General features: G+C 48.1%; 4 protein-coding genes across 7 annotated transcripts; 2 read left to right on the top strand and 2 right to left on the bottom strand.

Moving 5' to 3' along the window:
- The first annotated feature begins 25,567 nt into the window (after nucleotides 1-25,567).
- On the top strand, nucleotides 25,568-35,154 carry LOC144174740 (protein pinocchio-like). 3 transcript variants are annotated; one of them, XM_077703579.1, is made up of 4 exons: nucleotides 25,568-25,828; nucleotides 31,003-31,189; nucleotides 32,015-32,144; nucleotides 32,728-35,154. In XM_077703579.1, exons 1-4 carry the CDS (start codon nucleotides 25,756-25,758, stop codon nucleotides 32,815-32,817), a joined length of 480 nt encoding a protein of 159 aa, XP_077559705.1. In that variant the 5' UTR covers nucleotides 25,568-25,755; the 3' UTR covers nucleotides 32,818-35,154. The 3 variants fall into 3 exon arrangements, with proteins under 3 accessions (XP_077559705.1, XP_077559703.1, XP_077559706.1); XM_077703577.1 differs by having other exon boundaries at nucleotides 25,568-25,834; XM_077703580.1 differs by lacking the exon at nucleotides 25,568-25,828 and adding an exon at nucleotides 27,397-27,851.
- Nucleotides 35,056-91,533, bottom strand: LOC144174738 (testis-expressed protein 10 homolog). The gene is made up of 16 exons (XM_077703575.1): nucleotides 91,193-91,533; nucleotides 84,375-84,554; nucleotides 82,569-82,832; nucleotides 76,258-76,633; nucleotides 74,612-74,709; nucleotides 70,349-70,486; nucleotides 69,112-69,304; nucleotides 65,177-65,309; nucleotides 60,123-60,286; nucleotides 56,880-57,045; nucleotides 54,542-54,612; nucleotides 53,836-53,987; nucleotides 52,333-52,413; nucleotides 49,580-49,853; nucleotides 48,539-48,657; nucleotides 35,056-35,313 (listed from the first exon to the last, which is right to left on the bottom strand). Exons 1-16 carry the CDS (start codon nucleotides 91,376-91,378, stop codon nucleotides 35,185-35,187), a joined length of 2,724 nt encoding a protein of 907 aa, XP_077559701.1. The 5' UTR covers nucleotides 91,379-91,533; the 3' UTR covers nucleotides 35,056-35,184.
- A 151-nt stretch (nucleotides 91,534-91,684) lies between these two features.
- LOC144174739 (serine/arginine-rich splicing factor 5-like) lies at nucleotides 91,685-93,605 on the top strand. The gene has a single exon (XM_077703576.1). It carries the CDS (start codon nucleotides 92,124-92,126, stop codon nucleotides 93,078-93,080), a length of 957 nt encoding a protein of 318 aa, XP_077559702.1. The 5' UTR covers nucleotides 91,685-92,123; the 3' UTR covers nucleotides 93,081-93,605.
- Nucleotides 93,606-101,233: 7,628 nt separating this feature from the next.
- On the bottom strand, nucleotides 101,234-143,049 carry LOC144174736 (uncharacterized). Of its 2 annotated transcripts, none has more exons than XM_077703573.1 (12): nucleotides 142,945-143,049; nucleotides 141,759-141,835; nucleotides 135,715-136,002; nucleotides 135,025-135,296; nucleotides 132,744-133,059; nucleotides 130,680-130,876; nucleotides 129,654-129,866; nucleotides 120,995-121,230; nucleotides 119,917-120,027; nucleotides 109,028-113,798; nucleotides 105,738-105,866; nucleotides 101,234-101,889 (listed from the first exon to the last, which is right to left on the bottom strand). In XM_077703573.1, exons 3-12 carry the CDS (start codon nucleotides 135,938-135,940, stop codon nucleotides 101,764-101,766), a joined length of 6,597 nt encoding a protein of 2,198 aa, XP_077559699.1. In that variant the 5' UTR covers nucleotides 135,941-136,002; nucleotides 141,759-141,835; nucleotides 142,945-143,049; the 3' UTR covers nucleotides 101,234-101,763. The 2 variants fall into 2 exon arrangements, with proteins under 2 accessions (XP_077559699.1, XP_077559700.1); XM_077703574.1 differs by having other exon boundaries at nucleotides 141,790-141,835.
- Between the last annotated feature and the right edge of the window lie 451 nt (nucleotides 143,050-143,500).

Here is a 143,500-nt window from a genome sequence, read left to right as displayed (position 1 = left end):
GAACGTGCTCGGGCCGATGACATACCGCATTGACCAGCGAGGTGTCGACGACCGCCAAACACTACATAACCATCACCCGGTGATTACACCGAACCTGCTCTGCCATCCTCCCCGGGTTAGTAGTGTGTGTGTGTATGTGTGTGTATGGAAGGGGAGGGACGTTGTCCTACACAGCTTCCCGCCACGCCTTTCCTAAAAGCGGCGTACCTATGACGCACTTGCAAGGGGTTCGCTGAACCTCCGGCGTTCCCCGTACTGGAGAGGTGTGCCCGCAGGTTTATTGTGCCGCTGAAGGGTACGCTCCGAGCGCGGCCCTCGTGATCCAGTGTGCGCGTAAGAGGAGGAACGCTTGAAAAGAAGTGATAACTACAGGGTGACTGAAAATCATAGGGAAGCTGCCTCGGAATGCGCATTAAGCGCTAAAGGACGTGGAGATGCTTCGTGAGAACAGTCATGAGAACTGCGTAGAGAGCTCTTTATGAACGCGCACACGCGCGAAGTTCAGAGACTTACTATTAATGCTCCTTTGGATGTTTAGAGCATCACTCATTAAGGAGACAAAATTTTTCCCGACGGCTGTATCTTATAGTTTTAATCTACTTAGGCGGAAACAAAAATTTTCCTGACGGACGGATCTTGTAGTTTTAATCTACTTGGGATTACGAAGCCTCTTCTATCATTAATTAACGATACGCACTTGCTAAGTTTCCAGGTCATAGAGTAGAGCGCTTGCCAAATATAAAAATAAAAACACTTTATTTTTTTTTTAAATTGAAGTTCAAAGGTTCATCGCTGTAATCGCCGACGGGTATTTTGTCTCCGTCTCGGTCCAACTTTTGGTTCTACTATGTTACGAACGTCCCCTTGTCCCTGCTTGCCTTTTATCACGAAATGCGATTATTGATCCTCTGGAGCAAGTAATCTGTCCATATGCATCTTTTAAGTGGTAGGTGATGGAGAGACTGACCCGCTCCTCCCTCCTGAATAAGTGGTAGAAAAGACTGGCGATTCCGCAACAAGTCTACCGCTGTATGAAATTGGTACCTTGTTGCCGTTCATTCGTTGCGTGACTTTTTACGTCGGAGGACACTTTCTGCTTTGTTTTGTTTGTTTGTTTGTTTGTTTGTTTGTTTGTTTGTTTGTTTGTTTGTTTGTTTGTTTGTTTGTTTGTTTGTTTGTTTGTTTGTTTGTTTGTTTGTTTGTTTGTTTGTTTGTTTGTTTTAAGATGGTCGCTTTTTGGATCATTGATGTTGTCGTTCATTACTTTCAAGGCCTCTTCGAGAGCACCTGCCCTTAGTAAGCGGTATTTGACCCAAGCACTGCCAGCAAGTGGTTATGCGCGTTCTTTAGCGAAAACGTATAGGCGGGTGTGTCCAGTTAAGCGTCTTAGCTGCTTAGATGAAATACAGTCAAAACTTCATCCAACGAAAGCCGATTTAACGAATTTCCGATCGAACGAACCAATTCGAATTTCCCCGCAGGTGCATATATACGGCTCAATGCTTTTATAAACTCGAGCTAACGACATATGTTCAGCGCCATTCCCCATTTAACGAAGCATTTCAAGAAACAGACAGATTTAAAATAGCAGAAATTTGGAATGTGTTTCAGCAGTACGCCACAAAGTTTATTGCTCCAAGTCAGGAAAAAAAAAAAACGAGGCATCTAGTTTCGTTTTTACTGAGCCCTCTAACCTTTCTAACCTTTCCCACGCATATTTCTTGAAATAAAGTTTTCCACACTACTACTATTCGCGGTTTCTCCCGGCGCCTGCGCGTTCGCTGAGATCGTTGTTCTGGGATCTCACGAAGGAACCGAGGACACGTTGACCGCGCGCGCTTGCGTGCTAGTAAGTCTGTCTTCCCAATGCTAACGAAGCGCACGCAGGCGAAAACCACAGACTTTGTTTATGCCAGGAAATAAATTAATTTCCCCAGAATTCCGAGCGTTTTATTATTATTTTCATTGTGGTCTTAGAGCGCATTGCTAAATTATTGGCATGCGAGCTTCGCAGCCGCCGCAATTACGATGTCATGGTAGTTGCTGAAATGTGCCTCCCTATAGACATCGAATTTATGGAATCGACTACTTGCAAAATGCCAGTCCCGATTTTACAAAGTTCTCGATTTAACGAAATAATTCGCGGTTCCCGGTGACTTCGTCAAATCGGGTTTTAACTGTAGACCAACTCAATGTTAAATCACCGCCGAGAAGTATCGGCCGTGAACAGGCGCTGAGCAGGGAAGAGTCAAGGGTTCTGTCTTAGACGAATGGGCCAGTGGCATGTACAGAGTAAGGGCGGGTTCAGACTGCTGCCGCAACTGTCGTAATAAATTTAAAGAATGACGACATTTCACGTCTCAGCCAATCGAATAGCGTGAAACGCAGTTTTTTACGTCCATATATCACGATATGGCTTTTGCGTCGGTAGTCTGAACATAGCCTAACAGAGGTATTGGCTGGCAAGTAGAATCCAATCCCTGTAGCTCACACAAGTTTATGTATGTTATGTGCTCGGTGCGGTGGCGCTGTGGCTAAGTCGTCGTACTGCAGAGCCAAAGGACGCAGGTTCAATCCCGGCAGCGGTGGCGCCGCTTTTCAGATGGATACGAAAAACGAAAACGCCCGTGTGTCGAGATTTGAGTGCACGTTAAAGACCCCCAGGTGTTCCAAATTAAACCGGAGCCGTCCACTACGGCGCGCCTCACAGCACATGGGTAGCGTGGGCACATTATAGACCCCATAATTTTGAAAATGTGCGTAATATATGCTGTACACCTCAGGGATGAGTGGACGGCACGGAAAAAAAAGGAAAACCCTTCCCCTAAAGTGGTGGATCACATCTATCCTCCCCGAAAAGAATTCTTAACGACGTGCCAGCGGGCTTTATAAGCGAACACTCGAGGCGACCTAACCGCAACTCGCCAAATCGACCATTATGAGACACGTCGGTGATGTTCAATACAGTGGTCATTTGCGGCATCATTTCCTTTTTGACGACCACCGCGCACCTCCGTGGTCAGTTCCCTGCAGGCGGTAACCGACCGCGGCACCGTTTGCTTCTATTACAGGAAGGCATCGTTCGGCGCGGCCTTGGCCCAGCGCCCTGGCCCTAGATGTCACGCGACACGTCACACCAGACGAGGCATGACCGCGCGATCTCCAAAGTGATCTGCAGTCGCGTAAGGTACTGGTCACGCGGCACGGTCGTGGCGCCATCGACCGACGCACGACAGTCGACAAATCAATGGCGCCGGCCAGCCGATCGCCGACAGTGCTATGGTGGCTAACAGTGCGTCGACTCGGGACAGCGCGCAAATCGGCGTCGCGCGCCGTTGACACAGAGACGAACGTTTCGAGAGTACGCTCAACCTACGCGCTGCCCGGAGAGGTCGAGAGTACCTAATTTAGAAACCACGGGGAAGTATTTATAGCTCGGCGAACGAGCCCGGCGTGTATGGGCCACGTACGCGCGCATCTATATATATGTCCGGCCCGGCGCGCCGGACAACGGAGCGCTGCGACTCCACACGTTGTTGCGGAGGCGGAAAGGCCACTGAACGTGTTTCGGCACTCGCACGCAGCCGAACACAGTAAACGAGAGAGAAAGCCTTTTAAAAAGTCCTGACTTCTTTTCCTTCTCATCCTCCTTCCTTTAGGGGGCGAAGCCCCTTAGGGGCTGGGGCTGTTGGCGTCTCCTGTCGTCGTCGTCGTAATCGTCGTTTGTCTCATGTAGACACCGGGAAACTCGTTTGCGCCTCGCGCTAGAACATAACGCCTACTAAAAAAACAGCGGGACACTGGTTTACGCCTCGCGCTAGAGAGCTTCGTGCTTCAAGACTTTTACAGCCAAGCTGTATACCTCTACCCCCCAATGGATGGTTTCATCTCCGTTGGAAAAAACGCCAAGCCGCCAACGATACACTTATACACTGCACGCTTCGCCACTCACCAGGTTTTACATTAGTGGAGATGGCCCGGGATTTTTTTTTATTTCTTTAGTGAAAGCGAGAGTGCGGCGATACCCTGCGTGCAGAAAGGCGACTCATCACAATGTTCCTTCGTGCGTCCGTGGCAATGTGATTGCAGGCAGTTCACCTTCTCCTGCTACTCACAAATCCCCCAACAGCCCCCCACACCCAGCAATGCGGAGGACAAGGGCGAGACTCTACGGTTCTCCTTTCTGCCAGCCTTTCTCAGGGACATATATTTCGGAAAAGCTAATCAGTGAAGGTCGTAGCGGATTGCTTCTTTTTAGGCGCTCTGCTCTACAATGGAACCTTGCATCGATTGACATCTTCTGCGCCACGGACTGCAGTCAGCGCCATTTCGGCGGCGCGCTACCGCAATAGCGCCTGAAAGAGTGCCACATTTATCATCGAATGGCGAATGTTTATGGCCTCCTCGCGCTATCGCGCTATATGGTGAAATGCAGCGAGAGTTGACTGCGTACTATCGCTGCACAAGTACCTCATTCCATGAAGTATGACTCCGGGAATGTCCGCCACCCTCACTTTGGGACTCCTATTTATGCAACACAGGCGACCGTGAACATGTGCGCCGAAAGAGGGCTCTCCTTGCTGTGGCGCGGCCCACGCTTTGAGAGTATTTTTCCGAGTGAGCGCGGTTCCCTGTCTTCACTCTCAGAAATGTCTGCAGGTCTGCTTTGCCACAATGTCCAATAATGACCAATCGCGGTGACAGCAGGGACAAATCTGGCAAATAAAGAGGCCCGGCGCGTGATCTGACTCCGAAATGGTATGTGCGCAGCGACATCGGGCAATGCATACCGTCATGCTTGCATTGCGCGATGTCAGAGCGCAGACCACATTTCCCGAGTCAGACATCGTCACTTAACTATTTCAGTGCTTTGGTCGCAGTGGTTGGCTTTTTCTGTGCATTGTGTGGACGCACACTCGCGGACATTTTCTTAACTTGTAGCATAAATCATCATCATCATCGACAACAACAGCCTGCTTATGTCCGCTGCAGGACGAATTAAGGCATTTCCCATTGACCTCCAACCGCTCGTGTCTGCGCTGCTCGAGTCCATTTTTTAGTGTACGAGATTTCGGCGCACGTTAAAGATCCTCAGGTGATCAAAATTAATCCGGAGCACTCCACTAGGGTGCGCCTCATCGCCTGCGTTGCGTCGGCGCGCCAAACCCTACAATCAAATCAACCGAGTCCATTGTTTACCTCCAAATTTTATTATTTCGTAGGAGTGACGAAATGAACGGTGCGGCATGCCCCGATTCGTATACTGCACTGAGCGGCGATATGAAGACATCAGCTTATTACTCAAACGACCATCGCTTGCTCGCTTGCTACGAGGAGATTGCTTAGGTTTTTTGCATGAGACACAACAATGGCTCCCGGGGGAAGGCATCTAGGAAATACCATTTCTTCGTGGACACTCCTAGCACGCATTGTGCTTAGTAGCGCAAAATACGCCTCAGCGATTGCACGTAAGGTATCACACAACTTGAAGGATGTCGGAAAGCGGATTTGTGTTGAAGATGTTTTTTCTGCCCCTGAGAAAGTGATAAGCACCTGCGGAAAAGTAAATCCGGGTACCCAAGGAAGGCCAACATCTGTCACAAAGCGCCGCAAGGGTGTCGCTTCCTGCTGTGAAGGAGTGGCCCACACTCCACACCCTCATCATGCGGGAAAAGATACGTCGGGCGGACTGGCCGAAGAGCGCATGATTACAGTGTGTCAAAAACAGTTAGCGGGCGCTGAGGCGTGTACATTGCCGAGACCGCGAGCGCTCGGCAAGTTTTGATCAGAGCTGCGGGTTGCCTGCAGGAATGGCAACCAAAACTTGCACGTGAAATCGCTGAGGCGTCCAGGATTGCGCGACTGGGTGAAATGTGCGTCAGCATGCCGCCCGTTTCATTGTCCACAAAGGAACTGGATTCCATCAATGCGCGGTTAGAAAGGGGCAAACAGATGCACGCGTGAAGTTGCAATGTTTTGTGTTATCACGGGTTTCATGTTTCTAGTTTTTGTTGAATTGTTTCTTTTGTAGCTAAAGCTACAATGGCCGTAATCTCGCCGTTTCGCTGTGACCGGTGGCCGCACCTCGGTTCCCTAGCTGGCAACGGTTCCTAGGGAACCTGCGGCGGCCAGGGAACCTATATAGTGATTCCATAGCCGCCGCAGCTGGCAGCGCCACTCGCCGCGCAAAAAAAAAAAATTAATAAAAACGAAACGCAAGAAGTAAAATAGAATAATAAAAACTGAAAAGTAAAAAATAAAAATACAAAAATTAAAATTAAAATGAATAAAAAATAAAAAAAACGCAAAAACAAAAAAACGCTCGGTGGGTTTCGTCGTCGGGCTTCGCCGTCGGAACGAAAGCAAGAGGAAGCAGCGAGTCAAGGAGACGGAGGAAGAACGAGCCGTACGCCTCGAGAAGCGTCGCAACCGTACGGAGAACCCAGCTAAACAATAACAATAACCGTACCTCTCGCTACGCACACACAGGCAAGACTGAGTTAAGCCACAGCCAAATTTCTTTTTTCGCTTTTTTTCACCTCTCTCTAGTTGCTTGATAAAGATGGTATTTATAGCGCGCGTGAAACAATAAACTTTCAGTTGTGAGTCAGTGGCGTGTTTGTGTCCTCCTTCCTCCTGTGTATTCGTCCGATTGCGCTGTTGTCCGGACACGGCATACCAACTCGTCCAGGCTTCCGCCTCTGCAAGCTTTGTTTCTATGGGCTTCGCCTTTCCCTCTTTAGGGCGAGATCAACGCTCGCTGAGTGCCGAAGACCTCCGTACTACAGCAAAGTAAATTTGGCCCATTTGTTTAAATGTGGACAACTTGCTCGCATTGACTAGGTGGGAGTCACTGGGTACATTGTCGTGCACGCCCGGATCGGCTCAGTTATACCACTGGCTGCACCTAACTGAACTAAGGAACAAAAAGAGCGCTTATATACTGAAAATTTAGGAAGCAAGGAAGGAATTTCACGTCGCATGAATTTCAAAATTCCATTCTCGTAGCAGCGCTGTAGTGTTGTGTGGCCACTTCCGGTGCAGACCGTAAAAATTTCGCACCGGCCGGGATTTCGTTTCATAATTTGTGTCGTATATATATATATATATATATATATATATATATATATATATATATATATATATATATATATATATATATATATATATATATATATATATATATATATATATATATATATATATATATATATATATATATATATATATATATATATATATATATATATATATATATATATAGGTGGGGGCCGCGAGCCACGACAATCGAGAGCGCAGAACTTAACATTACCGTAGTATGTGATGTAAAAGTGAACCAACGTCCTGAACCGAAAGAAACGGTGAAAAGATTTATTTCGCTTTCGTTTGACTTTTTGCCGTCATGTGCTCACAGCTCATCTGGTATGAGTAACGCTCACATGATCTTATTTGCAGAGTGTACAGAAATGTACCTCGGAATTTTTAATCATTTTTTCTACGCTCCAGTCCGGTACGGCTCATTTTTTTGTCAACATTGCCAAAGCGAACTATAACAAGGTGACATAGTTGACTCATGGTTCAACGCGAGCTATATTTCGCAGTAGCATTGTTCATGCTCGATGTGGCCATGTCGACTCTGTCCACTCAGCATCAGTTGCACGCACAGCATGAACTGAACTTTCATCCAATCGGCACAAGAGAGAAAACATATTTATTTGCTCTTCGATAAAGGTTTCGGTATTTCTGGGGTGCAGCTCCTGCTACCAGTCGTCCCCAAGCACAGGCTCAATGTGCTGAAGAGGCAAATGGTCACCGACCACGGAATGCCTTGAAAAGTTTGGCGAAAAGAACTTCCACCTGTCTGCAACCAATGACAGACACGGAAAATCGATAACACACAAACCAGGAAAAGAAGACACCACTGCGGACTTTGTTATATGGTGTTTCGTTGTCGCTAGCAGAGACAGTAAAAACCATTGTGCCTTATCAGGGCACGGAGGTCAAGCGCCTATTTCACTTTCGTTGCTGCTCAGAACTCTATTTCCTTCTATTCGGAGAAACATGTTTCGAGCGATATGCTAGCGGTTCATTCCGGAACATGCCATGAACAAGCACAAATATAGTCAAGAACACCTTCTAGATGAAGCGAAAGCCTCTGCACACACTTTTTTTTTTCATCCCACTCAGCTGGACGGTGGGATTTTCGCTGATTTTATCCGCTCTCCCACCATTCCTGCTTTCAGACATAACCTGGATGTTGCTCTTCAGAGAATTTACAGCAGTGTGTACGCCCTCTGACACAACTGACTCGAGTCAGTTGTGTCAGAGGTGGAGTCAGTTGATGTCGAGTCAGTTGGGTCAGTTCGAGTCGAGTCGAGTCGACTCTGACACTACTGACTCCAGGTCCCCCCGACAGTTCTCGACTTCGGGACCTCTTTTGTTTCTGTACTCGCTTATGTTATCCAAAAAAATTAAATAAACTTGAACTTGAACTTGCCCGAGCTACTCAATAAGCTCGACCACCTCTATACGCTTCATCTCGTTTCTTTACCTATACCGGTGCTTCATTTAAAGCCTGGTGCACTGTTAGTCTCCAGTTATCGACTTATTCTTTGGAATCTTTTAACAAGAACAAAATAACCGGAAAATAAATTTGCTTTCGATGGCCTTTGTGTTTTATCTCAATTTCCGGCAACAGCTGACTGACTTAAAAAAAGAAGGGGGAGAAGAGAAAAACGCCAATGACGAAAATGACACCAGTGCGCAAAGTAAACGACGTTGAGGACGTTCGTGTCACGGAAGATGTTCATGCACAGTCTCGTTAAGCGCAAATATATATAGCTTAGGCGGAACTGCAGCCTCATCGGAAGACCATGGCCTAATTTCTCAGCAAACAAAACTGTCACGAAACAAAGGTTTCTAATGCTTGCGGTCACTTCCTCTTCGTTTTCCGAGAGTACACCGTAGCCTAATGACACCAACTATCAAGGTCGACAAATGTGCCGTGGTGCATTACAGTATTCCTGCTACGTTAAAACTGATGCCAGTAGCGTCACTGAATTTTTTTTCGGAGGTCGGGATCGATCAGGTTGTAGGCGGAGGACTAATGTTTCCGAGCGTCATTACGGAACCAGGAGCCCTGTCATAGTAACAACGAGACCCTCAATGTATCCCTACATTGTAACCAAGCAACATCACCAGGCCAGAAACATCGCAGAAGTGAAACCTGCACAAAATAATGACAGAGTCCTTCAGCGTTGAAGGGCAGCGGTAATGGTACCCGGTTTTAACCATTTGTGACGGTGGTCAGGGCCCTCTATCGTCGATCGAACACTTAGGCCAATACGCGTTGTTGATGGTTTTTTATGTTCACAAAGGGCGGATGTGGGCCACTTTATGAGGTTTGGACCTCAACCTAACCATGTGACCTCAACCTCACCATGTGACATGAGGTTGAGGTTAAATCAAAGCTCTGAAAATTCTGATTTTAGTCGTAAGTTCTGAGGTTTAACCCCAGCCGACGAATGTGAGGTTAAGATTACAGCGCCGGCTAAAGTGAGGCTCAAGACAAGCGCGTTTTGTCTTCGGCGTAGACGCCATACTCTTGCGTTTTTGGAAGGTGGTTGGAAAGCAAAGCTTTAAACGACCCCAACAACAATTGCCCATACGACGTCACTTGAATTCACACACGCAGCTCGAGAAAGAGTGAATCGAGAGATTCTGCCAGCAGTTTGAATTCGCGGAAGCGGTGTACCACGGCCGCGGCCGCGCTGGAGCGGTGGACGCCGCCGCCGTAGCCCGGCTGTGCGTCGGCAGAAAGAAAACGGAGAGGAGCGTCTTTCGAGGGTGAGACAGCGGAACTTAGCCATCCTGATGTGCTAGCTCGGGGCTACATCACCGCGTGACACAAGCGTAGACACCGACACAATTCGGCATGTGACCTCAGTGATTTCCATTTATACCGATTTAAACTAGTAAGATTAGTAATTTAGAGAATTGCGAGAAAGCTGAGGGAACTCTTATATAGTCGCTATTCATCAGGACCAGTTGCTCCTCCCGCTTTTAGTAATACCTCTTAAAACACAACCGAATTGGTATTCATCAGTTTAGAAAACTAAGTCCCATTCGTGGCAAGCAGTGCGCAAGAGGTAGCGCTTCTCTAGCGGCCAGATGTCTGTAAGTGGTCTCTACATGTTGTTTTCCCGCCCTGTAAACCAATCCTTAACGTATCTTTGCCGTACGACCACTTAATTCCGTCGCGTCCGGGTTAACCAGAAGATGCTGTCGAACAAGTAAATCAAGCCGTGCGAACAAAGCGAGCAATGGACGCGAAACTGCGCCAGAACAGACCCAAAACAACCGTCGCTAAAGCAGACGACAAAGCCGTACCGCCGACGCGCCCGCCGTCGAGCAGGCACCTCCGCGCGGGAAACACTGGGTAAATTCGCCGCGCCGTGAGAAAGCGCGTTCATCGCTACTGCTTCATCTGGTTTCCTGAAATCTAGCTGAGTTGTTGATGACTGCGTTAAAATTGGCATTAGTGTTGTAGATGCAGTCTTTTGATTGAACCGCACTAGTTTTTTTTTTGTCTTCATGGTCATTTAAGGAATACGTTGTTTTCATGTACTATTGAAAAAATAATCCCGGTCAATCTCCACAAACGTGAAACCTGGGGAGGGGCGAAGCATGCAGTGTTTAAGTGTATTCTTGGCGCCTTGGCGTTTTTGCCGACGTAGATGACGCCGTTGGGGGCTAGAGGTATACAGCCTCGCTGTAAAAGTCTCGTGTCTTAGAAGCACGAAGAGTTCTAGCGCGAGGCGTTGGAAAACTGGTGCCCCGGTGTTTTAGTACCATGACTACACGAGACGACGACGACAGGAGACACAGATAGCACGAGCCCCTGAGGGGCTTCGCCCCTAAAATTGAAGAGCCATCCTCTCCTTCAAAGCGGATGGCTAAAGGAGCTATATTTACGAAACTCCATTCAGTGGCTATACACTATGTAAAAATTAACAGCGTTAAACAGCGCGCAATAGTCTTCGCCACTAACCCCCCATCCCGAGTAGGTTGGTTGCAAACCCTTGAAAGCCTTGAAAGTTATTCCGCATGGCAATGACGGGCGTCGCGATCAGGTGAGGGGCCGGCCTGTTCGTTTTATGCCCTCCTCCTCTATTTCTTTTACTTGCTACACCAATTGCTGCGTTGACAGCCGGTTGCACCCACGTGGTCAGCGGCTGCTTGTGTACGTGTTCGCGGCGTGGTTTTGAAGCATTCCTGTTTCAGATGTTCACGTGGTCTTCTCTCGGTGTGCCAATGGGTATGCACCCCTTTTACCTTGAGCAGCTTTTTTTTTTTTTTTTTTTAATTCGAAAGTTTGCCCTGCGGCATAATATATGTAGGCGCTTACAGAAACACGAACAAGTTAGTTTCGTGTATATAGTTCAGGAGTTGTCGGTGACACGGTCCATGCACCCAGCGTTGCAGGAGCTGGTGAGCGAATCTGTCGCGTTCACTGTCTTGTTGGCTTGTGTCTTTTTGTTGTTTTCTTGCTCTCCGGGGTACGTGAGCGGCTGTGTCGCGTTCATTCCCTTCGCTTCCGCCTCCTTTCTGCACACGGAGGCCCCTAAAAACGACAAAAGTTTAACAGCTAGATGTAAAAAAGCTGCTTGTTGACCGCCACGAGCGAAAGCGTGTCTCGGTGCTCTCATGCAGCTTGACTCTGAGTGAGCCGGAGCCCCAAATTGTGGACTATTTCGTATAATCCGAGGGCAGCTCCACGAACGCAAAATGTGCACTGTACTCGCTCCGTCCGTGCTCGCAAGCGCGCCCGGAGCAGAAAGTGCACAAGGAACGATAGGGCACCGCAAGAGAGAAGGGCGAATGGAATAGTGCACTGCGGAGGGAAGGTGCAGCAAAACGTATCGTATCGTGGAGCGGTAGGGGACAGCCGGCGCTCTGCCGTGTACACCTTCTTTCGCCCTCGCGTTTTCCGATGCCAAAGCCCTGACAAGGGATGACAAGGCCATGGATGCTTCCAAAGCGACGGCCGCCGCGTCTGGGGCTTCTCTCGCCGCGTCGGGCGTGGCCCTGGGCCGAGCGCGAGTTACTGCCGCCGTCCAAAGAGCCGGCGGCATGCCGCAAGTTTCCGCTGCCGCGTGGCGCCGACCGCGGCGATTTCTATTTCGGTTGTGGCTGCTGCCGCGCCTGCTCGATCTGCTCTCGAATTGCCGCCGCTGCACATCCAAGGACGCGCGGCAGACGCCCAGCGGACAAGGTCGCCTCCGCCGGCTGCTGCCGCACTCCTCGACAGCCACGGTCACCCGCGTCCTGTCCCGCATGTACTACTATATCTTCCTCGCAACCTCCTTCGCAAGGGCCTCCAGCTGTACTGTGATTTCTCTGTTTGTGCGAGCGCTGCTTCGGCTATGAGTGCGGCGAACGGAGGTCTGCGCGGTTGTTACGAAACAGTTTACATCACTGCAGCAGCAACAAACGCCCACGCAATTTCAACGCAGCGTTCTTTCTCGAACGTTTATCGGCCGCCGCTAATAATTGCGCGTTGCGCGGTGGAGAACGGTCGTTATCCGCCGAGTAATTTATCCGCGGCACGCCAAGTGGTGTGGAATGCGCCGTGCATTCCAAAGTAATTTCGGCAAGTCACGCAAAATGAGCAAACCTGAAAGTGGAAGGTGAAGTAGGAGCTCGAAAACAGACGTAAATTACGCGGGGAATGTACAGCATTCGCGATTATAACACGCCAATAACCATGGAGGCTGTACTCCTGGTGCAAGAGGTAAAGAAGAAAAAAAAAAGCGCAGGGTTAAATAATATCCCACGGCGGTTTAGAGTAATCCGAAGCCATCCGCTACCGCGCGCACCATAGCGTGAGTGTAGCTTAGGCGCGCAAAGTCATAATTGGATTTCTTTTTATTTCTTTTTCAGCAACGTCGTTTAGGTATGAAAGGAGGGCGTCAGGTTTAAAGAGAAATGGTTTTGTATTGAACCAATGATTAGATAACTTAAAAGCTTAACATCGGGATTAGGGCAGTAGACAATAATCCAATTAAGCTCTCGAGGGTGCAACAAGCGGAATCGATTTTCCCAGAATCAACTCTTGCTAAAAACCGCAAAAAATTACTTAACGAGCATTCAAATAAATTTTGCGTGATCGTAGTAAGCGTACGCAGAGTTCAATATTTGTATGCTCTAATTAACAGATAAATTATTCATCATGCATTCATCACTGTGTGTTGTTTTTTTTTTTTTCGTTGAGAAGTTTGAATTAAAAGAAAAGCGACTAGTCACGAACGAACTTTCCCACACGCACCCCAAACCTTCTTTTTTTTTCCATTCGGTGGGCTTCACCATTAATATGCACTACCAAATCGCCAAACACTCACCCAGTATTAATCTGAATTCAAGTTCGCTTCGCTTCTGCAACACTTTCAAATTAACCAACCAGTACACAAGTATTTGTGCAGCAGGGCTCTGCTTATTTCCTCTTTTTCAAGCCAATAAATAAACGTGAAACTCGGCACTCTGCGAAAAATTCCCCTGGTAATGCCCTGTTCTCCCACCCTACACACAGCGGAACTGTTCCTGCTTGAGCTTGGTCCAGTGGCGTTAGCAAAAAAAAAATAAAACTGCACCGCATGTAAAAGGGTGCACCACCACTGATCGGGTACTACTGTAACAGTGAAGCCGGCTTTCGCGCATGCTCAAGTGTGGGCACAAGGGGCATATGCGCATGCGCACCCCTTATTATATCGTTTTAAATGCGACAGTCTATCTTGGGCTACTAAAACGCAACAAAAAATGGCGCAGCTCGCGCTAATGGTGCAAGGCTGGAGAAACAGCCGAGCTGGGGTCGACCTAGCTTCTTTCCTGCCTGAGATCCTCCGTCAGTGTGGAGGGCCGACCGGAACGTCCTTGTAAAATCCGGCTCAACTTGGCCTCACCCCTCAACAGTTGGTATAGCCTAGCAAGAACATCGCACCACTTGTGCAAGCTGCGCCAATTATTTTTTCTTCCGCTTAACATTGTGGAAGGTTTCTGGTTGCTTGCCCATAAATTCGGTAAGTAAGCGCAACCGCCAGTAAAACCTGTTACATAGCTTGCCTCCCCATCAGCAAGGCATACATGAATCAGTAAGGCATACATTCAGTACTTTTGAGTCTACCCGATGAAAACGGCTATCTTTCTTTCTTCCTTTTTCACAAGCACACAAGACGTCGTTCAGCGAGGCGCGAGACAGATTGGGTCAAAGATTTAGATTATCAGAGAAAGAGACCGCCGTGCGAAAGGCTCCACTGATTGGGCAATAGAATGAGGTTGTCGAGGCCGGTTCCTTACAGTAATGAGAAGCGGAGTTCTCTCGAGAGCTTCTCCACATCGGTACGCAAAAAAAAAAAAAAAAGGAGAAGAAAAATAAACGCTCAGGATTTAAGAAACTACCATTTACCATACACACTTTCGCTTTTTCTTTCCTTCCCTTCGAACAAAAGAAAACAAAAACAATTACACAGACAGATGTTCGCGCTTCTTCAATTTCGCGCTACTCGACCTCAGGTAGACGCTGATCGTCGAACTATCGCTCGCCCTGGCGAACCTGACCGCCTCCAAGGTCACCACCACCGTCACGGGGAAATTTCCGCTTTCATCAATCAACCCGAATGTGGAGAAACCTTGCACACAAAGGTATACATATCGGGGCGTCATCGTAAAACAAGCGATCGCATATCTCGTATGCTATCGAACCGAGCGTAAATGTGCCAGCGCTAATTTTAGCCAAGCAACCGCGCACCGCGGGGTTTTTATCCCGCCGATGAGAGAGAACGTCTGTACCGTGTACTTGTCTGCCCCAGTGCGAGCCAAGATCGTTTGCGGCACTCGAATACAGAGCCCGCCCAAATAGGAGAGGAGAAAAGGAGACCGCCCGAGTCATTACGGCATTAAGAACACGGCGCTTTCTTTTCGGAAAAATATATATGCCACGAAGAACTCATTTTGTTGGCTACATTCTCAGGGACAGTGATCCGCTACCGTGCTATGATCCGCTACCGGTCTCGTTCTCCGAGTTATATTTATACGAGGTATATTTTATCATGCTCGAAGGTTCCTTTCACGTTGGCTGGCGCCTGAATGGCCCGTTTACAAACAGGATACTGTAACTGCGTTTATATATTCGGTTTTGCGCACGCATCGTTGTGTACTAAAAATGATTGTAATTAAATATATAAAATTACACTCCGGTGACATAGCTGAGGACACAAGTTAAGCTGCGGTACCAGGTTGGTCATCGGGTAAATTTAAGCTACTTTTTAGACGCTCTCAAACGTTCGTGTCATCACAAAAAATCCATATCTATAGAGATAGATCTTTGTGATGAGTTACTCCTATTAGTGAGTCAGTTACTTTTGTAAGAGTAACAAACTCATTGACTGACGATGCGCGCGCGCACACGCACGTACGCACACACACATGCACACGCACACATACACGCACACACATACACACACACGCGCGCGCGCGCGCATTTTTGCTATTTTGTAAAGTCAGATACCAGCGACAGCTATCAGTTACTTCCTACTACTACTACTTACTAAGCTACGAAGCCTTTGCTACCGTCGTCACGACGGTAGCAAAGGCAAGTTATTTATTATTTAATTTACAGACGAAGCCAATACATGTAACTCGTGTAGTCACGGTCAGCGAATTCCATCGCTCAACTCGGGTTTAAATTTTGCATTCGCAAATACCGTGAAGAACCAGCGCGTAGCCAGGAATTTTTTTCGGAGGGGGGTGGGGCGCGGTCGACCAAAAGATGGGACGGGGAAATATGTCGGCAAAGCTTCTTGCGCGTTGTTTTTCAAACGAAGCGTGAAATAACTGACTTTAACATGCGATTTGTCTATGCTGAATGTTAAGAGTAAAGTGCACCTTAAGGAGCTTAGATGATGATGATGATGATGATAATTATGATGACCTAAATTCCCGTTCGCCAGTCGATGGGTAGGCCACGGGTGATTCGTTCGTCCGTAGAGCAGGCGGTTATGCGGGCACGCGCTCGTGATCGTGATCATGAGTGTGCTCGTGAGTGGCGCACGGTCCCCGAAATTCATCAGGCGGAAGTGGAGGCCAACACTGGGTGTTTACTATCAAAATTCACGTGTTTTAGATTTTCTTTTAGGAAAAAGACTAATAAGTTTTCTTATAAGCAATGAAGTACAGTCGAGCACGGTTTGAAGGTTAACGCCAGCATAGAGCGGCCATGCGTGCCACCATCCTACGGTTTCGTTTCGGAACCATGAAAATCAAGATTTCGCACTCTTCTCTCCCTTGTTGGCTGTTCCATGCTAACAATGGCCCGCACGACTGACTAGCTTTACATTCGTTGTTATCAAGCACAGGCTCGGTTGCCTAATTATCTACGCCGACGATAACGAAACTGGCATGGAATATTTGCTAAAGCTGGTGTTCTCTCTGATTCATTTGAAAGAGTAGCTTTCCCGCGATAACCTTCGAATCGCAGTGGACTGTACGTGCAGAACATTCATGTATTATGGCGGTGAAGCTAGCAAACGTGCGTCTTCGTCCTTAAGTAATCGCCTTTTTGTTATTTTTTGTGCTAGTAATGTGAATAGTAAACCTACGCTTGGCGCAACACCTTATTTCACTGCTGCTGAATGTTGAGCTGGTTGCCCGTTTCTTAAATTTCATTCCAGTTCTATCCGTTAAATCGAACAGACATGGCTTCAGTAAAATTCCAGTTAAGCAAATACAGAATGCTAATTCTAAAAGAGGGCGGTCAAGGAAACAATGGAATAGTGCAAAAAAGACAAAGCTCCCAAATAAAGAGAATCGTATAGTTTTTTTGATGTGGAGGAAATATAAGATGGGCAGAGCAATGCTTTTCATACAGCAGAAATTATGGAACTGCAATAGTCAATGAAATGCGATGTCGGTAGAGAAATAAACATATCAAGGATTGATAGTTGACTGAACAAAATACAGTGACATGCTCTGTCATATGATTATACTTTGTACCAGTGCAAAGACAAGGAATGATACGCTAAATTTCAGACCCCATGTATGCTGTTCGGCCATTTCCCGGCCGTGCTGTCCCGCCAGTGGGACTACCTCGATCGGCTCGCGGCAGGTTCCCGGCGCTGCTCGGTGTATCTGGCGCGAAATGCAGCCGGGCTGTATATGTTGACATGTACAGCATCTGGAGCGGGCACAGGGATCAGACGTTGACGTAGCCCTTGTTTTCAGCTTTATATGAGCGATAATGTCCTTAAAACTGCAGGCTCCGCGCCTGCAGGCGGCTTCAGGCGGTTCTGCAGGCTACTTAAACCGCACCCCAGCCTGGCACGAAACAATTCCCGTGCCCCCCCCCCCCGGCTACACCCCTGTGAAGAGCTGACGAGAGTGACTGTGAAGAGCTGACTGTGAAGAGCTGACTGTGAAGAGCTGACGGCCGTCGACGAGAGTAAGGCGTACGGGTTGGTCTTTCGTCTCAAACACTGCAAAGGGCTGACTGCCACCAAATTTCCGTATACCTCGATCGAGTTATCGGTCTTCCATATATACCTCTAAACCCGCCACAGCGTTACCCTGGTGGTCCACTGGTTGGCACCCCCCTGCATTACATGTACAGCCCAATTTTGATTGATTGCTGGGTTTAACGCGCCGCAGCTGCACCTGGGCTACGAAGCGCGTCGTAGTGGAGGGCTTCGGTTTGATTGTGACCACCTGGGGATCTTTAACATGCGCCGAAACATCGACACACGGCCGTTTTCGCTTTTCGCCTCCATCCGAAAAGCAGCCACCGCGGTGGGGTCGAACCCGCGTCCTTTGGAAACCCCCTAGTCAAAGACGATCCAAAGACGATCCCCCTAGATGAGACGATCCATCAATCATGGATCTTCTCATGTGTTCTGCCTCCACGTTGTTAGGTGGCGCCAGAACAGATGAGACGATCCATGGTTGACGGTGACGTGATCTATTTAGAAGAGGTGCGATGTTTTTATGTATGTACACTGCAACCATGACCGAGCCCGCACAGGCTGCAGGCCAGTGGAACCATATATTTCCAGGACTCCAGTGGCGAGAGCCCCTGCCCTAACTTGGATCTTTCCAGCAGTTCTCTCTGACTGGAGAGGTCCGAGCTGGACACTGCCGCTTCCCAGGACTCTATAGCGATGTTTTGTAGTTATTCTGTTGCCTTATAGTCGGACAGTTCCATGCAGCGTGGAAAAGGTCCGCCTTCTGATGGCATTTAGGGCATTCTTCGTTGCACTTATCTGGAAACGTAATCATAGGTCCCGCCAAAGGCACGGGCCAGCCACTTCGTCGTTCTCCTCGTCGTCTGGAATCAATCAATCAATCAATCAATCAATCAATCAATCAATCAATCAATCAATCAATCAATCAATCAATCAATCAATCAATCAATCAATCGATCGATCGATCGATCGATCGATCAATCACGCTTTCAGTTACATTTTCGGAAAGCATTGGCGCGCAATTAGTGAAGTCAATAACTTACGACGGTGAGCACCCGAGCTTTCTGCAAGCGGTATACCCGGCAGAAAGCAGCTGAAGGGCCTTCATTAGAACAGGGAAAAGGAACAATATGAAATGCAGTAAGCCAGCCGCCTGAGCTTCCAATTTCCCGTTCTCTACGCGCGCTGGAGGAGTAGGAGCAGGAGGATGAGTAACACTTTATTTAAAACGTTGCTATCGGTAAAGCGCCCGTGAAAGGAACTTACTACGAGTAGTTAGCTGAGCGACCGCCCGTCCGCATCGAGCCGCGGTTGATAATCCGTAAAGTGTGCGTCTCTCTGCCCTTACGTTTGAGCCAGGGAGACGACTGCCGACACGGCTGCCGTGAAGAGTGTTTATTTCACGCGGGGTTCGCGCCGCGCGAGAGAAGATATGAGATGGCTGTCGTCGCCACGCGAGGTGAAATGAAGACGGTTTCCTGACGGCGCCAGCCGACAGCCCGGCACGCCGCACTCGATATTCGAAACTGCGCTCGTTGCTTCAAAAGCGGTCTCGTTGGCAGCCGGCTGGGTCTGGGAATCCGGAGTAGGCGAGCTCGATCACCCCCGCCTGCCGAGCATTTAAAAGCGTTTCTCATTCCGTCGGTGAAAAATCATAACCGTCGAATCCTCGTCCAGAAAAACGAGCTGTAGTCCGCCATAGCTCGGAGACGTAAAAGCTACCGTTGTCAGCGTTCACGCTCTAGACCACACGGGGCATTCTTTCCTTCACGAAAAAAATGAAACGGAAGCGGGTGAGAGAAATATGCCAGCTTTGTTTGGTTATTTCTCAGCAAATAACGCATCGTTGCTCGTCGAACAAAAACCGAGAGAACTAGGAAACGTGTGACTTTTCAGTTAAAAGAAAATTTCATACAACCTTTAGTGTCCCTTTGAAACAATAACCGCGCATACTTGCTGCTGCCGACGTAAAAGGAAGCCAGCATCTGCCGAAATTTGTCAACAATTGTTTCCTCGGCCCTTTAGAGAACGAGATACTGCAGCAAGTGTCAAATGCTGCACCATCTGTGTGCGCCACTTCAAAGTATAGCTTTTTTTACTTGTAAGGGTCTCTCCCCTCTCACTTGCAACCACTGCCTCACTCACTAATCACTTATTAACTCAACTCTCTGGTTCACACGCGCACTCACTCTGTCCCACTCACGCACACACACTCCCCGGCTCACGCTCACACTTCATCCAACTGACTCCCGCTCTGGCTAGCTCTCTCTCTCTCTCTCCGCCTCACTCACCCATGAGCGCTCTTCTTTCTACCTGGCCCGATCATATTGTAGGGCAACGGAGGGTGTCCGATGGCCGGGCCGGGCCGAGAAGCGTCTGCCGCGGCGGCGGGACACGCGCGCACGCAAGTAGGTCAGGGCGCCGCGCGCGAAACTCGGACAGCGCCTTTAAGTAGGGCACCAAGGTGGTACGCCTCGAAAACTTAACTCCTTTTCCTTCCTTCTCCAAAAACGACGAAGCGGCAGTGAGAATACGTCGGAAATCCGGTTACTCGCGCAGCCGTTGCCACCTTCCGTGTGGGGCGTGTTTATCAAGGGCGGCTTCCGCGTGGCGTCGTCTTCGGCGGCGTCGGACCCACACGCGCATCTGACTCGGCCGAGCGGAGTCACAAGAGCGGCAGGAAAAGGTCCCGGTCGGTTACGCACGGTTGGTTACGCACTGTATACACATGCACCGTGTTTGCAGAACGCGCTGTTTACACGACAACGCACCCGTCTTCCGCTGTGCGTGTGTAGCAGACGAGCGAGACGCGTCTAGGGAGCGCAGTACTCGTTCCCGTCCGCGCGGGTCGTTCATTCATTCCTTCCTAAGCCGTTCGACTCTTCTCGTTCCCGTCAACTAGAATTCATACACACACGCTAGGTCGTGAAGCTCGAAACACTCTTTAATTGGCACGCTCCTCAAATAATTTGCTCAGCAATAGCGAGGGAGATGAGCATCGTAATACACCGTAGAAGCCTGAAGAGTTCATTGCGTGGCTTACACATATCGGCACCAGAGTGATGCAAGACCATGAAGGAAGAAACTACGAGGGGTTGTCCCGTGACAAAAGTGAAGGCAATGTTACACGTAGAACAGGCAAAAAAAAAAGAGCTATCTCCACTAACGTGAAACCTGGGGAGGGACGAATCACGCAGGGTATAAGTGTATTCAAAGGTCGTAAGTTTCTCTCTTGTTCCACAGCGCACGCTGACTGGGCGCCGGAGAAGCTCCGGTGGGAGGAGCAATCGCGCGCTTGCTGAGGCGGTGACGCCCTGTCTCGCGTTAAACCGAATTTAAGCCATTAAATGGGAGACAGACTGGCCGTTAGTTGGTGCCACACGCCGCAGCATGCTAAGAAGTATGCTTTACAGGAGAAAACCTGACATTTGAAACCAATTTAGAGACTGAATTTAATTTAACAAATTTCTGTTATTAATGCAATTAAATTATTATTTTTGTATTTTAACGAAGCGTTCTAAGGCGTTGTAAAAAGATTGTACCGATGTGTTCTTTTAGTACGCATTTTTGCCCACGGAGATAAAACGCTCTGGCGCGAGGCATTGGAAAACGAGTGTCCCGGTGTTTCAGCACCATGACTTGATGAAACGACGACGACATCAGGAGACGCCGACAGCCCGAGCCCTTAAGAGGCTTCGCCACTATAAGGTCGGTCCCCCTAGAGCGTGACAATCTTTTTGATCTGGCCAACGATCGGATCAATTTCGTCTGCTCTCGATCAGCACGGACTCGACTGCGGCGTAGTGTCGGACGTTTACTTAACAATAATTAGCGGGCGGTCGCGCCATGAAATGTTGCATGCCAAGGTTAAGAAGGCGGAGCGGGCTTATTTTGGCCTTGTCGTTTCACAGGTGAGCGGAGTGTTGTAGCTAGGCATGAACACCGCTACCGTCGCGCGCAGTTCCGATTCCTCAGGATGAATGCTGCCCCCACCTGTCCCTCCTTTTCGCCCCGTACATTGTCCGGGAAACCCGCGCAGAGTTTTCAAGAAAAAAAAAAAAAAAAAAAGACTCCTACCGGGAACTGTCGATTAAGTGCCTATGCCGCGGTGCAATACATCGAGCCCCTTGAAAGTCGGCCTCACCATTACACACGCACGTCGATTGCCGGGAAGAAATACTCTCACGTGCCATATCAGCAGTATGATATGAAAGCTCTATTAAATACCTCCATCTTTCCTTAAAAATCCCCATTATAAATACCCCATTTTATTAAGTACTCCTACAAAGCGCAATATACCGAACAGCTTTAAAGTCGGCTTTACTAGTCAGTGCAAATGATTTGCTGGGAAAATATTGTTTCAGGGGCAGCTTGAGAGGCCTTGTAAGAAAACGAGCTCGCCAGCGTCTGTTATTATCAGCCTTTCTGTAGGCGGCGGAAGTGCGATACACCACGGCCGAAAGAAACGAAGCATCGGTGTTAGCTCCCACCAGAAACCTCAACTCATTGATGCTAGCAATCGTTGCTCAGTGTGACAAGCTTGTTGTGTCGACCGAACAATGGAATAGGGCCTGTTAGTAACACAATGACACGAGCGAGCGGGATTGAGCGAGTTGGAAATTTTAATGAAACTTCAATGTAATCCCCATCATGACGAGTTGGTGGCAATAAAAAACGCTGAAGCGCGCAACCACACAAACACTAACAGACGCACCAATGCACGCACAACACACACAGAGACGCACGAAAGTATGCAAGTACGCTCAGCGTTCACAGAATTTGGTTCAAAACCACCGCCGCGGACGAAGACACCGGGGCCCTTGTCGCCCAGCGGCCACCGAATGCGATGGTTCGAGGACATCACTGAGTGCGAGGCGTGCGTCAGTACGCAGACGCAAAATGTTCAGCCGTGGCGTATGAAACGCGGACACACCCACAGCACGTGCTCAATGTCGACCTCACTGACGCTGCAGGCCAGGCAGAAAGAAAAGAAAGACACGGGCGTCAGCGAAAGTTACATTCCTTTAAATTCGTGCAGAGGCGGTATTGAGGAACGTCCGCGCGAATTATTTGCGCACGGTATGGCGCACACACTCTCACCCACGTAGCTCGCTGTAAAAACAATGGGCTTGATCCACTATCTCCTATACACAAAAAAATTCGCTGACAGTCGGCGCAGCTGTTGAGCCTGTATGTCCAGCTTTGCCGGACGACGCGCGAGCGTCGGCGTTACTAAACTCTACCTAAATCAAAACAATCGGGACCGACTCGGCGGCTGCAGAGAGAGAGAGAGAGAGAGAGAGAGAGAGAGAGAGAGAGAGAGAGAGAGAGAGAGAGAGAGAGAGAGCAGCTTCAAAACAGACGGGCTTGAAAAGGTCGAACTGTGTTACGCCAAGGTCCCTTCCAGTCCTTTGTCCTCGATGTACACGCGCAAACACAAAGGGACAAACTCAAGTGAAATAATTCGATGCGCATTCCAAACCACTATCTAGTTTGAATATATTGTGTGCGTTCGCATGATATTTTATTAAAATAAAGAATGTTGTTCATTATGTTCACTTGTCTTCTCGTTAACACTGCCTTTGCAATGCCTCTTCGATTGCCATGTCTGTGATGCTACTTGTGTTGGATTGTTATGTAAAATTTTTTAAAGTGGTACACGAGCTGTTTCTTGCTGCCTGCTCTTCGCTACCTTTGTTGCCGATGTAGCTCAAGGGAATGGGCGTCGTCAAGCCGCTAAGCTGCTACTTTTTTCCCCTCATCCTCAGCCATGCAATTTAGATGTCTGAAAATAAATTTGAAATTTGAATAGAAGTGCCATATGCATGTTTTTCATTTCTTTTATTTTTGGACGGCGGACTCCCTCGCCTAAGCCATTTTAGTCAATCAAACCAGTAGTTCTTAGCTAAACGTTCAAAGGATATCTGCAAAAGATTTGTGTGAAATATCTATTGCCCCTCGCGACGTCCGCAAACTATGGCGCCGAACAAGGCGTCCCAATAAAAATGATCTCTCTCTTTCTCTCTCACGCACCCACACGCACGCACACAGCAAAGAAAGTATACGCTTAAACCCTGATTAATGTTTCCATAATTTTACTGATACGTCGGTCAGAAGGATGTATTTATTATCGTTTCCTTATAGTATATCTACCCCATGATAAATCGCTTCTTTATTCGCTCATTTTTGTAGTTCCCGCCAAGATTTTTGTCCTTCACTACACGTAACCTTTTACATTTCGAGCTTACGATATTGCAGATTTGCTCCAGTGTGCAAGTACAATACAAGCTTACGAGGGGAGGTCCCAGTGTATACATTGTTTAAGGTTGAGATTAGTCCAGTGGCGTTACCAAAAAAAAAAAATACCAAGAAAACAATCTGCGCCGCCTGTAAAGGGTGCACCAGTGCACATAGGGTATTATAACAGTAAAGCCGGCTTTCGCGCATGCTCGAGTGGGGGAGCACAAGGGGCATATGCGTATGCGCACCCCTTACTATGCCATTTTAAAGGTGATAGACTTTCGTGGGCTATTAAAAGGCAAGAAAAAAGTTGGCGCAGCTTGCAATAGTAGTGGAAGGGTGGAGAAACAGCGCAGCTGGGGTCTACCTAACAACTTCTTCCTCTCTGAAATCCTCCCTCAGTGTGGGAGACCGAGCACAACGCGGTGCTTGGTAAGCAAGGGTTGGTGCCGTTCGGTGCAGGGGACAGTAGCATTTTGTCCCGCCGCTCTAACACATGTGTGGAGTGAAATTTTCTTTTTCTGTATTTCCCTTCTTTTCTTTCTTTAATTTTTACCCGTTGATTTTGGGAAAGAACCCCGTAAAGCTTCCAGAGTAAAAATTTTCTTGTCTTGTCCGGTCTGGTCTCTTCTTGTCGGTCTGCTTGCTGTATGCTGAACACCTACCGCCGAACAAGGCGTTCCCGATAATATCGGTGAAGGCGATGCGGTAAAGGAAAATACCTGCGAAGGATAGCATCGTTAAAAGCCGATATATCTGCCCCCGGGTAAACACCGTTGTGTCAAAGCGCCGTATCTCCGGAAATACGTAACTAGCTACCCCTGAGAACGGAGGTCTCCAGAACCGACAGATAATTAACAACGTCCCGTAATAGGAAACGTCATTTGGAGCTGCAGTTATATGCCGTGTGGAGTATCGCAAAAAGGTGAGACTATTTTGGAGACTTGAAGAGGTCCGTCATCACGAAGCGCAGCTACAGTTTAGAAAGTGTCTAATTTTAGTGCTAAAAAGAAAACCAACCAGCCAACAAAGACCGAAAATTAAAGCAAAAGACAACAAACAAATTACAACCACCCGAGACGAAAATTCGCCGAATATAGCCCAACTCTATTGTTCGCGGAATTTCTGCACGTTCTTATCGCCGTCACAATAACACAATGAGAAAAATCGCGAAAACACGACGGTGAATTTCTAATTGTGAAACACTTCCATTAGTCCACCCTCCATCATCATAACCACATTAGTCAACACGAACGCTGCGCGTCGAAGAAGAGATCGGAAGATGGAACATCTTCCATGTGACATCATGGAATGATGTCACATCTCCCGGGAAGCGGCCCGCGTGCAGGCGACACGCCTACACAGATACGACTGACAGCAGAAAAATAGCGGATATGCTAAACCAGGCGAGAAGAAAATCGCGTCGCCGTTCGCGTCTGTATAAACGCGAGCGCACACGTGCCAAGAACAGCGGTTTCACCCGGGGCCATTCTGGACAAAACCGCTAGAAAGCGTGCAGCAGCGAGTTTCGCAACGAGTGTTGACAATTGTCGGCTTTTACTTTTCCGTTTCGCCTTCCCCCGACGACTTCGGGAAGACGATTTCTCGGGAAATGCTTCTCTGACAGGCGCGCTGACGTCTGCTCCCGCCAGCGAGCGCAGACGACGCGAGCAGCCTGTTTCACCAGGGGAAAACCAGGCGCAGTCGGATGGGCACGGTTCTCGACGCATGCGCGGTTGCGCCGACGAAGGCGCGCATGCGCTGCGCGGGCCGCCGTTGCGCGGCGTTAGCGGCGCGCTCGAAATGAATCGTCTGCTCCAGCGCGTTCCTCCTCAGTCGTCTGCCAGCTTGTGAACACACGGTCGCTCGGGAAACTAAAAGCTTCCTCCGCCCCATTCAGTTTTGGATTAACCTATATCGAAACCGTCGGCGGACCGGAGGACGCTGTGATCCCGACACCACCACCTGATCGTTTCTTCCTGCTGCGTTCATCACAACTTGGAATACGATGGCCACCGGAGTTCTTGTGGGCTACCCGTCTCCAGCGCTACATGAATCACGCTCAGTGGTCTTCAAACAAGGTAAAGGTGAGGACTGATGATTCCCCTCCTGCCACTGTTATGGGGAAACACGTTCTTAGGTGTCATTGGCTGACACCGCATGGTGGGAGTGGTGGCAGGTTACACTCGATCGTTAACAAGATCTCGATGCAAATGCTCGACGCAAGAACGTTGGCACGGACATTTCTTTTCAAATAAAAAAATGCGGCTGTATTTTACAAAGTCGTGTTCCCGCGGTTGTATCTTCGAAACGGTGCGTGTGGATGCGTCCGATGGCAGATATACCAGGAATCAATTTAGCTCGCGCGCACTGCACCCAGTTTTTCGTTTGTAACCTGACACCGTTTCGCCTTTTCGGATCGGAGTTCGCGCGGCCTGAATAAGCGCTAGCTGAGCCGCGGAAATTAAACGAACCTGCCAATGCCTCGAGGCGCTCGGAGTTCTGTGCGAGTCCACGTGTGCATGCAGCACGGCTTAGGGCGATATTGGCAACACATCGTAGCCGATGCACGTCGCCGCGCCGAGGCTGGTCCGCACAGCAGCGGCGGCCTACGTGGCTCGCGGCCAGTCGCGTCGTCAGCTGTTCCCATATCGCGCGCCAGCGCAGAGAGAAATATGAAGAGAAAGAGGGCGGCGGATTATGTGGAACGGTGGACTAGGAGGTACTAAAGTTTCACGTTGGCAAGCGTGCGGTGCATATGGTAATGCGTATACTTGGCGCGCGTGTCTGGTTGGTCCGGTTCTTTATTTCAAAGCGCCGCCAATGCAACGGCCTTGAGACACGACGTTTTGGATATTTTGAAGTTTGCGCGCATCCAGAGTATAGTCTGCTCCGGGGAGCGCGGGGTTGTTGCACTCGATCAAAAAGCAGAAGGCGCGCCCCCAGGGGTCCTAGGATTGCTTAGGATGGGAGCGGTCAGTCATGAAGGCGGAAAATAACGGCTAACAAAATTCTTGCAATTGAAATTGGATTCCCAGCAGCGGAGATCGTTTTCGTTACGGAGACGAAAAACGACACTGCATGTCTTGATTTTGACGCGATTTAAGAAAATTCATCCATGTACCGTTACTCGGCGCGCCTCATAACCTATGCGAAGTTTCGGCGCGCAAAACGCCCTCATTTATACTTTGCGGAACGGTCATGTCCGGGAGCGCTGCTGCCCACAGGAACCGGACATAATCACGGACAAATAAAATGCGAACATGAAAATATGAACCGAAACGCGCAACATTGAAAAGTTCTGTTCGTGAAAGCCCAATAATGGCGCGCAATTGGAATATTTGGAAAGCCACATTTTTCAACTTTTTGACTTGCATGGAAAGAAATCGCGGTATTTGCGTGTTGTGGTTCATATTATCGCGTTTAATTTGTCCATAACGTACGTTTAGTATATTTTCGATGTTCCCGTTATTGGTTGATGTGGGGAGGGAAAAACGCGATATACGATATCTCTCTGGACATTTCCGCACTTACTCTCAAAATTGGCTCTGAACGTTGGTACCGCATGTTGTACGAAACAACTGGAGGGGTTTTTGTTGTTTCCTCTTGTATTTTTTCGCTAGCCAGCGTGGCGGGGTCGCGTGGTTCGGTTTCGCGCGCTTGTCACGTTTTCGCGATAACACTGTGGTGGCCCCCCGTTATCGAATTGCACGCCAAACCAAAAAGGCCGGTATCAGTGCCTCGCGTGGCACAGATTTTGGTGTGGTGCGCACGACACCGACTGCCCTCGAGTCCCTGAGTCACCACAAGTGTGCCCAACTTTTCTGGGTAGCGCACGGAGCGCGTTGACTCAGTGGGAAAATTGTCCGGACCGCGACGGGGATTTGTGCGTGTGCCGCGTCGGTCGCACTTGTGGCGGCCAACCAGACCAGACCGCGCCGAAGATTCAGCAAGTCGTCGGTCGGATCGAACTTCGTGAAACAAGCGGCACACTCGGTCTACTTTTGCTCCCCGCAAAACCCGAGCGACGTCGTAGCGCGATGATTGGGGAGTGGTACGAATCCAGGTCGTCGTCGTTTCGCGACGTTCGACAAGGTCTACAGGGTATGTTTTGGACTCTATTTTCTTTTTTTTTTCGGAAGGAGTTCGTGGTACGGCGGTGACTTGCCGCCGCGCCGTTTTTCTAAATTGGCCGTAGTCGTCGTTTGCCGCCTTGCCTCTGTCCGTTACGCGCGCTTTTTAAATTTATTCGCGCGAATGCGCAGTCTACCTTTCGGTTGTCGCTTTGCCCGGAAAATAAGCTGGTGTACTTACTCCGCTGTAAAACGGTACCGAAATCGTTTTTAGGCCGCTCTGGCCCGTGTCCGGGCCAACGCTAAAGTCGCACAACCCGCCGCAGCCCACGACCCAGATAAATTTTTTCTTTCTTCCTTTTTTGTACTCCTCGGTGCGACCTGGGTAACGTAGCACCGCGCTAGAAATCATTCCCAATTCGGCTTGCTTTTCCGTCGGTTGCAGCATGCAGCCTTGTTTTGGTCGTGCACGTGCGCACACAGAGCATACGAGCAGCTGGCGCGGGAGGGAAATGGGCGCGCGTTTTCGAAAGCTCCCAGCAGGCGAAGGGTACGTGATTAAAAGTTTAAATTGGATAAACGTAGATCTAATCGTACGACCTCGCGGTGGAGCTAGGCAGGCCGTCAAGTTGTCACTTCGAGTGCAGCTGTACCGTTTCGTACAATGGGCTTGTTTGAGCGAAACGAGAACGGTTGCTTTAGTTTTAAACTGACACGCACGATAAAAAAATCGCTTGCCATAAAGAAAAACACTCGTTTATGTTCGGCCGGAACTTCTTCCCGCTTTTTTTTCTTTTTCGCCTCCCCTTGTTTCAGTCGATCTGCTCATGCATTTTTTTTTTTTTTTACTTCGTGTTCTGATCGAGGGATGTCACTTCCCGGTCACGGCCCCTACCTACCGGACTCGTGGGAAAGCAAACGGAGGGCAGAAGGTGGTGGTGGTTGCGGCGGGCCGAACGGGGTCGTCGTTAGGTCGTCGCGCCCGCCTGTGCGAGAGGAGCATGCGAAGGCCTCGCGCTCGGAGCGAATCCTCGAAGAAAGGCTACGGTTGAGGGCGAGAATTGAGAACGCGGAACAGAGCCCGTCGCCTGCTGGGTCGGGTCGGGCTTACGACCGCCGCGCCCTACCCTCTGCTTCTGGAGATAGCGTAGCCTGAAATAGGCATCGAGTGCGGCGGCGAAATCTCCCTTCCTAGTCGCTTTATTACCCGGGCCCCGGTTATTATCGTAGCCTCGAGAGCAAGGCTCAGAAACCGGGGAAACCTCGCGCGCTGCTCTTCTCGGGATTAGTCAGCTCGCCAGGAACGTCCCTTGGTGGCGGCGGACTAAGAACCTTGGGGTGTGCCAAAATTGTTCGAGGGCGCGGCCGAGGCGAGCGCTGCTGTGCGCCGCTTCTCTTGTTTCGGTCGTGCTACACGTGCCCTTATCGAGGCGCGCAGTGAAACTTCCTGTCGGAAGGTCAAGGAGGCGTGTGTTTATTTCGGGGCACGGCGGATGTCCTGTAGTGAACTCTTTTTTTTTAACTCCCAAGCAGCGTATCTTTCACAGCCACGTTCCCGGTTACGCGTATCACTGCAGAGTATCCTGTAAAACGTTTTCTAGCTTGTTAACGGTATTCATTCAGCAGCAGCTTGCCTAAAATACAAACAAGTCGATGCTACGTGGCAGCACGATTCCGATACAAGTTTCAAAACTCGTCATAATGCGCTGTGCTTGTGGTAAATGCGTGACGGTTGGCATTCATATGTTTGACAGGGTGAAGATAAGTAATGAGAAAAGAACATTTGAGGTTGTAGAAAACAGCGTCGGTAGCGTACAACTGGTTGAAAATGTTCCGCGACGTCTCGCCGCACAAATCATCGATCTCGGAGCCTCGCTCAAGTTGTGTGGCAGCAAGCAACACAGCTGTGAGCGCAGGCAAAGCACGAGGCAAACAGGATATGCTGCAGACCCTTGCACCACAGAGAGAAAAAAAAAGGCCTACAACACGGCTTGATTGACTAAGGGTCAAACAAGCAGCAGGTGTTTCTTGGCGTACGTTTCACTGCTGATTGCCGAGCGTATTCCGGCCCAAACAGGATCCAGCGACTGCCAGCGTTTTTCCTCCTCCACAGCTGGCACTCCCACGTGAATTTCCGCCCTGAACAAGTGTCCCTAGACTGCTTACAAGCAGTGACAAATACCAGTGTTGCTGCCAGACAACACAACCGTGTTGAAAGTGGCTTGCCACACTCGGATGTCTTGGCAACAGTGCGAGGAACGAGAGTTAAAGCTATACGTTGCGAGTGTTTTGTAATCGCGCTCAAACAATGCCTAACCTCGCACAAAAAAAAAGGAAGTGTCCCTGAATGCACGCGCGTTGAGATAAGGTCCCACTGACAACTGAGAATTCCACATCAGTCATATGACGGCAACGGTTATCACAACTAGGCAACGAGATAAGTTTGGAAAGCCGGCGTGTGTGCAAAGATAAAATGCTGAAACAATAAAGAAAGGCATTTCAGTGTGAAAGTGCGAGTTGACTTCACAAGTCGAAAATGTCCTGCGTAAGCGAGAAATGGCGCACAAAATGGCTAGCGGTGCAAAGAAGGTAACTGCGTTGAAAAGGAAATGGGTAAATTTGAATCTGGATGGAAAGCAATCCCAAGGTGTCTGGAATGCGAGACATTACACGTCCACAAAGCACGGCTGCTTCATGTCTCGAGCTGACTAAAAGTGGAACTAGTGAACACATTGCGGCCTTACGTCTGTTAGATGTCTGTTGAAGATTGTCTGTTAATCTCCTCCAAAGATAAGTCTGTTGGAGATTTGTGCCGAGGCCCACATTATAGTAATATGAGCATGCTTATTATATAAGTAGCAATTTATGTCCCCAGTAAATGTCCTTCTCACTTGGTGACGCACATGTGGGTAAGTGTCGACTCTTAGTAATGGTGAAAAAAAAAAAAAAAAAAGGCGAAAGGAAAAGTGTGACGACAATGGGAGGACACACTTCGAAATTCTACACTAATGCTTTCTCATTCACTGCATCATTAGGAGTACTTAGGTGTCATCTCTGCAATTTTGCTCAAACAACTGCGCTTACTGATATTGGGGCTTCAAACAGAACCATTTGTAACATTCAGCGATGCAGTTCTGACGTCTTCCGCGCCCTTCTTTTTTTCGTTTCCCGCCCTGCTGCAGACCTGTGCATCCGGCACTCCAAGTCCGACCCCGTGCTGGTGACGCTGTCACGCAGCTCGCTGGTGCGCAACTCTGACCAGGACTGCTGGGACAGCATTGAGGACTTGCAGCAGCACCTGCCGCTGCAGGCTGCGGCCGACGTAGTCACCCTGGAGGGCCTCAAGAGCCACTACAACTCCTGCTTTACGTGAGTGCACTGCTGCTGTTGGTGAACGGGAGGACCTAGCCCTGCAAGGTGTGCTGGCTGTTGCGACACCCGATCGATCAGCACCTTTAAAAACTATACGCTGCAAATCACCCAGCTTTGCGTAGGCCTGTATCCTTCAAAAACTGCAGGACTAGGCGCAAGACACTGTGCTCATCATAAGCTGGTGCTATTATTCAGGCATGCTGCATTCTTCGTGGCCATGCCACAGGTCGTGCAGGGCCACAGATAGCGCCAAAATACAGGGAGCGTGGTGAATAAAATCAGATTTTTGACTGAACAATCGGGTAAAATGTAATGGCGAAAGCATCAGACAAAAGAAATGACATGCCTGGATATGATGCAGCACGGATGTTAAATCTGAAGGGAATGAAGGTTTTGTGGGGGCAGCGGATAATGCATTGCGCACTCCTCGAGGGCATGGGATTGCGGGTTCCTTTTGGCTCAAATTCAGCTTTCTCGGTGGAGTTAGAATTCAATAATGCTGCGTAAGCAATGCTAAGTGAACATTAGAAAAATCCAATGTGATCTGAAATGAGCTCACAGCCTATCTGTAAATGCACCTCACAGTTAAGTTGCTGGTTATGTGCCTCTAATTGTAATTCTAATCTGACCCTTGAAATCAGTGGAAACACTGAGCAAGCACCTTTCAACCAGGCCACTGTGCGTAGTGGCGCTCTAAGACACTAGCTAAAACATTCAAGGCCACTGCTTATGGAGCACAACTGATGCTCCAGCATGGTTGTGCTTCAGCGTAAGCGGCGCAAGAGAACAGTGAGTGGAACGTGTGCCCCTTGTTTGCTACAGGTGTGGAGTGAGCTGGTACGAGGACCATGCCTCCCTGGACTGTGCCGAGTGCGGAGGCTACGCCTTGAACCGCCCCTGCCTGCACTGCAACGGAAGCTGTGACGAAGTCTGGAGCAGGGACCTGGCTGCGGTGAGTACGCCCTGAATTTTTCACAGTACTGTCGCAACGCTCAAGTGTGCTTCATCACCCACAACATTGGAGATAGCGTGCCGACAGGTTGCAAAATGTCTACCAAATAGAACGAACACATGTGCAGACACTTTGCTACAGAAGTATTGGTTGCAGTGTGATGAGAAAGGCACCGTTTCGAGCAGCTCTGTTGCGAACGCCCCCGTGTACAATTTCCTTCTTATAATTTTTATTTCCGCTTCAAGAGAACAAGGGCAAATGTGTAGTGTTGGCAAAGCGCTGCCGAGGGAAAGACCTGCAACCAAACAACTTTATGATGACCTATAGAAACAAGACTTTCTCAGTCAGTAGTAGGTATTTCCTCGTCAACAGTGACTTATGAGGTATCAAGGAATCGCGGATCACCAATTCCTTTCAGATAGTCCTCGTTCTTGAGGTTGTAAGAGGGACAAGATTGATATAAGCCAGTTTATTGAGAATGCCAAAGCCTTGCCAGTAAAGCACATCGACCTCTGCTTTATTCTCGTGTCCAACTGCAATTTTGATGTTATCTAAATGTGCCTCCATTGTCCTCTCTCTACAGTCCCACAAGCTGCGGCGTGCTCAGTGGCAGGGTGAGTGCAAGAAGGCTCCTCCCCAAGATGCCGCTGCTCCCAAGAGCCAGGATTCTTGAGGATTGTCCCTCCTAGGACAGCCCTCCCCTGACTGTACATAAAACAACTCCCTCGTCACTCCGTCACAACCCGACCCACCTGCCCCAAACGTCGAGCCGGAACATGGTCTTCACTATGAGAAACAGAAACAAGAGAGAAGCCACGGCGTGCCTGCCTCGTACAATGCACTGCCGGCAACTTTCTGAGGCACTCGGACTGCTCCCGCACTGGCCATGGACTCTGCTGGACTTCTTTGTGTATTGTTGTATACCACCTCGGAACACTGCGTGTGTTGTGCCTCGGCGGTTGCCTCGGATGAATCTGTTGGACTGCGGACTCTACCGTGATTTGACCCAAAGAGAAGGGTGGCTGGCACCCGTGGCATCAGGAACATTCCAGTCCGCGGCGGAGGGAGTCCGCCGTTGGGGCAGGGTGGGGAATGGAGTTGGGACGCGTAGCTGTGGGCGACCGTGTACATATGTGTTGTAATCGTTTCGTGTCTCGCGTTCTTTGTTTTTTTGTCCATTCGCACAGTTGTTTTTTTTTTTACGTTACTGTCACAAAAATCGAACTTTGGATACTCTGTCAACTACAGAGATGTATTGCGAAACGGCTGAGTTAGTTACTGCATGCTGAAACAAAACGTGTTTGTGGATAGACCAAGCTGACACTTTGCGATGTTCCTAGTTCAAAACTGTTTCGATCTGAATCAAAATGAGGGGTGAAGTGATCTGACCATGTCTCGGGTGACTGTGAATCTCTGTTGCACTGCAAAACACTAGTGTCATTTAACTCTAAGGCGTTTGTCAGACTTCTAGGTGGTACCATCATAACAGCTAAACACCAAAGGCAGCGTTTTTTTTTTGTTTTTATTTTCCCAGAGTAAAATTGCTTTTAGGGCAGACTGCCTTTAGTTAAATGCCACTCAGTCGCTGCTGTGCAATGGCGAGTGTCAAGACAAAGTCACTGCGAAACTGTCTTGCGTGTGGTGTGTACTGTCTTGATGTCCTTCACGTTTTGCATTGATTGTCGCATTGAACAAAGCTTCATCTGTACATTTGACGATACAACAGAGGTGCGAGACTGTAGAAGCAACTGCCAATAGCAACGAGCCCTTTTCAACTGCGCTTGAAAAACTTGGCCACGCCACATTTCGCAACATTTTCGGCTGAAACAACTGCATGCATCACTGAAGAAGCTCCCGAGTTAAGGCTTTCGAGGAGCACAGAGCAGAATAAAAATTACGCGACTTAGCCAGCCCTCAAAGTGCATGCAAGGAACAATGCACTTCGATTTTAGTTACAGCAATTTTTACCCTTGAGCAAGAGGCTTGAAGGACCGCTCCCAAATGGCACCTTGTCTTTGGGTGCTCATTCAATTACTCAGTGTGGGCTTCCACAAAATGCTGGCAATTGATTCCCAGTTTCGCGCCTCTGTGTTTTACGCCTCATTATGCACTCCACAGGGGGAGCAGCAGGGGGGCTTTGTTTTTAAGTTATTCACATGCACACCAAAGCTGTAGCCACCCTCTGTAATTTGCCTGTTCGACTTCAAATTGCCTGCCCTTATTTGTGTGCCAAAAGCGTTCCCGAAGTACATGTACAGTTTTATTGTTGCCTGCACCAGTTCATCCTGTCACTGCGATGTGGTTTCTATGAGCGACCAGAGCCGGCTTTCAGAGCAGGGTAAGCTTGTGAAGCCAGAGTGCAAGATTTGTGCCTGGATACGATGGAAATGCCAAGAGGCGAGTGCCTCGAGCGAGACGAGTGCCTTGGGGGAAGCTACAAAGCAATTGACAGAGCGAGTATTTTTGTAGGTGGGAGAACGTTGGGACACACATATGGAGCCTGGCTTTGATCAAGAACAAATAAAAAAAAAAAACGCATGCTTACAAACTCGGCATTGGTGGGCTGAAGCCACGTTGAGGCACACAGCTCACAATCCTTCATACACACATGTGAACTTCCATGCATCTATGACGCAGAGAATTGTATTTTTGAATTTGTAGTTACTGCTGCAGTTATGCTGCCTGGCAATCAATTTTTCGCTACATGCTTGCCTAGAATCACGCAGGCGAAAATAAGGTTTCTTTAATGTGCCTCGAACTTTGCAGTTTTTCAATTTGAAATTGCAATAGATCTATGTTCCACACTTTCAGTGAAAACCAGTTCTAACTCAAGTTTGTGTGCTGCCGTGGCTTCAGCCTCCGACAAGCCTGCTGCAGCTGTTTGCTGCCAGGTTCCCCAGCACAGACCCGCTTCATCACACATGGTTTTTATTTATTGAACAGTAAGAGTCTCGCAGGATGTGTATCTTTCACACAGCTATGGTTTGCAATAAACATTGTCTCACAGTGATGATGTGGTGGTGTTTTATCCGGCAGAGTCCTAGTGGTGCGCAGTGATCAGAACATTGTGTGGCGGCTGCGGGGGCAACGTTGGCTGTGGCAGGCCATCGCACAGCTCGCTGAGGGTGGCCATGAACCATGGGTAGCGGCGCAACTCCGACCCTGGCGTCTGAAGGGATAATCAGGGGCAAACAACAAAGACATTTTTTAGAACGATCCTGTAAACCAGCAAGTATTTCGTCACGCATCCACTTGGTTTAACGCAACGCCTGCATCAATCAGACGGACTTTCACAAATCCCAAGCCAATCCAACACCAAAGTTGCAAGTGTACAGCTCTAAACTGCTTTCTTTTGGCACACAGCAGGAATGTTTTTTTTTTTTGTTTTTTAGCAGTAGTTTTGCACAAAGTCAATGCTTGAACAGATTGAGGCTAGAAAAATATATTCAAGGGGATTATGAAAAGAAATAAACAATCGGGCAAAGACGAAACAGAACGGTTAAAAGAGACCATCATAAAAAAGATTTTATCCAATTTGGGGTCCCTGTGAAGATGCCCTATGGACCAAATCTTGATGTACTGAAAAAACAGCGTGCTAATATTAACAGCATCCTGAACAGCAATAATAAGGTAGAAGCAGTGTGACCTTAAATGCAAGGGAGTCACTCTCATGACCCCTGTAAATGCCAAGAACCATGGGAAAATGTTGATTCAGCCGTTCACTGCATTGCATAATGAAGTCAATGGGGATTGGATAAACTTTCGCACGCACGCACGCACGCACACACACACACACACACAAAAGAACCGCAAGACCATCTTGAATAAACAGTTGTATACATATGTGCAAGTAGTCGGTGTAAGATTCTTCACAAGGTATTTACTCGTGCAATTTGCACACTTTTTTTCACAAATTTAGGGCTTCAGAAAGGGGGTGCGCAAATTACACAGGGATCCTGCGAGAAAGTTTGAAATAACAAATAAACGGTCCGAACACGAAATAAACGTTTAAGAAAGCGAATGGTACTTGTTAATTTACACCGCACATACTTTTGACCAGTCCAATCCGGTTGTGGTCTAGTCTAAATCGTCGGTCGAGAAGTCCAACTCAGAGTCGTTTTCACGGCTGCCGCCACTGCCCTCCGAAAGTGCATCGTCCCCGGTCCAGTAGAGCGCGCTCGACAGGCCTGTCTTCTTGAAGCTGTGCTCCACGATGTTGGGTGCGACCATGTGCGATCGCTACCACGATCCACTCCCAGGCTGTCTCCAGTGGTGGTCTCTTTCAGTCCCAGTGGGAGTGAGCCCGTGCATTCCGCTGGCCATCCATTCGACGTATATCTTGCGCACATAGTCCTTGAACGGTTTGTTGACCAACACTTCTAAGGGCTGCAGGACAGATGTTAGGTCACCCGGGATAACGACCAGGTTGGTCCGCATGTCGCGCAACTTCTCCTTCACACTCTCCACAAGATGCCCTCTGAAACTGTCGAGCACCAACAGCGATGGCAGTCACTGCAAAGCCCCTCGGTCTCTTGCCCCAGACAGTGTTGATCCAGCCCTGCATCAGCTCTTCATTCATTCACCAGTTTTTTTGTATGTGGATGTCAATGCGGCCTCCCAACTTCAATTAGGTACTGTCTCCCTCTTGAAGATGACGAAATGTGGGAGTTTGCGGCCATCTGCAGTCACGGCAAGAATCACCGTGCACCGTTGTTTTTCGCAGCCGGTGGTCTTGATGGGCATAGACGCAACACCTTTCTCGCTCACCGTGGTGTTGGGTGGCACATCAATAGCCTACGACGTTTCGTCGGCGTTCCCAATCTAAGATGTGATGAAGTTTCCCGTTCGGCATAACCCAACCACGAAGTGGTGAAACAATACAACTTCTCCTCGTAGTCCTGTGGTAACTGCTGGCAGAGGGTCCGTCCGAGAGACAGCTGGTGACATTTCATGAAGTGCTCCACCCAGCCTCTGCCCACCTCGAATATAGCCACAGGGACCCCTTTCTCGTGTACATCTTCCTTGCCTCAAACTGCAGCGTATCGCATGACACAAGGAGTGAGGACAACCTCACCTGTCGAACATACCTCAACAGCTCTTCTTCCACAGCAGGATACATTCCTTGCTTAGGTCCCTGAAACACCCTCCTTCCAGGTTTGGTATTTTGGAGTGAACTCATCTGCTTCCTCCAATACAGCACATGGCTCGCTTTCACGTTGCAGTGCTTTGCGGCGGCACAGTTCCCTTTTTCCTTGGCAAACTCAATGACACTGAGTTTGAATTTCCCTGTATAGTTATTTGTAGCCCATCACTGCTGAAGCAAAAGGTGATCGACTGATGGCTTAACGTATGCACAAAGGGAGGATACCATCGCAGCGCGTACGCAGGAAAGAGAGGCAGAGGGTTCCGTTGCAGGGCAAACGCAGGAAAGGAGAGGCAAGGTTGGAGTGACACCGCAGCGAAGCTGACACGTCCTCGCACACCTCCGATGAAGAAGTTAGTGTTTCTGACTCTACGTCTGCCTTTGTGTGTGTTGTGTGCGAGTTCTCACAGCAGTAGAGAAAGGTACAGAGGAAGGAGGCACACACTCGAGCAGTCACAAATCCCCGTGGAAAAGATGAAAGAAGGGGCGCGCATGTGTCGCGAAGGGTGTAGAAGGTACAATGTGGCAGGTAGGGTGCCTTAATGTTCCTCCCCACCTTTGTTCCATCATGGAGGGGCAGTGAGGGGGAACATCCAGGCATGGAGGATTAAATAAACAAGGAGGGAATGAAAGAACCATGCACGCGCTGCGTCGTGTATCCCTGTGCTCCCATGCGCCATGGGAATGCGCTGCCATTCAAAGCGTGCTTGTTCGTGCACACGTGCTGATGGGTTGTCCCCTCGGGTGAGACCGGGAGCGCAAAATATGCGAGTGAAATTATTTTTTCTGCAGACCTGGGTAAAACTTGAGGGTGTGCAAATTACACGAGGACGCAAATTACCGTATTTATTTGAATATAGGCCAACCTTTTTTTTCCGAAAATGTGCTTAAAAATTGAGGGTCGACCTATAATTGTGACCGAAGAACCTCGACCTATATTCGTGACCAAAATTGGTGAGCCCACCGAGCGATCCGTTTCTCCGTCGCGCCCAGCGCTCCTCAATTAGAGGCGGCAGCATGGAGCATCTAGAAAAAAGACAGGCAAGAAAATAAAAGGAAAAATAACGAAACAATCAGCGTAAGAAAACCAGCCACAGTCGCTGCCGGCTATCGCGCGTTACCTGCAACCGTACAGGACCTGAGCGAGCTGACGTACTGGCTAAAGGGCCAGATTGGCTAGGCTTGGTGTCTTTGGAGCCGTGGTAGCGGCTAGCGCGATGTGGTGGTGACTTTCGCCACCTAGCGTAGCCACCTCGTGAACGGAACGGCGTTGGCTGCTTCACTCGCTGTGTACAATCTCCCCGTTTTCCGTTTCATGCGCTTTCTTTGTGTGTGCTTCATTCTGATTTTCACACATCATGTTTTGCACGTGCACATTTCACGATGTCACATTGGATGAGCTATACTGCCGACTTGAGAACTCGAACAACTGCGCCACTTAGTGAGGGCTCGGCGTTAATGAAAAGCTGATCAGGGGATGGCGGAAACAGAGGGACGAACTTTTTGCTTGTAGTGGACTGCGTCGTGCGTTCTGTGGCCCTACAACCGGGAGGCACGATGCTCTCGAGAAAGAACTCCGGCTGCTCGTGGAAGAGGGGCGTGCGAAAGGACTTCAGGTGTCCTGCGAAGATATTCAGACTAAAGCTCGGCAGTTGGCGCTGCGAGGCGGGATCGGTCGTTCAGCCTTCAAAGCCAGTCGGGAGTGGGTCCAGAAATTCATGCAACGCAATGGACTCTCCCTTCGTCACAGAACGACCATCTGCCAACGCCTTCCAGCGGAGTACGAAGAGCGGCTGGTGGCATTCCAGCGCTACGTGATCAAGCTCGGGCAGGAGCACACCTACCTTCTCGGCCAGATCGGGAATGCTTATCAAACTCCCGTCTATTTCAAACTCCCGTCTATTTCGATATGCCAGCCGCACGACCGTCACAGCGAAAGGAGCCAAGGACGTGCGCCTGTTAACGACAGGCAATGAACACATGCGCTTCACAGTGATGCTGTGCTGCACTGCTGACGGCTGGAAGTTGCCGCCGTACATTGTGTTTCGCTGGAAGACTATTCCGATAGGCGAAGTGTTCCCGGCGAATGTGAGCATCCACGCGAACAAAAAGCGCTTCATGAATGAAGAGACGGTCAAGGAGTGGTTCAGGATGGTGTGGATGAGGCGACTGGGAGCAAACTTGAAGCTCCGAAATGGGCTGGTCCTTGACTCTTTCAGAGGCCACATTTGCCGGGGGGTGAAGGAGGCTGTCCGGGAGGCTGGTACGGACCTGGTGATGTCGCAACTGCAGCCCTTGGACGTGAGCGTCAACAAGCCCTTTAAGGCCTGTGTCGCTGCGTCCTACAAAGAGTGGCTGGTGAGGGATGACGCCGCCAAGAACCCGACGAGACGCCGTAACAAGGCTCCGCTGAGTGAAGTAGCGGCTTGGGTGAAGAACGGGTGGGAGGACCTGCCTGCAGACATCATTCGAACAGCATTCAAGAAGTGCGGCATCTCCAACGCCCTCGACGGCACCAAGGACAACGCCGTCTGGAATGCGGAGGACGCCAGTGAAGCATCCGACGACGATGACATTTCTGGAAGTTCCGACGACGACGCAGCATGTGGCTCCGACCAGTGAGGTTTAAGCGACCTCGTTGTAAATAAATGTGAGTTTTAACAAGTTTCCTCAAGTTTTCTCTTAAAAATATGGGTCGACCTATGATCGAATTTTTTTTTTTTCTCGGCGACTTCAATTTTTAGGGGGTCGACCTATATTCGTGCTCCACCTATTTTTGAATAAATACGGTAGTATGTGAGTAAATATGGTATTAGACCCTTGATGTAGCCTCTAATAGAAATGACACACTCTGAATTGTCTTGCATTGTCATACTGCATGATCGTGTTGGCTGCATCATAAATTACAACTGCATTTTCTTCACTGGTTCCCTATTAGTACTTTTCTTTCTTTTTTTTTTTTTTCGAGGTAGGGAGGGGAAAGGTTCAAATTTCAAAGGTTCGAAATAAAACTATGCCATGCAACCACCCAGTGGCAACCACACTACCACACAAGGCGGAGGCAACAAAGCCCGGTTCGGGGACACCTTCCCAAATGTAGCAACTGGTGCCAACGGTGAGTGATCCAGCACCACAGATGTCAATGCAGCTTTGGACTTCGCAGAATTCACGGCGGTCAATGGAGCCTTTTTTTACCGAGTTTTACCAGGCTTCAGAGGATAGCTGGTAGTGCTTGTGTTTTTGTCGCACACGTTTCTCACGCAAAACTATTTTGGTGCAGTGAGAAAATAGTACTTCGACCAGCCATGAATTTAAAAGCGTTGAAAAAGCCCCGGCTGCTGGAGCTTGCAACAGAGTTGCGCTTAGATGCTGCGGACGCGCTGAGAAAGCCAGAGCTGATACAGGCTATACTCGCTGTAGGGGCTGGTGATGATGAGCTGTCAGAGCACTGACAGCACCACAGAAAACCACAGCACTGAGCTCACTGCGAGGGCAATATTAAGTATAGTGTCACCACCTCTGAGAAAAGTGGGGTGACTGAGAGAGATAGTGGAGATAGTGCATTAGCAGAGGCTCACGACAGGAGGCAGCACGAGTTTGCTGAAAATGAAGGTGTTTCCTTGGAGGGCAGTTCAGACTCGAGCGACATTGTGCCAAAATGTGCAGTCAAGACACCAAATGGTTTCGACAGCACAGCTAAGAGCAAAGACAATGCCCTGACTGCGCTAGTCAATTGCATCAGCCCAGGTACACAATCTTGAGCAACAGCCAGCGGTGCTTGTAAAGGTTTCGGTGTTGCACAAGGCTGAGCTGTCTTATGGGATCGGGTAGCACGGATCTAGTGTAACCTTGACAGATGGAAAAAAGACTTATACAGTCGAACCCCGCCACAACGAACGCTGCTACAACGAAATTTTCGCCACAACGAAGGTTTATCGGTTCCCCGCCAGCTTCCCATAGAAAGTAATACAAAACAGCCCCTTAATAATGAAAGTGTTTTATTGGATATTTCCGCTTCAACGAGAACGAAACTGGGACTTCACTGAAATGGGCATTTCCGAGCAGTCAAATTAGACGACCCTTCCAAAGCTGCGACGATCGTATTTACGCTTAAGTTTTCCCAACCGAAACTGGAACCGCACTGAAGTTGAGTGGCTGCCATATTAGAAGACAAAGTGCGAATTTGAGCCACTGCAATCCATAGCCACCCGTGGTCATCATGCGGCCGCGACCGCAATCGGCGATTTTCTGTGTTGCGTCGGTGTCGGTTGAAATGGCTACGAAAACGAAGACGCGCAAATTTCTCTCTCTCGAGGAGAAGGCAAAGATTATCACCGAAGCAGAAGGCGGTAGGAAGAAAGCGAACATTGCCCACGATTTCAACATTTCACCGAGCTCGCTGTCGACGGTGCTGAAAAACAAAGACTCCATCCACAAGGCTCTTGCTTCTGGTACGTCTTCACAGCACAAAAAAGTGACGCTGCCCAAACATCATGAGCTTGACAAGGCCGTCTACACGTGGTTTGTGGACGCACGAGTAAGAAACATTCCACTGAACGGAGCGGCTGTGCAGCAGAAGGCCCTTCAGTATGCGTGCTTGCTTGGCCTCAACGATTTCAAGGACAGCACGGGGTGGCTTAGCCACTTCAAAACCCGGCACGGCATTAATGGTAAGGTGCTGTCTGGCGAGTTGGCGGCCGCTGATAGGGAAGCTGCATCGGAGTGGATTTCCGATAATGTCGCGAGCATGCTTGAGCAGTACCGTACATCGGACATTTACAACGCTGATGAGACTGGCTTGTTTTACGAGATGCTACCTTCAACGACGCTTGATTTTAGAGGACAGCGTTGCCACGGTGGGAAGCACAGCAAAAAGAGAGTTACTGTGCTGTTGTGTGCCAACATGGAAGGTTCAGATAAGCGCCCACCCCTGGTAATTAGCAGAAGTGCTAAGCTGCGGTGTTTTAAAGGCAATCGAGGCCTTCCAATAAAGTATGTAGCAAACGAACAAAAAGGCCTGGATTTCGCGCTCAATTTTCACAGAGTGGGTTGTTGCCTTTGACCGTGACAAGAAGAGGCAAGGCCGCAAAGTTTGTTTACTGTTAAACTGCTCAGCCCATCAAATCGACGACATTGTTCTGACGAACACAGAGGTGAAGTACTTTCCTCCGAACTGTACGTCTCTAATACAGCCGTTGGACCAAGGGGTGATTGTGAGCCTGAAACGAGCGTACCGCAGCAGGTTAATGCAGCGCCTTCTGCTCAACATTGAAACTGGCCGAGAGACGAAGATCGACCTGTATATGGCACTTCAAATGATGGCTGCTACGTGGAGCACGTTGAAGTGCGAAACGATATCCAACTGCTTCAAACACTGCGGGTTTGGGAACAGCCAAGAGGCGAACAGCTCAACCGAACCCGGAGATGAGCTCGCGTCAGAGCAGGCTGAAGACGCGCTAATCCCTTCGCAGTTGACGGCCCTTAACTCTTTCACGACGGCGCCATAGGCCATCGGAAGCCGGCGTCTGATGATTTTAAATCTCCCGCAAAATCTGAAACCCGCGCTCCACAGACAACTATCGCCATCTGGTGTGTTCATTGGCAACTTCTCTTTCAATTTCGGTTTCGTTTGTTTATGTTTCTCGTGTGGTGGTGGCGTAGCAAGAGAAATTTGAACCGAAGGGGGTGCGGAGGAGGAGGAAAAATTGCGTCGGATTCGCGCCGCTCTCCGCACAGTCGGACTGCTGTAGCAAGCACTTCGGGAGCTCCTGCTGTCGATTTTTCTGATTCCAGCAGCAGTGAGGGGTCAAGCAATGATGTGGGATCTTCAGATTTTAGTTAGGACGACGAAGCTCCGGTTCAGGTGCCTCGCACTTCAACAAGCGCTGGCAGGTAATTTCGTTGTAACTCCGCGCTGTATTTATAAACAAAACGTGCTTCTTATCTGATGACTGCGGTTTTGATTTTGTGTTTAGGGTCTCGACAACGTACGGCCAGGATATTTTGCCAAATGCACCGCGCCATATCGCGCTATCACCTTCAAGATGACCTGGCGCTCGTGTCAGATTAGCGCTGCAGCGTTCAGGTGCGACGCTTGTCGAGAGCGCTGGATTTTTTTTTTGTTTTTTACCACCGAACTGATAAAGACTTTGTGCGAGGACACAAAAGAGTATACCGTAATTAGCCGATTCTAACGCGCACCAGATTTTCCTGACAAAAAGCCGAAAAAACTTGCACCTCCGATTGTAACGCGCTCGCAACTGTGTGAGCAAGAAAAACGAATGCGAGAGAAACGGGTGATTTATACGCCGAATTAATGTCATTCGTCTCTCTCCTCGTCGCTCTGCGCTGACCGGAACATCTCGCCCTCGGTGCCGCCAAGCACGTTCGCGATGCCACACTTCTGAACTAACGTTCAACCATGGTCGATGGGATCGTGGCCCGCGCCTCACACGCCCATCCCGCGAGCTTCTCCAGAGGCGCACGCTTCAGCCGACCGCTCGTTTTGAACGCCTGAGAGCCGCTGCTGCCATTGCTGTTATCAAGCGCGCAAGTGGAACGATTTGACGATTTGCGTGAACGCCGATAGAAAAGCCTAGGCGCCTATGATTCCTGCGTCCGAAAAATCGTTTCTAAAAGCTTGAGCGCCATCTTGACATGGTGATGGCGATGGGTGGGACGAAATTTCCGCTGTTTCGGTTTCGGTTTCGTATCCGATTTTAACGCGCATGCAATTTTTCGACCTATTTTTCCCGTAAAAAAATTGCGCGTTAGAATCGGGTAAGTACGGTACTTGGATGCGCATTTTACAGAGACTCACTCACCCTTGAGTGCCCTCGCAGCGTGGTACAGCCGTCAGTTGTGCTAGGTAGACGGGCCCTCAAAACTCCAAACCTTGGTGTACACTGTTGATTTATATATTGAATCATAGCCAAGGAACGTAGGAACAATTTGTATATCTTAAAATACCTGAAATAATTTTTATTTTCGGTAAAAGTGCCGATTTGTGTTTTTCGTATACTTTTCTGGGGGGCTTTTTTCTGATTACTTGACGAATAAACTGTAAGTAATTGTACCTTTAACAAAACTGCTGCTTTGTGTTTGGAAGAGCAATCTATAAGCTACAATTTAATGCATAGCAAGGCTACGTGTGTCCAGTAGCTCAAGAGAAAAAAAAACATTTTTGTGGAAGCACCTAAAATCGGCCGTTTTTCCGCCGTAACGAAAGAGTTAAGGACAAGGGATTTGTGGCTGCCGATGTTCAGCTGGACGACTTCGTTAACGTCAACGCCAACGTAGAGGTTTATGAAGAGTTGAGCAATGCTGAGATCATCAAGAGCGCGCAAAAGCGTGGTGATGTTTCGTCGTCTGGGGAAGATGATTCCCAAGACACGCTGACTCCAGCGACTGCTTCCAAAGTAATGGACGCTTTTGATATTATCAGAAAAGTTATAGGAGCACACGACGATGACGTTGCGATGGCTCTTCTAACGGACTGTGAGACTCGCGTAATGCCGTTGCTTGCTAAAGCATAAGCAAGCCAGGCTCACTGACTTCTGGAAATAAAGTTCCGGTAAGCGTAAACTTGCCAAACTTGCTGACTGTCATACATATACAGTTAAATTTTTATAACATAAACCGCTTCACTGCTGCGGTGCATGTGCCGTAAAATGCGTGTTTCGCGATCGCCCGGGCGCGAGCGTTGAGTTAGCGGTTGGCCGCAATGTAAGGAAATGGTGTAACAGCGACACTAAATGCATTCTTTGGTGAAGTTAGACAGTTGTTCACCACCTTAGGTATATCACAACCTTTGGTTTCCCCCCTCCCGTCATCGTGGAGATGTCACGAACGATTGTTTTGTTCGTGGCTTGGCTGTTTGGCGTACGTATAACAGTAATTTTCGCATTAACGAAGTTCCGCCACAACGAAATTTTTCACGTGTCCTGTGAATTTCGTTGTAGCGGGACTCGACTGTAACACCCTTTGGTGTTTGCTTACCGAGGGTGTAGCAAAAAAAGGCGGTAGATGAGAGGAGAGGAAAAGCTTCCGTGCATTCTGGCGGCGCATGTTCCCGTGTGAGCACGCCGAGTGGCATTGCCGTACGCTCGTGTTGCGCCGTGCCTTCATGGAACTTGGAGCCTCCGAGGAGCATGAAAGCACACGCCTTGCTTGGGCGGTGAAAATTAGGGCAGTTTTCTCCGCGTGCTTGAGGTGCGTCTCAGAGAATAACCGATGTCCTCTTAACCTGTCACAGCAACCTCTGAAGAACAGGCGCTCCTAAGGTGCGATTCGAAAAGGGGAAAGCTCACGGCGATTCTGAGAGTTCAAGTCGCAGCTCTCGCCATGAGAAGTGGCCTGTAGACGCCTGACTTTCTCGTTTGCTTTGTTTTTCCTGAAACACGTCTCGCCCTTTACGATTACCAATTCTTTTTGTGTGGGACATTTCCAATCATGTGAAACGTCACCTTTCAAGTTCACGTACTTGCTAAAGTACTGCTGGGCTAAAATATAACAAGTGTAGTTAGTTAATCGCATGTTTTGTTGCAACTAGAAGCCCAGTAGAGCTTCGGTGTAGAATTGTCTTTGCACTTGCCGGCGATGCGGTTGTGCCTTTTGTGTTGTTCTGTTGCTTGTCTGACCAAGCCAGAGACGTTCTGGGGAAACAACTCTTTGTCCACTGATCCATCCGGTGAACCTCCAGCACAGTGCCCTCAGGCAAGTCACCCAGAAGAATGACACGGTGTCGTATGGCCCAAGCCAGGAGTCAAGCATTTGCCGAGCACTGCTCCTTGAGAGCATCCCTCAAGACAACAGTTGAAGACCATCGAATCCATCAAGATCTTGGACCCCCGCCGGAGAAGTTGTTACAATTCAGCGCGATGCTACCCTGTTCCCTCGTGCTGCAAGTTTCGTGCAGTGCTCCTGTGCCTAGTGCCTAGTGGCAAAGCCTACCCTCCTCAAACATGTTCACTACGTGCACCTGCCACGCAGGGCCCGTTGGCGGTGACCCAATCCCAGGGACATAGCCAGAGGGGGTTTAATCCCCTTCCAAAATTTTTTCCAGCCAGCACATAAGTGAGGCTTAGTGTTCCTTGCAGCAAAACTCCTTCCTTCTGATAACCCATAACCCCATCCGAAAAATATTTCTGGCTACTGCCCTGCTCAAGCAATTGCAGCTACAAAACACGAACAAACTTCTTCGTGTTGAGACGTGCACCGGAAAAGCGGATGCTGCTCGCCGAGATCTCCTCTCTCACTCTCTCAGGCTCAACTATACTTGGGAACAAGTTAAGAACGGCAATAGCTCATGTACGGTATCACTCCACCTAAGCGACGGACCCGATTGTAAAGGGGCGCGCACGTTTTGAAAGGAGTTTGCTATGAATGCGTGATATCGTCTGCATTTTCTCACGTAGTTTGTTTGTCGTCGCTGCAGTCGTTTATACGCATATTAACTTCAAAAAATCACAAAAACGCCTCGTGCCGTGTTCAGAATATTCCCAGTAACACACTACTTGCGCCGCGTGGTGCGACATCCGGCTGTGGTGATGAGGCACGGTGGCAACTTCCGTTGCCGTTCTTAAAGGGGCACTGACACAAAATTTTGAAGGCGAGATAACTTCGGAGATAGATTGGTGGGAACACATTTACATCATCTGCAAAATATCAGCGGCGAATACAGCCTAGAACATATTTAAAATCAATTTTAAAGTGTGCGAAACGCAACCAAGCAGCCAGCGGAGGACCACGCACAATCGACATCCCGAGGATTTTGTGTAAATAAACAACATCCAAACACGTCACGAGTTTGTGTTTGCCGCTTCCGCACTGCCGGTGTTTTTCGCCGGCTCGCCGCTCCAATCGCAGGGCCGGAGGGCAGAGCTTCTTCTCGAGACGAACGACCCGATCGTTGGCGGCGGAGGCGCCGTGATTTCGTCAGCTCATCGGGCAGCTAGCCACGACCAAAGTTCTACAGAGATTCCAGGACTCTGTTTCTATTCCTGTTTATTACAATTGGATGCGAAAACGCGCCGGAGGCACGAAAAGCCCACTGAGCTAGCCGCACGGTCGCTGTGCAGGCGGCGGCCACGGCCGCGAAGTTGCCCAGGCCGGCGCAGGTAGCTCGAGTGATAGCTTGTTACCGCTGCACGAAATTGTCCCCAAGTCCCGACCATGGTGGCTTACATGAGAAAGGAGTTAATGATGCGATGGCGGGTTGCATTAAAAATTGTCATCTGCACCGCTTACGAGAGCGGCACTCGAATATCCGCCGCAGTGCTAAGCCGAACACATCTGTAGGCGGACCTGTAGGCAGACCGGCCGGCTGCTCCCAGCGCGCGTCTTGCCACCCACCGTCCCGAGCGTCGCGCGTCGTTCTTTAGCCGCGGTAGCGTTTGCACTCGCAGCACCTGCGTCACATCCACGGTCGCTTTTTAATTAAGCGCCTCACGAGATCAGTACGTGGGGGCATTCGCAGAAACTGCCGTCGATGCGGATTCGACAGTGCTGCGGCGGCCCTGCTCTGTGATATCCCTCCGACGGTCACGTGGTCAGCTTGTTCACACAAAATCCATCGTTTCGCGGCACTCGCTGAAACCGAAACTGCGACTGGCCGCATTGAAAATGCCTCTAATTAAACAACCGTCGCACGCTGAAGCAAATGAGGTTTCTACAGGTTATAAATAGGTCACTAGCTACTTATCACAACAAAAAAAACAAGATTCAAAATTTTTGTGTCAGTGCCCTTTTAAGTTGTACCCGAGTATAGCGCCGCTACTGGCGGCTCTCACGAACTCTGGAAGGAGCGTTTGTGTGTATTTGTACTATTTTTGGGCCATGTGCAAAGAAGCACTGGGAAAGGCCTGCAGCCATTACGGCTTTTGCGTACAACACCCATGCTCTTGGTGGATAGTTCTATTCGTATTGCAGCAACGAATCTATGCTGTTGTTCTGCTGTAATCCCGCCCGTAAGGGTATTGTTTCTGTATCATCGCAGTTCATCTTTTGCCATGCAGTAAATCAGTTAAAGTTTGCCTTTAGCTTCCTGTCATCATCACCAAGGCAGCAACTTTAGCAAGACGCTCAACCACCACGCTACCATACATGACGGAGGCGATGTAGCCCGGCTCGGGGATGCCTTCCTGAATGTAACAGAATGTGCTCCTACTCCTGTGTGATGCACGACCTACAGCAGACTTATGAAAAGGAGAGACAGAAAAAAAAAAACGGTAAAAAGAGTTCAGCTCCTTACCCCGACAGCAGCCAAAATTTTGACTGCATGGCTCCTGGCTGGCACACTCAGGAGGCCCTGCTTGCGAAGAAGGCAGAGGGCACCACACACCAGCTCGTGAGAGGACGTCGACAGGGACACTGGAAGAACAAGGAGCGGGGGAAAAAAAAAAGGAGTGCACAGGCTTGCTTTCTGGTAGCAACAAGCAACCCAAGAACGCGCCATTCTATATCTTTTTCAAGCTTGCATGGTGTCTATGGTGATGAGTGACAGCCAACATTTAAAGATACCACCTGTATCTTTTTCAAGCTGACATGGTGTCTATGGTAATCACTGACAGCCAACGTGTAAAGATATCACCAATTAATTTTTCTCGAGCACACATTTTTTTTAATACTAGAACCATCCAGTGACGTTCTCTCCCCACAGCTGATGATCTGTTGAGCAGCTGCAAAAACACTCGCTGTTGAGCCCCCCGATGGCATGGAAGTGCTCTGCCTGGAATGAATATCACTGGCATAGGTTTGAGTATGCAAATTCAGGTTGCTTTTGGCCCAACAAATATTTTTTGGAAAAATAATTCCCTTAATAATTATATGCATTTTTTTATAAGTTAGAATGCTTTGGTATTTTTTTTAGGTAGGCTTAGGTGCAGAACGCAGCCTACTACATCATTCTATTGATGTCCTGCTATGCCTATTCCACTACACTCTTCTAAATTATTTGCATACATATTTCTTTTTTATAAATTAAGATGCTCTGGATCTTTTTAGGCTTGGATGTGGTCTATGCGATCATTTTATTGGTGTCCCGCACCATGCAGAAGGCGCTGGTTCGTGCCAGTTCTGTATGGCCCCAGTCGATAACCAAAACTGCTCGCCCTCTATGCAAACACCCCAAATCCCAAAAGCAGCAATCCTGGCGTTGTCAGTTGACGGCATAAAAGGTGAGCTTAACTGAAATACACTTGTACTTTGATGGCCAAGACAGGAGGGGAGGGGTATCAATAACTAGTACAGGGTTAGTAACTAGCACAGCCAGCACAGGTAGCAGAGCTCTCACACTCAATGACGGGGCAGAGCAGGCCGACCAGGTCATCGCACAGGGAGGGGCAGCGGGCGATCAGGCCCCCCGTGGCTCGGAGCACGACCGGCAGCGCACGCGGCAGGGTGGCGGCCAGCTGCGCTGCCACGCACAGCAGCCCCGCAGCCAAGCCCACCACCAGGCGCCCCCAGGGGGGCGCCAGCAGCCAGGGCAGCTGCTGCGCCGTGCGCCTCCGCCCCGCCAGGTGCACCAGGGCCAGGGCTGCCGAGCAGCTCAGGTGCGGGTACGCCTCCTGGAAACACAAATACAGATTCATCTGGGAATGCCCTGCAATACAAGGTACAGACTTCAGTAACCCGAAGGGCATCTTTACACCGTACTTACTCGAATCTAGGCCAATACTTTTTTTTAAAAAAGTCATTTACGAAAGTTGGGGGTCGACTTAGATTTGAGGATGCGGCTCTCCTGCCACCGCTAGGCACTCGACGCCAACTTGCGGCCACAGGCTTGCAGCTGGCAGGTTTTCAATGGTTTTCAGAACTCCATGGTTTTCAGGCTCCATTTTGCCTGTTTGAACATTGTGAACCATATGTTGTAAACCAAGCTCTCAGCAATCCGTGCTTGTTTACGTATGTCATTGCGTGACCTCGAGAAGTGCCCGTGTTCGCGGCACAATGGCACCCACCAAGCGGTGCCCCTACACCGTGGCTTTTAAGCGGAAGCCTTCTTGGAGGTCAAGAGAACTTCAAACCTCCGACCACAGCATGACTTCGGAGTCAACGAGAAGAACGTGCGCCAATGGTGGAAGCAGTAGAACGAACATTTAAACTGTGCCACCAAGCAAAATGGGCTTCACAGGATGCAAGAAAGACCTATACCACGAGGTGGAGAAGGCAGCGCTGACTTTACTCACCAGCAGAGAGAGGGTGAAATGCCTGTGACGACAGAGATACCAATACAGGCGAAGGCGACGGAGATTGCAAACATTCGAAATGTTGTGCAAGCTCAGTTCAAGGCCAGCAGGGGCTGGGCCGCTCATTTTATGGAGCAGTTCGCGGTTTGGGTTCAGCCTGCGGGTGAGCATTGAACATGCTACAACAAGCACCACAAAAAATAAAGTGCATGTTCTAGTCTTGGTCCAGCGTCTTTTTTGATTCGGCTTACATTCGAGGTTAGTTTTTTTTATTTTCTGACCTTCTGAATTTCGGGGGTGCAGGCCTAGAATCGAGGCTAGATTCGAGTAAATACAGTAATCACCAGCAAAGAGCAGTGGGAGGGCGTGCTGCTTAGCAAGGATCGTGACATCCAACAGCGGGTCATCCTGAGGGCCGAAGGCGGTGCTAAAAGCCAAGGCACACTGACCATCATCTGAGGCACACCGGCCCTAACTAGGCCTTTTCTCTGGACACGATACAATCACTTCCTCCTCAGCTCCGCGGCCATTCCACTCCGCGAAGGTGGTTGACCAGCGGGTACAACAGTACAACTACATTTACATCCCATCTTAGATAAAAAGAAGCTGTATCGGCGACGTGGTGGTACAACAGTACCACTACATTTACACCACATTTTGTATGAATTTTTTTTCTGGCCGCAGCGTCGTTGCCGCCTCAAATCAGCACGGGCGCACTCCCGTCATACTCCTGCCACTGATCACGACACCATTCCTCACACAAACGCGCAATCCACTGCGACAGCGTTCTCTTTCCCTTTGTAGCTCGCCAGCTGCATAACAAGCACGTGGCCATAGCGCGTTTCGTCATGAAAGACCCCGCTGTTCCCTTTCCCTCTGTGGTTTCGCCCGTCACACTCGGTCTCTTTCACACATGCGAACTTATGCTTTGGAGGGTTTTTGGCTCGCTAACAAACCATTCGCCCTAGCCATGAACACCTGGCTGTAAAAAGCAGCCAGGTGTTTCCGGTAATTTAAGCTACAATGACGATTTTAGAAGGACAACCCCCACTGAGCAATATCACTTCTGGAGAGCATTTAGCGCCAGCAGAATCGGGCACGTATTTTCGTTTTGCACAACTGAACACTGCCATTGATTGCACTTTGCCAAAACTGGCCCATAAATAAACTAACTGAAGCAACACCACAAGTTGGTGCATCACTGAAAACTTGAAAGTGCACGAATAACTTGAAAGAACACGAATGAAGCGCTTGTATGTGTCTTTCCTGTCTGCACCCGTTATTCGTGCGCATTCCAGTTTCTATAAATAAATGCCTGACAGCAAACCTTCTTTAGGTACAAAAAACCATAATGACAGGACTCAAAATCAGGATTTCATTGCGACATCCTGACATCATGCCCCCACACCATCAACCCAGAACTGCAGAGCTGCTATAGCAGAAGGTTGAAAGTATGGGGATATGGTCTAGTACGCGACTCCCTAGATGGCACACCATGCGAGTGCTCAGTCTTCAAAGAAATGAAAATGTGCAAACCAGGCCCAAAAAGAAAGACAATCTGCAAGGGTTTGGGCAACTAACTGGCAGAGCATGGCACCAATCAAAAGCACACACATACTACGGGGACTTGGTTCTTGCCTGCGCTTCTTATTAGCCTTTGAAATTAATAGCTGATGAAAATTCAACTATATCTCATCCTCAATGGGCTAACAAGTTTACACAATATGGATAAAAATGGATGGCAAGTGGGTGAAGATTGTTCCCTACGACGACATGGATTCCCGGGTGCAGCTTCCCCTCTGGTGTACTTACTAAGGAACTCTATGGCCCAAACATACCCAAGTGCCTGCTGACTTACTATGAGCTGGTGCAGGAACGGCTCAAAGATCTTCATCATGTCCCAAGATGGAGGAAACGCTTCCAGGGACCTGGCTACCACCTGCAACAAGTGGCACAATAATCAGCGTCAGCTGCCCACAAGAGAGTATTTAGAATGTGTTATAGGATGATGCAAAAATACACTACATTCCTGATGCACTGACCACAGGGGTGAAGAAAAAACATAGACACGACCACCCACGAAGAGTTGTTTGCTCTAAGTGTAATAATTCACACTGAAGGGATTCCCCCCATTATAATTGGCAAGAAAACATAAGTAACAAAAACAGTCACTTGTTTGAGGATCTGTCAGAATGACTAGATCACCAGAACAGGGTGATTTCATTACGAGAACAGGAAATTTGGAATAAACCGATGAAGTAATTCACATATTTTCATCTATCCTCTACACCAAATGTGACATTTAGCACAAACAAAACCATTGCAAAACGGTGGTATCTAAGGGTGACAGCTTTGTAAATATTTATGGAACAGGTACAATATTTTGCAGGTACATTCTTTGGGACCTGTAGACTGCAAACAACATTAATGGAGAAAATTGTTTTTTTTGGCAAATTTTCCAACCTCAACACCAGTGTCCCCCAAGAAACTACCGCAGAGCGCTCCTTATCACTTGATCAACTGGAAGCAGCTTCTCACCCTTGAACATCTTACTGAGCCACATTAGGATGACAAGGAGGCAGTGGGGCCAATGAACTCAAACAGCCTCTTACAACTCGCAACAATGTGCAAGAAGCATTATCTTCACATTATCCATGCACGCAGGCATATATTTCAACTCTGCTGGTCCCCAGCAATGCTGACTTACTACCGATCCCAAACTAAGAATCACCACTGGAGCACGCAACCACCACAGAAAGCAACTGTCTCCCCGTCAATGTGGGCTTACAGCAGATGTTGAACTGAAAGGTACGGGTCAAGTGACACACCAAGACAGTCCAGTCTTTCACAACACAGGAGTGTATACTGGAAAAATTTCCTTTTACCCTCTCCTTCGCGGGAAAACCGAATGACTACACACAAACGTGCAGTCTGCACAAACACTCGCAGGAAGACAACCACTGATCTTTTTGCTACAGAAAGGTACGATGCAAGTAAGCTAAAATGCAAGAGTGCAAGGGCACCAGCTCTACAAAAGGCCAAGCCAAACTGCACAGCACAAGCTTTTGAAGACTTCATCCTGACACCCACAAGTGCAGCGTGACTGGATTAATTAACCTGTTACACCCAGGGTGTATAAAAACTTGCAAGCAGCATGCAAAGCACGCACGAACTAGTCCCGAGCTCCGAAACCCTCGTCAAACCACCCACACCCTCCCACGACTCGAACAGGTCAGCATCCAACAGGGCAAGGACAACCTTCCCCCAGCCCCTCACCCTCCCCCATCCATCTTGGCCACCACATTCGATGACGGTGAAGCAACGTGAATGAATAAAAACGTGTTTCCCGCGAACCACCCACCTCGGCCACTGCGAGGTGGCGCGGGAGGGCGTCCCAGTCGATGGGCACCACAGCCAGTTGGCTCACTTCGGGAAGGAGCTCCTTCAGCTCCAGCCAGGACGAGTCGTCCGTCCACACCGTCTTGGCGTGGCTGCCCACACTCTGAGACATGCCTGCGCGGAAGGCAAGAATCCAGTGGGACCGGCTCGAGGAATTACTCAAAACGCAGAACGTCAGGACCTGCAATGTGTGTACACTTACACGCAACCAGCAGCTCATAAGCCAACAAATATTAACCAGCGGATACTGTTTTTTCAAAAGCCAAGTCTACTCCTTGCTGTGTTTCTGTCAGTATTTCGGCCCCTTCTTTGCTTCCACAGCACATGGTACCTGAACTCTGACAGCTTCCCAAAAATTTCTCTGCTTGATCATTTCTACAAAATATGGTTAGGAAAGTGAGAACAGTAAAAGTTAATCGCAGAACTGCCATTTTTCACTTTATAATCGTGGAGGCAGGAGCCTTGTAACTGCAACAATAGGCCACCGTCTCGAGCTAGATGAAAATAGCGTATGTGGCCAAACCTTTTTTGTCACCATCTTTTCACCCTGATCGACCATTTTGAATAGCTATCCACGGGCCCAAACTTTCATCTTGTCACACTCTAAACTTTGCCGCAAGCGCACAACTTCGTCTTTGCACAGACACCTTCACACACATTTGGCTCACCTGTTGCAACACATAGGAGGAAGCTGCTGTAAGCTGCCACGTACAGGGCGTCCCTCTTGCATTCATCGAACCTGAGTGAACAACGCATGCAGATGAAGAGGTTGGCAGCGATGCTTTCACAATTCTTGATTTCATGTCTGACACAAAGGCCACAGTAATAACGAAGACTGAAAAGCACAGGGTTTTTAAAAGTGTGATGGACTTTTTACAGTTAGATCATCAATATGCGTGTTGCCTGCTACAGTTCCTCACACTTTGCCACGCATGGTGACAGTACACAAACAATATAGCCACGGTGCTGTAACAAATCTATTCATAAATCCATGCTTTAGATTTATTAGAAGACAAATAACAAAATATTTCAACTTTTTGGGGGCATCTCGCATGCGGGCCTCGATACCTCAGTTTCAATACAAATACTTTAATACTACTTTATTACTACTTTAATAATACTGGGAATACTACTTTAATAGTACTTCAATACTACTTTAATACAGCGACATGGCTGCCATGCTTTCAAACAACAGCGCGCGCGGCGAAGCGGAAGAAGTTGTAGCAGACGACGCGCAGTTATCTCCGCCTCTGGCACTGACTCTGACTCTGGATTGCGCATGTGCTGCAAGATTCCCGTGGCGCCCGTCGTGGCACTCCGCAGAGAGCGACCAACCACATGCGCTGTGTTACCGATAACAGTGGCCCGCCTCTACATGCAGGTTGCTTCATTAAAAATAAGGGCTCATGTTGTATAAAAACATCATTCACAGACACTTGGTGCATGCTCGCAGTAGGCGAATCAGCCTGACAGCTAATCAATGAATGAATGTAGGCAGGTAAAACAAGGGACAGAGTAGAATCACTTGAAATGAACATGTTGGAGATTAAACTTGGGGGAGACTCCCTGCTGTATATTATAAAAAACACAAAAGTATGCTAGTAACTTTCTAAAGAATAATAGAGAAAGCTTTGATGATTTACCCAGGCTAACCCCACTCTGTAGTCAAATGTAAAAGCACAAGCAGCTACACAGTGCTCTTAAAGGGACACTGAAGTGAATTTGTCAAGCTCCCGTTTTTGCTTGCACTGCATACACTGGCTCAAATTAACACTTTTCATCGTTTATCCGGTTGGTAAGTCGGTAATTATTTTATAAAGACCGAAAGAAGAAAAAATACCATGCGCGGTCTGCGGCGGTTGCACCAACTAAAGGCTGTGACATCGGGAGGAGGTGCACCATGATTGGACGATGTCCAAGATTAGCATTCAAACAAGTTTCAGTTTCGGTTCTGTAAAACATGCTTGACATAAGACGTTATCGTTGGATGGGCATTCTCGATATCTCAATAATCGCCATACCGTGCTTCTGCCATGTTGTTGGGTGTAAAATGTTTAAGATAAGCCTCCTAGGACGGCTTGGAATTGTAGGAATCACTAGCCAAGGCCTACGCAGAGGATGAACGCCCTCCGCGTCACCGCAGACGCTCAAATGCAATGCGCTTTTCCCTCATATTTGGAGCTTGCCTCACTCACGCCTGTATCGTAAAAAGCGTGTTCGCACCAGGCCAAGGGTTTGCTGATTCTGGCCTGTGCCCACTGCCCGCAAGCAGTCGGTGCTTATGGCAACAGCACGCCAACGAGAACTCGCTAGCGCGTCAGGGTCAGTCAGCGCACACTCTGCGAACTCGTCAGTGGAGCAGTGAACGTTACGGCCCAAAAATAATGAACTCAGTATTTAAAACATCGGCCAAAAATGGGAAAAAAAAAAAAAATCAACTTACAAAAAAAAAAAATAAAACTTTACCCTTGGGGATTTGAACTTGCGACTTCCAAAATAACATACCTAGTGCTCCAGACCACTCGGACACGGGCCAGTGCTGCCGGCATTGGAAATATAGGGTATATAATGTATAACCAGCTTACATTAGCATTTCAAGCAGCTTAGGTGGCCATTTGTTGTATATCTCTTGTGCAGTAAGCGCCCCCCAAATTTTCACAATATCTCACGTCATTTCTTAGACGGAAAAGCATTCGTAGATTTGTGGTTGTGCTGCTAAACGCTGTGCTTGTTCACCCAGCACAAAAAAGTACCTCCTGCTCCCTAGTTTTACGCTGTACGGTACAAGTTTCAGTTGATTTTATTTCCTTAGTACCTATATTGACTTTGACTCTTCTCCCTCCTTCACATGGCCTTAGATTTTCCTACCAGCGTACCAGTCAGCGAAGCATCGCATGTGTGCTTGTGCAGCGCTTGTGTGCAGCGACCTGGACTTGGAGCTTGACACAGAATACGTTATTTCGCAAAAACCGCACGGTGCCCTGCCCCCCTTGAGAGTGCACCCACCTCTCGCGGAGAAGCTGTAGCAAATACAGCAGGGTGGGCGTGGGCAGCGGTGCCAGGGTGGCCGCGTACAGGGCCTCAAAGTGGTCCCTCTCCAGACGGGGCACCCGGCACACCACCTCCACCAGGGTGCGCTGGCCCTCCTCGTCGGACACCTGGGACAGCAGCTCTGCCAGGGGGCGAAGGGGACCAGCATTGCACACACAGGCAGGAGCACATCACTGCACGACTTGTGGCTGTTCCCAATGAGGAAAGGGGCCACATTTACCCAGACAGACTTCCACGATGTGAGCAATGAGATTTAAAGGGGCACTAACGGGTAAAAAACAGGTTGGCCTGTGTCGGCAGATTACGGTGCCGAGAGTCTAAGTACACCACTCTTGTGACTAGCAGCTTTTCAATAAGGCAGGAAATGCCAGAAACGTGAAGACGGGTGTCGACGCCCCGTAGGCTTTTGGGTACTACAGTTTGTGATGTCACAAAAATTCTGAATGGCGAGAGCTTGTTGGAGAAGCATCTATGAATGTTTTCCTGATATAAACAGTTCTTAGGTGGTTGAGAAAGTGAAATAAGTGCAAATCAAAACTTTACACGCGCTCATCTTATTTTAAAAAACACAGACTACAGCAGTTATACATTTATACATTTTTATACATTTAAGCCAGCCTTATTTACTTATAACTCAGCAAATAATGCATTGTTATTGCTCGCTGAACAAAAGCCGAGAGAGCTAACAAACGTATCGTCTTTCAGTTAAAACAAAATTTAATTCAGCCTTTAGTGTCCCTTTAAGAACCAAAAAACCACTCCACTCTTTAGTGTGAGGAACAAGACTTGGATCATGACGTACATACAAATCTTTGCTCGGGGCTGCTATTCTCAAGTTGGAAAATTTTTCGTGAATTCGCTGTCTTGACCGAAAGCTTTTTGATCGGCTACAGGACTCGTTACTTGCTTTGGGGAGTTGAACGTGACAAACTGAGTATCAGAAGCACATGACAATACTGAAAGCAAATCGGAAAAAGCTTTCAGTCAGAATGATCAATTCCCAATAAATTTCGCAGTTAAGCACCGACGTGCTTTTCAAACACACAAATGAAATGACAGGAGAGCTTGTAGAAGCGTTCTAGATTAACCACGGTAATAAAAAATGCATCAGTCCAACTTTTATCACGTTCCACAAAAAGGAAGTTCACATAATCAGCTCAATGTTCAAATGATTTGACGGCCCGCATGTGCACACGTGCTCTTTTCACTTCCTTTATTCTTTGCACAGTACTTTCTTTGTGTCCTTGTGTTGTCAGTGCATACACACGTGTGCACATTTCTTGTATAAATTCTTTCGTCCTTCTAATGAACCATCAGTTAAAGGAGCCATGAAGACAAAACACAAGTTGGGTTTATTAGAAAGACTGCTTAGTCCCGATAACAATGATACCAATATCATCGCAATCTTCAAACAAATAACGGAGATATTAAAAAAAACGTGTGAAGCAGTTGCGACCCCCTAGCCAATTTCCCGCAACTTTTCTGTGACGTCACGTAACCTTGTTTGTGCGATTGGCGGCCGCCTAACTCACCTGTCGCGACGACACATGACTGGACGTCTGTAATGGGGCCTCTTGTTCCATTTGACCGCATCACTTGAATGCTATAGTGCAGTTAACGCACTGAAAATTATGTTTTATTGTTGGCCCATGTGACGTCATTCTTGCTCATAACACGTCACTGTGGCGCGAAATTTGAATGTTTTTAGATAATTCTTGCTTTTTTTTCGTTAAAAAAACCTCTTTTGTGGCTGTAACGGAGCTGAGTGATATACTGAATCCTAGTTCTTTCGAATAAAACGAAGTTGTATTTTCTCTTCATGGCTCCTTTAAGAGTCAGTGCTTATATTGTGTGCACCTTTCTTTCGTCCCGTCCATTTGTGCGCTATTTTTTTTCGTAAGACATACATTGTATTCCCCAATAAAATGGCCACTCTGAATCACCTAGCCAAGGGTAGGCAGGGCTTGGACGTAATGCAAGCCGCAGTAGCAAGCGCCAAGGCACAACTGCAAAGATCGGCCACAAGATGCCAGCAGTGTCCCCATGCAGAGAGAAGTCGTGGCACAGGCGGCAATGCAACTGCCGGTGGCACACCATCGCACACATTAAAGGGGCCATGCAGACAAAACACAAGTTTGGTTCATTCGAAAGATTGCTTCGTTAGAATCATACTGACACCACTTTTAACGCGCACTTCGCTGAAATAAGCTATATAATTAGGAGAACAAGGGAATGGCCATGCGACCCACTAGCTCATTTCCTGCAACAGAACCTATGATGCCATATGTGCCCAGCTGTGCGATTGGCTGAGACCGGTGAAAGCAAACGCAAATTAGGCAGGGCTTGTAAGCTTACCGAATGAGCTATTTGCACTTAAATGTAACACATATTCATATAACAGCAGTAAGAATTGTGCGGTAAACAATGAAAGTTACGAAAATACACGTAAGCAAAAAAGTACTGATGTGCACTCCTGACGATACTGGGTGCACTATGCTTGTTTTAGCTGCACAGCAGTCCGCCGCTTCAAAGTTGTCTTATACGACACTGGCCGATTGGCGTAAGCGACGTTGTCTTACGTGACCCTGTTTGTCGAGCATACCCCACGTTTCCCGAAATGATTACTTTCTGCAGTAACAAAAACAAGCCAGGTGCAAGTACGATCAAAAACAAAGCAACGGCGGAGAACAGTCCATGGCTGGGTATGATAGCGCCATCTGGGAGGACTTCGGGCAAGCAAGGCTGCAGAGCCTAATGATGCCGTGGAAGTTTGTTTGAATACGAGCACTTATGACTTCATGGCAGACGTCACAAAAACACACGACGATAAGGCGGGTGAATAAAAATTTTAACCTAAATCGATAAATTTCTCAGTGAATACGGCATCACTTGCTGCCGCACAAGCGCTGGGGGCACTATAAAACACGAAATCTTTTGAATAAAACAAGCGTGTATTTTGTCCGCATGGCCCCTTTAATGTCAATATTCCGACGCGTTTTACCACTTTTAAATTTTTTTTGCAGTATCTTTGCTGCACTGTCGTTTATCGTGCATCAGCTATGAGGCACGTACCTACAAAGACCCCCTCCCACACATCCGTAGTCTCGGAGGAAGACAAGCATTTGGGAACACAAGAAGCGGCCAATGGCAGGGTTGCCCCCAAGGAGGAGGCGCAAAGAGTACGAGAGTGGGACCCACCGGCGCAGATGAGGGAGCAGGGCTGCAGGCTGTCGAGCAGCGCGGGCATCCTCAGTGTGGTCAGCTTGCCCAGGAAGCGCAGGGGAGCGCCCCCCTGCTGGCAGTCGGGCCCCGTCAGGACCCGCTCGGGCAGCAGGGCCAGGAACCGGTCCACCACGGGCTGCCTGCACCCACACACACGTACATTCAGAAATTCAAATTTGGGGGGTTTGAACCGCTGATGAAGCTTAACCCGGGCTATGGGGAATGCTGTGGTGAAGGGCTACGAATTAATTGTAGCCAACTGGGGATCTTTAACGTGCGCCGAAAAAACTCGGCACACGGGAGCTCTCGTCGTGTCTCGCCTCCTTCATCAGAAGTGTACATGTGGCCTTTTCCAGAGACCGAGCATGTGCAAAAAAAGGGGCAACAATCTGCGTGCTAGAGAATCAGCAATCTCCAGATGACTTCGTGGGCAGTGTCACGAGGCCATACAACAAACACCACAGTTATTGCAGAGATGGCTGGTTGTTTTCAAAACCTTGTCACAGCGTAACCCCAATCATACGGCACAAAATAAACGTTTCCTTTTTGCGAAACTTCGCATTTCAGTTAGGGGTTCGCAAATTAAGCGAGAAAGCAATATAGTAATTTAAATATTTTTTAGCCCACCTGTCCTGTAACATTTTCCCGTACCAAGATCAAACGACACCCCGGTAGTACGGCGTTCTCAAGCAGTCCCTCGAAAGCCCTATTATCAGGGTTACACTGTAACATTTCCTATACATGCACCCCAGTCCAGCTATGTATCCTTATCAGCACTTCAACTGTGTAGATATCAATGTGGCTTGCTCGAAAAGCAGGTGCCAGCAGCACAGCGTGGATTCAATTACGCATCAAGAGGATATGGATGCAAAAAAGTAAGTTCACAGAAGTGAATACCAATTGAACTCACAGCCAAGTCACTAAACTGAGCTGTATTGTTGGGTCACCATGCAGAGGTCTGTGGGTCCTGGAAGCATCCTTAGTGAGCGCATTGTATTTCAGGCCTCTTATACATATATATACATACAAGAACAGGTGGTGCTTTTGATACTAGTCGAGTCTACTTAAAACGATACCGTTTATAACAATATATCAGATATAATGATGAACAACTATGACACCATCCACTTATGTATGCTCTCTATGCAAAATAAGCCGCTTATTACAATGCTCCAGTGGCGCAATATTGAATATAACGATTGAATCCAGTTCCAATGTACGCCTAAAATGCGAGCTGCCGCCGGCACTTCGCGCTGAAAGCATGTGCCAAAACCACTGCGATGCGCCACGCATACCTTCCACCCCTCAGACAACGAGCTGACTAAATTGCTTACAAAGAAGCGAGGGGAGAAGGGGAACAGTTTTCCTTCTGAACCCCCTCCTGGCGCCGCAGCTTCGCCAGCGTCCCTGCGCCCGCTCGCGAGATCGCGGCGCCGCTCGCTTGAGCGTTCACTTGTTGTGTCATGTGCACACTGCTTTATATTTGACTGGATGCCTCTTCAACTGTCTTTGTTTTTCCGTGGAAGAAACGTCAGGGCCAATGTTTTGGGAACATCTGAGTGCCTCACTGAAGAGGCGATCGTTGCACGGATACGCGCTGCGTGGACAGCGGTGACAGTGATGACTCTGACGATGCGGTTGCACAGCCTACTCAGGTAGTGTCTTTGCAGGGGCCCAAGGCATGATATAGTCGTTCAGGGGCTTCGTTTCCGCCAAGGACATTTAGCTCAGCTAGGTGAAGCACCCATAGATGCTCTTGAAAAAGATGTGTGCTAGCTTCGCGTGCACTGAACAAAGCTGACCAACTACAGCTTCTCTTCAGCAAATAAGTGGTGGTAGTACAACCTTGCTGGCATGTGAATAAAAGCTGTGTTTCAATTGATTTCACTGTGTTTCAATTTAAAATGATCTAAGCAAACCTTTGGCATCTTTACCTTGGGAGGAGCGCGACGCAAGAGGAACAACATGAGAGGTGAGCGGGAAAGCAAAGGGAGGCATTTACTTTGCAAAAGCCGATAAAGACTATCGTCTTTTGACGGCATTTGCAACGAAAGGAGCAGATATGCGGCCATTTTTTGTTTGCAAACCTCTTAAAACAACTATTGGTTATAACGATAAAATTTCCTTGGCATTTGGTTAATGTTATAAGTGCACTAAACTGTAATGTCATTTATGCAATTTGGGGGGAATTTTGTAGATATGTTCCTGCTACCAGGAGTGTTCTAAGACCCGTAACTTTAGTACAGTCAAACCCGGCTATAACGAACCCGGATAGAGCGAATTATGCTATATATCGAACAAAAATAATTCAGTTACGAAAATACATGGGAAACATATTCCTTATAACGAAGTTCACATCGGATATATAGAACTCTGCGCGTCTAGAATGGCTGCCGAAATTCATGGTCTCGGAGCGGCAATTGAGATGTGGATTGGCCGCGACCACTGAGCAAGAGTTGCGACTTAGACATTGCGCCAGCTGCTGGACACATATGGGTCCCGCGACTAGGGAACCACCCCATCTGGTGCCTGCGCGCACACACCTTCTTTAAAGGGCTCAGTAAAAGTTGATTCTCTCTCTCTCGCACGGAGCAAAACGACGCCCGACACTTTCCGTAACTGTTTCCGGCGCGCGGGACTCACGACGGAACCCGCGCAGTCAGCGCGTCCGGACCAAGATAGCAGCATCGGTGAACTGTGGGAAGAGCTCCCCCACATTCCCGATGATGTCGCGAGTAAAAGCCGTCCGACGCTTATAATGAAGCACTTTCGGCAGTCAATGGGCTCCGCTAATGCTTCTTAGATTTTGGAGGACGCGAACTCGAACCGGTGCAAATAATGTTTCGTGTAGAGAACGCTACGCTAGTTGAAGCCGCCAAAACGAAAGTCAAAACAAAAATCACCGCTTTTTTCTTTGCAAAATAGGCAGTTCAGGCGGAAAGTAGCTTTATTACTTGCAATAAATGGATTATTTTGGGTATGGTAACGGCTACTTTACTGTGTTCGTTTCTGCATGCGGGGATGGTGGAGTTCGGGAGGGGGAGGGGGGCTCCCGCGGATTGCGAACTTGTAACGATAAGTTCGTTATAGGCGGGTTCGGCTATATCGAACTATTGGATATATCGAACTAATCGTGGTGCATATTGCAATTCGCTATAAACGGGTTTGACAGTAGGACCAGAGTCCTTCAATGCTTCTCTGGTCAAGAAACTCCCAGCCAAGATTTGTACGGGGACAAAGGCTACCGCGAGGAGCACCACCGCTGCTCTGTAGCCAGACCGGCAGGCAGGAATGCTGTAGCAGCATGCCCATTCGCACGAAATTTTTTCGCCACTCACAAAATGATAAGTCCATTTGAGCGGCCCACGACCCGCAAAGCGAAAGCACACTGCTGATAAGGCGGCGAGCGACTGTTTTATCTTACTCCGTGGTCCGTTACCTGCCAAACGCGCTCTGACCACGCCCCCGGCTGCCCTTTGATCAACACCAGCGCCGCAGAGCGGCCTCCCTGGGCAGTGTACGAAGCTCTCCCATAGCGTGACGGCAAAGTTTCATGACCAGAAAGGCATTGAAGGACTCTGGTAGGACTGATGAAATGTGTAAACGTCGACTTAATAAAATTTACGATTTAATAAACTTTTCTGGCTCATTCCAAACCTCCAACTTTTCTGGCTCATTCCAATCGCATTCCAACCTCCAAGCGAGAGGTTGGAATGCGATTCACAAGTTTTTGATAAAATTCCTAATACGTCTGTTTGAAATTATTACTGTTGGAAAGCCCCATTCCTCCTCTATCATTTTATAACTTACACTTTAGCATCCATAATTTTCTGTGGCAAGAAAAAAAAAATGTCCTAAACTACCCAGAAACAACCGTTAAGCAGTACTGTTTGTATAATTGTATGGATGTAAATAAATTTTGTATTCACAGAGCTCATTTTTGCGGTATTATTTTATAAGGGCCTTATGTTCAAATTGTATATTTCGAATTTTTTTGTGTGTACCCTGCACAAAGTAACATTGATGTTATCATCATTTATTTTCTTTTTGTTAATTTTTTGTTTTGAAATTTTTAAAAATTTGCAATAAATCTGCTGTATGAAATTACTACTGTTTGAAAGCCCTATTCTTCCTCTATCATTTGATATCTTACACTTCAGCATCAATTATTTTCTGTGGCAAGAAAAAAATATTTCGTGGAACACCCAAAAACAACCGATTTTTCCACGGTCATGAAAGCGTCAAACTTGAATAGTATATCTCGAAATATCAGTCAAGTCAAAATATTTTCTCGCCATGCATTCACCCCTCATAAATTCTTTGTATATTCCCCCTTTTATCTCGAAACATTTTTTTTGGGGGATGGATATCTTTGGGGGCCATGGATATCTCAAAATGTTGACAGAGATGACACAAAGCAACGTCCCCAACACGCAGCTGATTACTACTCTGCGCAAACGGTTAGCTCCCGCTACGCGCCGAACGCAGTCGTAAATGACAGATTTGAAATTCCTGCCTCCGCGGCGGTTTCCTATCCAATGTGTCAAACAATTCTGGGAGTGATAATGTGAGCGTCACAGTGGCACCCATGGGTGGCCAAGAGTTCTTCATTGGTAGGTCAGACCACGGCCAGACCGAGCCCTTGGAAATGCTCGAAGAAGCTTGTTCTGACTGTTCTTTCTGCAGTGGAGCTGTTGTTACAAGCACTAGCTCTTAGTTCAGTGACCTGGCCACAAATTTTCGGCGTCTGGCTCAACTCAAAACTCCACTTATCCCAAAAAGGTTCAAGTTGACGAGGTATTACTGTACGTGCTTTCGGCTGCATCTCTTACGTTGCTTAAACTCCGATAACAAACTAAATAGCCTGCTTTTTGTGACTCAGCGAGATCTCATGACACTTAAAAAAAGGCCTACAGGTGGAGTTTCGCAACAAGTGTGTATTGAAAAACTTTGAGCAGAACCAATCCAGGTGCCCCCTTGCCAATCACTGCCCTGCAAGCGAAGGAAACCGCATCGTGAGCTGTACTCACACAACTTCCAGGAGTGCGGGTGACCCCAAGATGAGCTTGTGGAAAAAGTTGAGGACAAAGTGCTCATCCTTGGGCTGCAGAATGTCGCCTTCCTCGTAGAGAGACAGCATTGCCTCTGCCAGCCGCTCACACTCTGTGGACACAATAGTGAGACGACAGCGTTTATGTCCCTAGCCGGCACATCACGAGTGCTAGTACAAGGTGTTGCGGCACGCCCAAAGGAAATCTTGAATCACCGAACAATTGCTGCTCTGATTTGTCGAAGCTTTCCACTCGGTATTCCAGCAATAATGCTGTTTCCCCCAGCTACACCTAAGTGCCCTCCCAATTCCAGATGCATGTACTGGAGATTAAACGGAAACACAACCAATTCTTGTGGAGTGCGTGTCGGCTAGCTCACATGAAATGCACCGTCTTAAATACTGGGGTAACCGCGAGGAATTTATAAATAAACAGGTGGAAATAATTTTAATTTTGCACTAAAATATCGGATGTCTGAAAGGCGGTGACACATGGTGTCTAAACAGGACACTCCATTGTGTCCAAATAGCTCCGTCGTTTTCAATGTGCAATTCCCAAGCCGCATGAAGGAATAGGGAAGGGCACACATTATTGTTGTCTTAGCTGGGGGAAAGTTTTTAAATACCTTTTAATCTCATGTGCAGATAAAAGTGTGTTGCCATATGGCTCACTGTAATGGTTCTCAGCATTCCTTTTGGCGGGACACGTATGGCTGGTAGATCTAAGAATTCAGATTCCGAAAGTTCTAGGGCGCTATCAACAAAAACTGTTCCGGGTTAAGGTGTTATAAATGATGCTCTTTCGTTTGGGATAAAGAAAATATACTCGACAAACATTGGTTGTCTGTACCTTTCAGCTATACAGCTTGCAAGGACAAGATATTCTTATCACATGGCAAACTTCATCACTTTTGTTTTCCAACTGCCAAGCAGTGTTGATGTGGTTTAACACGCCGACACTACACAGGCGATGAGGTGCGCTGTAGTAGAGTAATTTCGACCCCCTGGGGATCTTAAATGTGCGCCGAAATTTCGAACACTTGGGCATTTTCACTTTTTGCCTCCATCAGAAAAGCAGCCGCTGCGGCCTCCACAAGTGTTGACAACTTCAAACGGGCAAAGTTAGAACACTCTCAGTACAGCTGCAACAGAATTGGTTTCAAGCTTTACTAGCAGCTGTATTTATTTATTTATTTATTTATTCACAATACCCCTAAAGGCCCCCGTGAGGGGGTATTACATAGGGGGGTTACATAGCACACGTGTTGTATTAGCGCAGTAAAGCGGAAAAAACAAACAAAAAGAAGCAGGAATGTTCACACTGCAAACGCAAATAAATACACATTGCAAACTTGAAAAAAGTGATAACGCAGTAATCAAATCATTATAGCAACAAGAAAGACAGGAATATAATACAGATGGTTCAAATTCAAGCACAACACGATGTACAACCTATCAGAACAACAACAACAAAAATAAAATACCGAGCAAAAATAAAAATGTTCAGTGCACATTTTGAAGGACGGAAAAGAAAAACCCGAAAAGAAGAGGAAAGTGCTAGGTTAGCTGTTGAATTAGTTCTTGGAATTTCGTATTGTCTTTTTGAGAAGCGATATGAGAAGGTATATTATTCCATTCGACTATGGTACGTTGAATGAAAGACCGGGCAAAGGCAGATGAGTGGCAATTTGTGCGTTTAACTTTGTAGGAGTGGTCTCGGCGAGGGAAAATGACAGGAGGTGGCTCGAAGAAATCATCGTGAAGTGACGCGTGGTGATACAGCTTATGGAACAGTGATAGGCGGGAAAGTTGGCGGCGATGTGCTAGATCAGGTAGTTCGGCGCGACGTTTTAGTGCTGTGACGCTAGAATGAGGTGAGTAGTCTGAATATATGAAGCAAGCAGCCCGGTTTTGCAGAGATTCAATATCAGTTACGATGTATGCATGATGGGGCTCCCAAATTCATAACTGCATAACAGCAGAACAACACTGATAGGACTGCAAATTTTTACCTTCACTCACGTGAATTTTGGTGCCGCCCGTTTAAAATAATTCCAAAAACAAAACAGGTACCCCTCCCTGCTATGAATAAAACATCTTTTATCTTTTTGCACCAAGTATTCACTCAGTGTTCCACAGCCCATTTAGGCTGCGTTACGTTGGCAAAGGTGTCCCAGAACTGCCCTCTGTCGCCTCCATCATGTAGTGGTAGCGTGGTGAACGAGCAGCAAGCAGGAGAAGTGCCTCTGTTCTGTACGATGAAGAGCCGAGAGCAAAGCTTGACTTGTTGAATGCATGGCGAAAAGAGAGCAGCGATGACACAGGAGAAGCACCCTGGCGTGCTTACAGCATGACAGTTGAATGGGAAGAGCAACGCTCTCAGTTGAGCCGGAGATGCGAGCTCACTTGGCTCGCCAAGAATTCGTAACCAGAAGCCCCACGGTCAAAAGGAGCTTGCGAATGACACCAAACAGTACAAATATACAAAACAGTCCCCACAGGTCTCGCTGTGATGCATTCTGAATAGCCGATGCATGCCGAAGGGAGCGAGGGGTGGAGGGGAGAAGAGCGGTCCAACGGACGCCAGAATCCAACACGCACAAGCAAAAGCCCTCTTGCAGAGCCAGAGAGGCAATGAGTCAGACGCCGCTGCCGTCAATGGCCGCCCATGAAAGTTCCTGCGTGCCCGAGTTCCTGCGCCGTGTACTCAAAGTCGCACGAGTGCTCGAAGTGTCTTCCTTGCCCGGCACCAATGCTACGCGGAAAAGCATCATGGGGCACCGTCGCGCTTTGCACTGCCAAAGCTTGCACACTGCATCAAGACATACACGCACACAATCCATTTGTAACAGCTGCAACTACATATTCCTCCAACTCCTTGCAAAAAGTGACAGGTGGAACCACCCGCAACAATGCATGAAACCTGCTCAGTCATGACCCAATTGTATTATTCTATAACATCTTGAATATAGTAAAACAATACCTTTAGGTGACATTTTTTTTTACAGACAATTGTCAGCAATGACTGAGAGACCATTACCAGCAAACCACATTGCTCCATTAGTATTGGAGTATGAAGAAACTTCCCTATTTTACCATAGGAAGGAATGCGAAAACTATGAGAGCTACCTACTTCGAATTCTTTCAAGCTGTATAGTGCTCTCTAACCTACCTGTGCCAAATTACGGATGTCTTTAATGCTCACGCATTCCAGACTAGCCAGAATGTTCCCTGGTAAGAAATTGAACCTCTACTTATGCTGCATGCTGCCTTATCTGTCTCACTGTCCCAACAACATGATCAAAAAATCAGTAGCCTTCCACTCTTTGAAGAAGAAGAATGACCAGCGAAGCTGGGCACTGTCCTATGAGTGCACAAAACAAAACACGTTAGCTTGTAATTTGTGGCTGAGAATACTTCCCAGCCAATTAGCTGAATGGAACTTATTCTAGCAGACACCACACATGGGGCGGGCCATGCATCTCCCTTCCGCGTTGTAGGCCTTTCACTATCTGTGTAACACACCATCCCAAAACACACAACCATGGAGGACAGCCGTCAGGCCACATGAGGCCTTGAGATGTCCACATTGAAATCTCCCACCAGCTGTGAGCAGGCATGTCAACAAATGAGCACATGAAGCCAGGTACGTGTGCACGCCCTCTCCTTACCCACCGACTTCCCTTGCATGCACAACCGTTGACATGCGCCTGCTTAGATGTGAAAGGCTCCTTCAAAAATGTCGCTTCAGGAGCCCTTCAAGTTGGACAAGAAAAACGTTTGCCTGATGATCACACCAGGAACCCTTCAAGAAGAAAACAACACTAGCTCTTTGGTGCACACACTATATGTGGAAGCCAAGGCATGTACAGCTTTGCTGCTAAAGCAAAGAGAGGAGAAAATGACCCTGCTTACCGCCGGGGGAGACGCGCGGCAGCAGGAGCTGTGCGATCTTGACCACCACCCGGACGTCGGCCGACCGGACCTGGCCGCTGCTGATGAGGTCCCCGAAGAAGGACAGCACATGGTCGCTCTGCTCGGGGCTCAGCACGCCCACCAGGCCGGCCAGCACCTCACACATGCACAGGTTGATGGACGTCACTGACACCTGCGTGTCGACAGCGAGGGGTCAGCTCAGCCATCCTATGCATAAAATGGGAACATTTGCGGGAGATGGTGCGAGAAGGAGGGATGTTGCGCTCTTCCCACAGTGCTTTGTTCACAGGCCTGCACGTCTGGCTTCTGCCGTGCGGGAGAACTGTGATGAGAGTAAGCGATGGTCGGAGAAACCAGGTCTAGAGTGTTTTCCTGCAAGGTCAACTTTGCGCATCATCTACAGCCGACCTTCAAAAGAATGAACACTAACAAGATGAAACAATCTTCCTCGTTGCTACTTTAAGAAATATTTTACATAATCATTCAACAAATCAGCAATCTGGCTCGTGTCGAAGTCCTAGATACCAAAACACATTATTCTAGGCTTCGAAGCCACTATAAACGAGAGAAGAATCCTGATCTGTCTCTTTAGAGCAGTTCAAACTACATGGACCCAAACATGAGAACATAAAGTTACAACAGAACAAAGTTCATATGTAGGTGGCACAACCACTCAAATGCTTTTTTGTGCAGACGAACAAATTTTCTGCAACTTTTTCAAACTTAAAAAAAAAAAAAAGAAGGTTGTGTTATCAATTTCTTTCTTTTTCTTTTTTTTATGCTAGCTTTTGTGTGCAGAGTATGGTGCGAACGAAATATTTTTTTGTTACAGCCGCTATCACACGCCACTCTCCCGGTTTCGGTTTTGTTATAAAAAGTATAAGTGTCACTAAAATGGAGTGTGACCAACTGAAGTTCCTGTTTAGTTCACTATAGCTGACAATTCTTTATATCAGTATTCATTATAACGGGGCTAAACTGTAGATAAAAAATTAAGTTTCTTTTTTTTATCCATAACCTTTCACTACTTTCTGTTCCTCACGAGAAAAAGAAAGAAAGAAACTTCATAGGTGAAGGTTAACAGCCCCTTATGAGCCAAATAAAAAAAGGATTGCGAAAGTTCCCCTATAAACAGACCGTCAACAATTTCATCACCGTTAGGCTTCAGTGATTCTTCAAACTTCAAGCGAGCCAGAAATGGCCTGGGGCTGGTTACCTGGCGATCGAGCCCCACATCCCTCTTGGACTTCTTGGTGACAGGCTGCATCCCCGCTACGCAGTCGTGCGGGAAGGGGAAGCGACTTTCGAAGTGGTCGAGCAGTTGCGAGCCGAACTGTTCCTCAAACCAGGACACCTGCCCCAGGGGGGAGAAGAATCACCCAAGAAACAGACAACGCTACTGGACCCATGCAAAAACAGCAAACATGGTTCTTATGGTAGCAATTTACAGTGACACACACAAGAACCCACAGGGGGACCGTTTGCTCACATTCCTGGAGCTATTAAAAAAAGCCATTCCACTCAATGTGAAAGCTGGCGGAAGTGCAGAGCAGTGATTTGCCATAACAATCTGTAGCGCCATTATCCGCTCACTGCTACCATTCAATGCAATTCAAATTTCCCGCCTTCACAGTGCTTGTGCGCGCGCCCCCTGCCTGAAACTGCGCCAACGGAAGTTTTTTTTTCTTTTTTCTGCTTGCTTTTCCTCTCGCACAGCGTTGCACTGCCACTTTCTTTCACTTACTATCGTAAAAACCAACCCAACGAGCGCTCCCAACTAAATGAACGCGGACGCTGCCGGTTAATTACAAATATTTTGCCTTAAATGTACCTACAGCTTTATTGGCGCTCAACAACGGGGAGATGTATGACCAGCGCCAGCAGTTCACGAGTTTCGAACACTTATGACTATATAAACTGCTTGGCTTTAGAAGCCTCCGGGTTACGCAACGACGACAGCTGCTACGACAGAATGCCGTGGGGCTCTACTTGGGTCCAGCGAGCGAGCTGCAACGACAAGGCGAGCCCCTAAGGTGCTCTGCACTTGAAAGCTCCATTGGCTCAGCAGCTGCCAAAAGGGCAGTGGTCACGCTCTTTGTATTAAAAATAACCACGAAGACAGCATGCAACTTTGCTTAGGTGAAAGATTGCGAGCCCGTTCCCGATTACAATTTTATTCGACGACAAGTGTTGCTGCGCTCACGGAGAAATTATAGTTTTCAAAATAGTAGGTTTCAGACTATACGCGTACTACACTATTATATGACGTGGTAAAAGCCCTATGACATAGTTGGGCGAGAAACCATAAAAACAGGCAGTAAGTATGGCTCGGTACCACTGTGAGGGAAATAAAAGTTTGGAATCCCTGATCTAACATAGAGAAACAGCAGAGTGTTTCAGCGTGCAGCAAACACTGTGCCATGTAACGGCATAGCCTTGAGAGTGCGCTGATGGAAGTGAGCAAACGGCGGATGTGATCTGTTCGTAATTCTCTCGACTTCAAAAGATATCACACTGACATGAACGAAGCGTCTCCGCACCTCGTAGCATTAATCTAAAATTCATGTTGATCTTCCTTATTTCATTGTAGCCGTTTGTTAATCAGCTTATCACCACAAAGTAATGTTTTTCTATATTTGAAACGCTATGGGCTGCATCTGCCACAAAACTATTTCAAAAACCAATAAAGTTGGCTGGCACCCACTAATCACACGAGTTCGACGTATTACATGACAAATTAAGCATTGGAAGGCAGCTAGTGAATCGCAACAATTTCCTCTGTTTTCATCAATATGTAGCTCATTTTATCGTAGTTCACTCTAAAACTTCTTTGAACAACACAATTTTTCAATTGGAGCAAAGTTGTGCGTTATCTTCACGGTCTCTCCAAAGGGATGCTGAAAAAAGTTTATCGAAGTCTTAGTTGCAGCAGCATATTGTTGTTACCCAGAAAAGCTTTGTGAAGGTGGCAATCAAATGCATTCAGGTGGTAGAACACATAACGGGGGATTTTTGAGCCATGTGTGAGCCCCATACGTTGTACGGATAATTTGTAAACAATTTTTGAAGGTTGCCTTTTTCAGCCGATGAGCGCGACGCGGCAGCGAGCCGATCGCTGCTGACGCAACGGCGAGGCACCCCCTGATTCGCTTAATCGCTGGCGAGGTCGGCCGCCGGCAACATCACTGCTATTGGTTTCCCGCTGCTCTTCCTGCACGATCCCGAGTAGGCATAGAGTACCGGATTTCTGCAGCGATGTTTTGGTACGAGCTCCGCGTCCTCTCGATCTGGATAAATATGAGTTATCTGAGCCACGTCGTTGGCTGCAACGCGAGCGACTGGAGTGGTGTCAAAATGAGGCACTCTCTGTCGAAGGATCTGCGCTTGTGAGCTATTTGGCTGGAGCGCATCGGCCTCTCCGAGTCGGGCAGCCTAGACCGGATGACGAGTTGCTGCTGCCGCTAGGCTCCAGGTCAACGTTCAGAGGTAGGGTGTCGCTATGCGGGTCGAAGCCCATATGCGCGCTCATTGCGAGGAGACGCTGTTTGAGGTCCCAATCCATCACGTGAACGATACGGACGATTGCAGACTGCAAAGGCAAAGGCGGGCCCGCAGCGATTGACGCGTGCATAGGCGCAGGAATGTAGCTAGCGCAGAACGGAATTCGCGCGTCGCGATGTCACATGGCTATTCCAAGTGTTTCCAGCTGCTCTGAAAGAAGCAGAGAGGGAGGAAGAATCGACCGGAAAAGGGGGAGAGGTGCATTTAATTGCTTCTGGCGCAGCTAATACTGAATGTAGATCAATATTTCCTACGGCATTGCATCGCTATATTGGTGCTAGGCAACAATACAGGCCTTTTGTAACTTTTACAAAAGGCTTTTCTGGGTCCCTTTCATTCAAATGTAACTGTTCAGCCGAAGTCTAACTGTTAGTTACAATGTAATGGGCAGCAAGAGAAAAAACACCACACACAATTCTTCAGCCCCTGCCCCAACATTGACAGAGTCATCACACTGTTGTGCCGTATTTTTTATTCCACCCGAGTCTTTAAAATATTGATTTTCATCCATTTTGTGTTAATACCAATTTTTCTTCAGGGCTGTGCGAATACTCGAATATGAATCGAACAGTGCCTCCACGAATAATTTGATTTGTGAATTGTATATCTACTGTTCGATTTTTCAAATAGTCAAGTGGATGTTCCGAACTTACTTGGCTATGCGAAAGCGAGAGGTGACAATGCCCGCTAATGCACTGCAGCTGCAACGTTCGCTCGACAAGTTTCACCCAAATTGCACTTTCGACGAGCACATGTTGTACAGGCCGTAAACTATCCCGCTGCATGGAGTAATTTGTGATTGCGTCGATAAAACCTTTCTTTCATGCCGTCGCAGTCGGCTGACATTTTGAACTCTGTGGCCGGATGTTTGCATGTTACGGCAACTTCCGGTAAAGCAACGCAATCGCCGCTGCTTTTGTTGTTTTGACAGCGCCTTCGTTAATAAAAAGCCGTTCTGGATGTTTTTATTGATGCTGGTGCATGTTTACTGCACGTTTTTTTTTTTTTTTTTTTGACTACAGTGTATAGCGCAGGCTCGTGCACAGCGACTGTAGCTTTCCTTTCGAAATGTATCCTTCATGCTTCAGGCTCCCCACATGCTTCCGAAGAAGTGCCTCAACGTGGTCCGTGTCATATTGTTCATGCCTGCAAAGTGCTCACTTCAGAGTTACGACGCACTTTCTAGTCATTGCCTATGATTGCAGTACAGCAACTTCAGTTCAAGCATCTTCTTTTTCTCTTTCCTTTTCCAAATGGATACGTGCCCGCTCCGAATTCCTGAAGTACCGCCTCATAGTGGTTCGGCAACTGGAATGGTGAGAATGAGAGTTGAAGAAAGTGTTCTTCAAATTGGGAAAGGGAAAAAAAAAAAAAAAGACTTCTAAACATGGAAGCAGCTTCAGTTTTTGCCCAAAAACCTATGAAAAATCAAGGCATGTAAAAAAAATTGATATTCGACATTCAATTCGATATCCGGCTTTTTTTTTTTTTTTTCCAGAATTCGATTCGATTTTCGATTCAAAAGTTACTCTTCGGTGTTCGCACACACCCCTACTTTTCTTTGTGCAGGTTAAAAATGCAAGTGACCCGCTAAATTCAGCCTTCCCCACCTGCCAGTGTGTTGTCATCATAAGCGACAGCAGCAAAATCAACTGGGAGAACAATGGGAGGGAAGCGAAATTTCGGAACACATTTTTCACGCTCAAAAAATGCACGTAGGCCGGCTGGAAAATCTCGAGCCGCAGCCTACACATTACCACAGGGTTTACAGATCCCTTCAGAGGTCCTTCAGGTGCCCATTACTGCTGCGCCCAAAGTTTCTCTTTCTCACAGGGCGCCATGTGTTACGAACAATGTCAAAAAGACTCAAACTGAGATAAACTAAGCACATTCAGAGTCCACAGGGAAATGAACTCACATTGGCTGGGTTTTCCTTGCGGAGCCACTCAATGAGCAGCAGCAGCACGCGCAAGATGCTGTACACGAGGACCAGAGAGTCCCGCAGCATGCTTTCCCCTGGAATTCAGAAGCAAACAATCCAAAGAAAGACAAGCCTTTGAAAATTCCGATCGCCATCTGGGGCACCCATTTCAGTTGCACCAGTTCCGATTTTACCATGGCTCTTCAGTTTTGCTGCCACCATGCTCAAAATGGGGCCAACCAGGCTCAATTTTATTTCATACCGTTCTCATACCGTTATTTCATACCGTTCTCATGTGCGCGCTGTTCGCTGAGAAGCATGGCTGCTTTCTCACCACATGCGTTCTAAGGTGGTGCAACTAGTAAAAGTGATGATGACCTCAATGAGGAAGAGAAGTGCGTGCCTCCATCAGTTAGTGATGACAGTGGTTCGACAGAAGTGAGTGATGAAAACCTTGACGGCAGTGGAGACAGCACCATGCGGATCATTATTCTGTGAGCGACGCATTTTGTTGAAACACAATGAAATGGTGGCGAAAGCATTTTTCCTGGCATCTAGAGGTTTCCATTGTCAACAGCTTTATTTGGAGGCGCAGACAGCTGCAGAATCATGGCGAGAAAGAGCAGGGGAAACCTGCAGTACCGCCGCAACCTCATCCAACAGCTGGTGGGTGATCTGAGGGCTCGAGACAAAAAGCGGGGTGCATCTGCACGTATGGAGTGCGCGCAAAGGCTGCATGGGTCAAGCAATTTCACCTCTAAGCTCCCAGTCCGAAGCAACAAGGACTGTGCTGTTTGAAGCGACATAAATACAAAAAGAGGCAGGAGGGAAACTTTTTCAGCAAATCCTGCAGTAAAATCCTGGCCTGCATCCAGGAGAATGCTTCGAGCGGTTTCACATGCTGCTCAAATATTGGTAAAGGAGTTGCAAGCAGAATGCAAAAGAAAAATATATACCCTGTGAGTTTTTCTTGCACAGTTCGCGTTATTGTTCGTGGTGCCAGAAACTGACAAAATAGCTGCGGACCGGGACGGCCGGAAATTGGGTAATAGTTCTGAACTGCAAAGGGTTAAAGTGTAATGTACAACTTTCCAGTCGACGCTTAATTAAATGCGTAAACAAAGAATTAGAAGGTTTGTTAGCTATACATAATTAGCCTGACACAACAAAAAACATACCGGTTGTTACTCCTAACAATGACCACAATGATCACTTGGTCTCACTTCGGTAGGGAATCCTATCTCTTCCCATTTTTACAAAGAATTTTCGGTGTACATGAGTCATTGGCGGGCCCTAGCTTGTGTGCCTTTCTGTCTGTAGGTGTATACAAATGCACATATGATAAGATATAGGACCATGTCAATCTAAGTGTTCATCATTTTATTTGAAATCAGTGTTGTTTGTTACAAATATATAAACTGGGGGGTGTGGGTGACGAGAACCCAATGAATTCCATTACATTCGAATCAAATTTAGGGTTCACTACATCGGAACAGCAGCTTGGCCATAGGGCAAGCACCGGTGAGGGGTTCTAGACTAATTTATTCCCCCTTATATTCCACAACGTGCATTGCACCTTTTGCCCCGAATGCAGCCACCAGTGCAGTCGAAAACTAAACTCCGTGATTCAACTGTGCACGCACCTGAGTCCGGGTCTGCCTCGACCCACATGTCGAGCAGCAAGGGCACCAATTCGAGCGCAAACTCGCGGGCATTGTCCCGGCCACTGCCGGTCGAGCTGCCAGCGCCGCCACTGCCAGTGCCGACTGACAGCAGGCCATCATAGAGGCACAGTGCTGACGCACGGGGCCTGGGCTCCAGGCCGTTCTGGTACAGGGCTATCCCGGGAGACTCGGGGTTCAGCCACACCCTCTTGGCTCCCCCCGCGTCCGAGCTGTCACCGTCGTCCGTAGCCGCGGGGGCCGTGGGGAACCAGATGCGCAGGGCCTCCGTCAGGAAGCGCTCCATGCAACTCAGGACGCGCAACCATACTACACGGTTGGTGCGGCGCTGGCCGGGCTGCAGTGACAATGAGAGGAACACGCTACGAGTCAGTGCGTTGTTGCCCTTGTGCAATCTGTCGCAGCACTGGTCAACAGTGAGAACTCTTCATATGCTTGAGATTTTTTTGGTCACAGTAGTCTCAAACCTGTTGCGACCTGACAGCACCAGGGATGCAACCTGACATTCACCTTTTTCCTGCAAGGTTATGTCCTTGACTCCAAAAGGAAATCCTTCGACTACCCCCTTTAAACGGGGGAATCGAAGAAGACCTGGGTCTGCGCATGCTGTATACATGAAAACATATAATTGGCGAGTTGGCTTAGATTCATCTGTGTCCTTTAGTGATTTGGTTTAGATCCGATCACGTCTTTTTGCGCCTAGTGAAGATGAATGCTGTATACAGTGTATTTCACTTATAGCAATATCCATGTGCGAAGGAAAACCCGTTGTTATAACCGATAATTGCTATAAGTGGGTTGTGCAAAAAAAAGGGGGGCAAAACAGAGATCAAAACAGTTCATTCGCATGCAAGCAAGGTCATACTACTACTTATTTGTGGACAAGATACCATAGTCGGTGGCCTGTTTGGACTGGCGCACATCTCCACCAAGCTGAGCGAAATGTTCTTGGCGGAAACAAAGTCCCTGAGGGGCTGTATCATGTGTTGAGCCTCTGCGAAGACGCTACCTGAGTCGGCTGCTCAATAGCGTTGTCCACGTATCACTTGTCAGTGCTGTCCGCACCACGTATCTGCGCAACAACCGCTTCTTCAGTGACGCACTCGGGTTCCCGAAAGATTGGCCCTGACGTCCCTTCCGCAGAAGAACGAAGACAGTTGAAGAGGCACCCAGTCGAACTCAAAGCGGTGTGCACGTGACACAACAGGTGAATGTAGGCGTACGTGCGAGCAAGTGGCGCCAAGCACCAGCACCAGTGGCGCAAGTTTGTGAGCGGGCGCAGGAACAATGCCAAAGCGGCGGCACCGAGAGAGAGGTTCGGAAGGAAAACTTTTCCCCTCCTCCTCCGGCTTTCTCGTTAAGTGGCACAGTTGACTTGTTTTCTGAGGGTTGGAAGGGATGCAAAGCGCATCACGGCAGCTTGTAAAAATACAAGAGGTGATGGTCGGACACTTTATACATTACACTATCGACGTGAGAAGCGCGCGTGGCGAAAAAATGTTGCATAAAAGCCGCTTCACATTTGTAACCCAGCCCTCTGTCGTGTTTTTATAAATTCTAATCAACCCAGAGCTTTAACCGCCAATACTGTTGAACGCTTCTGCAGTAAGCCAAAGGGGGGCGTTTACAATCAACAAAACAGCGTTAACAGCATTGTTTATAGGAGGAAACAGGAAAGCAATCGAACTGCATGATGGTGGGACTCAGAGACTCGGCGCTGTATCGCTGCTTCTCGCTAGTTATTTTTGCGCTTGATGAGTAAATTTTGGATGGGTTTTAAGTTCCGACTACTCGAAGTTCCTTTGATAAACATGTTTATGTAATAAATTCTCATTTTAAGTGTTCGGTTATTTATCTCGTCAGGTCAGAAGTTTCACGTTCGCGCAACTCACATTACAGGTTACGTGAGACAGACATCGGCCAACTTGTGCAAGAATATCGGCTAGCAAAACAACAGTTTAGACTCGTGTGAAACAGCAAAAACAGTTTACGAATGCCCAGTTTAGATTAAACGTGGTTACTTCTGGCTGCACCACTCGCCCGCGTTGACTGAAAGTTCGACCATGTTGATCCGTCGTATCACGGATCAGACATCTCCCGTTCAGTGGCAGGGAGAGTTTCATCATGGCGCCGATGTTGTAACTTTATCTGACCCTTTGCAAGCCTGCTGTATGCCAACATATTGTGCAGACGAGGGAGAACTGTGATTGGCTTCTTAATGACTTACTGAAACGTCACTTCACGAGTTGAGGAGGAAAGCCTCAGTGATACCGTAACTGCATTTGTTTTCCTATTTGCCGATATCGGGCAACGAAACAGGTATGGATTGTTTGTTTATGAAGGTTCCACGGTTAGAAGCGCACACAGAACACACTTTTTTTGAAAATTTCTTCACGACCCCTTTGCATGGCGAGCAGAGAAAAGCGATGGTACAGGTAGCGGTGTACTGGCATGCTTAAAACATGACAACTCAAATAGACGAAGAAACGTTCACCGCGGAGGCCCAGAATACACAGGCCCCTCACCAGAAAGAGGGCTCATTTAGTCTCCAATGCAACAGTCAAAAGAAGCGCCAACTCGACAGAGTCAAACACGCAGAAGCAAAAGCCCTCTTGCACAGTCAGAGACGCGATGACTCAGACAACGAAACAGCCACTACGGCGAGCCCGTGCATGCGTAAGAGGGTTCTAGCCGGGCCACATTTACGATGCGGCATGAGTGCTGTAGCATGTACCGACTTGACCGGTTCAGTTCCGGAAGTGGTCTTCGCAACAGACCTCTGAGCTCTGCAGGAAAGCCCACCAGCGAGTAGCATTGTGCGCTGCACCGCGTCTGCGCGCCGCGCATCAACACACACACACCACAATTGATTCATAACATCGTGTAACCAATTTCGCCAAAAGTGAGATAGCAAATTTTAGCACGTGTTTTTGGCCCACTGCAAAAATGTGAAATTCAGTCTGCCCCACTGCTCTCAGTTTTGGAAGGTTATAAGATAGGAACTGCAATTTTTACCACACCTTTCTCCCTCTGAAAACAACCCAATCTATTGGCAATACTCGATGAGCGCTGGCGCCAACCCCCCTCCCCGCTGACTGTCCCGGTTCTGCTTGCACATGAACAGTGAAACATTGATCCTGAAAGCTGCCTCAGCAGCTCGCACCTCTCCTTCAATATTGATGAAAAAGTGGGCTACCATATTTGCCCGATTGTAACACGCCCCCGATTGTAACACACATGTAAGTTTACTTAGGAAAATTTGAGAAAATAACTTGATGCCGCTTAGATGTAAAGGACATGATACAGAGTCTACCACCCACGACAGTTTATTTGACGCACGCAACTTCGGCAGCAAAAATCCCTTGTGCTTCATAAACCTGCGTATCTAGCTCCTGCTGGCATGAAAACCGGAGAAGAAGAAGAAACATTGAAAGCGTCTGCTATTTCAAGCGCCCTGACCTTTATAACTTTAGACATTACAAGCCGTTGGTTCATTCGCTGCTACTTCCTGAATTCCGCCCAGGAGTCCCGAACTTCTTGAAAACGTCTGTGCTCAAAGCTGGTGAAGCCTTGCATAAAAATATGGCTTTGCTTTGTCTCCGCCAATTCGCAATGTCTCTTGGGCGACTAGAGTGCGTGATACAGCTTGGTTACCCTCGCTGTCAGCAAGTGAAATTGCCTTGCACTTGATGGACAATTCAAAATGGCACCTATTCGGGACTGTAATGGGTGAAACGAGGGGCTAATTCTAGCAGTAGCAATATGTACAACAGCTTGCAAAGGTATGTTCATTGGGAAATGGGTGTTTCACAACGTACTTATGTTCACGTGATATTGACCATAGAGAGTTTCATATTAATATACTATACAAGAGCAAAATCTGGCGCTGCGATCTCGGGCCGCCATCTAGTGATGTTTCTCGCCTATTTGGCTTAGCTAGCCATATGGCTTTGTTTTTTATCTTGAAGCCAAAATCAACAAAATATTGTAACACATTTTTCTTGTCCATCGTGGGTGAAGCTTCCAAATAATGACTGAAAAATAAATCTTTGTAAAGCTTCAATTGTATAATAACAAAACAAATTTGATGAAACTTTTACAGAAATATTGTTGCGTTTTTGAAGCCAGAGCCAACTTCTCAGCCTGTTCATGAGTCATGTCAAGGACAAGTGGAACGTGCCTGCCCGCTACAGGACAAAATGCTTGGTGAAGTGCGGCTCCCCTAGACCATGGCGCCAGATTTCCCTCTAGTATCTATTAGTGTGACATTCTATGATGTTGACGAATTATTTTGGATTAGATTGAGTTGATTTCGGATGGAGTTACCATGGCGAGGGCTGCTGGCTGCTTTGAAGCCGACTCTAGTTTTGTGCCCGATTTTAACGCACAGACAAATTCAAAGGCTACATTTAGCGAAAAAAGGTGCACATTACAATTGCACAAATACAGTACTTCCTTTACCCTCAATGTTCAGGCCACAACAATATATGAAGCCTCAAAACTCCCCATGCATCCTGCATAACAAAGCGCTCTGTAATTGGTGCCTGCTCTGCGGGGCAGCCAAACTATCCTGCCATCTGTCGGCAGAAAATTGTAGTAAGTGATCAGCAGCGTGAGGCTGCCGCCGCTAGCATTGAGAAACATCAACAAACAGATTATGACTTCCTGTTTCCCAATTTTAAGATGAGGTTTTCTTACATAACACACGTTAATTAAAGCCAGGGTTTAGCAAAGTTCAGTTTTCATCCTCTAGATGTCACAACAAAATGACTGCTCTTAATTTACAACACAGCCGGAATTCTTGTGCGCCCCTGATTTAAAAGGGGAGTTTCGCACCCAGCATGTGGATTAGGTCTCTTTTGCAGTTTTGGACTACTCAAAACTACTCCAAAGCAGCTCGGTATTTTACCTGCCCATAGAATTTCTGTGGCAGGAAGTATCGACAATTGGGCTAGTTTGGTAGTGGTTCTTGAACATCTTCAAGTACAGTCAAAACCCGCGATAACGAAATCCCGCGGGTACGAAATTGCCGCGGCAACGAAATATTTTCGCATCCCCGACGAACGTCCATAGACGCCCATGTATTTTATATCTCGCGGCAACGAAACGTTTTTGGAAACTGATCCCGCGTTAACGAAATTGCAAGTTTGGTCGGCATTTTACCTACCCATTGGAGGGTAACTGTGTCCAAAAAGTGCTCAAGTGCATTTTTTTGGACTCAAAGTGCGTAAACTTCAGCCACAGCACGCTTGCATGGCCGCCGCCATATTTGTTTACAAAAGACCGCGTAGCCGGCGGCCGTGAAGGCAGCCTCGTAGCGGCACCCTCAGGGGGCGACACATGGTGACTCAAGTCGCGGCTTTAGCTTGGGCTATGCTAGCCCACTACCGCTGAACAGAGCGCGTGCGTTTGTTGTTTGTGTGTGGCGATTGGCATGTCTGCTCTTAGTAAGATGCCTTCGCCAGCCCAAAAGTGGAGGTTTTTATCGCTACGAGATAAGGCAGCCATCATGGCCCAAGTCAGTGGCCCAAGGGAGGATAGCGTCGACGAGTTTGGAAACGCCTGCAGCTAGCTCAACCATTTTGAAAAGCAAGGATCCCACCAGTTTTCAATGGCGCACGTGCGCAACACAAAACAGTGACAGCTGTGACCTTTCTGGACGTCTAGAAAGCGGTGCTCACTAAGTTTTGTAAACAGTATTGGTGCAACGAGGTGCCATTCTGTGGCAAAGTTCGTAAACAGAAGAAGCTGGGCTTCACTTGCATGATCGGACATACTCGGTGCCGAGGGCCAGGGCGGAAAACGTGCAGAGAAGGTGAACCCACAGAATGTTTAGGATGCGTTTGACATGATCTCGTTGTTCTTGGGCGCGCACGATGACTAGCAATGAACCACTTGTACAGTGATAGCTGAACTGTGACGTTGGCTGCAAGGTAAGGCTCACGAAGTAATATAACCGACTTTAGGAAATAAATTTTTGGTTTGTGGCCAATTTCCCGGTCGTTTATGTTTCATTCTCGCGGCAACGAAATTCCCGCAAAAGCGAATTTTTTGGCTTTCCCCGGTGTTTTCATTATTGCGGGGTTCGACTGTAGTGCAAACTCAACACGTGCACAAGAAGAAGGAAGTGGTCTGTAGGCAGCCTACTTCCTTCCTGTGTCCTTCAAGGTGTCCTACGGTGGAGCAGTTTTGGACTGCCCAGAAGCTGCTCAGAAGTGCCCTGGACAGGCACATAAAAGAGACCAATTAAAGAGCTCTGGCTCAGGACGCACCTGGCAGGAGAGCACTCGGCGCCGCTTGCTGACGGACGACTCAGCGGAGGCGGAGACCATGTTGAGGAAGTTGTGCAGGGTGCCGTATGGGGCGCGGACGGCCAGGGTGGGCACCGTGTCCAGCAGCATGCTCAGCAGCTCCAGGGAGTCGTGCCGCACCTCGGACGACAGGTGGTTCACGGCACAGCCCAGGTGCGACAGCAGCAGCGGGCCAAAGGGCGACAGCCGCTCGCTCGACACCGAGCCCAGCACCTGGCGGAGGACCTGAGGGGAGCGGCATGGAGAAGTTCAGGGAACGTCTGGGGACGCCCATAGGGAAGCCGTTGTCGACTTCTAGGTACATCCACTCTTACTTGCTCGTACTCATTAATACAAGTGAGCAGTCGCGAAAGTTCAGGGAATGTCTGGGGACGCAAAAGTGACCCTAGGGAAGCCAAGGTCAACTTCTAGGTACATCCACTCTTACTCACTCGTAAGTACAAGTGATCGGTAACGAACCGTCGCTCGCAGCTATTTGTACCCGAGCTCACGTGCAAGTATAGTGCAGGATGAAGCCAGGCCCTAATAAATATTAAGTACATAACGACGCATGAGTGATGCCTCAAAGGTGAAAATTCAATTTTTTAAATTTTGGCTATGACATGCACCATAGTAGACGGCTCTGGATTAATTTTGACCACCTGGGGATCTTTAACATGCGCCAAAATCTCAAACACACAGGCGTTTTCAATTTTTTGCCTTCATCTGAAAAGCAGCCACGGCGGGTGTTTCACAGGTAAGGAACCACTCACAGGTACCGTGTAAATAAATAAGGGCATTCCAATTTCCGATTGGCGCAAAAGTCAGGCAGACATGTAGTGCGGGCAGTTTCCAATCTTCACAATTATCAGAGGTTACAGAACTCCAACAGATACTAACTGGCCGGCCTGCTACACTCTGAAAGCAGGCGAGGAGCTAACGCAGATTCAAGAACCGGCCCTCTTAGTTCAGCACAGGAGACACACATGCGGTGAAAAATCAAGGAAATGTGCACGGGTAATCACAGTTTCAAAAGCCGCAGCAACTGCTCATCAACGAATGCGTGGCAAAAAACAGGAAGACATATTCCCCTTAGCAACAGACATGCCCATTGGCACAACAGCTATGCCGAGAATTCACAGATGCACAAGGTTGAACTTCATTCCACTCCTAGCCATGGCAGAAGCATTCCTGATCAAGGACAGAAGGAAAAAAATTAAAGCCGTCCCACTCAATGTGAAAACTGTCAGAAGTGCAGAGCCATAATGGCTGCAGCCATTCGCCATAATGGCTGCAGTGCCGTTATCCGCTCACTGCTACCACCCAACGCACTTCAAATTTCCCGCCTTCGCAGTGCTCGCGTGCCCCCTGCCTGAAACTGCGGCAGCAAGAGTTCTGTTCTTTTTGTGCTTGCTTTTCCTCCCGCACGTGCCGGCGTTGCGCTGCCACTTTTATCCACTTACTATCGTAAAAACCAACCCAACCAGTGTTCCTAACTATATGAACGCGGTCGCTGCCGGTTAATTACGAATATTTTGCCTCAAACGCATCTACAGTTTTCTTTGCACTAAACAACGGGGAGATGTATGACAAGCGCCAGCGGTTCACGAGTTTCAAAAGCTTATGACTACATAAACTGCTTGGCTTTCGAAGCCTCAGCCAACGCCGCGACGACAGCGGCTACGACGAAACACCGGCTCTACTTGGGCCCAGCGAGCGAGCTATGACGACAAGGCGAGCCCCTACAGTGCTCTGCCCTTAAAACACCCTCCCCTCCGCTTCACAGACCTTGTGTGCAGACTGCCGTACAACGCCCTCCTTGTCCGAGCAGAGGGTGCCCAAAGTCTCGAGCAGGGGCTTCAGGTGTGGCCCAAATGCTACTGATTGGCTCTTTCCCAGCTCCCTGAGACCCACCAGGGCATTTAGGCGGTTGGTCACGTTGTAGTGGTGCAGGCGGCCAATCAGGTCCTGCAGAAGACAAAGACTCCATCTGAGTCACGTGGAAAACTGGGCATGTTGGTAAATAATCTACGCAAAACAGCGCAAAAAAGACAAAGACAGAGAGAGATGCACGACAAGATGCGTCAACGATAGGCTGAGGGAGCACGCGAGCAATGTAAAAAATGCACGGGAGGGGAAAGATGCGGAGGGCTTCCCAGCAAGACATTGTTTGAATTGCAAGGACTGTTTGCCAGAATTACAACACACTTCCATCATTAGAAAGTGCAAATCACGGCTCTCAAGTGAAATTATAGAATCAGAACGGATCTAAACGCTGGGTGAGGCATGCGTCAGCATGGCCTCTATCACCTCGTCTGAGAAAGAACTAAATTTTCTACGCATGCACAGACAAACCTTATGTTGGACAGCTCTAATATTGTCTCTCTTTCAAAATAATACCAGTTGATAGTTCAGCGCAGTCCTTGTCATGTATCTCTGTCTTTGCCTTTTTTCACGCTGTTTTGCATAGACTCCATCTGAGCTTATCATGTTCTGTTGGTCCCCTTTCATCAATACATCCCTGCTGCCATCATCATCAGCAGCAGCAGCCCTTATTCAAGTGCTGCAATACAAAGGCCTCTCTCCGTATGGCTATGGCTGGTGTCTCGCATCAAACCAATTCATTTTTTTACCCAAGTGTTGTTGCACCTCTCCACAGAGTTTGCCTCCGTCTATACGATCATCATCATCTCCCCTTTCCTTCTTTCTCAGCATTCGTTCTGCCAGTAACCTTGCCAACCTGTTCACTACCTTAAGCATTAAAACGTAGATATCCTGTTCTTTCTTCTAATTTTAGCATTAAAGGGACCCTGCAGTACTTACCATCCACTACTCGGAATGCATTTTTTGGTAAAGTCTATTGTCCCAGCAATCTCCTCCCGCAAGAATTTTGAAAATCTGTTCACTATCCCCAAAACTACGTGTGATGAGAAATCACGCATGATTCCCTCTCAACTGGACCACGGACAACACAACCAAAGGCTTTCTCTCGGAGAGGGGGGCGGCTCGCGGCGTTCTCTTTGGTGGCCTTTGATGTATCACAGGCCGGGGGAAGTTTTCTCCGTTTCTCCACGAAGTGGAGGGGTCTATTTCTGGTCAGGTGCCACAAAGAAGCAGGCATCGTTGCCTGCTCGCAAGCACGTGCTCAGGCTGGTAGGGCATTTTTGAAGCTATAAACGTTTGTTGTCGAGTGGTCTCACTGAAAGGGGAGTAATGAATTCATCCCTCAAACTCGCGCACACTCAAAACACAAAAGAAATGCCAAAACTGTGCATACAGGTTCAGGCATAGAAGAGGTTGGTACACAGTGCCGATGACGGCGGATCGTCACAGGAAATGCGAGAAATAGGCCACAAAGTTGACCAGCGACAGCCAATAGGACAGCTATGGCCTCAATGACATTGTTTAGGCCATGCCAGTGTGCATAATGAGGAAAATTGAATTGAAGAGAGCGCTGTTGGTTTTTCCGCATCTTTCACAGCAATTTGCGCCGTCACAGCTTCACTTGCACGTGTAATATTTGGCTCAGGTATTCCTGGCAGTGTAATCTAAACGTCGCGCAGGTTGACTTGCACTGCTTAAAGAGTGTTGCAGGGTCCCTTTAATGTCCTCCAGTCACATGTCTGTTGATCTTTGCTGCTTACTTCTTACCTCAGCACATACAGCTTTTTGGGCTGATTGAAGCTTGACCCTGTAAGTCTGTTGTGCCAGTCACGAGCACATCTTGGGTCTTTAGCATGCTGCATATGCTCACTGCATAAGGCTCCGCCAGATAGGGCATATAAAGGTGCTGGACTGTGTGAAAAGTGTCATCAGAGGGCCCAGACGGAGCTAAGCATGTTCTTCTACACATAAAAAGTTGCCGTCCATTAAGATGCAAGCTGTAAATGGAATGAAATAGGGGAGGGTTCCAAAAACAAATTTTTCGCGTGCCTTCCCAGTGGACCACACTGGAAATGAACAGTAGGCTGTGATGTTACGATGCATTGAAATACCAACAATGGAGCACATGGTTTGCAGTACACGCTGCACATCCTGGCGATGGTCTGCATATGCACAGTAGGAATAAGCTGTGAGAGTTTGCGCTCGACACTGGCATGGAAAGACCTATGTTCAGCATGCGAGCGTTCTGATTTGGCCCACCATGGTGTTTGGCACCCATTCATGCTACCATTATCCATTACCCCCACAAAGAGATAAGTGAGCAGCATCACTTATGCTGGCAATCTCGTAAACAACGTCACAGCAGATGTTCCTGTCAGGTGCTCGGCCTGGAATGAAAAATGACAGAATACAGGGTGTATGCTGTTTTCACATTGCACAGCAATGAGTTAAATAACGACAGTGTGAAAGGGCACGAATTACGGTGGTGGGCGAAACCACAACGCTCAGACACTGAATAAAGGTATTTCCACGCTGAGGTAGGACACGAGTTGTTGTAACTTATTCCTATTGTGCATGTGCGACACATCACCAGAGTGTGCAGCATGTACTGAAAGCTTACAAAGAAAAAGACAAATGGAAAGGACACTAGCTGAAAAGATTCCGATCAGGCTTTCTCGTACCTCTTTCATTTTACCCTTTCTCCCTTGAATCTACATACTAAATTCTTTCTTTGGCTGTACTGTTTTGCCTTATCTGGTTCTTTTTAATGAAAAAAAAAAAAAAAAGAAAAATCTTGGTCAATCCCCCTTAGTGGGTATGCACCAGTTTATGGGACACCACCCCCACCAGTAGCTGCGCGCTCGGTTGTGTGTATGTATTGTGGCAGTACACGGCACTGTTCAAAGGAAGGGGCCGAAAGGAGTACGTCTTGGAAGATAAGAGCGCGTTAAGAGTTCAATGCTGATTTTATACCTGCTTGAAGCTTTCAGCGAGTCGCAACTGGTGGCCTCTCTTCGAACTCATTGCAGCAGTGCCACAGTCTGATCATAACAATCGATCTTAATAACAAGCGGTCTATCTTTACACTTACGTGCCTGCCCCTTAACCGTAAGAGAACGGAATTTTTGTTATAAAAGCTTGGCTCTGCCAGCGTACGTGCGTTTACAATTACGCAGTTAAATGATTATAAGGTTTAATGCGCCGAGGCACACAGGCGACGAGGCGCGCCGTAGTGGAAGGCTCCGGGATAATTTTGACCACCTTGGGATATTTAACGTGTGCCGAAATCTACAATTACGCAGTTAACTATTGCACAAGGCTCACTTGCTCCAACAGGGACCATTTATTCGACCAATGCAGCGTTATCGCAACCACACCTGCCTGGATTACATTTGAAGAGAAAATAGTAGCTGGTCCCAGCTACATTTTCTCTAGCGATAGAACCAAATTTTCAAAATATTCCTTTTAAATTCGTGCCTCTCTGTGTGGTGGTGGGTATACCTTCACCGTTAACGGCGTTACTTCATTTTTATTAGCAGTAAAACACAAATCTCGGGCCTGCTTTAATTTTACTCTCAACTGAATTTTTTTTCCTTTTCCCCCCTTTTTTCTCAAAACACTGGTGCAGTCTTTTTTTGTTTTTACGCATACACATTTTGATAGCGCCCAAATCTGCAAATTACGGATATGCTGGCCTTTTTCGTCATCGCAGTGTCTAGAGTGCCGTTCGACGGCTCTTTAGCTGGGCCTTGCAGTGCCGTCCGACGGCGCTGCAAGCGTATACTTCCGTGCCGTCCGGCCGGTCTGGCGCTTGAGCGACTCCTGTACAGAGCTTACAGCACACGGCCAGCACGGCGCCTTCGAGCTTCAGTCATCTTAAGATACTTCTACGAAGGAAAAGAAGTTTCTTATGACGCATCAGCCAGCTCAAGTTCGGAAGCTCGCGGGTGGTTATGTCAATGCATCGCCTCCAATGTATCCCTGTGAGCGAGCGAGCCTAAACCAAGGTGCAATGTGCGCTTGCGACGAGAGATGACGCGACTGCATTTAGCGAAACTGTTACCCGACCTGAACCCTTGGTGCTTCAACCATTCGCAGTCAAAGAAAATTATGTTACACAAACGCGACAAAAACAGGTAGAAATAACTCTAAAACACATGCTACTGACCTGGAAAAGTGCCGCAAACATTATGGCGGAGAAGTCGAAAATAACGAACTCAAACAGACTCTTTTAAACACATTGCAGGAAGAAGTTCACACGTTTGCTTTCACGCCACAACACTTGTATCCACGGACCGCAAAGTTCGCTTCTTTACACACGCAGAAGTTCTGGCCCTTTCGAACTCCACGGTGTTTAATACTCGTCGATATACGAAAATTTAAGCTGCAAGTCAGCCTACCATCCCGCTATCCATCTAGCTATATACGAAGATTACTTGATTTTGCAAATCAAACACGTCTCTCTAGACTGATGAGTCCCACGCTGTTCGTCGATTGGTACGTGTGTACGCTGAAGCCACTGAACAAAGAACCGAAGTGCACGGGACGCTGCTTGCTGGGAAGCGGCTCGCCGCCTCGTACCGAAATCCCTCATCGCGCGGCGATTTCGGTTCGAAAGCGATCGGCTCCGCCGTCACCTAGCAATGAAGAGCGACGGCGGGCTCATCGCTTTTCGACGTCGCGCGACGTGCCAAGTCGCCGCCGCTGGGACTGGGAATGTGCCTAGCTTAACCCGAGTGAGCGCACATTAAACCTTAGTTCCGGCTTGCGTGCTCCCGGGTCTTATATAACCATCCGCGAGCTTCAGATCTTCAGCTGGCTAATGAGTCATAAGAAACTTCTTTTCTTTCGTATAGCTATCTTAAAGGGACACTGAAGTGAATTTGTCAAGCTCCCGTTTTTGCTTGCACTGCGTAGACTGGCTCAAATTAGCACACTTTTCATCGTTTATTCGGTTGACAAATCCGTAATTATTTTACAAAGCGCGAAAGAAGAAAAACTACCATGCGCGGTTTGCGGCGGCCGCACCAACTAAAGCTGTGACGTTAGGAGGAGCGGGCACCGTGATTGGACGATGCCCAAGGTGAGCAACCAAACAAGTTTCGGTTTCGGTTCTGTAAAACACAACCGTTGGCGTTGTTGGATGGGCATTCTCAATAACTCAGTAATCATCATACCCCGCTTCTGCCATGTTGTCAGCTGTAAAAATGCATAAAGATAAGCCTCCTAGGACGGATTGGAATTGTAGCATTCACTAGCCGAAACCTACGCAGTGCATGGACGCCCTCTGCGTACCCGCAGACGCCCAAATGTCATGCGCTTTTCCCCCATATTTGGAGCTTGCCTCCCTCATGCCTGTGTCGTAAAAAGCGTGTTCGCACCAGGCCAAGGGTCTGCTCATTCTGGCCTGTGCCCACTGCCTGCAAGCAGTCGGTGCTTATGGAAACAGCACGCCAACGAGAACTCGCTAGCGTGCCAGTGCCAGCCTGCGCGCGTTTTGTGAACTAGTTTGCAGTGGCATACCTAGCAACCCAGACCGCTCGGCCACGGAGCGGGCTCCGCTGGCATTGGTAATATAGGGTATATATTGTACAACCAGTTTACACTTTTTTTTAGTTTTGGCATTTCAAGCAGCTTAGGTGACTATTTGTTGTATTGCGCTCGTGCAGTAAGCGTCGCCCGAGTTTCCACAATAGCTCACGTCTAGCAATTGCATTTCGTAGACGGAAAAGCGTTCGCAGATGCGTAGTCGTGCTGCTGACCGCTGTGCTTGTTCGCCCAGCGCAAAAAATTGCTTCCCGCACCCTAGTTTTACGCTGTACGGTAAAAATATCAGTTGATTTTATTTCCTTAGTACCTATATTGACTTCGCTGACTCTTCTCCCGCCTTCAAGAGGCCTTATATTTTCCTACTGGCATACCAGTCAGCGAAGCGTCGCATGTGCGCTTGTGCAGCGCTTGTGTGAAGCGACCTTGACTTGGAGCTAGATACAGTGTGCAAACTAACCAAGTAAAGAAAGGCAAATTCTACCATTCACAAATGTGTCCTGGCTTCGTTTCAACTGAGCGAACGAATTGCGACGACCCGTCGGCGGCCGGCGGACGAAACGCTTGGCCGACTGACTCTGTCTGAAGGCCAGGGAGCCGTGCAGTAGCGCAGCCAATTGCCAGCTTATCCCCTCCTGACGTCACACGAAAACGCCGCAGAAAATGGGCGAGCGTAAAGAGAGGAGGACAGCATTTTCGAATTAATTTTTCTACTAAATAAAATCGCGTAAACGCGCCCAGGGTGGTCGAAACATGGCCTGGGGACTCCGGACTACAATGTGCGCAAGTAATCCTGCAATGTTTGCATATCACTTCAGTGTCCCTTTAAGACGACTGAAGCTCGAAGGCGCCGTGCTGGCCGTGTGCTGAAAGCTCGGAGCCGCTCAAGCTGCTCAAGCGGCGGACCGCCCGGACGGCACGGGAGCATTAAGGGACCTTAGGGAGCATACTCTTGCGGCGCCGTCGGACGGCACTCTAGACACCGCGTTTCGTCATTACTACCAACTATTTGGCATGTTTAACTTTGTTCTTTCGACACACGTCGTTCTTCACAGGTTGCTCAACACAGGCAGTTTGAAAGCACCGCTGGCTGAAGCACCTGCTGGCTGAAGCACCTGACCTACAACAATGATCAGGTCTAATCCATGTGTTCAACATCCAAGTAAAACACGCACCTGAACGCTCTGCTTTCGTGTCGTCGTTGGCTCCCCGGCGGTGGTCGACTTTGACAGGCGGTCGTGCAGGACAATTTTTTTGGTTTTGAAACTGGTGTCTGTCACGTTCAGACCTTTCGGTAGCTTGCGTCCCACCTTCAGCTTCACTTTCTGGAAGTCCTTGCGCATCTTTTTGGTCTTAGCCATTGCTGAACTCAATTACTATACACACACGCTCGAAACGCACGCGAAGCACCCGCACAGAGCATGCGGACATGCGGATTGTTTGGACCGGTAGCGGAAACTGGCCGAGACAACACCTGAAACAAGACTCAGTTGCGAAAAATAAATGTTCCGTATTCATCACTTTGTGCAGAGGTAATACGCACACTAATAATTTACACCGCGGCTAAATAAAAATTTTAACGTTTAGCATGAGAAGAGAGGGTACCAGTATTTGCGACTGCAAAACAGCTGCAGCGGATGTGACGTTTTATTTTGGTTGCAAGGAAAACATGTGGATTTGTAGAGATAGCGAGAGAGCGGAGTATCGCGGCGGTTTCGGGACCCCGGACCCGCTGAAGCCGGTTTTCGGCGTAAGGCTTCTGGAACCGTCAACCTGGGCAGCGATCGTAGTTACCCAGCCGAAAAATGCAGTGTGAAGCGGGCATGGAGCGACGTTCGCGCCCTTAGAACGGCCATTCGAAGACGACGAAGTTGATTCCCAAGCGCAGAACGCCATTTCGCGGAATCGCGCATCACGTGAGATACTGGACAGAGCTCATCATCGTGCCGTGGTCGAACCACGAGCGGCGGCGTCGCCGTGCATGTTCCAGCAGCTGACGAAAGGCCCGAAATCCGCCGGGTGCGCGTGCATCGCGACCGAAGCCTCGCCGAATTCCTGCCAGCGGTCTTGCCCTCCCTCTGTTGCGAAGGCGGCGGCGGTGAAACCATGACGACCCGGGTGTTCGTTGGCCGGCTCAACTACGATGTTCGAGAGCGCGACATGGAGCGCTTCTTTCGCGGCTACGGCCGCATCGAAGACATCGTGCTCAAGAACGGCTTCGGTTTCGTCGACTTCGACGACTATCGGGACGCCGAGGATGCCGTGCGCGAGCTGAACGGCAAGAAGCTGATGGGCGAGAGGGTCACGGTCGAGCTGGCTCGGGGCATGCGTCGAGGACCCCCCGACTACGAGCGCGGCCCCCGCCGTTTCGGGCCGCCGACGCGCACCAACTACCAGCTGCTCGTCGAGAACCTGAGCAGCAGCGTGAGCTGGCAGGACCTGAAGGACTTCATGCGCCAGGCCGGCGACGTTACGTACACGGATGCTCACAAGCTGCGGCGCCACGAAGGAGTCGTCGAGTTCGCCAGCTACGCGGACATGAAGAATGCCCTGGACAGCCTAGACAACGTAAGTTTGGACGGCCGCCGCATTCGTCTCGTGGAGACTAAGCGTTTGCAGCGCCGGTCGAGCTCGGGATCCAAGTCGCCCCGACCCTGCCGCCGAGGCGACGGCAGCAGGTCGCGCTCTCGGTCTTACTCGAGGTCGCGCGCTGCTTCGAGCCGTCAGAGATCGCGCTCTTCGTCGAGGCCCCGCCGCGTCGCAGGCCGTCGCAAGTCTAGGTCTAGGTCTTATTCGAGGCGCTCGGCAAGCAGCCGTTCGCGGTCGGGCTCGAAGTCTCCACACCGACGGCGCACCGCAGCGAAAGCCAGGAGCCGTTCGAGGACGCCGGTGAAGGGACGCTCCGCGTCGCGATCGCTGTCGAGGGAGCGCGAAGACGAGCCTTCGCTGAAAAAGAAACGACGCGGCTCCTCGGCCGACGACAGGGCGCCCAAAGAGAGGAATGGTTCGTACGAAGACGCGGCTGCCTCGGCTTCGCCGTCACGCCACGCGAACGAAAACTGACCAACACTGGAACATTGCGGCGTTGCTAATCAAACACATCACGGGTTGTTCTTTTTTTTTTTTTTTTTTATCGCTCTTGTTGAAGGACCTAGGTCCGATGCGAGCCATTTCAATGCCATATGTGTTTCATTGTCACCTTGGTGTCCCGCGCAGAGAGGTATATTCTGGTCGTTGTTCCCTGAAGCTTGTCTTGGTAAGTGTTGTTTAGTCGCTGTGCCTTGGAATGGTTGTTTTGACGCTGGCGTTACTTAAGGGAAAAGTGTTGAGAAGTCATGTTGAGTGTTCAATTTTTTTGTTTGCTCTATTTATCATGCTGAACAAAGCGGGGTGTGTTCACTTTTTTTGCTCATTTATCATGCTTACCAAAGCGGAGTCTTTCACACCGCACTGTCCTCTGCAAGACCAAAAAAATTGTACGGGTGAAAACTATGAACTGAATTGTGTGAACTGGATTGGTGCACCTACTGGACTCTGCAACCGATTGCTTGTTTTGCTGTTGAACAAATAAATTATCACGTTGTGTATGCACAGTCTGAAATCTTTTGTGTACACCTTTGTGGGACCAAGAGTAACTGATGGTGCAAAATTTCAATGTCTGAAGGTATGTGAGGCATGTGTGGATTCTAGAGGCTGAAGATACGTTGGATTTAGGACTGGGAGATCCAGAGGTGTTCCATGTTCGCTGTCCAAAACTCCAGCAGTGACTGACTAGTCAGCGCTAGTGGGTTTGCCAGCTGTGTAAGACTGCTCTCAACGTGGGTTGTGAAGTGAACAAGGCTGGCTTCAGGTTGTCCATGAATCGGAAGTAGTTTGGCCAGTTGGGTAAGAATCAAGGCAGGCTGCTCTTAAGGCCAGTTAAGCAAACGGCAGGTGCGGAGCACCTCCGAACTGCTTGGAGGTGGCATGATTGTTTATAGTGGGCAGAATGGAAGGGGGCGGAGCCGTTCACTTGTGCGGAATTAGGCATCCTCTAAAATCCATGTATTTCTGGTGTACATTTCGCGTCAGGTATTCGGGTACGCCTGACGTAACTATGGTCATTGCGGTGGCATCCCAGTCTTGTCCCAAGTATGTCCAACGTGCCTTTACAGAGAGAGAGAGAGAGAGAAAACTTTACTGAAACGCCTGAAGAGCGGTTAGGTTACCCCTTCATGGGGGCCCGTCACCGTGACGTGGCCTGGACGTCGTCGCGACTGCGTCCTGAGGGCCGCTTCCGGGTTCCGCCCATGGGTCCAGGGAGGCTTGCGCCCCCCTCCCCCGTGGCTTCTCCCAATCGCTGCCTCTCGAGGGCGGCCGCGACCTGCTGGACGGCCTGGAGTTGTAGTCCGTAGTGATAGCTCCTTGTTGCAGCCTCCAGCTGCGGTGGGATTGTTGTCTTCTCACTTGCCTCACGTGGGTTCACCTCACAGTTCCACAGGATGTGAGCTGCCGAAGCTCGCTCCTCCGCGCACAACCTACACACATCACTCTCATACACGTTGGGACAAATGTACTTAACAAGCACCGGGGTGATCAGGGATCCAGTCTGCAGCTGTCGGTGAAGCACTGCCTCCGCGTGGGTGAGTCCAGGTGCGGGGGTGGCATAGCTCTCCTATTCAGTCGATACCACTTTACGATATTGTTGAAGTTACTAATCATTGTATCCTTGCTGATGTCGAACGGTCTCCACTCCGGGTCGGCCTGGCTGGCTGCCGCGTGGTTGGCAAGCCCTCGCGCGACTGCATTGGCCGTCTCGCTGTGGTTCTCGTTCCCCCTACTCGAGATATGTGGGCCCATGTGGGCCGGGAACCATTTGATTGATACCGCTGTTGTGTTGTCTTCTGTCTTGCGCAGGATGATAACATTTTCTTTGCACGGGAGTGTTGCCAAAGCTCAGGTCATATTGGCGACTGGTCATTAGCCCCTGCGCATGCTGTCGCTGCAATATGCATGCACTACGGCAGAGGTAGGCAAAATTTAATCGTATGCAGGAGCTGCTTGGTGCTACCCCTCGGATGAGTGAATTGTGAGGGTGAAAAACTTGAAACTTCGCTATGGTGGTTACAGACTTCGAGGTTGGTTTTGTTGTCCATAAGAGTGCCTAGAATGGGCTGCGTTCGAATAATTAGGCAGCCAATTCTTAGGCAACCAACAGTTTTGTTGACCGAGAAGCAATCGGCTGGGAATTTTGTATTTCAAAGTGCCTGCTGCTACCTCCACTATGAATACCATACGTACCAAGGGCCCTGCCGCATTTCTGACAAAAAGCCAAACACAGGCAGCCGGTACAATGACTGAATTCCTATGGGTGCATCTGGACAGAAGCAGAAAATTGGGAACTGCTGGTTAAACCTGCCAAAAGCTATCGGCGGGTTCCACCACCATGGATGATGAAAGTGGCAGGATTAAATTAAACATCTTGTGCCCGCGTAAACCTCTCCTTAGAGAAAACAGGAGGCATGATCTGCTGACAATCCTTTCCATTTGAAATTCTGCCACACTGCTACGAGTGCACAACATGATGACTAATCGATAAATGACAAATTCATATTACTACCACCACCGCGAGTTGCAGGGAGATGGCTAAACCTCTTTGATGCGTGGAATTTCAATGCAAAAGCAATTAATAATGGCCCATTAAGTTTTTAAAAAAAAGCTGCTGCCTGGTGTTCAAAGCAGCAAAACGGTTCCTGAACACACGTGACTTTGAAACGTGTAGCATGTGCTTCACATTAACAAAACGCAAGAAAAGGACCACATTCCTAGCCAATGCCATTGGCTGCAATGTGTTCAGCCACTTGGTATTCCGCTGGGGAATGCTTAGGCATGCACATTGGCTGCCACACATTCCGTAGCACGTGTTTCGCATTCACAAAACACATAGGAACATGCGCCGCTATGCAAGAATTGGACATGTGAAGAGCCACATGAAAAGTGGGAAGTACAGCAGTGTGTGCAACTACCGTCCAGTGACACGTCACAAAGCATGGGTCGCGCTGGCCTCGCCCAGCGGTGCAACACTTTTCAGCAAGCCAGACCACCTTGCATGACATTACTTACCTAACCACTGTAATCTGAAGCACCTGCATCGTTGGCAGCCACAACCTCGGCAGTAGTGAAAAGTAGTCGTCAACACCCGTGCACCATTCATGCCTCGCCACAAAACTAAAAGATATTTATTAATCTATAGCAAATACCTACAGCACCATTATGGCATTATTTTGTAGGGGCGTTCACAAATAAAAATGAGTCATACAATCACAAAAAAAACTGGCATTACAGTGAAACAGCAAGTTCCAAAACAGCACAGTTGGGGATGGATTTCTTTATTTGCCGCGACCCCGTCACTGGGGAGAGTATTCCAGTTTTCTACTGTGTCGGGGGAAAAAAATATTTAAAGACATTAATTCGGAACTGATGTGGTCTAATTTTTCTTGTGTTATCCCATCTCGAATTAACGCAATGAGGCTCCTTTAAGTAGATGTTTTTATTAATTCCTGTCTTCTCACCTAAAATGTTATGAAGAAATTTTAATCTCAATATTTTTCTACGCGCTGCCAGCGTTTTCCATCCGAGGTTATAAACAATAGCTGTACTCCTAACAGCAAAATCGTAATTTGCCGTAATAAATCGGGCTGCATGTTTCTGGACGTGCTCTAACTTGTCAATATTTGTTTTAGTAAATGGATCCCACGCTTGGCAAGCTCATTCAAGGACTGGCCTTCCTTCATTTCCGTAGGGGCATGCTGGAACTTTCTCTGCAAATAATACAACAGGCTTTTGTCGCTACAGTGTCTACATGCGCAGACAGTGCAAAGATGGAAGGGGCATTCGGTGATGTTCAGTTAGACATTGTGCCCTCGGGAGATTTTTTTTTTTTCTTTCTTCCAAGTCATGCTTATTTTCTGTACGTGTGTGCATCGTAGCCACTCGTCAATTGCTTCATAGCCGGAAAACTGTGCTATTTTTCATTTCAACCTCAATTAGTTTGAATTGCAAGACCATTATTCTGACTTGAGGTTTCTTTCATCGGCCTCAGCCACTCAAAACATTGGAGGGAAGAAAAGTAGGTGGCGATTGACCGTTTTTTGCAGTTTTTCCAATGCATTGTAGCAACCGCCATTCCAATGCAAACTGAAATCTAGCGATTTCAGTTTGCATTGGAATGGCGATTGCTACAATGTTGCTATCCTTCAAATTAAGCAAAAGTTGTGTGCAGAAACAGTCAGTCAATTAGCGGAATAACAGAAGCACTTCTCCAAAATACTAAGTTGTAATTAGCAGAATAACAGAAGCACTTCTCCAAAATACGAAGTTGTACAATCAAATAATGGTATTCTTCCACAGCTTGCAGGTAACTGGTATGAGACCGCAGCGCAGTGGCTGTTGCATTGGAGGCAGGGTAAAAATGAAGCACACGTCCTGCACCGCAAAAAATTCAGGTGGTTTAAAACTCAGTTCTACAGTCTTTGCAGTGAATCATGGCCTGGTACAGTTTCAGCACATTGGATCCAAAATTGGGTATCCTTTTTAACTATCCCACATGTTGCTCAGAGCTTTTTTCCTCTCTCTTTCTTAAAGCGAAAACTTCAGGACGTACCGCATGAAATATAGTCATCGGGGATAAATTTGCATCTGTACCATCGCTGCATTTTGTCTAAGGGAATGAGTTCTCCAGTTTCGTGCAACGCATCCGTTTTGAAAGCCCCTCATTAGGTATGCCATGCATTTGATTGTGAGAAATGCCTTGCAAATGACATCACGCAAGAACACCGTGTTCACGCAGATAGGCCTTTGTGGAGTATTCACTCCAGCAGTGCGCTGTCAAAAAAGTGCCAAGATCTATTTCATATTTCAGCCCGACAAAAACCAGAACACATCCAAATTTGACTTCCTACACAAATGCAAAACCTCTGCTGTGGGTGCACCTGTAGTAAAGGGCTCGTTTCAACCACCTGTTTTTTTTTTTTTTTTTTCTCCAACAATGGCGAACGCTGCACACAGAGGTGCACTTGTTTTTCTCCCCTCACCAGAAAAACAGCTGCCCTGCCCCGACTACAGATGACGTGGGTGTCACACATTGGGCCCTTCTTTTCTTTTTTTCGTTTTCTAAAAGCAGGTGCTGTGTCACCAGGCTGTCCCTACACTTTGTGCTTACGGCGGTGTCTCTATGGTTTAAAGCAAATTCCCTGCGCGGAAATAGTAGAACAAAACAAGTTCACGCATTATAGCTATTACAGTTAACGCAGTGTAGAAAATGAGAACTGCTCAAATCAAGGGCAAAAGCTGTCTTCTGTTGCTCTTGGAAAACCTATCGCTAGTGGGGCATCATTAAGCCGTAATTTCTGTTACAAAAAAAAGTCATTCCAAACCCTCCAGCCAGTATCCCAAATCTTGTAACCGATTAATACGAACCACCATTATGTGTGTTTTTAGCTTCGTCACCATGTACAGCTAAACGAGTTTATTCTGTAAAATCAATAAGCGCTGCATGCTCGGAGTACTATAAAAGGCTAACTGCTCGCGAGCTCAATGCTTAGCAAAATCAATGGAGAACAGTTTCGGAGTATTCCACGGGTACCAAACTTCACGACAGGGGGAATGACCAACAGAAGATGCCCAAGAAAGGTCCCTTCATTGCCATCATGTTTTGTCTTCGTAGTATTTTGTTCTCTGCTATCTAATTGGCTAGTCAGGCTGTAAGGGACAGCATAACATACGAATGTTTCTGTAGTGTGTCCTTATGAAATGTCAGGAAGCCATTCCAATAAATGACAAGCAACCTGCAGTGCTCACTCAGATCTCTAAATGCAACTTGTTTAATGTGGCAGGCATGTCACTTTATTCGGGGTGCGCAACCTAAAAAGCGTGATTTTTCGCATTAACGTTCTTGCATTTCCAACACAAGATAGTTAAATCAAAATCACAGGAACAGCTTTAAAAGTAAATTTTCCTCCAATTACACATCCATAAAGAAAGAACTTCACCTATATTTTCGCCTTTGAAGCAGTGACATGTTGCTTCAATTTTTCCACTTTTCTCGCACTTCTGGCAACTTTTTCACACCGACCAATTTATTTGCTACTTTTTTCACCAGAGTCTACAAGATTTCTAGAATCGCTTTGCCAGTGTTTACATGTGCTGAGGGATCCGGTCATATCGCATCACACTATGGGTGAGCTTATTTAGCTTATTGCTTTAAAAGGGGATGATTACAACAACACACAACTTTTGCCATATACAAAAGATTTGGTGGCTCATATTTCAGTACAAAGGATAAATATTAAATTACCGCTTACTGCAGCATAATAAGACGGGTCAAGGGCCCTGTGAAGGCCACAATTCTTAAGTTTTTCAACTTCAAGAACTGTCACGATTTAGTAAGAGTCCCTTAAAAGACAGCACAGAGTTCCTGCACCCCTTAAAGCCACTCATAGTTGTCCGCCTTCATTTTATGGCTACTTTCCCTGTGTTATTGCATTATAGCCCTTTGTTAACTCTCTTAGTGCCACAAAATAACACATTTCATTTGAAGCGCTAAGAAATCTAATCGCATGCTCACAAAACAAAATAACACATTTCATTTGAAGCACTAAGAAATCTAATTGCATGCTCACAAAACTATCTAAATATTCAGTTATAAACGAATCGCGCAAATTAGATTTTCACGTCACACAAGTCGACTGTGGTAAAGCAAGTAGAAAGTGAGATGTCACCCATTCCGTTTTCCTCATCACATAAACTCTCCGAGTGCAGTTCATGTGCAAGTCCTGTTTCAGTAATGCAATCTTTAGATTGGAGTGAGGTACGTTGTCTGCAGTCTTCACAGTCCGTTTAACTTTGCAAGTGGCTGCGTGATTACATTTTTCTCACTTCCTCTTCTTTTCTGTTTGGTGGTACTGCATCTGATGCCTGCTCTCTACAAGCAATATTACAAGAACGTCATAGAAGGTCCATTCGGTTCAGACATGTTTCTTGGTGTTCTGCATCAGAGTGCTGCATCGATTGCGCCCAGCACTGCATCTCTCTATTGCTCCTGGTGCTGCACTGGTGCAGGAAATTGCTGCACCTGCTACGGAAGTGGTGTAGCAAGTAGGTGCCGTGCGCATGCAAAAGTTGGTTTGTTGCAGGCTGGAATACGGCTACCGGCAGTTGCGGTGACCACGAGAAAATGTTCTCGAAGGCACACATCAATCGAGCTTTACCCTGTTGTCAATGGGCTCAGCATAACCAAGGTGGCTGTCAGATTCAAGTTGTACGACAGTAGGCGAGGATGATTAACAGACAACAACAGGGCCGTTCAATTTACAGTTTCGCACTCATGGCTGGTAGTTCATGGGTAGTCTGAAGGTTCTCCACGCGATAATATATGCGAAAAACAAATGCTGGACCGCTTGTCAGGGAGTCTGTGGCGAGTATGGGACTGATAATTGAATAGCCCCACTGTCTACATTTTGCTTGATTGTGAACACATGCGGGGGGCGCTGCAGACATGGCACCACGGAACTGGGCCTGTGCATTTGCACCGCATTTGCATCGAACGGAGCTAGATTTATGCCATTTTATGGCTTGAAGACACTTGTGCAGAGTAAGGCTTCAATAACCCTTTAAGACACACATTAAGATGTAGCCATCAGAAAAATTTGTAACTGCCTGTGTAACCACCTTTGATAACCAAAATTTTACTTAAAAACCATAAACAACTCGATCTCATAAGTAGTATAAATTAGGTTGTGTCCTAATCGTAAACACGCCAATAGAAACATGACCACCGTTTCTGAACCATTGCTACAATAGAAAACGTATACGCATTATTGTGATCTGCAGCCCTTGCGTATAAGGTAACAGCTTCAGTTTCGCTTTAATAATTGTCTTAACAAGGCAGAAAAGGTAACACCAAGAACACCTACTTGACGCGCCGTAGAATGCCGAGGCGTTCATCTTGTTCTCTTGTTTTGGTAAAGCACTGGTGGATGGTCAAGGCACAGAATCCACGAGATGGCAGCATCGTTCAGTAGAGCGGGAAATGCACATACTGACTGAGCGGTTAAAGTGGGGATGACGACGATTGTAACGCAAGAAAAAATGCTCTTAAAAGTCGCGTGCGCAATTGTACACGCCATGCGGCAAAGGAATAATGACAACATCTGAGACCAGGAGAAACACGCAGCCGATCCACCTTCAACGGGTTAGTCTTTTAATCTTTGCAGTTGGCCCAAGCACTATTTACAAAAAAAGGTCCAGCAGACACACGACAAGGGACGACGATGTGCGTAGCGCGATCTCGCCTGCTGCGATGAGAGTCCTCACCAAGGGCACTCGATGCCACTGCCGGCAAGCACACGCACCCACGACTGGTCTCGCCATCTTTACAACGTATTAAAGGGAGGGGGCGGTGCCGACAGATCTGAGGCAACTATGCCTGGTCTTTGTCCGGCCGACAGTCGGCCGGCCAGGCCTGGGGGACGACGTAGGCGGCAGGGCACCGAGGTCCTTGTTCTGTACACGGCTGGGGGAAGAGCGGCTCCGTGACGATGGCGCTTCTGGGACGCATCCTGTGTCGCGATGGCTCGTGCGGTGGCCGCCGCCGCCGCTGGGCGTGGTGCGATGATTGATGGAGGCCGTTTGCCCGCTAGGCGGCGTGTTTCTTCACGGCAAATCACGGTGCGAAAGAAATGGGAACCCAAGGCTTCCCGCTTTGGGCTCAAGAAGCTTTGTGTCGTTGCTCGCTGCCGAGTTTCTTGCGGTTGTGCTTGACCTTGCGGACGTATCCCGCGATGAACGCTTTGATTTTGATGGGGTTGATCTCGCCCTTCTTGTTGTGGCAGATCTGCGTGCACAAGTTAAAAGAAAGGGGAGTGAGAGATGCACCCTCACTTGGCTGCCCAAAACTTGAGAATTAATAAGGGGGCAGACTGGTCTTAGAGCTGATTTCTTTTTATTTAACAACCAATTTTAATGAAACTACACAACATTATGAAGTTTTTTGTGCTGATTTCAAATCTGCAATTAGATTTTTTGCAAGCTGATTATTTTTTAGATAAATAATGATTAATTGCCATTATTTTGGGTCACAATTACAAAATAAGCGCTCTATACAGAATGGGGATTACCCCGCAGCTAGGCAGACAGATGACTGAAGAATACAACGTTGGAACAATTTTATTAATTCAACTATTTTTGGTCATTTTGTAACACACTGAACTTCACTCCTCCTGCGCTCTGCCAGAAATGGCTCAGAGGTGGTGCCAATTGAACACAATAATAATTTTCCAAGGCCTCCATTTGAAAATTTGTTTCCAACATTGTATTCTCCTTAGATTTAGGTATCATTGGTATCAAAAGCAAAAAAAATTACGGTTGTACCTGCTCTGGGTGCCAAGATATCCGAGGGCGAAATGCTAGCTTAGTGTTGCAAGAAAACTTCCTTCTTTTCTAACTTCACACACTCTACTCAAGGGGCAAAAAAAAAATAAAGGGGGAGGGTGAGATCAAACCCCACCCTTTACATCCAGTCAATGTAGAGCCAGATTAGAACCTGGCTCAGTTCAAACTGCACTTTCCACTGGAAGAGTTATACCGTATTTACTCGCTAAATGAACCCTCCCCCCACTTTTCTTCTGAAAGGAGTACTGACACGAAAAATTTTATGATCCATTTTTATTGCTTTTATCGATGCTTAACGGTCTGGCAAACCTGGCACAGCACTTTAAATACTTCAGCACGCGATAATTAATTACACTGAATGGATGAAAATTGTTTGTTTCAAATTCCCGCGCTTTCATCCCGAAAGGCGCATATGACAGAATCCCGACATGACCTCACCGCTCTGTGTGGACGTCAAAACACTGCGGAGGTCGGTGGGGGCGTTGTTTCGACCGCGCCACCGCCGGAGCTGAACGGCTGAGCTGCCTGATGGTGCTTGGCCTACCATTGTGGCAGAAATTCGATGACCGCTTTCAGTAAAAGTCCTGATGGCGACTTCTACTGCGATTCCGGGCTATGTTATCGCTTCCTGTCCAGTGTGTGGAGCTTTATTTCTGCCAACAGTGCCTTTCTGGGCAGCGGTTATGCCTGTAGCTCTGGCAACATGCACCCGTTTGTGAATGCGCCAGTGTCCAGCCGCCGCTCGCAAAGCCGCGCGTGTGAAGTGACATCACAAGTTTTTGACGAGCGCTGTCTGTGTCACTTCTTTTGGCTACCACGGGAAGATGTCACGCTGATGCCCATTTGCTGAGTGCCGCTCTGTGTGCTGTTCCATCGGCGCGATAAATGAGATCCAATTAAAGTATGTTCTTCGCGTTGCAGGCCACTCATATTTCAGCCAGGGTATTCTGTTGAGCAAAGGAAGCAAACTGTGCAATAATATTAACGGCGAAAATTGGTGTCAGTACTCCTTTAAGAATTTACTTTTTTGTCACTGAATAAAAAATTCAGCGGGATTATGTTTTTATCTCGGCATGGTTGCTGATCCTGTAGACGAACGCAATAACTTGATATCATGCTACAGTATGCGCAGAAATGCTAAAAATGCATTCCAACAAAAAGAAATTTCAACAGTAGCCGGAGACATCGCACAAATGCCGTGGCTCACAATTTAAAATTTGCGCACTTGCGGAGAGGCAGCTGCTGAATGCAAAACAAACCTTCTTGCGCCATAGAAATGCTGCGGCGTGCAAACAGAAAAGAAAACGTACTCCACACTCCTCCCCTGCTTTTTGCTTTCCGGCTGGTTCCGGCGGCGTGCGAACAAAGCACCAAACGTACTCCGCACTCCTTCCCTACTCTGTGCTGTTCCGCGACTACACCATTACGCTCCATGGTTATGTTCAACTGTGTTCTGACCTTTTTTTTTGTGCTCCTGATGTGCGCCGTATGATGAGCCAATAAATGAGCTGCTACACAGCCGGTTTTAAACTGAGGGTAGAGGATGCGCTGATGCACATAGAAACCACGCGGACATAGAAACCACGCGGCTGGGCGGCACTTCAGTGTTGACCCAGTGCGAGTATGTTACGGGGCGAAAATGAGGTTTTCGGGCGGTTAACAGGGATCGCCGTGTGTTTTGTGAACCCCAAAAGGGGAAGTTTCCTGGTGTCGGAAAAAAAATTTTGGAGTGCCTTGATGGCACGGAAGACGGTGCGCTGTGGGCCAACAACAAATGTAGAGCTGCAAGCGACTTCAGCGAAGAAGACCGCTCCATGGCGAGTAGGGGGCCACCAGCATTTTGGGAATAAAACATAAATTTGACTGCATAATTACACCTGAACCTCGTTATAGGAGACACTGATGTAAGAGACAAATGGGTATAAGAGACACTATTCACCCACATGGTTGGCTGCCCTATCTTTCCCATTAAATCGACCTCTTTTATAACAGACATTGGATGTAGAAGATTGGTTATAAGGGACAAGTCATCCTTGAACTTTAATCAATAATCTCGCTTGTAATAGACATTTTACTTCAGACGCAGTGCCACCAGTCACTAATTGCAGTTGCTTCCATCCTGGAAGCACAGGTGGACGACAGACGCCTGCAGTCGCTATTTATTATAACTTCAGCAAACACACAGTGGTTCAGTCAGCTATGAAATGACGATGAGAAGCCCTGCCAATGGAAATGCAACTTACAGAAGTTGTTGAAGCTTACTGCCATCCATTGGATGGAGCGCGATCGCACATGCGGGCTCTCCCACTCGCGTAGCTCCCAGTCAAGAAGCATCGCAGATGTTGAGTCCTGATAGCGTAATGAATAGCCTGAGCACACAGCGGAAGAAGCTGTGCGCTGCTCCGCCTATTCATCAGGCTTGTGAACTCAACATGTACGATTCATCTTCCACAAACGAGGAAAGAAAAAAAAGCTTGCAGAATCGGTTGTAAAATATACAGTGTAAATACAGTCATGAAGCAAACAAAGATTCAGAACTGTTTCATAAATTCTGGGGGCCAAACATATATTAGAATGAATCTTTTGAAACATGGATAGTTTTCTAAGAAGCTGTGCGCTGCTCCGCCTATTCATCAGGCTTGTGAACTCAACATGTACGATTCATCTTCCACAAACGAGGAAAGAAAAAAAAGCTTGCAGAATCGGTTGTAAAATATACAGTGTAAATACAGTCATGAAGCAAACAAAGATTCAGAACTGTTTCATAAATTCTGGGGGCCAAACATATATTAGAATGAATCTTTTGAAACATGCTGTAGCATTCTTTTGAGCTTGTTTTAGTCATAGGGTGCCCACATTGAACTAGGGTCTGATTAGTAAAAGAAAACATGGTACCCTGCTTATAAGAGACATCTCGTATAAGAGACAGAAACTGCTCCCCGGCACGTGTCTCTTATAAAGGGGTTCAACTGTACCTACGTGTTTTTACGAAAATGGTAAGGCTCTGACAGCGCTTCTCTTAGCAACTTTATTGCATGAAATTTCAACTTTTAAAAATCTGTTCCACTTTTTTCCCGCACAATGAATCCTCCCCCCAAATTCTTGCCAAATTTTCTGAAAAAAAAAAAAAGAGAGAAAGTGGGTTCATTATGCCAGTAAATACGGTAAATGCAGTGACGTGTGGTGGCTTTCACATGGTGGGGATAGTCACCAGGGTCTTTGTTGCACTGCACAGATGTCTTAGCCGTGATCGCTCAGGCATCAACAACCAACAGAGAGAAGGGTGGGCACCTTTGGAACGGATTTTCGGAGGATGTCCTTGTACTCCTCCTTGGAGACCTCGCGCCGGCTGTAGTAGGGCTTGAGCGCCACCTTCACCTCTTCCACCACGCGCTCCTGCCTGTTCAGCTTCTTCAGGAACTGCACGGGATCAACCATCAATGCAATCTGTTGGGCAACACACCCCGCAGAGACAACACCGCCCACAGTTAGGCTTCTTTGATTAACAACCAGCTGCGTCTGGCCGCCAAATTTCTCACCCATCATTTCGGTTCCTTCAACAGCCAACAGAAGGGCAAATCGGTTGCAAATAGGGTTGCAAGAAAAGCTTGCAGCTCAGCTATGCGCGCGAGACACTTTCTGGTGAAATATGACACTGAAAAACAATCGTTTTAAACCAGCAAGCGCTTCCAGGGTCGATCAATGGAGGGTGGCATGCATGAAACTGTATGCCACACCAGGCATGCTGCCACTGGTTAGGTGCTGTGCAGTGAAGAAGCACCAAGAGAGGTCCTTTGCCCATGCTCGACCTCAATTTATTTTTATTTTTTAGGAAAAAAATGACCCCGTTTCAACTTTAGGAACCCTGATGCAATAAACTGCTCTGCCAAGCTCAAAATCTCTGTTATTATTATTCCGACGACATGAGGGTTATGTCGAACACCATTCTATTGTGAATTCAGTATTTCTTTTTTTTTTTTCCCCCCCACCGCACGGAACACTTCTCCCAGCTCAAAGCAGTTTTAACAAGTGAACAACAGGGAAAGGAATAAAACATTGGCAATCATTAGGAGTAAATAAATGACTGCTAAAAATATTCAGTCATGGGCACGTTACCAGCAAGAAGTAATTGTGTTATTGTCACGGTTACCACAACCAAAAAAGTAACTCTGTTACAGTTACAGAATTTTTAAAAGTAACTTGTTACAGTTACTGTGAAAGAGTAACGTTCGCTGCTTTTCCGTTACTGTATAAAACTGAGTAAGTGATCGCCAAACAAATAATAGAGTTTATTCAGAATTAACGTATGAAGGAGTGCGGGTAGTCCAAAGTGCACGTGGCAAAACCCTAGACGAAGGGAACCCAAAAGGGGGGGCACACTTAAACCCAACACCAACAATCGTTCTGTACGCCTCATTTTGTTGCATCAACCTCTTTTGCTTTTGCACCCTTGGTGTCTGGGAGTATTTTTGCAAAACTTCCGAGAGCTTCCCTCTTCCCTCTATTCTGCATCCGAGAGCTTCCCTCTTTTCAGAGGTCTACTTTCCAGTTTCTTTTTTCTTTCCTGTTTTTGCTCGCCCAAGACGAAAGAACAGTTTTAGACATCACCTCTAAGACACTCCTCCGACTTCGGTCTTCTGCAGGAAAGATAATCCATCCTCATAGCGGCCTTTCACTTTTCCACAACACAGCTGCTCTCACAGTTTAGGAGAGGAGAGAAAAAATCCAAAAATGTGCGCCGGCCTTGAATGTGTGCACCGAATGGATAGTTTTCTATAAAAAGAAAGTAACTGTACTGGTGTTTCCTGTTAAAGTTACTCCATCAAAAAGTAACAGTGTTACAGTTACAAGTTCCTCTAACTTAAAAGTAACTAGTTACAGTTACAAGTTACTAAAAGACGTAACTGGTAACACGTTACTAGTAACTAGTTACTGCCCGAGACTGAAAACATTACAGCTGTAATTTTTATGATTTTTTAAAATTAAAAAACTTTTCTTTTCTTGAAATGAAAAAATGAGTCCCGTCTACAGCACGGTTAAACAGGACTAAAAACAAAAACAAAGGACAAGTTTTTCAGTCCCATCTGCAGTGCACTGTTATTATGAACTGTTATTACGATGTTATTACTGGAATGTTTTGGATGGAACGACCCATTTTCAAGATCTGAAGCTTCCTAACTTATATTCCAAAAGAGCAGAGAGGAAGTAAGCTGGATAAAGTCTCATCCATGGCTTGTGCTGCTGTTCAAAGATGCTGGTTACGCTTAGTCGCACCAACAACACAGCAATGTTATTATGCTGACATGCAGATGAGGGGGAGCCAATTCCCTCTATCCAGTCGCAGTGCATTATGCCCTACTCTCGCTCCACGTGATCTCTTCCGCAACTGGCTGGTCGGCCAGCATGTCCACACCATCTGCCCAAAAATTGTCCACAGTTTCAATTGCCCCATTGTCAGTCAGATGCTGTTTTCCTGTTAGCCCAGCGCCAGATAACGCCTCTATCAAATCCCTTTGTGGGGGGGCTAGTCGGTATCAGTACAATTCCATTAACTGCACTTCTTGGCCCAGATTGAGAGAGCATCTTTGGAGGTGAGAGTCAGAAACACGAAAAAGCTCTGCAAAGCGCGAAAAGCATTTCTAGCATATACACGAGGTAGCGCCGACTAGACAGTCTGGTTACATAAAGCCCCAACCACATGGAGCGATTTTGCGAGCGACTTGGGGCGCGACGCGACTAGCGACGAACTACTTTTCGCCGCGCACCAAGTCGCTCATCGAATCGCTCGGTTCTGGGTCGCCAGAAACAGTCGCTCGCCTCCCGGAAGTGGCCTCAGCGACTAGCCAATAGGAGAGCTCCTACGTAAACACGCAACCTCCGGTTTTGAAAGAGAACGGGGGGAAGATCCACGCAGACGACGTTTGCGGTGCAGCGGCAAAGAAAGCTTTGCGTGGCAAAGCTTGAGTACACGCTGAAGCAGAAGCAAGAAGGCTCCCGCTCACACTGGGCGAGACCCGTGTGGGAAAAACGACGTCAAGAAAGCGAATTCTTCACGGCGTTCATCTTGGAGCCGAGAAACGAAGCGCAGAAGGAAAAGCGTGCGCTATCGCTAACCCAAACCAGTTTTAGAGATGCAATGAAGTGCAAAAAGCAAGGTAGAAAGGCGTAATACTTTTTAGTCATGCTTTTTATGACAAATGAACAAAAAAAATGTTTGCAAACATCCAGCGTACCAAGCGCGTTACTATGCGCAGTGCGGAAACATTGAAATCGCCATCCTCAGTCGCATGCTCAGTCGCTCGAGCCGTCGCTGTCATGTGGTTGCCTCGGCGAGCGACTTCGGTTCGGCGACTGCGGATCCTAGTCGCGTCGCTCGTCGCGTCGCTGGAAAAATCGCTCCATGTGGTTAGCGCTTAAGGTTACGTAAGAGCTTACTACCAACACCCGCTTCTTATTTTTGCAATACGCATGTGAACACGATGCAAGAACATATGGGACGCCTTCTTGCCGACACCAGACCAATAAAACTGAGATGTCGGGACGAAAAAGCCACAAGAGTGGCAAAGTGGTGCTACACTGACCTTGTCCTTGACCTGCATCTCCACTGCCGAGCTGGGAAGCTCATCCAGGATCTGGAGCTGGCTCTCGTCCATGTTGCGGCCAAATTTGGACTCGGACCGACTTCGGGCTCCGCTGGACGAGCTGCTCTTGCCCTTGTCCACCGTGAAGTGCACCACGTGCTTGGAGTCCCGGGAAGAAGCACCTCCGCTGCTGTGCCGCTTAGACTTGGAACTGCGGCTCTTCCGCTCAGCCGGCATCAGCGCATCGAACACCGACACTGCTCCCTTCTGTGGAGCCGCGGGCTGCGGTGGCACCGCGGCCGGTTCCGGTGGTGAAGACGGGACGTCCGTCGGCGAGTACATCGGTGGCGTCGAAACGTCCATGTCCACAACCCCTGTCTGATCCGGCGCGCCACGCGTTGTTTCCTGCGGAAGGGGCAGGCTTGTGGTGGTTGCCACGGCGGCAGTGGGAGTGGCCACGACGGCTGGTGTCGCGATTCGCACCATGGGCGGTGGTGGGGGCCTCAGCGGCAGAAGGCCCATTGGTGGCGGCACCAGCGCTCCAAGCGCCGGGGGCACAAACGGCGCCCGCAAACCAAGAATCACGGGGGTGGCCGCTGGAGCCCAGGCTGCAGGCAAGCCGCCCACCACTGTGGTCAAGGGCCGCGACGGCAAAAACGGGGGCGGGGGCTGCAGCTGCGGCACGCCTGCCACGGTGGGAAGCACCGTGGGACCCGCGATGGTGGCCGCAGTGACAGACGGCGGTGGCCCTGCCTGCGACGACACTGCCGCAGGCACGGTGGCCCGTGTTGGTGGCTCCGGCTCAGGTGGAAGCGGTGGCAGCTCTGGCTCAGGCGGTGGGCATGGGTCAACTTCGGACGCCATGTCCACCGGAGGTGGTGGGCTTGGGCTCTTGGTGGGTTCGCACGGGTCGTAGCTGTTATCCTCCGGTGGCGAAGGTGGTGAGGGTGGTGGTGGCGAGTGCGGCGAGATCTGGATAGTAGTGCCACCTTGCGGGATGGGCGGTGGCATCAGCGATGGCGACGATTCCGGTGCCAGGGATGTGGCCGGCGAAGAGGCAGGTGAGGCCGGCGATTTGTCGTCCACAATGGGAGATGGAGGTGACTCGTGAATCTCCGGTGGTGTGCTCGGGCGATCGCCAAAGTCGTCGCTGTCGGAGGGCGATGTTGCGGACGCCTGATCATCGAAGCCGTATGGCGGTGACCGCTCCATTTCTTGGTCTTCATCCAACTCGCTCCCTTCACTTTCACTCCTCCCACCGTCCGGGCTACGAGGGCGACGGCAGTGGCGCTTCCTGGCTATTGGACCTTCGTCGGCACCACTATCGCTGCCATACTGCGGCGTGACGGGCGAAGAGGCTTCGCGTTTCCGTGACCTCGACTCCCTGGCACTTGACCTGTGGTGGCGTGGAGCAGGCTCTTCTGGCAAAGCAGGCGCGAGCTTGGGTTCTTTCTTGCTACGGTTAAAATTTACATTAATGATGATGCTATCCCCTTTGGCGATAACCTCCTTCGACTCTATGGGGGTGTGCTCCTCTGCTTCTAAAAAAGGGCTCGGCGAACGCTCTTTCCGCCGCTCGTGCCTGTCCCGCCAGTAGTCTTTCTCCACTACCACCTTGATCTTCTCTTCAGCTCGCCGGGCCTCCCTTGCTTCCCGGATGACCTCTCTCGTATCCCTAGAGTCTCTGGTCTCTCTTGAGTCTCTCGTGTCCCTTGATTCTCTAGCTTCCCTTGATTCTCTAGGTTCTCTCGTTTCTCTGGTCTCCCTCGATTCCCTGGTCTCCCTCGCTTCTCTAGCATCCCTCGATTCCCTAGCGTCCCTAGAATCTCTGGTCTCCCTAGACTCTCTGGCATCCCTCGAATCTCTTGTATCCCTCGATTCTCTGGAGTCTCTGGATTCCCTAGTGTCCCTTGATTCCCTTGCATCCCTCGACTCCTTCACATCCCTGGACTCCCGTGTGTCCCTGGAGCTGCGCACCTCCCTCGACTCCCGCTTGTCCCGCGACTCTTTGCCCTCCCTGTCGCCGTGGTGCCTCGACTCCCGGTGGTCGTCTGTCCTGCGCGACTCCTTCTGCTTCGACGACTTCTCCACTGAGCGCTCCTTTGAGCGGTCCCTGTGGTGCCGGCCACTATGCCTGCGCTCACGATGCTCCTTGGAAGTGCTACGTCGTCGATCCTTGCTGCTGTGCCGACCATGGCCCTTGCTGCTGCTACTGCCGTGCTTTTCTTTCTCTTTGTACTTGTCCTTCCCTTTCTCCTTGCGACCTTTATGTGATGACGATTCCTTATGTGATGAGGATGAGGATGAAGATGACTTTTCTTTGCGAGATGACTTCTCCTTTTCTTTGTCTTTCTTGTGCCTGTCACGTTTGTCGGGCCGTACATACAGCTGGCGGTCAGGCCGCCGTTCTTTTTTTTTGGATGGCGGTGGCGAGGACGAGCTCGTCCTTGCCTCTTTCCGTGTCGTGTTCTCAGACCGGTCAGCCTTCTCACGCTTCTTGATTTCGCGGTCTTTGAACAACACAGTCTCGTCTCTAGGCTTCCCATCTCGGTAGCTGCGATCACGTGAGTGCTTTGACAGCTTTTTCCAGCTGATCTCACCACCAGAGTCAACGCGGCCCAGAACGCTCGTGCGTTTCGCTTCTGTGTGTGAGGCCACTGCCATAAATGCGTCTTGGTCCTCGACTCCAACAGAGGAATCACTGCATGCAGCGTGACTCGTTTTATCACCTCTCTTCAGCTTAGGAATACGAGGCAGCTCAGAAATGTTAATCCGTGGAGCAAGTTCGGCAAACTCGTCCACTGGGGGTGGCTCAGGCTCTCTTCGCCGCCGGCCAGAAGATGACGGAGACCTTTCAACAATTTCCCCTTCCTCACGATCCTCATCGCTGCTGTTCCGCCGGTGGCGCCGATGTTTCCGGTGGTGACAGCTCTCTTTTTTGTGCTTGCTTTTCCGATCCTTGCGAGACGCCTTTTCCGGCCTGTCTTGGTCGCTCCGCCACGGCTCTTGTTCCCGAACAATGTCCTCCAGATTATCGACCAGGCCGTCGGTGCTGCCTGGCTCCGAGATGTCCTCCATACCGTTGCTCCCATCCTCGATCAGGCCCTCCTCTTCTTCAGAGTCACAAAGAGCACCCTCTTCCTCCTCCTCCTCTCCCTCTTCTGGGGATGTGATGTCCTCTGCGCCTATGCTGTCCAGAAGGTTTCTTACTCCACTGTCCTCCATTTCCTTCGTTTCCGGCATTGGTGAAGCAATATCCTCAGCCTTCCCGCTAACTGCAAGGCCTTCTTCCTGCTCTGCACCTTCTTCCTCTTCCTGTTGCGCCTCTGGGCTCTCGATTTCCTTTGGGGAGGATGCATCATCTGGAACGTCATCTGTAACGTCCGTAACGTCCTCCAGTTCGTCGTTCTCTGTCGCTTCTGCTGCAGGTGCTTCTTTGCCCTCCTCATCTTGTTCTTCTTCGGGCTCTGCTACTGTGCCTTCTGGCAATGCCGTGACAGGAGAGACAGACACCGGCGACTCTTCCCCGCTTTCAGCAGAGGAAGCCGGCATGGCAGCATCTTCTGTTGGTGAGGCTGGCACACACTCGATGGGAGGACTGGAAGGAGCCTCTTCGACTGGAGACGGTGCATCTTCAGCTTGAGGAGACATGGGTGCGTGGGGTGTGGGGGTGGTGGCCTCCTCTGTGGGCGAGGCTGGGGTATCTTCCACCATAGCCGCGCCACTTTCACCCTCTGGTTGCTCCAGCTGTGAACTCTCATCCTCATCTGCGGAGGCCTGATCCCCTGTTCCGTCGTCGTCTTCCTCTTCTTCCTCCTTGTCGCCATCTTCGGCATTTTCGCGGCCTCCACTGTTCTCGTCCTGCTCCTCGCCATCGCTCGAGTTGCCATTCTCGACAATCTCCAGGCCCCCTTCTTCGTCTGACCCCTGAGATGCGTCCCCATCATTGTCAGGCGACGGACTCCGCACATTGTCCGTTTCCAAGATGGGCCCGTCCTCCTCGCTCTCTTCTGCCACCTTTGAGCGCTCCTCCGCCTCGTCCTCAGGAGCTTCGCCCGCATTCTCCTGCTCGTCGATGACCAGCTCGTTCTCACTCGAAGACGCCTCATCTTCGTGCTCCGCAACACCGGCCACCGCGTGCCGCGAGATCTCGTCCCTGGCAACAGTGGCGGCCGATGCCCTGATGGGGCTCTCGCCATTCACCGACGGCTCCAAGTCGTCACCGTTGTGATTCACGCCATCCCCACCTACACTGTCGTCGTCAATGTCGCTGTAGATGTCAATGTCGTCGTCTTCTTCCACGGCCCCGTTCTTTGCCCGCTCCCGGCTGCCGTTCTTGCGGGCAAAGGCGTCCGGAGAGGGGACCGCAGGGTGGTGGTGACTTCCCGGCCCACAGCCATCCCGCTGGGCAAGGTCGTCGCCGTAGCGACCAGGGGTGTCACCGTCCCCTCCAGCACCCACATAGCCCGATGCGTACCCACCGCCCACGGACGGCCTCCTGGGAGGGGGCTGATGGGGCGAACTGCCCGAGTGTCCCCCTCGACTCGAGGGCGGAGGGGAAGCGGGAGACTCGGCAGGCGAGCCCGGGGGACTCCGGGGGCACTTGCGCACGCTCGCTGGCACCGCGCGGAGGTCGAGCGAGCCGTCGCGTTGCACGACAACTCCCGCCAGACCTGCCTTGGAATGGAACACCGTCTGCATCTCCAGGATACTGCCCAGCAGGTCGGTGCAGGCGGGTGCAGGAGACACCTTGGCCAGAGCAGCACGCACCCTGCGCAAGCGACACACGAGCGTACATGGCTTTTTTGGGTCTGCACATGCACACCGTTCGGATGGCATGATAACTGAAATGGGACTTAACTCTTTTGGGCTTTACAAACAAAATCCTAAGCTGACAGACGTATATCTGCACATAGAAGCAGGAACGTTGGATCACACAAGGAATTTATTGATGAAGTTTGTATTCGAGGCCACACTGCAACAAAGCATATTTTGCGGATACAGTCAAACCCCGCTACAACGAACTCCGCTTCTACGAAATATTTTCTATTCCCCATGAGCTCACCACAGAAGTCATTGCAACAAAGTCCTAAAGCTGACAGACGTATATCTGCACATAGAAGCAGGAACGTTGGATCACACAAGGAATTCATTGATGAAGTTTGTATTCGAGGCCACACTGCAAACAAAGAATATTTTGCGGATACAGTCAAACCCCGCTACAACGAACTCCGCTTCTACGAAATATTTCCTATTCCCCATAAGCTCACCACAGAAGTCATTGCAACAAAGTCCTCACCACAACAAGCCGTTTTTCTAGCTTTCTTTCGATTCAACAAAATTTTTGCTCAGCGGAACTGGGGTTGAACACCTATTTTCCAATAAAATAAGCATAACGCCAGGCATTTGTAGCTTTTGTACATTTAGGGCATTTAGTTTCACCGATGTGCGCCGTGCACCCACTCCACCATCCATAAACAGAGATAAACCTTTTATGGACGCCACTGTTTGCAATTGATAATGATGTGGCTGGAATTCTTTACAAGAGGTGCAGGCCCGGTTCGCCAGGCCGGAGCTACAGGCAATCCGCATCCAGTTTAAATCACGCGAATGTGCCTTGCTGGTGCTGCGTTGTCATGAATGTCTTGTGAGGAGCTGTCATTGCAGTTTTCCTTCTACCATTCTTCAGAATCAAAAGCAAAACTAATGTTTTCGTGTTTAGTCTTAAACCCGCGTCATCCTGTCTTAATCGCGAGCATGTGCTGGTGATAAATGCAAGTGCGTGCGGATTGCCTGCCTAAGTCAGATGCCACCATGACCAGTCAGGGGATAAGATTACGAGCACAGCTCCTGCCTCAAGCGAGAGGAGTGCTTGTGGTAGATATGCCTTGATATAGCTCAGTAGATATGCCTTGCTGTACAGCATAATGTTTTGCAACTGCATTTCTTTCCTCGTAACACGCATTTTACTGTGGGTAAGAACCATAACCACTGGTACGTTTGTTATCCGAATAAACACTATGCAATTGTGCTTCACTCCTGATGAAGATAATATAAAAGGTTTGCCCATTGTGGTGTGTTGGGGCAGGCTTCGGCTGAACGAATTCCCCACTTCAACACAATTTTTTGCACATTCCGTTGATTTCGTTGTACAGTTGAACCTCGATATAATGAACCTCGATTTAACGAAATTCGCGATATAACGAATTTTTTCAAGTTTTCTATCAAAATTTTGCTAAATGCATGTATTTTTATCTCGATTTTACGAATTAATTTCGTGCGGCGCTTCCGATTTAACGAAGTCACGGCAAGAAAGGAAGAAAGAAATTCCGTTCGAGGCGCGTTTTATTTTGCCTCTCAGAGCCTACACTGAAAACATTCAGTACTCGCATTAACTCTTAAAAGGCTAAAATGAAAGAAAAGCGGTGAAATCTGCGGTTGACAACAATTAGAAGCGATGAAAGAAGCTGCTCAAACCACTAGCGGTCATGGACGGTTTAATAGCGCGGCCACCATTTTGACGTCTCCATCGTTGCCTACGCCAGCGCCCTCTATACTTAGGCTTTTTTTTTCTACGCGTCCTTGCTCACGGTGCTGCTGCTCTAGGTTGTGCTCGCTGATAACCACATTAATATTTTGTTCGTGCATCATTAGGTGAGTCTTGTAAGCAGCATGAGCACTCCAAGGAAAAGAAAAGTGTTCCGAACAAGAGCCTGAGGAAAAGTCGGTGAAACCGACGGCCACCCAAGTGAAGGATGCCATCGATGTTCTGCGGAGGCATGCAGGTGCACGCGAATGTTTAAAAGCAAGCCTTGTTAGCGCTGTCAGCATACGAGCATCACCTACAGCCCAACCTGGTGAAGAAACGTCAAGCACTGCTTACGGACTTCTTCACTACAGCTTGAACATCGAGTGCTGGTAGCAATAAATTGCTGTCTTTGAACATGGTCACCTTCGTTTCACACGTGTTCATTAGACAGCTGCGATGCGGAGAAATCGGTTTCTTATGGGCTCAGTGGGCATAAAAGTAATTGCTTAAAAGCATCGAGTTTGGCCGGAAGATATTTAATGTAAGCTTTCCACTTTAGCGGGAGCACGTAAGCGCTGCTCCACACAGTGAAGTGGTCCACGAGTGCTCCGCTCAACTCACAATCATGGCTTTATCTCGAGTGTCGTGGTTGCATCATGCGCCCATACTGCAGAGCCTTTGCACATGAAAAAAGTCTTTCAAAAGTTTCATAGCACCCTTCCGCTGTTGGCCCGCCGCACTGCCACTGAACGGACGAAAAGAGGCGTAACTTCAAGCCAGCACCTCGCCGGGGTGAAGTTCATGGGGCATGGACGCGGGTTAAACTGACGAACAGCGGCGTTTAGTAGTGACCAAAATGAAAAAAAGAAAAAGTGGAAACCTAGCCTGCTATCATATATAATGAGGCGTTGCGAAAAAAGCACCAGTTTTACGGCGACACATGAACTACCGCCGGCTGTCCGAATTCCATTGCCCAAGTGTTGAAACTAGGGGTGTGCAAATATTCGAAACTTCGAATATTCGATTCGAATTTTTTGGTATTCGATTCGATTCGAACGACACTTTTATTGTTCGAAATATTCAAACCACCCAAAACTAAAAAAAAAAAAAAAAATTCAGAGCGTGTCTGTATCGGTGTTATTTACAGTGGACTCTCGTTGATACGATTCTGGGGGTGCGAATTTCGGGATGATACGAATTTCCGAAAAGTCCCGGCGAAATTGCATCGTTTGCAATGGGAAAAATTTCGGCTGTTACGAACGGACCTGCGCGGCCCGGCGGAAGGTACGAACGAGCCGGCGAGGCACCTGACTGCTGAACGAGCAAGTGACGGCTCTCGCTCCCCTGTTTGTCACTCTTTCTCCAGAAACGGCCGGGCTGTTGTTTTCTGCTCGCGAAAACGCTCTGCGCACGCCCAACGCGCTGACACCGCCGCGAAACCACCCCCACGCTGCGCGCGGCACGGCCGACGACGTCAACATGGCGTCGGCTCCAGCCGCGATTTGGCGCGGGCGCTCGAGCGACCGCTTCTAACCGCTCTTTAAAATGCGGCTCACAGGAGACTCGAAGTTGCTTGTGCGGTAAAGGAGCTGATAATTCATGCGATAACGGTACTATAAAACATCATCCGTGCCGCTAGTGAAAGCGCCCATAAAATATTTGCCGGGGTGCTAAGCCTAACCGTCTCTGGCGGAGCCAAGCCGGCTGTCTCGATCTCATCGCAAGTAGTCAGGCTCCTCCATTCTGCCGCGCGCGTACTGCGTCATTTTCTGACCGAGGTAGGCGCTACCGCGGGCGCGAAATCGTCGATGTGGGCGTGAAAATACAGCGCTCGCAGAGCCGAGGCGAGCGAATCGCGTACAAAACCACACCATGCGGTTCACGCTTGGCTGTTGGGGCGTGTAGCGAGCTTGGGCACACCGAGTGAGGAGACGAGCGCGAAGCTTTACGTGCTCCAGAAAGGACTGCTTTGCGACACGGGGGTTAAAAAAAGCAGAAAAATCACGAATTTCTTCACGCAAAAGTAGGAAAAGAAATAAATGAAAACTTTTTTCAGCGCTAAATTTTTTGGTCTGTGTTGGTTCATACGAATTTCGGATGATACGAATATTTTTCGCAGTCCCGCGAGATTAGTATAATCAAGATTTTACTGTATCAGCGCGCGGCAATGTGCACGGGCTCGGGCATGCCAGCTACTAGTGTCTCAAGTGAGCGGCTGTTTTCGATATCTGGTAAAGTGGTGACGAGCAGGAGGTTGTCACTGCTCCCCGAACATGTCGAGCAGTTAACCTTTCTCCATGTTAACATTTAAGTGAGTGCAGACCTTAATCTGTTGAGTGCAATGGTATTGTGTAATTCCTAATTTTACTTTGTGCGATTTGTTATGCAATAAAGTTGCAGTTTTTGTGTCTCTAGATGGTGAAAACATTAATTTTACAAAAAACCATAAGTATTCGTATTCGAAAAATATTCGAAAAATATTCGATTCGATTCGAACTTTGTTTTTATTATTCGAATTCGCTTCGAAATTAAAAAATTGATATTCGCACACCCCTAGTTGAAACTCTTAATTCACACAATTTTCGCGGCCAGTTTTAGTACAAATTTCGCTTTAAGCGGAGAGGTAACTACATAGCAGTTGTTTCTGGGCGATGGGCAAGGTTTTGAAACCTCCATGAACTGTAAAAAAGAAACCTCGATTTTACGAAATTCTCGATTTAACGAAACTTTTGCCCCCAAGTACAACTTCATTATATCAAGGTTTAACTGTACCAGGATTTGACTGAACAGTGCTATCTGTAAGCAAAGCCTCAAATATTTACTCCTGGAAAGAAAACATTTGTAAGCTGGAAGACAAACTGCTCCACTTTTGAACAATGCCAACTTCAAACAATTTAGCATTTTAAAATATCCGCTGTGACAGTAAGCCTAAACTTTTTCGGGCAGCGTTGTCAAAGGCACAGGCTGCTCTAGGCTTTACACTAACGCTTAGGCCAGCGCAACAGTTCACAACTGCATACAGGGCCTCAAGGAAAATCTCTGGAGCGCCTCCACTCTTTGGAAGTGGACAAATTTGGCCCCACTCATAGTACTACTGAGGGAGCTTTACAAAAGCCATGCCATCTTGAACTTTTCCGGGCTCCTAAAATGCTCTTAATACACAGTCTCATATAGCGAGGAACATAATACACAATACCCCCTGCCAATCTCATCCCCTAAATTTCTGTGTGTGTGAAGGGGGGATTGACAGACTCTACTGGCTCTGCCCACCATCACGCCCATTAAAATAAAATATTCCAGTAAAGCTTAGGAGCTAGATACATGGTATTCTCACATTCAAAGTTTTGCTTATCTGTGCTCATTGTTATTTCACCCTGGAGTGTCGGCCCCATTCATTTTCTAAATGTAGTGGGGCATAGCTATGGCAGGGCACAGCACGGGAAGGTATGTAGAATGAATAACAGGATGAGGCAATGCAGAAAGCAGTATGGAAAATTGGAAGGGGACCTAAGCTAGTTTCTGCCTCATCCGATGCAGGGATTAAATTCCGTACTAGCCATTGTATAAAGCAGCACGCCTGTGCTCCCAAGCTCACTTTAAATTGTAAAAGCTTTATAAAGCAGCACTACTGCACCCCCAAGCAGGCTTTAAATTGCAAAAAGCATGCTTAGGATGTATGGGGAGTGTGCAGTACCATAGTGATATAAGCCACGAAAACCCGGTCATGTCATCGTGTCTGCTCTTTGTTGCCCAAGGAAGTCAAGGGTTTTTAAGGAGAAGGAAAAAATTCCAGGCTTTCAAGGCCCTTGAAAAATCAATTTTCAACTTCAAAGGTTTTCAAGGACCTGTACGAATCCTGTGCATAAAACCACCCAATACTGGCGAACTGGCGAAGTTGTCGCCGTGCCACGCTCAGAAAGCGTCATTCCGACAATGTCACAAAGTGCACTCCGAGCTAAGAGAATAAATAGGGATGCAGACTTCATTCTCCAGTTTGGAGTCAGGCTGCAACTGGCCACATCCTACCCACTCCAAAGCAACTGAGCGGGCCAAGGTCTGTGAAGAGAATTCAAAGGTTCTGGGTCTTTGGTGCACAACTATAGTAGGCGCAAAAGGAAAGTTCCTTTCGGGAAAAGTTCCACCAGCTCTGACGAATGACTTGAGCAGACCAGAGGGCCACTGTCGTATAAGGACCAGAAATAAATGAAATGGAACATGTGGCAAGTGTTTTCGCAGAGAGTGTGTTAGCTTCATTTCCCCTCACGTTACAGCTGACCCATATGGAGGGTCAACCTGTGATCTGGTTTGTACGGTACTGCAAATGCTTCGACTGTCGCAATTTGATGTACACCAATCTTACCGACTGAGCGGTGTTACGGGACTTGAAATTGACCGCTTGATCTGTGTAAGGGACCGCTGCGGTAGCCTCGGCCGAGCCACCGCCATTTCGCCCCCACTCTCTTCGCTGCAGCTGCAAAACCAGGAAAAAGTTGCGTGGACAACACACTCAAACGGGAGAAGAAGCAAGCATTAATATCGAACACAGGGTGCTGTGATCTGTGCTCAAGTGAGACTGCACCCACCACAGTCTTGTAGGGGTGCAGGTGAAGGTAAACAGAGAGAAGGCACACACTTCTCCCCCTTTTCTTTTCCCGCTACACACATCCCATTAGACTGATAATGAATGGGGGAAAAAAAACAGAAAAAGCAGAATCAGAAATAACAAGGCAGCAAGACAAAAAAAAATTAAAGCAGATCCACTCAACGTGAAAGCTGTCGGAAGTGCAGAGCAGTGATTCGCCATAATGGGCTGTAGCGCCACTATCCGCTCACTGCTGCTATCCAATGCAATTCAAATTTCCCACCTTCACATAGCTCGCGCGCCCCCTGCCTGCAACTGTGCCAGCGGGAGTTCTGTTCCTTTTGTGCTCGCTTTTCTTCCCGCACGTGCAGGCCTTGCACTGCCACTTTTTTTCGCTTAACCATCCCAACGAGCGTTCCTAACTAAATGAACGCAGGCGCTGGCAGTTAATTACGTCTATTTTGCCTCAACTGTACCTGCGGTTTTCTTTGCGCTAAGCAACGGGGAGATGTAGGGCAAGCGCCAGCAGTTCTCGAGTTTCCAACACTTGAATATATAAACCGCTTGGCTTTTGAAGCCTCTGGGTTATGCTGCGACGATAGAACGCCGTGTGGCCCTACTTGGGTCCAGCGAGCGAGCTACGACGACAAGGCGAGCCCCTAAAGTGCTCTGCACTTAAAAACGGAGGCTATAGACACCTGTGCTTCCAACACTGCATACTAGGTAACGCAGTAATATGCAAAGGAGTAGTAGTTGTGCCCCTTCCTTCCGGCTTCTCTACCGGCTACGTGAGCTATTGGATCGGATTGAGATTGGAGCGGATTGGAGTGATTGTACAGAAGGTTGCAGCACTCACCTGCCGTCGAGAGAAACCAGCTCGTCTCGTTCCCCAAAGAGGGAGAAGGAGGGGCCGTGCGTGGAGCCCACAACCTGTGGGCCGGATGCAAATGCCGGCACTCCCAGGTCGACACGCCGCATCCTGGGGAGAGTCTGGCCCGGCCGGGGCCCCACCATCCCCAGCCGCTCGGCTATGCGCTGCCGCACGGAAGGGGGGCGGGCCAGGGGACGCGAGGACTGCCGCGAACGCCGGGTCTGCGACGGGCCGATAAAAGCAAGACAAACTCCTCACTTCACTGTTCAAAGCTACACACCTGCACACCTAGAAGTGCCGGGTAGCCAGCTGCACACTGGGTGACAGCAAAGAGAGGCATTATATTTCAAATATTTCAAATATGTTACCAGTTTTCTTTTGCAGTAAGCAGTTTTTAGTATAACATCAAATTTACGCTTACTACAGTCTACGCTCGTTACAGCGGAGCCGGCAACAACGGACTTTCGGTTACAACAGACCATTTCTGTTGGTTTGTCTGGTCCCCATGCATTTTAAATGGAGTCCGCTCCGCTCACAACGGACTTGGCTAGAGCAGACTATCGGCTACAACAGACTAAATTTTAGGCGAAAATTGTTTCGACTGAAAGTTTATGGTGGACTTCCGCGATGCCGGCACCCGATGTGGTTTTTCTTTGTTTTGTTTATTTTTGCAAAAAAACTGTTATGTCTGGCAACATTGCTGGCAGCCGGGTCATTGGCGCAGCCAAGCCAAGCCAGTGCCAATGGCTTTTTTTTTGTGCGACTAGCGGCATGAGCGGCAGGGTAGCTGATTTCACTGTCGGATAAATTAAGCGTAATTAACGCTGTTGAACATGGGGAAAAACAGGCCGACATCACCAGAAGTACAGGCCTGTCTCAGCAGACAGTCCGCTTTACCATCAAGAACAAGGCCGCTGCCGATAAACGCGACTCCAGTGAGATTGAAAACAGGGCTATCGAATACTCGAAGTGGTGCACTCGGAGTGTCTGCCCTCATCAGTTTTTTTAAGTAATAAAAAACTCGGGTTCAGTGAATTCCGGCTTTTATTATTCCCACGCATGCATTGTTCCCATTCCGTTCGGTGAAAAAGGTAAGAAATGGCTCAAGTAGGGGGGTTGTTCCCCATCCATTGTGTGCAATCTGCCGGTAACCGTGCGCAGTCCAACTGGTCTAACTCTCGATTTTACAGCTGACCGTCATTGGATTATTTCATTACAGCTGTTTGAATGACCAGACTAAAATCGCTAAAAATGTGGAAGCTGCCTTGAGGGAACGTCAGGCAGCAATCCGATTTGTTTGACGAATGGTTTCGGGAAAACCTGCCTCGCCGTGAGGGGATTTAAAAGAGCCTAGCTAATGTCGATGGCCACGACTGATGTCTTATAGCTGGTTAATAATTGCGCCTAGTTATATTCTTGCTTTATTTGCTCAGCTTATCATGCGTCTTTACTCTTGACCGCATGCGCTAGGCCAGTGGTTCTCAAATGGGGGTCCGCGAGAACATTTGAGGGGTCCGCGAAGCCTCCCTCAAAACTTTTCCCGCCACCATTCTTTTCTCGATTTTGCCGTATTTTTTGCATTTTGCAATTGAGAAAGGTGGCTTCGCATTACACGTGCGTTTAATTGCTTCGCGTTGTACATATTTTAACATCTGCTTCTGCGTAATGTGCCAGGTATGAGAAGGGAGAAAAACAGACACAAGAAAGGCAGTATATGGGTGTTAGGAGGCTTTTAGATTCAACAGCAAATTGTTTAACATTATGACGTGCATAATCATTAACGGCAAGCAGAAAAGGCGAGCATATGATAAGTGTGTGGGCGACGTACGCTCCAATGCAAATTATTTGATGTTATGACACCGCTCAACATATGCTCAATCGTGGGGTCCACCACCACCGTCGCAAGGCCAAAAGGGGTCCTCGGGGCAGTCATAGCTGAGAATCACTGCGCTAGGCCTTCTCCAAGTGCCGGGGCTAAGCTTTGGAAACGGTGTTTACGCGATTCTTTGCCCTCGCGCGAACACTGTGCAGAGGTGCTGCAGGCGTTTAGAAAGACCAAAGTGTATGTACTATGCATATGCAATGTCGATCAAAATACCCACTTTAGAGCTCATACCCGCCCCCCCGCCCCCTTGTCGGATACTGCATACTTCGGCTACAGCGGAAGTTTTTTTCCGGATTCAGAGGGTGCATTGTAACGGGCGTAGACTGTATTCGGAAAGGAGCTAATTACAAAACACAGATTTAAAAGAAATCTGACTTACCAAAATTATCTAAAATAATAACGGAGCACAAACAAGCAAGAATGAGTGCTCTAGACCAATCTGGACCACTGTTATATTATGCTGAACTATTATAGATAAAAATACCAGTTTTGCATGTAGGACAACAGGTTAGTATTGCTAATATTTTTCTAACAACAATTAAGGGGGAACGTGGCTTTCAAAATCAACTTTTTTATTTCTTTGTGGATTTTGATGAAAATTGGCACAGCAACTGGAAATGCTTCCGTGATAACACCATAAAAATTTCAAACTAATATTTTGAAAACTTTTTCATGTATTAAATTTTCTTTCTGTTCCGCTTGTACCGAGCTTGAGCGGCTTATAAAACACGATAGAAAACTTGTTCGAAGTGCTTTGCATTCCCAAATGAATGGACGAGGTCGTGACAGTTTTAGAATTTTTTTTTTACAACACAATGTTTTTTAGTTTTCATTTTTTTAGAGGTTAATGTGCAATAGGCATGTTGACTGTAAACGATTATTTGAATAAAAAAATCCCAAAAAACAAATCTGGAAAACCAAGAGTGTCACGACCTGAACTGTTTATCAAGGAATGTAATGCAAGAAACGAAATCAAAATAGACCCAGCGGTCACAAAAAAATCCCTGGTACAAGCGACGTAGGTGGCAAAAAAAACTGTTTTGAGAAAACGGCTTCCGAAGTTGCAACATAGGTTTCACTTATCAAAAGTCGTCACGGTTGTAGCCTTTCATGTCCTTTTGAACATGGGGCTTCTGGAATGCCTTGCCTTGAAATTGGAGTGCCTTTTACAGCCTTTTTCTTTCTAGAAAACATCATTTTCAGCTCCTCCGTGAAGAGTACATACCCCACTTTGCAGACCAAACGAAGGGGGAGATGGGTTTCAATGGGCTTTCAATGCAAAGTAGGTTAGCTGGTTGGCTGTATCGCACTGAACAGCCTCCTTTTGCAGTGTTGTCACCATGGCAATAAGTTGAGCATTTTTTTTACTTAAATTTGAACATTTTTGGCTTTTTTTTATGTTTTATCATCTTGCCTGGCACAGCAACTTAATTAGTACTCATACGTGCAGGTGTTCATTGCCAAAAGTTTGCATACCACAAGGATGAAAATGAGCTACTTTGAAGCTTGGTAGAGTATTCTGCATAACTCCCAACTTCAATGCAAGAGCATATTTTTTTAATACTTTTGACATTCAAGGCATCCAATATTTCTAGCAGCAAAGCCAGTATGCCCTAAGCAATGGTATCAATAATTTCCCTGAAAAATCACTGTTAAATGCTGCGATAGTAATGTACATTTTTAATGCAGAGAACATATTTTTATTCCTATATTACTAACTCAAACCTGTTTGCATGAAAAATACAAGTGCACGGGAAACGTTGTGCAATACGGGCGATATGGCTCGCGCGCATCGCAGCGCACGCTTACCGCGACATATCGAACTTTAATTATACCTGATATCGCTGGTCAGGTCGCTTTTAAGATTAAATCTAACATCGCAGGCATTAATTACAACTACTGGCGTTCAATCGTAACCGGTTGCCCAGTCATGTGCTGCTCCAATGCGCGTCGGCTATGCCGTGCGCGCCAGCGCGTTTGACGCGTCGACCGTTTCTTTCTCAAGGCTAGCGAGTCCACAGTCAAAACACAGCAATAACTAAGCGTGTTAACATCGCAAACCCGACTAAAAGTTCCCTTCACGAACCGCTATCGCAAGCGCGCACACCGCGTCACCCTCCGGGGTCTGGCGACGGTAGAGTCACGCCAGAGTCCTTCAATGCTTTACTGGTCACGAAACTGCTCCGTAACTCAATGGGAGAGCTTCATATGCTCGTTTGGCCGCCGCACGGTGGCGCCACCCTCTCACTGAGGTCACTCCTCGGGCGGCGTTGCGCTGGCTCGAACGGCGGAGCCGCGGCGAGTTGTGTTTGTTTTGTGCGGGAAAAAAATGTAACGTGCATATCGCGCTCTTGTGATGCGACTTAAGTAGTGCAATGACGATGCCGAACATGAGTTGCGTCCCGGGATGTCGTTCCTTGTACAACGATACCACAGAAAATGTTTCCTTATTCTGTTGACCGAGCGACGGGCGCGTGTGTGAGAAATGGAGGGGCGCCATTCCAAGGCAAGCAACGGGAGGTTTCAGCTTCGATTATAAGTGTGCGACAGTGTGTGGAAATGCACTGTGTGTGAGAATGGAAAAACCAATGTACCCTTTTGAGAGCATCGTGGACCTAGAATTGTACAAGGCTAACTTAAAGCCGGATTTGTGTCATATCAGTCAGGTTGTAGCGGTGCTTCATTACCTGTTTGCAAACTTGTATTTCCTTGCGCTCAGGCTCGCGTGTAAAAAAGCTTTGGGACGACCTTGTGCTTTTACTTTTCATATTTCCGCGAATTATCCCTTAGGGTTCGTTTTGTTTGTTTTGTAACCGCGCGTGGCCGATTTCGGTTTCTTATGTAGCGTTTCAACCGGAGCGGCCGTTTGCTCTTTTTGTCGTACGTCCCTTCGGGCAATATTGTTTGATATGGAAAGGGTGCCACCTTGTCGCTAACTTGATTTTAAATGCAGACCATTTCTTTAACTCACGATGTCACCCGTTCTAGTTGTCCGTAGAAGACCGCACCCCTCCCCCTACACTATATAAAAAAATAATACTTACCGGCGCCTGGTTTCTATCCCACGACCCTGCGGGCGGAACGCAAGGTACATGGTGCTCTACCCACTGCGCCACAAAGCCGACACAGAATGGAGGGCTACGAACGCGCCTTATATCCTTGACTCATTCAAACTACGTCAAGAAGCTGCTGATACAGCAGCAGCAAGAACAAGAACAACTTCAACAATGACATCTCCCATCGACTCCCTCGAATGGGGGGACTAACTCAACCAGAGGCATCTAGACGTCGACGACGAAACAACAACAGCCAGAGAAGAAAAGAGAGAGAAGAGAAGAATAATAATCATACCCACCTGCTAATAAATGATGTCACGTGACCACGTAATTACGTCTCCTCATTTAATTACAACACAACAACCAACAGCAACAAGTGCAACAACATTAACGTAACGCAAACTACTTAACGTCGTGCGCCCCCGGAAATGCTCTGCATTTGATCGAGCCCCTCGCGAGGGGGATGTTTAGTTTCCTGCCGCAGCAAGAACCAGGCGGCCTCCTGCGTAGTTTGGAGCGTTGTCCATGCGCCGTGCGAAAATCTTGCCATTTGTAAGCACTGAAGGACACACCATCACGCGTTGCATTTTTTTTTTGTTTCTTCGACAATGTTCTCGATCCTATTTCCATGGATCTGAAATTAATAACGTTCCAAGAGTAATGCATGCATAGCAAACGCCGCGCAACTCACTTTATCGACGTTCATCTGTTCACGTCACAATGCGGACTGCTTCTTCGACGTTTGTGTTTCGTTCTAGTCTTTAGTAGTGCAGGAGATCGCTAGTTCCCTGCGTTCAGAAAAGCTTTGCGTCGTTCTTGGCTACGTGGCAATATTCTGTTTCCTCTGTGTGCTGCACATCGCAGCGCGAAAAAATAAATTTTTGTACGCTGGACCACGCTCTTTTGTCTCCCTTCGTAACACTGAAATTTTTTGTTGCGTGCGATAAATCAGTTTCATTGTTCTTTTTTTGCTTCCTGTTTTTGCAAGGGTTGCAAAGCGTGGAAGCAGAAAGACACATGGTACAACATATATCTCTTCGTGTTTTGATCCTTCGCGTTTCTGCAGCGTTTTTAGATGTTCTCAAGTATGTACCCACTCATCGAAACGACAATACTATTGGGCTATCTCTTTTAGCGTTCTGTGCATTCCAGAGCAATCAACGGATTCATTAAGCGTAGTCTGAACGACGCGTACTTGGTGTCTTTCAGTTTTTTTATTGTATTATCGATAGGCCCGCAGCAGTCCGTGACTAAACAGCTACCGTATGTGTGGTATTTATAACTTTGCTTTAAGAAAAGAAGCAATATAGATTTTAAAATCCGTAAACACGACGGCGCAGCGCTTGTGCCAGAGCACACAGAAGCCGTTGCCGTTCGCGGCGGAAGTTTACGGTAACTTCAAAAAATAAAACCCCATTGAAGGCAGGTGATAAACACAATAACTGGACTATTCATCGCTAACTACTACGAAAAAAAACACACTGAATCAGCGCGCAGACACCAAAAGCAGCGAGCGTTTGCACGCCAAGAGCTGGCCAATACGCCGCACGCGCGGCGGCTGGATGACCTTCGTGCGGCGGTGGCGCCTGTAGCGGCGCGCGCGGTCCCTATATGAAGCGAGCGCCGAAGTTTCGTGACCAGTAAAGCATTGAAAGACTCTGGTCACGCGCACCACGAAGCGTTCGATGACCTCCTCCTTTCGAGCCACACAACTTCCCGTAATCTGGCTCGCGATCTCAGGCATTCCCATTGCGATAACGTGCGTGTTGAATACCACAGATTGAACAGAAACTCGGCCGAGCGAAGCGGCGAAAATGAACTCAATCCTCTCGCTACGCAGCTCAGGCGGCCGCCATCTTGCGTTGCGCCTGTGACATCCAATCAGGAGGGTCGCTGTTCTGCGCCCCGACCGGAGGACCAATAGCGCTTCAGCATCTATTTCTAGCTTCGTTTGTGCATCGTTTCTTTTCTGCCGTTTGTGCGTTTGTGAATGAACGAAGATAAAAAAGAAGAGCGGAACCGGAAAGACGATCGCTCGGCCGATCTAACCATATCAAAATGGCCGTGCCCGGTGGCACCGTTGCGGAGATAGAGCGCTCCGAAAATTGCCGTTTTTTCGCCCTTTTGCGCTGATAGTTTGTCACCGCGCCTGACAAAAGTATTTTTTTATGCCACTTTGCGACGCTTTTCAGCGTAAAAACTTTGCAGACGCATAGAATAGGGAACATAGAAGCCGAATATGCGGGTTTCAAAAAAACGATGTTTTGGTCATTTTTCCGAAGTTGAAAGCCGCGTCCCCCCTTAAGCATACCGTGGTTCCAATGCACACTAAAAGTGCTCATTTGTTTAATTAACAAAGGAACAATAACAGGAATACTATGAGTATATCATCAGTACCAATTTGCGGTGCTACCAAGAATGCTGTCTTGGGAAAACAGAGAAAATTGTTTCACAACATGGTATCACAATAAGGTCACAGCAAAGTTTGGCACCCAAACTTGATGAGAAGCTATCTAATAGCACAATAAAGTTACACAAAAACGCAGCCAGGCAAAAATTTGCCCCGAAACAACTCGTCCCAGCTACTGGTAAACATTTTTAAAAAGCGCAGCCTCAACCAAAATTCACACGTCACCAGCTACAATGACCTCCACAGCTGTGGTGACGACCATGATGAAGATTCCATTTTTTTAACTATACAAGTCCTTTGCTGTTGCGTGCATGTTGTGCGGCAGTTCAGAGTAAAATATGATTCTGATTAGCAGTAAGCTGCATCACCTTTAGATTGCACTCAGCGAGTTGCAGCTGTACGAGCAAGTGGAATACATCACAAATTGAGTGACGCACGTGCTGGCAGCCTAAAGGCATGATGAGTGCGAGTAACTGCATATGGGTGTGCGTCACACCCATTAATTTTGCATTTAATATTTTAAGGAGCTCAGAAGCTCGATCGCAGATTGTATTTTTTCTGTAGCCAGGCTTTGCAATTTTGGGGTGAGCAGATGACGCCGGCAACTCCACCAATGAGGCGGCCCCTCGCAAGTCCGCATGCTTGGCAGACGATAGGGCTGCATGTATTGGCCTTTTACTATCGTGTTTTATACAAAACTAGAAGACAAAGACATGCATTTGCAGTGGCAAATTTAAGATGAAAAGCTGTTCTCTCTCCAATGAGGCCAAAATGGTGGCGATTATATCGAAACGAGTGCTGCAAGTCGCAGAAAAGCGCCATTTGAGCATCAAAATCTTGTCGATTTGAGCTTTGTTTGGTGTTAGCAATTGATAATATGGTTCTACACATACCTCCCAAATGCAAAATTTGGCAGGTTGAGAGAAAAACTCCTGTACTTGGCAAAAACGCTAGTTTCAAGAAGTGCACTTCTCCTAGCTTCCTGTCCTGAAGTACGACATCCCTTCTTAGCAGTGGTTGACACCACCACTCTGCATACGTGAACAGACAACACAAATAGAACATGCATCTTTATTTTGGCGATTCTGATTATACCATAAGGATGGGTAACATTTGTGCGTACATAGAGCAATGCATTCCCAACATTTGAAACTTCCTGAAGCTTCTCCATTAACCATACATACTATCCCCACAATTTAAACTCTGCTCTGCCAAAAGAACACCTTTGTTTTCTATAAATTCAAGTTCACGAGGGGGGGAAAAAAGACGACGGAAGTGATATCAAGGACTGACCGTGCGTCGACTGCTCTTGCGTTTGCTGCTTTTGCGCTTGCCAGTCTTGCGGCTGGTGGTTGTCTTGCGTCGTTTACTGGGGCCACCGTTGGACTTTCGCTTCCGGCGTCGCCCAGTAGACTTAGTCTTGCGCTGGCGGGTGGCCGTTTTCCGCCGTTTCTGGGGTGACGACCGCTTTGCAGGGGTTCGTCGGGATGAAGATGAGGGCCGTGGCTAAAATAAGATGACGAGAGGAGGGATGGAGATAATCAACAAACTCAGACAAGCAAGGCAGCTGAATAAAAACTATCTGAGCTTTTGCTGATTCCAATTCACCGCTTGCCACCGCACAAAACCATTTGTCATGTGTGGCCATAGCCTTTCTTATTCTCTCTGTGGGATTTTCATTGAGAGCAAAGGGACTCCTGGGGCTCCCCCAATAAAGCAAACAAACATCTGGGCTCCACAAGAGCAAGTTAGGAAGTAAGGGTCAATCGCTGATAACCGCTATTTCATCACAATGGAGTTTTGTAGCTACTGATCTTTGAAGACTTCCGAAAGCCGGAGCAATTAGTAAACCGTATCCGCATACTTGTCAGTACCCGCCGCGGTGGCTCAGTGGCTAAGGCGTCGCGCTGCTGAGCCCGAAGTCGCGGGTTTGATTACCGGCCGCGGCGGCCGCTTTTCTGATGGAGGCGAAAAGCAAAAACGCCCGTGTGCACGAGATTTCGGCGCACGTTAAAGATCCCCAGGTGGTCAAAATTAATCCGGAGCCCTCCACTACGGCGCACCTCATCGCCTGCGTTGCGTCAGCGCGTTAAACCCTACAATCAATCAATCAATCAATCAATCAATCATACCTGTCAGTATATGTCAAGTGACCTACACAAACTTTCCTGATGCAAGTATCCCCACATGCCAAGGTTCCGAGATACATGACAATGCTACAGTTAAAGGATGCGCAATTGCTCGGAATGTGGGGAGGCACTGGGTTCAAGGAAGAAGACCCCAGTCGGGGGACACACAGCACAAAGGACAAATGCTCACACAGTGTTCTGGTGAAGACGCTACTCCGTCATGCTCGACGGCTGCCCGGCGACGCTGGATGCGGATGCGCACGATCTCGCTTGCACGCGTGCGGGCAATGGCTCGGCGAAGACCGCCGACGGGTTGGCTGCCGGGCCGGAACCGTGAGGCCAGCATCTCTCGGAAATCTTCCAACGCCCCTTCTGACAGGGACTCGTCTGAAAGACGTCGCAAAAGAAGGAAGGGCATTCAACAAACATACATCTGCTAGAATGCCACCTCGCCGCGTTTTTTGTTTTTCTGTTTGTTTATGCCGTGAAAACATTTTTCTCTTCCCTCCTCTTTACCCCCATTTCCTGCAGCTCATTGGCTGCCATCGCTAATGAAAAGTTGGTGTGCGATTCTCTGTCCCCATTCTGCTTTCCACCCGAGGCGATGGGGACGCCAATCTGTAGAGACTCTTTTTTTTGCAGTGAGAGTAGCACCACCTCCTCCACACATAGAGTTTCATACTACAGTGGAACCTCAATAATACGACTTTCAAGGAACCGCTCGAAAGCGTCGTACGACCTGGGTGTCGTATGATCGGAGTACAGGTAAATAAATGCCAGAGTAGTAGACGGTCTCATGCAACAGGTGGGCTAAGAACTTATTTAAGCTACTATATTTAGCACATTCTCGCGTAATCTGTGAACTCCTAACTGAAACCTAAAGCTTCCAACAATAAAACACCTATTTCACGCCCGTCCTTTACGGCGTCTGCGCTAGCCCGCCAGCCATGCACTGCGTGCTACACAACCCCATGCCGTCCGGCGCTAATTATAGCCTGCCAGCTATGCACCTCACGTGCCCAAGATAAGGCCGACGTGGTCGAGCAAATTGAGGGGAAAAGGCGAGCGTGTGCGACTGCCCAGGCCAAATGAAACGAACGATAGTACACGGCGGAATAAAAAGGAGCGGAGCGACTCTGAAAGACACTAATAAGCAGAGAGAGAGGGAGAGAGAGCAGTGAGAAGGAAGAAGCTTGATTTGAACGGGCGAGGGAAGCGGGTGCTGGGTTGCGTCATGTGTGTTTTCACGTTGATCGTCGTGATGATAGCTTCGAATTCGCGGTCTCACGGGCCACTTGTCTGGAGTTTGACTTCTAATGGTTGGCGCGCTGGCATTCTGTTGCACCGTGGGCCCGGCAAAGGTTAACTGCCGCCCGCCAGTGCCCGCCTGCTTGCTTGCGTCTGTTCAGCAAGTGGTCTGGCCCGCCTGCAGACCTTCGCACCTAAAGCAGCGCCAAACGAAGGTTAATAAAAATAGGTCGGGATGAGGCAGTGTAAAATCTGGAAAAAGCGCCGGTTCATCCCCGCCAGCATCTTCGTATGGAGCTGACCACTTGCACCCGAGAGCCGTATTATCGCGTTTTTAATGCATTGTTTCTATAGGGAGTTTGCTAGGGCTGCGGTGATCCGTTGTAATACCGGGAGACGTGTCAGCGGGGTTCCACTGTAATATATACTAGAGGGAAAAAACCTGGCATTAGTGTCTGGGAGAGCCGTGCTTCAGTGAGCGTGACATCATGTACTGGCTAGGAATGTTCCACTTGTCCTTGGCATGGCCTGCCAACAAGCTCAAAAGTTGCCCGTGGCTGTATGAAAACATTACTGCAGAAGATTATTCAAAGCTGTCTTGTTATAACGAAGTGGAGCTCCCAAGAGAGCTCCACTCTGTCAAGGATTATTTAGAGGCTTCGAGCAAGATGAACAGGAGAAAAAAATTACCATTTTTTTTTTGTTGACTGTGGCTTTAAAAAGAAGCCATGTGGCTTGCCAAGTCAAGTAGTGGAGGAACGCTGACAGATGCTATGGCGGCGTCCAAGATGGCACATGAGTGCAGCGACAGATTTCCCTCTAGTACAGTATTACGCCTCCCCCCCCCCTCCTCCTCCTCCTCCTCCCCTCCCCCCTCCCCTCCCCCCCCCCCCCCCCCCCACCACCACCACCACCACCACCACCACCACCACCACCACCACCACCACCACCACCACCACCCCCGAGACTTACAATGATTACCACCTGCGCTGCCACCCGCACTCACCCTCATCGGGGGCGTGGTCGGGGGCACAGTCAGGGCAGTACCACTCCTCGATGGGCACCGACTGCAGCGGGGGGCTCAGGCACTCGCAGTGGTAGCCCAGGTCGCACGCGTCGCACAGCAGCAGCCGGTCCTCACGGTCGCTCCGGCCGCACACCTCGCAGTAAGTCAGGTCCTCCTGCTCCTCCCGTGCCTGCTCCCCACCCTCCTCCGCGGCCTCCCCCGGAGCAGGCACCGTGATCTGGTCCACCACCCGGTCCCCCTTCCGCACCAGGATGAGCCGGAACACCGACCGGTCCACGGGGCACGTGTTCATGTTCTGCACACATGGGGGTTGGGTTCCCACATTAACGTTGCAACTGCCGACAACAGGCTACACTGCGATCACTCTGTGTGCTGCAGCTGTAGTGACAAGTTCCTGGGTAGAGGTACCCCCCCGTGAAAAGCTCCCTCCCTGACGGAAAGCACATAAAAGAATATTACCTAATGACGCCGATGGCCAAAGTCTTTCCCTCTGTATGGACGTGGTTAAAAGTTGCACCCTTCCTCCCCTAGCAGCTGCCATCTTTTATTTTTCCTTTATCTCTAGGTCCACGTTTCACTCCCTTACTGTTTCTTTGTACACATCCTTATTGCTTTATTTTCTGCAGTCAAACCCCGTGATAACGAAATACCACGAGTACGAAATTCCCGCATCAACAAAATATTTCCGGATCCCCAGCGAACGACCATAGAAGTCCATGTATTTTATATTTCTTGGCAACGAAATGTTTTGGGAAAGCGACCCTGCATTAACGAAATTCGCTGCAAGTCCGGTCGGCATGTCATCTACCCTTTTGAGGCTGACAGTGTCCAAAAAGTGCTCAAATGCATTTTTTCAGACTTGAAGTGCATAACTTCTGCCACAGCACGCTTGCATGGCCGCCGCCATATTTGTTTACAAAAAAGGCCATGCCACGGGCAAACATGGAGGCAGCCTCGCAGCGACACCACCATGGGGCGACACAAATCTGGTCAGGATGGCGACTCACGGCATGGCTTTAGCTACGCTAGCAGGCTACCGCTGAACAGCGCATGTACATTTGCTGTGTGTGAGGAGATCGGCATGTCTGCTTTCAATAAGATGCCTGCGCCAGCCCAAAAGCATTAGTTTTTATCACTACAAGATAAGGCAGCCATCATTGCCCAAGTCAGTGGCCAAAAAGGAGGACGGGAGGATAGCACTGACGAGTTTGGAACAGCCTGCAGCTTGCTCTACCATTGTGAAAAGCAAGGCCGCCACTTTCTAAAAAACAAAACGGTGATGGCTGCGGCCTTTCTGGATGTCAACAAAGCGGTGCCCATTTGGTTTTGTGAACAGCACTGGAACACCGAGGTGCCACTGTCTGGCAAAGTTCACCAACAAAAGAAGCTGGAATTTGCTTGCATGCTCGGTGCCGAGGACCAAGGAGAAAAAATGTGCAGCGAAGGTGAAACCGGGGGATGTTTCGGGTGCGTTTGAAACGATTCAGTCGTTCTTAGGCACACACGATGACTAGCAATGACCCACACTAGCAATGAACTAGCAAGCTGAGCTGTGAAGTTGCTGCAAGGTAACGCTGACAAAGTAATATAACCGACTTTTCTGAAATAAATTTTCAGTTTGCACGCGATTTCCCTGTCATGTATGTTTCGTTCTTGCGGCCATGAAATCACCACAAAAGCGAATTTTTTGGCTTTCCCCAGCAGCTTCATCACTGCGAGGTTTGACTGTACTCTTAATCTTTGCTCTAGCCAACACTAGTTCTATGCAGCTACAAGTACTTCCTCACATCGGTCAATACTATCTTGGGCAGCCAGCTCAGGCCTAACGAAATGCTCAGCTACGCCACAACGGTGCTCAACAAAATCTGCATCACGGTAGCTGTAAACAGGAGGTCAGCCTTAACCCTTTCACTGCTGGGTTTTTTTCTGACTGCTTCTCACCCCCTGCCGTTTTTTTTTTTTTTTTTTTCATGATGGTTCAGCGGAAGTTGGTTCGCAGGAGTAGAAACGTGAGCTCCATCTGTTGTCTAAAATATAATTTACAAGTTCTATGGGTTCAGGTGACCTCTCCATAGATGGCAGGAGATAATTACAATTTTTTTCCCACGGATTGTCCCGAGAGTGGCAGGGAGCGAGTTTAAAAAGCAACACGAGTATACATGGGAGTAGCAGGGGGTGCGCGTGGGTGGTTTCACGAGTTATCTTGGTAGTTAAAGGGTTAAGCAGGCAGTGCGACAACAGGAGGCCCACGCTGTCTCACCTTGGCCCACTCCTGGATGCAGTCGAGGCAGAAGGAGTGGTCACAACTCTCGGGCGTGCCCACCTCCTGGCCCAGGAAGCGGTTGAGGCAGACGGCACAGCGCTCTGCCTGCATGTCGCTCAGGTCGCTGTCGTCCGACTCCTCGCCCCTGCCCCCCGCCCCCCTGCTGCTGCTGTCGGCCACCAGGGCGGGGGAGGGAAGCGACTTCTTCTTGGCCGACGTCTCGGCGGTCGAGTGGGAGGTTGGCTGCTGGCAACCCTCCAGCAGCAGCTCTGCAGCGCAGTTAGGAGCGACCCATTCGTGACGAGATACGCGGACACCACATAACCGGCCACTGAGAAGGGTAGATGCCCAGCCGTGCATCGATTAACTTGCACACATCACGGTGCATTCACCCCCCAAATATCAAGGCCATACAATCTCACCACTACACGTCGGTAGAAATGTGAAACCTAACAGAATGTCCCCATCTGGGCCCGAGTCGTTGCCCTTCGAAATAAAAGCTAGGAGTTCTTCAGATCTCCACATCATCAGATAGAAAAGCGTTTTATCAGACACATTAATCAGGCACAGGGGTATGGATTGAACCCATCATCGAAATCCTTTCCAGGACCCTTTCCGAAATAACATCTGGGCCGCACAGCAGCGGGCATCCCAGTGGCACGAGAATGAAGTGGAAACGTGGCTCACCCTGTGGGATCTCTTCCCATTCAGACTCGTCGCCATTCTCCTCAGCCGAGCCGTCCTCGGAGGACGACCCGGACTCCTCCTCGCTGCTGCTCTCATCCTCGTCACCGCTGCCTTCTTCCTCCCCCTCGGTGACCGACGTCCTGACGTTCTCCTCCTCCTCGTCCACAATCACCCGTGCATTGCGCTTGCGCCGCGGAGCAATTTCTTCCTCGTCGGAGGAGCTCATGGCAGCAACCACGGCTACGAGCACCCACTCAGCTGGCCATCAGCCCTGCCACCTCCAGCTGCCTGCAAGACAGAGAGATTCTTTTTCTTCTTCTTCATTTTTTTTTTTTCAAATTTTCCGGAATTAAACACACCAAAGCTACACTTGGGCTATGAAGCACACCATAATGAAGGGTTCCACATTAATTCTGACCACTTGGGGATCTCTAAAGTGCACCAAAATCCCAACACACAGGCATTTTCACTTTTCGCCTCCATTTCAGAAGCAGCCATCGCGACCGGAATCGAACCCGCATCCTTGGGCTCCGCAACATGCCTGAGTCACTGACTGAGACACCATGGTGGGTGGGGACGATAGCGGTTCATTAAGCAAGCTGACCGCACATTTTCACAATGCAGCCACAACAAGCCTCAGCAAGACAAAATTGTTCTTGCTATGGCATAAGAGGTCCCAAAAGGGAGTTTTGTAGACTCTTAATTATAGTTCAACTCATATAATCATTTATCCCACTGTTCAGCCAAAACCTAGAGCCCTGAAGAACAAAGAATAATGTCACACTGACAATTTTGTGCCATCCCACTCCTAAAAAAAAAAAAAACGCATTGGCATTTCACCCCCCCCTTGCCCCTCCCCCCCCTATTAATAATTCCCATTGACTCTGTTCGCACAGTTTACACGTTAAACACGCTCACTATCTACTAAATTTTCCCTTTGGACACTCCGGTGTGTCGCCAGAGACGGTCACCAAATCTGTAAAGAACATGTTGCGAGGAAAAGGGCGCATTGGACCATTCTTTTCACGCGAGAAAATGCATGCTAATTAACTGAACAACAACAACAAAAGAAAAACTGATGTACTCATCATCATCATCAGAACGTGTCCTCTGCAAGACGAAGGTTTCTGACATGGTTTTCCACCTGCTCCTACCCTTAACTGCCCAAATCCGTTTTATGCCCTTAATGTTCTTATTTGAACCCTCCAGTCAGGTAACTGTTACATCATACTCCTCTGTAGCCACTCTTTTACCCGTATGGTCCATTCATTGTCACTTTCCCATACTACATTCCAGGCCCAAGTCCACCTCTTTCTCTTAATTTGCCTTCCACCTGTTAGTTCTCAGCTCCGAGCAATTAAGGGATAAAATAAATACATGTGCATTGTGACCTTTTAAAACACTGGGCCATCACCCTAAGCCTCCTCACGTGAGCAGGTGCCTGATTCCAGTCACACACACACACAAAAAAAAGCAGCATTTGCTTTCAGTGCTGGGTAAGTATTAGCCCCCACAAACCTCACACCCTTTTCACTTCCCTAAATTGTGTTTCTAAACCAAGCAAACACAAGGTAGTAATTTCATTACCAAAAATTTCCAACGACACCACTTTCAAAGCTGAAGCAAGCACAACTAATTGGCTGGTACAGGTTCACTGCTGTTGATTCTAAGCTCATTTAACCCATCAAGGATGAAAGAAATTCTGATTTTAAAATAAAGCCGGACAGCATTCCTTTAATTTGCAAAAGGTAAGTCTGTAAATTCCGCACAAAAAATTAGATATAAACAGCTTAATTCATTTGTAACTCACAGCCTTACTTAATAATCACGAAAAGGTTGGCTCCACAGTAGATATTTTTGACATGGCCCGTCTCCTTAGGGCAAGCACGCAATCAGAGATAAGAAAACCATGTGGTAACACGTAAATAAAAATAAAAAAGAAACACACTCCGTAATCACTTTAGCCTCGCAAATGCGCAAGCACGTTTGTCTGCACTCGGCTAGCCAGGCCTCGCCACAACCAGTTAGTTAAGGGCACATAAACTGCGCTTCATTTTACAGAACAATAGCCAAAAGCTCGTCAGTCACAGCTTGCACAGGCACAAACAGATGGAATTAACGTGTTTTAGAAAATTGCACGTTCCGCCTTTCTCTTCTCTCGCGACTCGATAACGCAACAGCTGGTCATTTCCAAGGTACAGTGTAGCCAGAGCACGAATGAAGAAAGGATTCGGTCTTCACTTCCGTTTCTACACGCTGGTGAAAAAAAGAAAATGTGACAAAAAACACAGAGGGTGCTCCATTGACTCGCAAATTTAGTTTTTTTACTCTTATTACGACACAGAAATATAAGTTTAGCAAGCATTGAAAGGGCTGCAGCAATGGCTACCTGCCTATTCACGTCGTCTCTTGTCTTATGTGCGATGTGCCACAGATTATTTTTAGCTAAATTCGAACCAGCTAGCCTTAGGTTCCTGTTTATTTAATTCAGCAGGCTCTTTTGCTACGTCTCACGTTTCCAACAGACATTGAGCCACAGACAAGCTTCGAACGTTGCTCAGGGGCTTTCCAATGACCAAAATGTTCTGCGTGAAAATGCACAACAAGCTTAGCTTGTCTCCCGAACACAAAGAATTGATGGCTGACCCAGTTCTGTTCAACGTCAGGTGAGGGCAAAAAACACCTTCACAGGACAGAAAGAAGTCGATTTATTTTCATTTACTCTTTTTCCTCGTTTCTTTCCCTTCCATTCACTTAAACCTTTCGTGAAACAACTTATATGAATTAAAGGGACATTGAAGTGATTTGTAAACATTGTGGGATTACTTGTGCAAATTGTAGCTTGGGGTCCCTAGACCATGTTTCGACCACTCTCGGTTCGTTTACGCGACTTTATTTTGTAGAAAAACTGTGGTTGACCCTTCTTTCATAGGAATTGGCAAAACACAAAAGTGAAATGGGCCTTCAGAGGAGCAGTTGAATGTTAACAGAATTTCCTTCTTGTATGAAGGGTTCGCGAGCCTGACCCCACCACCAGACGAAGTGACACCGACACGCAAGAAACAAAAAAACAGGGGAGGCTGCCTCAATTCACGCGCGTCCCCCGTACACGAAGGTGCCGGCATCGAGGCGCCAACTGTTGACGTTCATTAGCGTCATGATGCGCTACTTCGCTTTGCCTCTTCTAGACGGCGCGCACCATCTGAATGAGCCATAGGGAAGGACATAAGGCGCGTTCGTAGCTATGCGTACGTCTCGGTTTGTAGCGCAGTGGGAAGAGCACCACGTACCCCCCGTTGCAGCCAGAGAGTGTCGTAGGATCGAAACCAGGCGCCGCCGCGCCAATTGGCAATTTTTCTGGCGATGTCACTTCCGTGATGAATATTAGACACCAAAGTCTTTGTGTAGCCGGGCATAAAACACTTTCGTGTTAAAATCAATTCGAAAGTGCTGTCCTCCTCTCTGCATCCTCCTTTCCGATTTCCTATGACGTTTCGTATGACACTAAATAGAGATGGCTTGGCTTGACTGCGCTACCGCTCAGCTCCCCAACCTTCCAACAGAGTCAATCGGCCGGCCGTTGGCGGGTCGTCGCAGTTTGTTCGCTCAGTTGAAACAAAGACCCGACACGATTTGTGACTGGAAGAATGTGTCTTTAGTTTGTTAGTTTGTAGACTGTATCGAACTTAGTAAAGTCTATGAATTCAAAGCAGCTCCACACACGCGCACATAAGACGCTTTGCTGACTGGTACGCTATTACAAAATTTGAGGCCAATTAAACGCAGAATAAGGGACAGCGAAACTAATATAGCTACTAAGAAATTAAAATCAACCGAAACTTTTATTGCAAAGCGTAAAACCAAGGTGCGGGAAGCACTTTTTGCACTGGGTGAACTAGCACAGCGGTCAGCCGCAAGACCACACAATCGCAAACGCTTTTCTGCCTGAGGAATGCAGTTGGTAGAGATCAGATATTTGTGTGAATTTGGCAAACACTTACTGCGCGAGCGTTATTCAAAAAATAGTCATCTAAGCCGCTGGGAATGCTGCAATTAGAAAAAAATACTCGGGTTATATGATATATGCTTTACATTTCCCTCCCCAGAAGTGCTGTGCTTATAGCCGAGTGGTCTGGAGCATACAGATCCATTGTATTGCACTTCGCAAGTTCGAATGCCCAAAAGCTCATGTGACTTTTTTTAAACTGTTTTTTTTTGTTGTTGTTGTTTTGGGGTAATGTTTTCTATACTGAATTCACCACTTTATGGTGCAGGTTTCATTGCTCCATGAACAAGTTCACAGAATGCAAACTGACGCACTGGCAAATTCTCGTTGCCGTGGTGTTGACATGACCACTGACTGCTTGCGGGCACGGCGCCGAAGCAGCCGACTCTCGGCCTGGTGCAAACACACCTCTTACGTCACTGGCACGAGCCGGGCAAGCTCCAAAGGTGGAGGCAAAACAGCTCGCATTTGAGCGTCCCCGGTGACGCGGAGGGCATTCATCCACTGTGCACGCGTCGGCTAGTGATCGTTACTATTCCAAGCCGTGCTAGTGGGCTTATCTGACGCATTTTACAGCCAGAAGTGCGGTACGCCAATTCCTCAGATATCAAGATTGCCCAGCCAAAGATAACGTCGGATCCCAAGCATGTTGGTTCACAGAACCGAAGCCAGAACTGGTTTGAATTCCAATCTTGACAATCGTCCATTCACATGGCCATTTTGAATGCGCGTCACTAATGTTAGTTGTTGCGGCAGCTGCAAGTGTTACACGGTATTTTTTCTTCTTTAAGGCTTTATAAATTAAATACTGCTTTATCGACCAAATAAACGATGAAAAAAGCCAGTCTATGCAATGCAAACAAAAAAAGTTTGACAAATTCACTCAGTGTTCCTGAAGACTTGACCTAGCTTCCAAACTGAGAATTTTTTTTTTGCCCATAAGTGCACTTCGTAGTAGCTTATACCCGTGCCACACATACATGAAAAATTACATTAAGTGCTTAATGCCTTAAGGTGTATGCCATTCACTCTAATGTCATTTCTGGATTAAGTAGTTCCGCGCAACTCATTCACCTTCACGAGCGCCTTAAATCTGCCTACTCTCGAACACAATGAGCACCAAATGAAACCAACAAAACTCTCAGCACCAGAGTGTTGGTGCGGAAACACTCTGAACTTCAAAATAAGACTTTGTGCACTCTTGGTGGCGAAGTTTTGAATAAGACAAAGTTCACTAAGACAATAACAATAACATTGTGTTAAATTTTTCAGATTTGGCTACCACTGGCAGGCAACGGCAGCTGCTGAAGCCACTTTTAGAAATTTCTCACACCATCTTTAAGAAAACAGTATTTCTCATAACGTTTTCTTTCACAAAAAACATTTTTAACCTCTTTAGGAGGTTTTTGCTTTTTCTCTACGTTAGTTAAAAACTTCTAAAATATGAGTGAATTTCTCTTTTTGGTCATGATCACCATAATGCCTAACGCAATTAAAGCCTGCAATTAAAAGCCTTTGCGTTTTTGCAAGTAGCACGGCCCGCCCAATTAATGTCATTCGGTCTCTTAAGGCCTTAAGCACTTAATGTCATTTTTTTGTGAATGTATGGCATGGGTATTAAACCGAAAAACAGCACTGCATGAGTCCAGTATTCCTTTCGTCCTATCTTTAGCACTGTTTTTCTGATAAAGCATTATGCACCAACTGGCCAGTTCATAGTAACTATAGCCCACTTGCAAACCCGGTTTTAACGAAATCCCGGCTATAAAGAACAAATCTTCCTTTCCGTTACTATTTGCATACATAGATTTTATGTCCACATATAGCAATAAACAGATACAACGAACTGATTTCCACTTCCTGATGTGTTGGTTATAGGCGGGCTGGACATATATATATATATATATATATATATATATATATATATATATATATATATATATATATATATATATATATATATGGTTACAGGCCCCTGGTACAAAGAGACATCACACACCTAACTCGCAAGAAAGAAACACACCAACTGCATACTCACAGGGTTAAACTTTTCACGAGATTTCACGTACTTCTGTGTGGACGACTCAACAAGGAGATCAGCATGATGTACTCTCCCTGAAAAAAAGATCCGACATTTATTTCCAAGCACCACCAGCCTAGCATAACAAATTGGTTCAATTCTCAGTAGTTTTTGAGCAGTAGATATCAAACAGATTTCTGCATGCCTCTGATGTTTCAAACGCTTAACACATGACTTCCATGCATAAGTGTGTAAAATGCCTTCACCTTTATTTACCCCTCTAATTTATGCAAGCGAAATCTACCAACATGAGTCACACTGCGCATTCTAGATTCTTAAAATTCATACTTCACCTAAGCGTGGCTGCTAATCTTTCAGTTTGATGGGAACTTTCTTGTGCTCGATCAAAGCAAGATAAGAATATTTTCAGAAATATTTTCCTTCATTATTTAGGCCGTGATTATGGGGTTTAAAGTGCCGGTACTACACAGCTTATGAGGCACGCCATAGTGGAGAGCTCCGGATTAATTTTGACCACCTGGGGACCATTAAAGTGCGCCTAAACCTTGAACATACAGCCATTTTTGCTTCTCGCCTCTATCAGTCATCATTTAGGCCTCCTTTTCTTTGTAAAACAATTTAAAGGCTACATTTTCCCATGTAAACGTCTACCCCACAGAATTATTCCATAAAATTTTAAGAATTCTGCCTTATGACGTGGAAATAAAGGCCTATTCTCACAGGAAGGAGAGTGTTACTTGCCTAAATGACATATGTACACCTTTAATCACAGCCCACTGATAACCATGAAATGTTGAACAAGCAAGGATAGGCAATACCAGTGCAAGAATTTGTGTGCTACAATTAGCAACATTACACAATTCATGAAGGCGTATTGGGCAAGCTTGTCATTAGAAGCCTAAATACATTACTTGCCCTTAAAACACGACAAAAAGTATATACCAGCTTCTGGAAGGGTTAAAGCTTAGTTGCTTTAGAGCACAATCTTACACATTGCCCACAATAGGTAACGTCTCACTCAATGTCACAAAAACTATGCACCGCAAAATGACAAAGGATAGTTCCTGTTTTAGTAGCCAATGTCAAACCAAAGAAAACGTCTTTCTGGCACCTAATAAATGTCTAAAAAGCAAAAACAAAATAATTGCTGTGCCCCTCTGAAAAATCACAAATGTTGACTTACAGTGATAAGTGGTCAAGAGACAGGGCCCAGCCAAACTCAGATGTGAATGGTTGTTGGGCTGACTAGATGAATGAAGTCCATGCTCTCAGCCCTGCGGAAATTTCAAGAAGCTGTTACAAAGCATTGGCATCGCTTTAAGTTAGCCATCAACAGGCTTCTGGCTAATAGAATCAAGAATCAACCCATGCAACAACCGCTTGAAAACTTACAACTTACTCATTACTGCTTAACGGCATTTTTTTAAGCAACAGTATTCGTAAGAAGTTACACATTTAGAAAAGTGTTCTACTACAAAACATACGACTGTTATGGTGTAGGCACAAGGCTTGCACAACCTGCAAACTTGCGCAGGTTCACCATAAATTGAAACACCAACTCACAGAAACCAGACAGCCTAAATATACCTGTGAGATCTACCTAACTGAAAACGTACTCGTACAGAGTGCCAAGATTCTGTCACAATTCCCGAGTCTTTCTGCACACTACCACATTTGTTGCAATGAAAACCGAATAGTACTAAACATTACACAAGTACTTGCAAATAAGACGCTAGACC

The sequence above is a fragment of the Haemaphysalis longicornis genome, unplaced genomic scaffold (genome assembly GCF_048455015.1).
Source record: "Haemaphysalis longicornis isolate Haplotype H1 unplaced genomic scaffold, Haemaphysalis longicornis Haplotype H1 scaffold_3, whole genome shotgun sequence".
NCBI lineage: Eukaryota > Metazoa > Arthropoda > Arachnida > Ixodida > Ixodidae > Haemaphysalis > Haemaphysalis longicornis.
This window is presented reverse-complemented; position numbering and strand designations above follow the sequence as displayed.

Excerpts from the sequence above, each read along its gene's own strand:
- LOC144174740 (XM_077703577.1), top strand. The coding sequence starts at position 25,756 with ATGGCCACCGGAGTTCTTGTGGGCTACCCGTCTCCAGCGCTACATGAA. Across the intron at positions 31,190-32,014 it reads CACTACAACTCCTGCTTTAC|GTGTGGAGTGAGCTGGTACG; the intron begins GTGAGTGCACTG and ends TGTTTGCTACAG. Across the intron at positions 32,145-32,727 it reads GGAGCAGGGACCTGGCTGCG|TCCCACAAGCTGCGGCGTGC; the intron begins GTGAGTACGCCC and ends CTCTCTCTACAG.
- LOC144174738 (XM_077703575.1), bottom strand. The coding sequence starts at position 91,378 with ATGGCTAAGACCAAAAAGATGCGCAAGGACTTCCAGAAAGTGAAGCTG. Across the intron at positions 82,833-84,374 it reads TACGGCAGTCTGCACACAAG|GTCCTCCGCCAGGTGCTGGG; the intron begins GTCTGTGAAGCG and ends CGCTCCCCTCAG. Across the intron at positions 54,613-56,879 it reads CTACAGCTTCTCCGCGAGAG|GTTCGATGAATGCAAGAGGG; the intron begins GTGGGTGCACTC and ends TTGTTCACTCAG.
- LOC144174739 (XM_077703576.1), top strand. The coding sequence starts at position 92,124 with ATGACGACCCGGGTGTTCGTTGGCCGGCTCAACTACGATGTTCGAGAG.
- LOC144174736 (XM_077703573.1), bottom strand. The coding sequence starts at position 135,940 with ATGAGCTCCTCCGACGAGGAAGAAATTGCTCCGCGGCGCAAGCGCAAT. Across the intron at positions 135,297-135,714 it reads ATGGGAAGAGATCCCACAGG|AGCTGCTGCTGGAGGGTTGC; the intron begins GTGAGCCACGTT and ends ACTGCGCTGCAG. Across the intron at positions 101,890-105,737 it reads TCCGAAAATCCGTTCCAAAG|ATCTGCCACAACAAGAAGGG; the intron begins GTGCCCACCCTT and ends TTGTGCACGCAG.